This window comes from Lepus europaeus, chromosome 7 (assembly GCF_033115175.1).
Source record: "Lepus europaeus isolate LE1 chromosome 7, mLepTim1.pri, whole genome shotgun sequence".
NCBI lineage: Eukaryota > Metazoa > Chordata > Mammalia > Lagomorpha > Leporidae > Lepus > Lepus europaeus.
In genome coordinates, this window is record NC_084833.1 from 82066335 (window position 1) to 82191212 (window position 124878).

At 47.0% G+C, this 124878-nt stretch overlaps 1 protein-coding gene across 1 annotated transcript; it reads right to left on the reverse strand.

Annotated features, from left to right (window-relative positions):
• Nucleotides 1-671: 671 nt before the first annotated feature.
• SMCO4 (single-pass membrane protein with coiled-coil domains 4) lies at nucleotides 672-62759 on the reverse strand. The gene is made up of 3 exons (XM_062196867.1): nucleotides 62741-62759; nucleotides 24496-24571; nucleotides 672-1447 (listed from the first exon to the last, which is right to left on the reverse strand). Coding segments are annotated over exons 1-3 (339 nt in total). The 5' UTR covers nucleotides 62743-62759; the 3' UTR covers nucleotides 672-1186.
• Between the last annotated feature and the right edge of the window lie 62119 nt (nucleotides 62760-124878).

A 124878-nucleotide genomic window follows, 5' to 3' on the forward strand; every position in this document is an offset into this window, starting at 1 on the left:
TCACAGAGCAGGAACCCTCAACGCAGCTGGATCAAGCTCTGCCTTGTCCCGGGAACTCCAAGAGGCCCCGTGTCTCCAGGAATGGCCTGTGCCACCGAGAAGAGAAAAGCGCTTCTCTCCACACAAATCTCTTGTAATCAGCAATGACTGGCGAACAGACACCCTCAGAGCAGTTACTACAACTCTACTTCCAAAAAGAAAGCAGGAACCAGGACTGCAGGAACAAGGCAGTTAGAGTAAAATGAGCCAACCCTTTTAGCTTGGCCAATTGGAATGGAAAACTCAGCTGGAATGCCACCAATTTGCATCCTGTCAGCTAAGAACAAAACCAAGCCTGACCTTTTAGCTCCAGGCCCACTGGGCACTGCTGTTTGCAAACAGTATTTAAGTAGGAAAGGCTAACTGCAGTAAACAGCACTCCTGCTCCCATTCTAATTAGAACTCCATTTTTGCTAAAACAAGTCAGTTAAAGCACCCTCTCTGCCCTCTTCAGATCTCCTCCCTCAATCTTAAAATGATCCAGTGAAAAAGCACCATTTTCCTGGGAGTGCTGAACAAGGGGTGCAAGAAGTAGACGCAGAGACTCAGGGAGAGAGAAGTGGGGCACATGGGATCCCACTGACGGCGCACACCTCCTGGCAAAACAAAATCAACATCCAGTTTAAGGCTATTATCTCCTTTATTCAAAAAATAAATATTTCACTTTGAGTCAACATATTTCAAATCACATTGAGCACGAGGAGAAATACAGTCCCTTTGGAAATTGTGAACACGTGTAGGAAAGAGTCATGTTCCAGACAATGGGGGTGAGGTGAGTACTGATTCCAGCTGCTTCGTGACCCGGAGACACCTATCTCACCAGGTGGAGCTACTAACTGATTTCAGGAAAGACACACACACACACACACGCACACACACGCACGCACGCACGTACACACAGCTTTGAAGTCTGAAAGGCACATGAAGTGGACCATAAGGTATATGGCACATTCACTGATAAAAACGTTCCCTATTCCCTCCCAAGAAAAGTGGAGAACTTTAATCAAGTCAAAGACTAGAGAAGACAGGGTGCTCCTGCTTACAGCCCAGCATCATGGACAGCTCCGAGGAAGAAAGCCATTTTTCGACTGCTTTCCCCTCCAGCGCCTCCTCTCCCTGCCCATGGTGTCCACAGCCAGCGGCGCACTCACTCGGTGACAGTGGGGCGTGTAGCCACGTACACGAACACCACGATCAGGAGCACGACCACAGCCAGCGTGGGCAGCACCACCGTGGTGATCTGCTGCCGGGCCTCCTGCATGGCCTGCTTCCGCTCCTTCTTATCCTTGGACGTCTCCTTCTTGGGCTTCCCCTTGAGCTGCCGCATCTTTCCCGGGAGGTACAGGGAGAGTGGGTCCAGAGGCGCTCTGAGGAAGGGCCACAGTCCTCTTGTCAAGGCAGGAATCTCCTGTAGGGAGAACAACTGTGATCAAGAAGGAACGAAGGAAAAAGCAAGCATCAAGGCAAACAGAGAACTCGAGGTCCCCCAGGGCTCTGAGCTGCCGAGTCACTTATCCATCAACGAACACTTAGTGGTAGAAGGACTGGTGAGTATGACATACTACGGCCAGGTCACTGGCGTGTGGGCAAGGCCCTGGGTGCCATACAAACGTTACCATGATGTATGCATGCCATGATGTGAAGGCACTGGGCTGCACCAACCACACAGCTTCCATCTGGAGGATGGGGAAGCGCCTGCCCTTCTCCATTCCAAGGCTCTACACCTCCATGCTTTCCTAATCTCCAATATGGAACCTGTTACAGGTATAGCAGGCCTTGTCTCCCCACAACTCATGCAGCTGTTCAAACTCCAATGTCTTAGTGTTAACAGTTGATTAAGGGTGATGGCATCTGAGAGGCAGGCAGGTCTCTGGATCACTGGGGCCACACTCCTCACGAGAGGTTTGATTATTTGAGTTCAGTTCGGCCCAGGTTCTTTCTCCTTCCTGGCTCATGACGTGAACATGCCTCTGTACCTGCCATAACCAGCCTCCACCAGACGCTGGACTTCAGGGCCACCCGTCCTGGAAACTTCCAACAGTAAGCAGAAAGAAACTTTCTCTTTCCCGAAGAAGTGTCTCTTGAGTATTTCAGCTAAGGTAACAAAAAACAGACTGAGGGGGCCAGCATGGTGGTACAGTGGGTTAAAGCCACCACCTGCAGTGCCAACATTCCATATGGGTGCCAGTTCTAGTCCCGGCTGCTCCACTTCCAATCCTGCTCTCTGCTATGACCCGGGATAGCAGAAGATGGCCCAAGTCCTTGGGCCCCTGCACCCGTGTGGGAGACCCAGAAGAAGCTCCTGGCTTCGGATCGGCACAGCTCCAGCCGTTGCAGCCATCTGGGGAGTGAACCAGCAGATGGAAGACCTCTCTCTCTGTCTCTACCTCTCTGTGACTCTTTCAAATAAATAAAATAAATCTTTAAATACATAATAAAAAGCAGACTGATAAAGAAGTGCAGGTAGCCTGCAGACTCCGGCCACACAAGTTTCTTTCCTGCCGAAGCTTGGGGCCAGACCACAGGTCAGGCCGGGCCAGGCTTGCCAGGTACAGTGGGCCCGGAGGCCAACTTCTGTGCCTCTTCATGGTTGCCTTGACCCATTTCCAAAATATCCTGAGCACCTACTACGTAGGTGCACTTACTGTGTGCCGGATACAGCTCAAGGAGCCAGGGATGGTGAAGAGGGACTGGATTCTGTTCTCCCAGGGCCCTGCTATAGCCCTTGGAGGTGCTCACAGGCCAAGCAATGTTGTCAGCAGCCCGAGAATGAATGACAACTCCTGGATAACCAGAGAGCATTTTCTCTACAGAAGTCTGCTGCTTTGTTTAAAGCAAAACAGACTCTGGCCTGTTTACATGAGGAGTTTACTCAAATACCTTTGTCTTCTCACAGATTCCCCAGAACAGCCAGAGAACCAGGCTCTGAAAGTGGGCAGGATAAGGGATGCTGGGTTGCCATATCCTGAGCCTGGCCCCTGCCACTGGTGAGAGGATGCCACTGTAGCCGGCCCTGGACCAGGGCACCAGGGTCAGAGGTGCTGACTCTGCAAAGAGGCAGCTGCTCACACTGTTTCCAGAATGAACTCTCCACTGCTCAGCTTGTATGGAAAAATAATTCTGATTTATTGCATCTTAAGTTTTATTCATTTTTTTGATTAACACGTAAATAACTGTACATATTTATGGAGTACAGCATGGTATTTCAAGACATTTATACAGAGTGTAGTGGATCAAATCACAGTAATTAGCATTTCATCTCATCATTACTTTATGATTAGAACCTTCAGGTTCCCGTCTTCTAGTTCTTCATAAAATATATAATAGATTACCGTGAACTACAGTCACCCCACTGGGCTGTCGAACATGACTATTGCACTGTGTTCTGGTACCCATCTCCCAACCTCACTCCATCCTCCTTATCCTTCTCAATCCCGAGTAATCAGTATCAGACATTCTGAGCAGGTTTTGTGTTTTTTTTTTTTTTTTTTTTTTTTTTGCCTCCACATTTCCACATGAGACACAGAAAATTCAATATTTGTTTTTCAAAGTCTGGCTTATGTCACTTAATACAATGTTCTCCAGTTCCATCCATTTTGCTGCAAATGTCAGAATGTCATCCTTTTATGGCTGAATAATATTCCACTGTGTATAAATACCACATTTTCTTTATCCTTTCATCCATCGATGAACACTTAGTGACTCCTCATCTTGGTTACTGGGAACAGTGCAACAATAAACATGCGATTGCAGGTATCTCTCTTGATAGCTGACTTCACTTTGGAAAGATGAATACCTAGAAGTTGGTTTTTCTACACTGCTAGCTCCCAGGTGCATTTTTAATAAACATTTTAGTGAAATACAGTATACATACCAAGAAATGCACATAAGTGCACAGATCAGTGAGTTTTTTGTCCTCTGATCATACTCATAAACAGTTTTTACATGAGAAGAGTATGATCCAGTGAAGCAATATTTATAATTATATGCCAAACGATCTGACATCCACAAAATTTTTATATTCTCACTACACATTAACTACTACAAGTAAGAGAAAACGTGTGATATTTGTCTTTTGGGATCTGGCTTATTTCACTTAGCATACAGATACCCAGCTGCACCCATTCTGTTGCAAACGTCAGGATTTCACTCATTCTTCTGGCTGAGTAAGGTTCCATCATGACTTGCCAAGAGAAAGCTCAATATGCCTATAGTCTTCCCTTGCGGCTTCTATGCTAGGTGGAGCACTTTCTAAACACAGTGAAGGAGGAGGAACTGGACACAGGGCAGGATCGTCTATTCCAGCATTCTGGGAGACCAGCAGGGAGTGAGGGACCCTCAGGAACAGGAAGGCATTGTGTAGCAGTGCTCCCCTGGAAGGGGACTTTCATGCCAGATACTACAACCCCCAGCCCGTCATCCTGACGAGAACCACGACATCTGCACCCAGTGACCACATACGCTGGGTGATGGAATGTGGACTCCGAGTCAGCAAAGGCTGTGTTGATGCCTTCCTGGTTGAGAGGCAGAGACACAGCTCCCATCAGCTGGCTTATCCCCTAAATGCTTGCAATGGTCCTGGTTGGGACTAAAGCCAAGGCTGGAAATTGGACACTCACTCCAGGTCTCCCACGTGAATGGCAGGAGACATCATGGCTTTCTCCGAGGGTCTGCAACAGCAGAAGGCTGGGATCCAGAGTCTGAGGCAGGTGTCCAACCCAGGCACCCAGATGCAGACACTCACATCTTAACTGCTAGGCCACAGGCCCACCTGTAGCTTCCTGATTCTGTAAGGGACGCTAATCTCTTTAACTCCCCTCATCCCATATGGGCTCCAAAACTATTTCTGCATCATCTACAACCATGCAGAGTTGATGACTAATACTTCTTCACTTGGATAACATAAAACCCGTTAAAAGCAAATATTCAAGTTCAGGGCCACATCTTTTGGGCATATGTACAACACCCATTAAGAAATTAGAAATAGTGATTAAAAAAATACTCAGTTACTTTCTTAAGGCCCAACAGGAGTAGAAGCCCCTGGCTTTACCAATTCTCCCTTTTAAATTCCAAATAGTCTTCAAACAGACCAGGGTTCAAACCCAGGACAAGCCACTTACTGGCTGGATGGCTTCTTTGGCAAGTCACTCAACTCCACCAGGTCTGAGTCATCACCTGAACAGTGAGGACGACTTCGGTCCTTAGAATGAGTGTGAGGGTCTGAGACAAATCGGGTGAGGGAGGAGGGGGCTCTGGCCAGCGAGGCGCCCCACGTGCACGTGGGGGGAGGGGAGCTCTGCCTGGGTGCAGCCTTGGAGAGAGCTTGTGGTGCTCTCCAAGCTGCAGCCACCACCCAGGAGGAGGTATCCCGGCACCATGGTGAGGATGAACCAAATCTGCATTACACAGGGCTCAGCATGAAACAGGCACTGAATCCAGACCCCTCTGGAACTCAACAGTGAGACAGACCTTAGCATGCCCACTGGAGACAGGAGGAGACCAACGAGAAGACAGGGAGCTGCCTTGCCAATGGTCACTCAGTCTGTGGACAGTACCCAGTGGCTTCTAGGAGAGCAACGGAGAGCATCTCTTGTTCACAGCTACAACCATAGTCCATCCACTCCCTGATGTGGTTGCATCAAATTGTTTAAAAAGAACAACCCATTAGCAGCACTCTGACTCATGGCCATTTCCGCGTGAAGCTAATGGCCTGTCAGTCCCTTTGGCTGTCTCTCACGGAGCCCCAGGGGGCTGGCAGGGACCCCGACCACGACGGCTAACAGCGCTGGGCTGACTTTAGCTGCTGTCTGCCTCCTCTCACGTACATGCAGTTGACATTCAAAGGCACCAGCCTCCACAATGACCAGCTCTTGACATTTCTAAGGTGCACTGAGAAGTTCCCAGAGGCCTGGCAAAAAGCCGAGCTGCTGGAGACGCTGCAGGTTTTATAGGACAGACACGCTGGTCTGAATTCAGGGTTCTGCTCACTCTGCAGTGGGGACAGTAGAGAAAGCTTCTCTGAGATGACAGCTGAGATGAGGGCCCCTGTGAGGGAAAGGGACTGCCCGGACAGAACCTGGATGAGCACCAGGCCTGAGCCAGGAAGGGCCTGGCTTACTGCAGGGGACTGACACAGGAGACCGGGAGGGTGGCAGACAGTGGGGTTTTGCCCCAAGTGCAGTGCAGGGCGCTGCAGGGCCCAAAGTGGGGAGGTGCAGTGCCTAGACTGTCCCTGCTGGTCTGTGGGGAGTGAGGCCTGAAGGAGTGGAAACCGAGGGAAGCTCTGCAGCAGGACTGGGGCACACAGGACGACGACTAGAGTATGCCACAGATGGGGCACAGCCATGAGGAAAGGGGACCTCTGGAGTTCAGCTGCTGGGTGCTCTCCTGTCTCATGAGAACAGAGAGGACGGGGGTGAGTGGACTGGAGAAAGATCGTGCAGCGTTCTGTTTCACACCTATCTGTGTGTGAGGATGCGCTGAATGAGTCAGCTTGGCCTAGGCCGAAGATCTATATTTGGAAGTCCCGTGCTGTGGGACTAGGTGAGGTCACTACAGCAAGGCAGAGAGAGCAGAGGGCCCCACACCAAGCCCTGAGACACCTGAGAACCTCAGGGCCGGTGGAGAAAGAGCAAGCCAAGGACAGCTGTAGGTGTGGCACCACGGGACCAACAGTCAAGGAGGTTAGACTGCCAGCAAGACAAAAGAAGATAGAAGCACTCGCTGTGTCTGGAAAGCGGGGACTGTGTGCTAACTTCAGCGGTGTGGGAGGGAGAGTCCAGACGAGGGCTCATCTGAGAGGAGCACGCCACGTGTACGTGAGCACGCGGCTTCCTTCACTGAGGTTTCACCACGGAAAAGCACCAGCTGCACAAGCTGCAGCACTCTCTGCAGGTCCTGAGACGTGGCCCACAGGCCAGCACAGCAGAGTGGATGGCTCCAAGCCCCGTGGGAGAGTGTGTCTGGCCAAAAGGGCTTTTCTTTCCTTCTTTATGTAACAGCAGACACCACAGGACATCTGAGGAGTCTAATGGAGTGGGGTCAGCCTCTCCAACACCGGGGAAGGACAGGGAATCTGCAGAGGTGAGAGGAGAGCACAGGTGGGCAGATTTGCCTGTGGGATGGGCAAAGGTGCAATTTCACCTTTGACAGCACAGAGGGAGGTAAACGCGGGTCCAGGAGGCAGTGGGTCTGGACTCCAGCCGGGGAGTGCACAGGCAGGCTGCAGGGAACCCAGCAAGTAGACTTAGGAGAGAAAACCATCCTGATGGTCTACGTCCTATGCCCTCACTGTCCATGAGCGGGATAGGACCACCTCACCACATGATCTGGCCTCAGTCACAGGGCCAGGTGCCCTCCTGAGCCAGGCTGTCTCAGGCAAACACCACAGGGCCTTTGAAATGTGCAGCTTGCTTCAAAAAGCAGCTGGACAACTGGCCTCCACTTGAAGAGAAACATGAAAGGACATGCAAGTGGACAGTGATGCAGGTGCAGGGGCCAGGAAGCCATCCAATGCCACGAAGCCGGGCAGAAGAGAGGAGACAGGAGTGGAGTGGAGCCCCCCTAGAAGAGAAACTACACCCCGCTTTTACCTTTCTCTCCCAATCCCGAGAAGGCCTAGCTCTATAAAAAGGCTCCTGCCCCAAAGTTACTCTCTCGTATCCGATAAGTACCTCTTTCAACTTGAGTGGGCTCAGACGCCGAAAAGGGACTAACAGGACTACTCCAGTTTTACAATGAGGAATCCAAAGCTGCTGCTGTCACAAAACCAGGGAGTGGCCAAGTCAAAGGTCAAGCCCACCTCTGACTCCAAGGATGTGTCACTGCCATGGGGTTGAGAGGAGAGAGGTGTTGGCCCCACTATCTCCCTGCCCTCCACCCACTTGGGGACCATGCCATCCCTCACCAGGCCTCGTAATTGAAGCACACACGGCTCAGCCTGGCTTCCCAGCAGGTGGCTTGGGCAGGATGGACGCTGAGGTCTCCAGCTGAGTTCCAGCTCTACAACTTCCACTGCTGACCAGCCACCACAGCCTCCAGCTCCACTGCCAGCCAGGAAACAGGAACCTCACAACGCTCAGGTTCCACCTGATTCCAGTGAAACCACCTGCTAGGGCCCTGCCCCCACCACTGCGGGCCCATGGCAACCCATCAGCACTGGAACATTCCAACTGGTCCCCACTGTGGGCAGGAGTCCTGGGGGGAGGGGGAATAGAATTTTCTAACTCATCCATCCACAGGGGTGCTGAGCATCTGAAATGTGGCCATGGTCTTAAAACAAGCTATGCCATGCAATTAAGGACATACATATTTTAAACACTTGGTACCCAAAGAAAGAATATGTAAACTATCTTACTAAAAGTTGTTTAAAAAAAAAAGTTGGGGGCTGGCATTGTAGCGTAGCAGGTAAAGCCACCTCCTGCAGTGCCGGCATCCTATATGGGCACTGGCTCGAGTCCCATCTACTCCACTTCTGATCCAGCTCTCTGCTATGGCCTGGGAAAGCAGTTGAAGATGGCCCAGGTCCTTGAGCCCCTGTACCCTCCTGGGAGACCTGGAAGGGGTCCTGGCTCCTGGCTTCAGATAGGCGCAGAACCGGCCACTGCAGCCAGTTGGGGAGTGAACCAGCGGATGGAGGACCTCCCTCTCTCTTTCTCTGTGTGTAACTCTGACTTTTAAATAAATCAATCTTAAAAAAAAAAGTTGTTTATACTGATTACATGGATTTTTAATATACTGGGTTAGACAAAACATATTACTAAAACTAATTTCATTTGTTTTCTTTTCACTGTTTTAAAGTGGTTACTAGCACTTGTACTGGACAGCACTTCATTCTGCTCCTGGGAAGCTGTCACATCACAGGCTCAACCCACAATGCTGAGAACGCTCTAAGCCTTCACAACCCAACCCTCTTTGCTCTTTCCAGTCTCATCATATCCCACATGATCCACTGCTCCCGACGCACCTGAACCTTTGCAGATGCAGCATCTCTGTCTTTCCCAGAAAGCCCTTTCCCATGCACCTTCATCTTGTCACAGCCTTTCTCATTCTTAGAGAACCCTCACATGTAGCCTGCAGCAGCCCCTCCAGCAGAGGCAATGGGTCTCTTACTTGATGCTGTCTCAGAACTTGGTTTATGCCTTTACTGCAACCCAACTGGCTGGCAGGGCCTCTGCCCCCCAACACACACACTGCTGAGGGACAAGTGCTTCCTGCAGGGTTGGCATGACACCTTCCACGTGACCAGTGCTCGACAAACATCTGCTGGAAAACAGGCAACTACGGAGCTGAACTAGCTAGCTACCATTCCAGCACTGCTTACTTCATTCTCAGCACAGTGGAATCAGATTCGTACTTTTTACCAACATTTTACATGATGAAACTGAGATTCAGGAAAGTATGCTGATTTGACCAAGATCAAGCATAACGGGGGAACTAGCAGAGTCTCATCTCAGTGGAATACTCTTAACAGCATTCATTAAATACTAACTCATTAAGAAAATGAATGTGGATTTGAACACGGATCTGACTCAAAGGCTAACCATCCTCTTTGGGGGAGGCCTGCCAACCACCCTACAACCAAGAACAGCAGCTACCACTTCCTGAATGCTCACCACCTGGAGGCTACTGCACAAAAGCTCTTCACAACCAGGCAAGCCTCAGAGCAGACTTCACCCACATTGTGCAGACGGGTCTGAAGCTTGGAGCATCCCGGGGGTTAGTCCAAAGTACACTGGCAAGGTTGGGTGCTCAGCTGTTAAGGATACTCAGGACACTCACATCACATCTCAGAGTGCTGGTTCAAGTCCTGACTCCCCTTCCAATCCAGCTTCCTGCTAACATCCACCCTGGATGGTTCAAGTACTTGCATCCCCACCACACAAATGGGAGATGAGACTGCGTTCTGCGCTCATAGTTCCAGCCTGGCCCAGCCCTGGCTGTAGCGACTGAGGAATGAAGCAGATGAAAGACCTCTTCCTCCATCTCTCTGTAGTACAGTGAAAATACACAACAAAAATTTTTAAAGCCAAACTATTGTTTAAAAAATAAAATAAAAACAGGCCGGTGCTGCGGCTCACTAGGCTAATCCTCCGCCTAGCGGTGCCGGCACACCGGGTTCTAGTCCCGGTCGGGGCGCCGGTTCTGTCCCGGCTGCCCCTCTTCCAGGCCAGCTCTCTGCTGTGGCCAGGGAGTGCAGTGGAGGATGGCCCAAGTGCTTGGGCCCTGCACCCCATGGGAGACCAGGAGAAGCACCTGGCTCCTGCCATCGGATCAGCACGGTGCACCAGCTGCAGCGCGCCAGCTGCGGCGGCCATTAGAGGGTGAACCAACGGCAAAAGGAAGACCTTTCTCTCTGTCTCTCTCTCACTGTCCACTCTGCCTGTCAAATAAATAAATAAATAAAATAAAATAAAATAAAAAACAAACACTAGGAGTACAGCTGGGATAAGTGAGCTCTGTCTGGGTCAGAAGCTGTGACTCTCCCATTCCACATAACTGCTGCCTCCCAAGTGACCAGGGCTTGTGGACCCAGGCACACTGTTCCTGCCCATTGGCTCCAGAAGAGGGAGCCTAGGCCCTCCTCCCTGGCTCATCTCACTTGGCAGCAAAGTCTGTTTCTTACAGGCAGGCCTGCCCTGATTCCTGGAACACATGGCTACACTCACACCCGGGCTGGGCAGTTGTCCCAGGTTAAAAGATGTGTTGTATCCCACTTCAATCGTCATGGGCCAAGCTGCTCCCAGGGTCCCCAGGAGAAGCGCCACTCTCTTTGCCCACCCCAACGCTGCTCGGGACCAACAGTATGGATAGAGCCAAGGAGGTTCTAGGTCGTTGGGGGGTGCCCACCAAAACGGCCTGACCTGGCCTGGAGTCCCTATTAAGTCGCCATGTGCTGTGTTAATTATATCCCATCACACAGTACTGCTCTCTCCTTTTCTAATCCTCCCAAACTCTCCTGGTCTTCAGAGAAGACAGTTTAAGGTGCCACCTAAGAAAATGGCTGCATGTTCTTCCTACCTTACAATCAGGAACACAAATGAACGACCACCACCTGAGGAGGGTGGACACAGGGCGATCACTAGCATCTCTTCCTGTGGCTGTGTCACGGCAGTAATGTGAAGCACTGTAAGGGCCAGACTGCTCCACACTTTAAGCAATGAGCCCGGGGAAGCTGCCCTGGGTTCAGGGAGACATAAATTCTGCACTTGAGGGCAGCAGCTCTGCAGTTCGTCAAGTGTGCTTGCTTCATTTTATGTCCCCGGTATTTAGCTATAATGGGCCTGGGATCACTTCTCTCCAGTCTAGAGAGTGGGGGCAGGCTGCCAGGAGAATTGCACAAGACGGGACTCCTGACTCCTGCTAAGCACCTGCTGATAACATAAGCGTCTTCCCCAGGAACATGCACATGAACAGACAGTGACAGCTAAACAGGTACCGGCTCCACTGCCCCTGGCTGCTGACAACCCACAGAGGCCAGGATGCACCAGACCTGATGGCCTGTACGTACATATGTGTGCAAGTGTATGTTGGGATGGGATGGGTGGGGGGGGGGGTCAAAGCTGGAGAGAGATAAGTGCATGCACATAGGGCAAAGGGAAAGAGGAAGTGAGTAATTTGGTGGCAGCAGTACTGGCTACTCCTAGATAAAACTCCAAGAACACAAAAAAAAAAACCCTGTGGGTGTGCTGCTAGTAATAGACACGTACAACCAGGGTCTCAATCAAGTAAATGAGTAACATTTGTTTGGCACAGCAGGGTCTGCAAAGTGCTCTCCTGTGCATATTCATTTCACCCTCACAGTAAGTCCACAGTGACGTGCCATTGTCCTTACTTAACAAGAAAAGGGAGTCCACGGAGCACACGTCAGGGTTTCAGTCCCATCTGGCTATGCTAGGGTCCTGACCCTGGGCAAATAAATAATGTAGCCTCTCAGACTGCCAATTACTCTACGGTGAGGCAGGGATAAAAATCCCTATCATTCAAATATTTTTTCAGCATGCACTACACAGCAGGGGACATGAAGGTACAGCCTGAACAAAGCAAGGCAAAAACACTGCTTTCATGTAATGAAGCTGTCTTCATTCACGGGAACCTGGGGGAGACACACAGCTTCCAAATGAACAGACCGTGTCGGATAATGCCATGTATTGCATAGATAATAAAGGTGGGACATAAAGAAGACCAAGTGTCTGCTAATAATAATAGATAGAATTAAAAAAGGGAGAGAACGATCTAACATGGGAAGCCAGCCACACAGCAGACTCATAGAATGACAAATGCCCTAAATAGCACTCTGGCCTCAGAATCAGCCCTTAAGGCTTTTGGATCTGGCTGAAAAGCCCATGAAAACATTTCAGGCATGGAAAGCCAAGATACTGTGGCAAAAAAATGACCTACATGAAAAATCTCTGTGAATGAGATCCCAGTGGAAATGAGCCATCAAAGGAGGAGGTACCTTTCTCTGAAGGGAGGAAAGAACTTCCACTTTAATTATGGCCTTGTCTAAATAATGTCAGAGTTTGTGAACTCAAGAGGCTTCCATAGCCTTGGCAGCTCATGACAAGAGCCTCGGGTGATCACTGAGGTCATAAATAAGAGTGTCAATTGTTAAATCAACAACAGGAGTCACTGTGCACTTGCTCCCCATGTAGGACCTCTGTCCTTAATGTGTACTATAAGAATTAATGTACTATAAGAATTAATGGTGGCCAGCGCCACAGCTCACTAGGCTAATCCTCTGCCTGTGGCGCCAGCACCCCAGGTTCTAGTCCTGGTTAGGGCACTGGTTCTGTCCAGGTTGCTCCTCTTCCAGTCCAGCTCTCTGCTGTGGCCCGGGAGTGCAGTGGAGGATGGCCCAAGTGCTTGGGCCCTGCATCCACATGGGAGACCAGGAGAAAGCACCTGGCTCCTGGCTTCGGATCGGTGCAGCGCGCTGACTGTAGCAGCTATTTGGGGGGTGAACCAACAGAAGGAAGACCTTTCTCTTTCTAACTCTTCCTTAAAAAAAAAAAAAAATTAATGGTAAAACTAGTCTTCAAACAGTACTTTATGCTTTGTGTGTCTGTGTGGGTGCAAACTGTTGAAATCTTAGTATAGAGTAGATCTTCTGTATATAAAGATAATTAAAAATGAATCTTAAGAATGAGATGGAAGAGGGAGGAGGTGGGAGGATGGGTTTGGGGAGAAGAACCACTACAATCCAAAAGTTGTACTTATGAAATTTTTATTTATTAAATAAAAGCTTTCTATAAAAAATAAATAACTTAAATGGCAAAAAAAAAAAAAAAAGAGAAAGATAAGAAAGGTGGGAGGTGCAGAGGCTGCAAATTCAGAGTAACTGATAGGGGAAGCTTGAGGAGAAAGTGACACTGGACCAGAGACTCAAAAGAAATGGGAAGAGCTTCCAGGCATAGCAGGGCACATGCAAAGGGCCTCAGGCAGAGCATCCTTGGCACATCTGAGCAGCAGCACGGGGGCCAGCAAGGCTGGGTAGAGCAGAAGGGAGTGCTGACAGGTCAGAGGGTGAGACAGCAGCCGTGGAAGGTTCTGTTTACGTTTTACAACACCGCTGTGTGGGCGGACAACTGACTGCAAGGGACCAGGGCTAAGGCAAGGAAACTGGCAAAGGCGCTGATGAATCATTCAGCTGAGACATGGTAGCTGGGTCTAGGATGGGGACAGAGGCAGTGAAGAGTCAGACACTAACGCACAGGGAAGGCAGAGTCACACAACTTTCCCGGCAGATCAGAAACGGAGTGTGAAGAAACATAGCAGACGAGAGACCTCTGGCCCAAGCAACTGGAAGCCCAGAGTCACCATTTAGGGAGGTGGGGAAGATGTGAGGGGAGGGTCTGGGAAGAACAAGGGTGTCACCCTGAAGTCCTGCTGGACAGGGCTAGCAGAGGCACCAGAAGCAGACGGACATACAAGTCTGCAGTTCAGGGAGGGCTGGGCTGGACACAGCACCGTGGGAGAGGTCAGCACTCCAAGCTGGGAAGTTGATGATGAACACAGAGAAGGGGTCCAAGGCCTGAGCCCTGTGCAATGCAAGAGCGCAGTGAGGGCTCGGAGGTAGAGCGCTGGGGCTGGAAACCTCGTTCTGCCATTCATCACCCCGGGGCTTCAGGCAGGTCCTTAACCTTTCTGTGTCTGATTTCTCACCTGGAAAGTGGGGCTAATTGTTGTACCTAGGTAAGTCATTTATGAAAATCGTGTCTGGTAAATAGTAAGTACGATCAAATATCAGCCATATCAGCCATCATCATCATCATTACTGAGAATGACAAAATAATCATGAGAAATTAGCTTAGAAAAAAGGAAGGGGGAACAGATGCGTGGCAGCTGCAGAGACAGAAGTCATGAAACAGTAGTGCAGGAGAGGGACAAATGGACCAGAGGCTACAGTGTCTCAGCTGCAGCACTGGCCCACCCTTGGTTAGGGATCACACATCTTAAAGCCAGGAGCAGCTACAGAGGAGGCAGGAGATTAGATCTGACCAGGGCTGGGGCTTCATCAGCTCCTTATGACAAAGTGACAGAAAGACAATGGCCTGAAATGCAGCTCCTGCTGAAAGGGCTCCAGCAGCCTGTCCAAGGAATGCCCCCTCTCTCTGCATCTAACCCTGAGCCCAACACACAGAGTTCAGGACCAGAAAATGCTGGGTTCTCAGTTGTGCTCCTTCCACTGAGCCACGTCCCTGCCCTGTTCAGTTCCTTCCTTTCCCGTGTCTCTGGTCAAGCTCTGCTGCCTCTCCTGCCTGTGAGGATACCTCTAGGCACAGAGCTGTCTGGAGACCACAGCAGCCTGCATGGGATAATAGAAGGACATCTGACACAAACTAAAGTTTCACAAAATTTGTGCCCTAATGTACTCAGATATCTTGTTTTGCTTGATTTCATTTAAAAGTGTTGCTGGGGGCCGGCGCCGTGGCTCAACAGGCTAATCCTCCGCCTTGCACACCGGGTTCTAGTCCCGGTCGGGGCACTGGATTCTATCCTGGTTGTCCCTCTTCCAGGCCAGCTCTCTGCTATGGCCCGGGAGTGCAGTGGAGGATGGCCCAAGTGCTTGGGTCCTGCACCCCATGGGAGACCAGGAGAAGCACCTGGCTCCTGCCTTCGGATCAGCACGGTGCGCCGGCCACAGTGCGCCGGCCACGGTGTCCATTGGAGGGTGAACCAACGGCAAAAGGAAGACCTTTCTCTCTGTCTCTCTCTCTCACTGTGCACTCTGCCTGTCAAAAAAAAAAGTGTTGCAGGGTAGACATTTGGCCTAGTGGTTAAGACACAGGTTAGGATGCCTGTGTCCCACACTGGAGGGCCTGAGGTCAATTCCTGGCTCCAGCTCCTGATTCCAGCTTCCTGCTAATGCAGATCCTGGGAGACAGCAGTGATGAGTTAAGGACATGGTTCCTGCCACCTATGTGAGATACCTGTACTGAACTGAAAGCTCCCAGCTTCAGTCCTGGCCACTGTGGCATATTCATTCTAACTGTATGTATATATGTATATATGTATGTATGTATGGTATGTAAGTATGTATGTGTGTGTGTGTGTAGCTTCAATCCACTAGGACAGATTTCACTATCAGTCCATGAGTCATAACAGTTGAAAACCACTGGCCTAAGGAGACCTCCTACAAAGTGAGGGTTGCATCTCATAGATTAAATCTACTTAATATATTTAATGCTTAAATCATGGGCTCAGGTGAGGCGATGAAAACACTGGGTCTCGAGTCTGTCAATCAGAGAGAGTTCATGTTAAGACAGCACCTGTGGGGCTGGCGCTGTGCACAGTGGGTTAAAGCCCTGGCCTGCAGCACTGGCATCCTATATGAGCACCAGTTCAAGTTCTGACTGCTCCACTTCCGATCCAGCTCCCTGCTAATGAGCCTAGGAAAGCAGCGGAGGATGGTCAGAGTCCTTGGGCCCCTGCACCCACGTGGGAGACCCAGAAGAAGCTCCTGGCTCCTGGCTTCAGATCAGCTCAGCTCTGGCTGTTGCGGCCATTTGGGGAGTGACCCCAGCAGATGGAAGCTCTCTCTCTTGTCTCTATTTCTCTCTGTAACCCTGCCTTTCAGATAAATCTTAAAAAAAAAAAAAAAAAAGAGGGGAGAAGTTCCAGGGAGCACAGACAGCTGTCTGGGCTGCCTCTGGGGCAGTCATTACTCTGTGCCTAGGAGAAACCAAGCAGAGTCTAGAAGACAAATGGGAGGCTGAGGGGATTCAGGAATGGGATATGGGATTAGAGAGGGATCCACGAGTTCCTGAAGATTCTCCACCATGCCAGTCTCCTCTACCCTGATGAATGGGCTACTCTGAGAACAAAATGGAAGAATGTTTGTGAAAGTGCTCAGAAAGCCTACAGGCTCTTCTCAGTGCTGTCACTCATTCCTTAATGGCAATTCTTTACCCATACCGGTAGATGCCCACAGCTTCATCTGCCTTTTACTTTAAGACAGCAGGTTCTCAACGTGAGCATCACTCATTTATCCTCCTTTAATGACAGCTGTACTGTGTGACAGCTCAAGACTAAGGCGGGGCAGGGAAACACACAAGGTCTGCCAGCCAATCAATTCCATGCGTTGCTCTTTCCTAAGGTGGCACTTCTCTAACTTTTCCATCTCAGATGTGAAGAGGTGAATGATCACCTCTCTCTCAGGCCAGGGCTGGGGTACAGCCAGCATAAAAATAAAATTCCATTTGTCTCCTCTGTCACCTTAAAATGTCAAGCGGTCAGATACAGCCCAAGCCTTGCTGTTTACTCAGGATGTGCACGCACTGCTGGAAATCCTTCCGTGGCTCGCACTGACTACTGACAATGTCCCCATGCCCACCACCTCGTCCTGCGAATGAGGAGCCAGTCCTGAGCTTCCGGAGCTCACCCAGGACCACAGAGGAAGGAAACCATGTGACGGAGCCCAGCCCAGGCAGTCTCCTTCCACAGCCCGCTCCTAACCACTAAGCCACATCTGCTTCTCCTCCCACAAGCCTCTATATGTGTTAATATTCTGGACATCTCATTTCCTCCACGTCCTTGGGTAAAACGTGACCCTGAGGAAGATGCCCCGCACTCACCCACAGCTCTGTGCACTGTGGCGCACCCTGGAGCTGGAGACACCACCTCCCCAGAACTGCCAGCCTGCCTGCACACTTCCATGGGCCATTGTATGCCAACAGCCCCTCCATTCCTGCACACATAACACAGCCCTCCTATTCCTCCACACACAGACTTCATTAACAACCAAACTACTCCAAGCCCCGGCTGTTTATAATGGCTTTACAATGAAAAACTCATCTCCTAGCAAAATTATAGTAAGTTAATTACAGAGCCTGGCTGAGAGAGGGGGAAAAAAATAAAAGTATCACACAGGAACAATGACAGCACACAGCAAAGACTGAACGTCCACTCATCTTGGGAGCCAGACTTCAATAGGGGCGGGTAAGCTCTGTCATTTGCTCACTGATTCAACAAATCTTTGCTGAGCACCTAAGTGCTGGGGACTAGCTAGTCATGCCCTGATTCGCTCTCTCACCAGTTCATTCATTCAGAGCACCTGCCACAAGCTCCACACCCAGGAACCGCTGTGCATATACAGACTGACCCATCCGCCCCCTCCCTGACTCACCAAACGTAAAGCAACCTCGTTGTGCTTGGTACTGTCCCAGGAGGAGAGGGCAGAATAGTGAACAAAACAAGGTTCCTGGCTATCTCATTCTGAGGGATACAGATGAAAGACAAACGTGTAAGATGTCAAGGGGCCCAGTGCTATGAAGACAGGATAGCGTTCAGTGACAGGAGACAGGTTGTCAGAGAGGGCATTCCAAGGGATGGCCTCTTTGCTTAGAGTGTGCAGGCCTGAAGTAAGGGTGGGAGCAGGCCACAAGGAGAACCAGGGGAGGAGGGTATCACGGAGGGCAAAGGAGATGAGGCAGGAGAAGCCGGAAAGGTTGCACACGACAGCAAGGTGCCGGGCACCTGCAGAGGGTGCTGCTGTCCCATGAGCAAGACGAAGAGCAGAGGGGCCAGTGGATCAGCATGAAGGGAACCCTGCAAAGCCCCTGGCGACGCTCCCACACTCCAGCACTGGTGCTGCATCGCAGGCCTGATTCCTGCCCAAACTCAAGCATTCTGCCAAAGACAGGCAGGCAGCTAAGGTGCCATCTCATTCTTATAGTACGTGCATCAGTGCTCTCTGGAGCATCCTCAGAGTCCATTCTGCAGCAGGGGAAGGTGAAAAAAACCCCATCAGAAAAATGCACTTCGGCTGAGAAAGCTGCCCTTGTCAATAACAACAACGGCAGACATTTGATCTTTAATTTAAATGCCTCTTTTTTGTTGGCCGAATCTGAAGCTGATTCACCGCAGTGAACAGTCAGTGAGCAAGCGCTGGGTGAAGTGCCCAGAGACCAGGGCTATTGATCTTGCCACCGGCCATCAGCAGGCTCTCCGGGTCAGCTGTGGCCTTGGTCCACTCGGACCACCACAGGACATGTTGACTAGGGCACCCTCAGGCATCTGGGGAAGGTGGCTCCCGAAGCCATCTTCAGCTCCATTGTCCCCTCATCACAAGCCTGTTTACAGCTTTCCCGGGGCTGACTGCTCCCTTTCTGAACTGACCCTCCCCGCCCCCAATGCTACACAGACACTACACACACACCAGGCACTCCGCCACTACTGCTGAGCTGAGCCTCTCACCAGATGCCTTCCTCCTCCAGCCTCCTGAGTCCTCAGTCTCCAGACAGAACGATGTCACAGAAACCAAGGTCTGCTCTAACTAAAAATGTGGGTCCCCACAGCCAACGCTACACAGCACCAGGACAACCTGGCCTTCAGGGCCCTCCGGTGCTGAGCCCAGCCCAGTCTCCTTGCATCTCATCATTTGTCGTCACAGTCCAACATATGAAGTGGGAGAACAAGTGCACCTCAGCCCACCCCCAGGTCTTGTCATGGCTTGCTCTGTGTGCCTGCTCTGTGTGCCTCTGAACGTCACAAGTCTGTTCTTCTCGCTGATGTTGCCCAGGCCAGAAGTTTAGGTGTTGCCTGGATCCCTGCCCTGTCCATCGTCATTCTCTATGTCACTGGTTCCCCAAGTCACATCACTCCCTTACACCTCTCAGACATGCCCCTTCTTCCCCATCTCCACACCACAGGCCTGGGGCCCCGTCTTTGATTTCTGCTATAGCCTCCTCACCCATGTTTCCCTCCTAACCAAGCCCTAAGTAACACAGACATTTCCAACCCTTCCCACAATCCCTGTCCATGGAGGCAGGTAAAGGATGCACAAGTTGTCTATCTCACACCTTTTTCCCCTTGCCAGCCCATAACAATGTGGTACCCCCAGTCAAGAGTGACCTGAGGAGCAAATGTGCAAGACCCATACATCTTCATTAGCAAAGAGTATGGATAATTTACACACTAAACCTCACACCTGCTTCAAAGTCTAGCTATCAGAAACTCTTAAGCCAAAAGACATTCCCAGCATACATATATATGCATCACTCTGTGCTCCAGGGTGAACATCCAACCAAATCACGTTCAACTAGTCACAAGAAAGGCAAGCTACCAGTAATTGAAAATTAAACATGCAGGCTCCCAGCAACCGCAAACTGTTGCCAATTCAAGACCAGGCTGAGGCTGCACTGTCAGGAGTACTGTTTCCAAGACCTGCAGGAACTCCAATTACCTGAACACCCAAGCGCAGTGGGTGCCAAGAGCACCCCACAGCTGAACAGGGGAGGCAGCCAGCCTCCTGGTAGAATAGAGTCATCCTGGGACCCCAGCAGGGTGCTCACAGAACACTAATCATGCTCCAGTAACTATTCATACCCTAACCGTGGAAGGCTGTGGAATTTTAAGTCTCCCATCCGTGAGAACTGATAAAAGGACTGACAGAGGGATCTGAATCAGATCGCTGCCCCTCAGAAGTCTCTGGAGCACAGACCATGCCTGCAGAATCACAATTTGAAAAGACAAATCTGCTCCAGTAACTCCCTATTGTAAAATCCTGCAGTGGCATTCCACTGCCTTTATTATAAAGACCGAACCCCTTGCCTGACCTGGTCACTAAGGCAGGCCCCACAGGATCTGGCTCCTGCCCATCCTTTGGTGCCCAAGCCCCACTTCCTCCAAGCCCTCCAGGAAGCAGTTCCCTGGGCACACCCTGCCCTTGCTGGCCTCTCAGGCCCTATCTATATGCTATCTGCAGTGTACCTTTGCATTTCTCTCCCAAGCCCTCCTGCACTGCAAACCCTTTTTAGGACCCATTTCAAAGGAGCCCATCTCCATGCTCCCATGACACCTGGTGATACACTTGGCCACAGCGCTCATCACACTGTACCAAGAGCACCTTATCTGGTATTTCCATTGCAATCATTAACTCACAATGGGGATCCACCAAACTGAGACCTCAAAATATCTAAAGTTAAAGCTCATAGAATAGTTGTCTTCATTTGAGACCACAGAACACCAAAAACCCAGCTGGAATTTCAGTATTTCCATTAATTACTTTGAACAGTGCACCCATGTGGGAGACCAAGAAGAAGCTGCTGGCTCCTGGCTTCAGATTGGCTCTGCCTCAGCCGTTGCAGCCATTTGGGGGAATGAACCAGAGGATGGAAGACCTCTCTCTCTCTACCTCTATTTTCTCTGTAACTGTCTTTCAAATAAACCAAATAAATCTTAAAAAAAAAAAAAAAAAAAAAAAAAAAGAAAAGAAAAAGAAAATTTAAGGCAAAGAAAAGGGAAACAAACAGGCCTTGGGATAGAAGAAATGTGTTTACATACAAAGGAACGTTCTATGAATGCACTAACACTTAGCCAGCTTTCCTTCTTCTCTGTGGAATGGTGGTCTTCTCAGGCCTAGCAAAGTTTCCTTTCTGCTTTCCTGAGCTAAAACAGTGTGGTGCTATTTCTCTGTCAAAGGAGTGGGAGCTTCTTGGGGAGTGACAGAGCCCTACAATTTTAGCTGATTACAGATCTGTTACTAACTCACTACGGTCCCAGATGAAACAATGGCCTGCCTCCACCTTCTGGGAGCCATATTCTAGAGGTTGATATTCTATGGTTTGGAGAAGCAGATCCCTCCTGTTTCCATTTCCCAGAACACAATTTCCATTTCAAATACACCTTTGAGAGCCTGAGAGTTGTTTCACTGGACTTGGAACACTCAAGTCATGCAATCTTCCCAGGGAGTCAAGAACGAAAGGGACAGCATCTCACAAGTTACAAAAAGGTGGGGCTGACACTGTGGTGTAGCAGGTAAAGCTGCCGCCTGCAGTGCTGGCATCCCATACGGGAGCCAGTTCAAGTCCCAGTTGCTCCACTTCCAATCCAACTCTCTGCTATGGCCTGGGAAAGCAGCAGAAGATGGCTCAAGTCCTTAGGCTGCTGCACCCGCGTGAGAGACCTGGAAGAAGTTCTTGGCTCCTGGTTTTGGACTGGCCCAACTCGGGCCATTACAGTCATTTGAGGAGTAAACCAGCAGAAGGAAGACTTGTCTCTCTCTCTCTCTCTCTGCCTCTCTCTCACTGCCTCTCCTTCTCTCTGTGTAACTCTGACTTTCAAATAAATAAATAAACCTTTAAAAAAAAAAAAATAGGTGCTGAGACCAATGCCACTGAATCTCTAGCCAGGCCAGGAACCAAAACCATGCAATCCTGCCAGGCTTATGGGCTTCACCTAAGTGCAAGAGGAGGTGACAGACAGGTTTTCAACAAGGCAGTGAAATGATACAGAAAGCATTTTTAAAGACCATTCTGAGACCAAAGCAATGAGCAGAATGGAAGAAAGTCAGGAGCATGACAAGAAGATAAACAGCCTTGGCTGTAACCTGGGCAAACAAAATGCTGGCTGGGACTTGGAGGTAGATGTTAAAGGGCAATGGAAGAATTTAAGGACCTGGTGACGTGGAAGAAGAAACACTGAGTTAACAACTGTGCACCTCAATGAGATGGATGGGAGGAGATCTGGAAAGGTGCTAAGGTAGAAAGAGACCTAGAGTTAAGATTTGGACACATTAAGCTTGAAGTGTCTGTGCGATACCCAAGTTTGCTAACCACTATCAAAGGCGCAGAAAGCACCACAGAGCATGGAGGAGTATATGGAACGACGGACACCTGGGGCTGGCTCACAGGGGACTCCTCCCCATCCTCCTCTCATGATGCCTGCATGTCACACCACTGAGGAGCTTATGGAACCAAACTCAGCCGTGACATACACAGGCTGCTTCTAAAATGAGCCTCGGTGATACAGATACCAGCTTTGGGTCAAACAAAACAACCACCTTAACAGTAAAAGGGTACTGGCATCATGCCACAGTTGGAAGTAAAACGTGAAGCCTGATGCTTTCTTCAACTACAAGCGTCTCATGGGTTTGCCGACTTCTTGGTGTCTGGTCCTGAGCACTGATACATACATCACTGGGAGCACCACCCTGTTCGAGGATTTCGTATTAGAACCTCCTACAGAAAACCTCTTCTTTCATCTAAGGTGGTATCAGACGCAGAGTAAAGTCAACCAAAACCCCAGAGAGCCGCCTGCCTATTTGAAGAAAGCAACAGCTCACAGACATCACACCCTGCTCCAAGTTAGCTTACCTCCTTCTGGACTAGAACTTGGTTTCTTACTACGATGGGACTACTTTCCAATTTCCCCATCAAAGGACAAATCAAAATGTCACTTGACAGTCTGCTTTCTAATTAAAAGTTGAGTCATTAAAAAAAAAATCACATTTAGCTAAATAATGCCAAATGGCACCAAAGCACGATGCTCTGCCACCTTCACTGGCAGAAGCATGTGTGATTATTTAAAGAAGGAAGGGAAGCCCATTAGCTACAGCCAGATTAAGCTGATCAAGCCCCTGTGACCGTCTTCTGGCCTTCTCATAGAATGAGACAATGCAGCATTACTGTAAATTCACTCAATTTCCTGCATTTCAATAAGCCCTAAAAACAAAACTTTCCGGACTGAATGGGGGGTCAGGAAGGGATGGGAGATGGCTGCTCTTTCAAGAAAGCTGCCTTGGGTGATGGGTACATCAGGGCCAACCTGTGGTTCTCAACAGAGGGTCAAAACTTTCCCATGAAAGGAACACAAAGGAAAGGCACAGAGCAACTGGTTTCATGTCGCCAATAGTTTGTCATGGCCTCCAAAGGGAAGGACCAAGACAGGAAAGACACGTCTCACCGGATCATGTCCTTGAGCAAGATACCCAGCTTCTCCAAGTTTGCCTCCTGCTTCTGAAAATGAGAAGTCACTCACTATTTGTCCCTGCCTGCTGCCCAGGATGGGTGGCAGAGAAGGATCTGGTCATGCATAAAGCAGCACTCTGTACAAGGAAAAGATGCTACAAGTGAGACAACTGCTGGTTACACCGAGGTAGGGAGGGCTGGGACCAGGACAACTGATAAAATCGGTTAGGAACTTCTCTGGGTTATTTACTGGAGGCAGTAAACAGCTAAGGAAGAGAAGCTGACTCCACTCATTTAAAGCAATAACATTTGGTGCACAGAGGTGTGCTGAGATGCAACACTCCATTGCCTGAAGCAGCCTGGAGGGCCACATGGACGGAGGCAGGCAGGGGTCTGTCATTCAGCACCCAGGAACCATGGTAAGACCCACACCCCACCTTGTGCAACTGCCCTTGTCATAGGAAGGTGGGGGACAGGCTGAGGAGCCATGCTCCCAAGGCACTGGCTTCCTATTCTGCCTGTCACCTCCCTTCCTTTCCAGCTTCTGTATTACTGCTCTTAACAAGGGCTAAACCATCCAGGAAAATGAAGAATCAGATACAGAAGCTGTGCTATTAGCTTCATTTCACCAATAGCTAAAAGAAAACAAAGGGCAACTAGAGAAGATTAGAAATTCCTAATTTCCTAATGCATGCTCACAGAAGAAAATCTGTCTAGGAAGGATTTCTAGTCTGGGCCCTACAAGGCTGCAGGGGTGGAGGCACAGAGGGAATCCACAGGGGAGCTGACAGTCCAGGAGGGGAGGCCTATTCATTATTCATTCAACAAATGTCCATGGAGCATCTCATCTCCTGCATCTCAGACATAATACAGATACACACAGGAGCTCCCCAGGGAAAACATTGGAGCAACAGAACCAAGTGTGGGGTGCTATGATGGGGCGAATGGGGTCACCAAGAAGGAACCCCTCACCAGGCAAGGGAGAAGAACCGTGCTGCAGTTAGAGGGGCACCAACAACGTCACTGTCATTCTAAGAAGAAGTTATGAGCATTCAGTAACAGAAGAAATCAGCCCCAGCCGGAATGACTCCCAAAAAGCCTTCCTTTCCAGGGAGGCAGCATTTGATAAAGGTCTTGAGTATGAATAGGAACTTGGCCAGGGAGAGAGGACCGGTAAAATATTACAGACTCAACCAGGCACATGTGAGGAATGACAGGGACAATAATTCCTCCCCAACATGTATTTCCCTTATAAAAGAATTTTTACCTTTTCTTCAGCTCCGAGAACCACTGCTTCGCGAGTTTCAGCAAGCCAATTTCTGGGAAAGGTGCTTGAGTTATTCCTGTTGAGAGAGAAGAAGTGGTATTAGGGGTGCCTGAGGGGGCTACCTCCACACAGACCCCTTTTGCAGAGCATCCCCACTAAGGAGGCAGTGGTTCCCTCCCCAGCTGACTGGCTGGGGGACAGACACCCGCCACCACGGTCCCCGGCCCTGCCTCCACACAAGACACAAAGAATGGGTGTGCAAGCCCAGAGCTAGAGGCGCCTTCAGCTCTGGTTCCTGGTAGGCTGGCCAAGCTTTGCTCCTGCATTCCTGAGATTCCTACACCAAGACTGTGCCATTTCTATTCCCTACAAGCAAAAATCACTGACATAAAAATGAGAGATCCAGGGTCACGACTAGAAAAAGCAGCAAAAGTGGAGGGTGAAGGAACAGAGGCTCCTGAAATAAATCCTTGGGGAAAATAAAAAGATGGCAGAAAGCAGCCTGGGTCTCTGCACTGCTGTCTCATAATGTCTGAGAGGAGAGTAGAGAGTTCTTGTCTGGAACTCCAGACTGGAGACCAAACCAGTTGATTCATAAAATCCCAGCTGCACTCAGTATTAAGATGAAGTTCCACTGAACACCCTCTTGACTCGCATCCTCTTAAAAGTTGCCTCTGTGATCTACTTTACCAGAAACCAGGAAGAAAGAGGAGCAAGCTAGGCAGCAGTACCAATGTAAAGATACGTGGCAGGCCAATTAACAGCTGCTTTCCACAGTGATCTGCCATCAAGGAGACCCAACAGGCCAGTCCACCACAAATGGCTTTGGTTTTCGATGTAGAAAGCCAGAGCTTCAGAAGGACGCAGAAGTCAGCTTTTGGACAGCCCTGGCAACTCTGCCAGCCAAGAGCTGGGTCACTGGGAACAGAACTGCCCTAAGGGTTGAAGGACTCCTGTGTCAGAGCCACAGATCCTGCTGGCTCTAAGCTGGAAAAAGCCCTTCACTCAGCCCAGCTTCCAAAGTAACCGCCACTGTTGAGGGGACGGCCAAGTAGGGTCAGTAACACTGCAGGCAGAACTGTGAGTTTCCTTTTAGAGATGCCACCTATCTTCATTCAGGCCAGCTCTCCTCCTAGGCCAGCTAGGTAATGGAACAACAGGGTGCCTTCCCTAAGGAGGTTCACACCTCCCTTATGATGTCTCTTCCAGTACCACATGTGAAGACACAGTTCTGGATCTCATCAATACCTGGCCGGGCCTTAGCCCACCTGATTTTTATCAGGCTCCTCCTGTCAGTTTGTATTTGCCTCTCAATGGGAAAACTTCCTCATGGTTTAGACAGCTCCTTCTTAGGTCCTCTAATAATGACTCTGTCCTTTTAGACCCTGGGAGTTTAATTTGCTTGTTACATTCGTTTTCTCCCTACTTGAAACAGTGAAATGGCCATGCACATGAAACCTCGGATGGAAGCAGTTTCTCCAAGTTGGCACCGCATCCCCCACTTGCTGCCAGAAGACTGTCTTGACTACTACTCCACCCCTATTCAGCTTGAAGACACCTAGGTGGTCACCATCCCAACCCCCTAACAGAAGTTAGGGTCCATTCTTCTGTGGGAGGGAATATGGTAAGTCCAGCGGGATAGTGGGCAGTCAGCGTAGTCCCAGCGGACGTTTAGGGTGCAAAATGCTTGCCTTCCCTGGAAGTTGTCTTTAGCAAGGTCAAAGTGCCTGCCTGCCCACTCCTTGGAAGCTTCCAATCTTAGGAGAATAGCACAGGAGTGGGGATTCCTTCTGAGCTCCTGGTGATGGCTCTTTTTATCATGAGCAAGCCAGACAGGATAAAAGACTGCAAATTAGGTCTTTTGATGGGTCTGTCCCCACCTTGTAACTGAATGTCAAGTTTTTTTCTTCCCTAAAATTGTGCTTAAAAACCCCAGTACCACCGGCTCCCTTTGAGTTTTGCCTCTCTTGGAGACCCCTTCCATGCCACTCTGGCTGGAGGTCTTTGACTCTAATAAATCTTGCTCTTAAATCTTTTTTTAAAAAAAAGATGGAGTCCAAGACCTACGCTGAGTGGACTCCTAACATGAGCTTTATCCATTACAAAGCAAGATAAATAAGGTTTTAATGGAAAATATCAAGATGAGAGACTCTGCAAAGTGGCTATCGCAAGCAAAGAATGGCTGAGTAATAGTGCAATGCATGTTGTTACCACAAGAACTGCAATAGTTCAAGGCCAACTCTTAGTTTACTGTTCAATCTTTTATCTTCCTTCTTCTTCTTGATTTCTATGTGGCTCATGTGGGCTTGGATGGCTTCAGATGACTTCACTCACAAGCTCTTGGGTTGATGGCTGCCACCAGCTGTTTGTGCTGCCTTTATGCTCTACTTCAGCAAATATAAACATTTCTCTCTTGAGAGCACCAAAAATTTATGCCCAACCTCTATCCCCTTGTCACATTTTTCTACTAGTTCTTGAGTTGAACAATCATGAACTTGCCTGCTATGGAGCTTCAAGAACCGAACTGCTCCTAGTCCGTTTCACCAGGGAGCAATGATTTTGGTCAAGTTCAGAGATTAAGGTCCACAGAAGGGAGGGATGGAAGGGAGAAGGGGGCCATGAGTGCCAAGTTGAAGAGGTCAGACTTTAGTTAAGCGATAGATGAGTCAAAATGACTACTGTCTAGTCCCTGTTCTCTACTACCACTCAAATACTACAGAAAGTTAAAACTGGGCTCCAGAGAGAAAACACAACCCAAACCACAAAGACTGAAGCAGGCAGCTGGAAACGGGTAAGTCGCCATCAAGCCATCAACTAACTCCACCCAGCAGGGTTCTTCACCTGCCGCTGCTGGCTCCTTAGCTGCAGCAAAGGCTCAACCAGCTCGCCCTGGTGTCTGGGCATTCTGAGCAGTTCAGTGCCCAGGGGCACCATCCAGACTGCGGAGCAGGCCAGAGGGTCTCACCCCAGACCTGGCCCTGTCTACCCACCCCAAGTAACAGAAGCAGCTGCTGCTCTACCCCCAGCCCTACTACTTCCTCTGTCTGGGCTTCAGTTTCCTCATCCATAAAACAAGAGAGGGGGACTAGACTAGTGGTCCTCACGGGATGGTCTGCAAGCCAGCGCCACCCGCCAACTCTTTGCTGCTGGCTCATGACCAGAGTGAGAAGCTTTTATTTCAACCCGACTTTGCCACACAGCCAAGCACATGATCAATGCAACTGTTTTGGTTGAAGAGGGCACAGACTGGTGTATGAGGTTCTTGGGCTGCCATAGCCAATGACTGCAAATAAGGTGGCTTCGAACAGAAACGTATGCTGACAGTTCTGCAGTCCAGAAGTCAGAAATTGAGGAAAATGCTGTGCTCTCTCTGAAGGCTTCAGGGGAGAATCCACTCCTTGCCCCTCATAACCGCATCTTTGTAATTTTTGCCTCCACTTACACACTGCCTCCTCCACTGTGTGTCAGCTCTCCCGCTGTTCATACAAGAACACTTGTGATAGCAAGACTCTTAATCATCTCTACAAAGATCCTTTCTCCAATTAAGGTAACATTTCTAGGTACGAGGGAGTGGAACATGACTGTATCTTTGGGGCCACCATTTAACCTAGTACAGCTGGTTTGGATGGTGAATTCCTGTGTGACAAGATGGACATGGTCTGCACTCTATACTCCTCTCGGCTCACCAGTGCAGAATTACATCCTATATTTCCTAGAAGCCTAAACGGCTGTAGACCAGACAACCTCTGACCTCTGGGCTCCTTTGAGTAGGCACATCCCGAGCCCCTGCTCTTCCTCTCTATCCCAGAGGCCTGGGCTGGGCAAGACCAGTCTGCAGTGGGCACTCCCCAGGGAAGGAAAGCAGGCTAGCAGGTAGCAGGTACTGGCCGGGCTGTCCCCTCAACCCTCCTGGCCCTTGTGGCAAGCAAATGTCCAAGTCCAAGGACAGGAACAAAGCTGTTTTACTGGAAACCTTGTTTAGCTAGCACTGCCCTGCTACTAACATATCCTTACCCTCAACACCTCTTTCTAACCTCAAAAAATACTCAGAAAGTTTCAAGGCTTCAGAACAGAATAGAGAAGACATTTGAAGACTTGACAAGGCCGGAACTTCATTTCCCATCAAAAGTTTTCTTGCCTTCCCAGACTACTCCTTGCTAAAGGAACAATGTTTACAGTCCTTTGCTATGTCACATGACTGCCCGGGAATGTTTAAAGCAGGCACAGCCATGGTAAAACAGGGACTCTCATCATTCAGCCTCTGGTAGGAGCTTTAACAGGCACAGTCTTTCTGGAAAGCACCTTAATACATTTTCATTAAGTGGCTTAAAACTGTACACACCCCTTGATGCCATAATTCCACCTCAAGAATTATACAGTGGGGAATGAACCTAAAATAGAATAAAACTTTATGCTCAAAAACATCCATGGTAGTGATACACAGGGAATAAAAAATTGGAAAGAAATGAAGGCAACAAAAGGCGATGATTAAATTATGACAGATTTATAAATGATGCTTTATATAGCCCTTAAAATTATTACAGGAATTTTTAATAAAAACAATTGCAATAACACTAACCCTTACATGGGCCAGGCACTATTCTAAAGCTTTTAGGTGCTTTATAAAAAATATACTCATTCTCTTTAAATCTTACACCACTAGGGAGGTAGGTACTGTAACTCTCATTTTATAGATCAGAAAACAGAGGCACCAAGAGTTGAGATACTCGGCCAAGGTCATCCTGCTAGTATGAGCCCACACTCTGGCCCCAAAGTCCATGCTCTTTAACGCTGTGATAGTGTTAAGGTAATGAGGTAGATATTAGCCCATGTGTGTAAAAGAGATTAAAGAAAAAGGGAAGAAAATGAGACATGTTAAAGAAAATAAATGTATGTACAATGGAATGAAGAAACAAGCACTGGAAGCAGACCAGCAATTACACCTGCAGTAACTGCTCTGCTCTATACCCTGTTAGATGGGTTCCAGCCCTCTCCTTGGGGGTAGCTCAGGGGACTTTCCTGCCCTACACCAGGAAGACTATTCAGTCCCATAACACTGTGCTGATAAGGTCCAAGGCATATTTTCAGAAAACTACATCCAGAAATCCCCCATCCACAATTTCCCCGAAGAGGGAGGAAGGGAGAAGAAACGAGGGACCCACACTTGTGTTGATGAAACTCCAGTGAGAATGTAGACTGAGCTCTCAGTCTTTTCCTGAGATGTCCACCTGGCCTATCAGGTGTAACCTCTTCATTATTTCTCTTCATTAAACTTTGCTATCTCACTTAGCACTATTCTGCCTCATGTCTGAATTCTTTCTTGCATGAAAACAAGAACCCCTGAGCAGCCCATCTCCAGTAACAGTAGGACGAATAATGGCCCAAAGATACCAGGTCTTACCCATGAATCTGTATAAAGGGTCTTTGCAGAGGTCCTTAAGAATCTTTAGAGAGATATCCTTGATTACCCAGGTGGGGCCTAAATGCTATCTTGAGTGTCCTGTAAGGAGGAGGTAATTGCACACACACGTGTGCAGATACACACACCTATGAGAAAGCCATGTGCAGAGACAGATACCGGAAAGTTGGGGCTGCCAGCCCAGGAATCCCTGCAGCCACCAGAAGCTGGGAGGGCAGGGAAGAGATTCTCTCAGAGCCTCCAAAGGGGCACAGCCCTGCCCATATCTTGACTTTGGACATCTAGACAACCAGAACTATGAAAGAACAAATTTCGTTGCATTAAGCCACCAACTTTGTGGAAATTTGTTACAGCAACCTCCAGAAATGAATATAAGCCCCATGCTGTGCTGTTCTCAATATAGAGAAAATATTCATGTTAAACAGAAAAAGTCAAAATTTATACACAATGACCTTAATTATGCATATAAAAATGTGCAAAGACAACAAACCATTTGCAATCATTATCTCTGAATTGTAGAACTATGGGTAATTTTCAGCATTATGCCTTCTGGCATTTTTCCAAATTTCTATAATTATGTGAATTAAAAGAAAGTTATTTTTTAAAATTAGCAATTCATGATAGTTCTGCAACTCTACCGCAATCACAAAGATGAGAAATCAGAAAATCCAAAACTCCCTGATAATTTTCTTGATGCAATCTCAGAGCAACACCTGAAAAATCAGCAACCGGAATTCACACCATTGATGCTCTGGGGGACATTACTGAACCCCTGGTCTCTCAAAAACCTACTAGTTTCCAGACTCTGGGAGGAGCATGAGAAGTTCCCTACCTCTCTCTCCCTGTGTAGGAGTAGGGGAGACTTTTATGTATTCCCAGAGCTCATCCAGCCCAGACTGTGGCCACACACCAAGAATCAGATGCATCCACTAATAAACATGCAAACGTTTGATTTCTCTATAGGTGACTTCACAAGTTGAAACATCCAATTAAACACCAACCTAATCTTACAAAAGTCCTGATTCCAGGGCTTTTCTGTTGCAAAACTCGCATCATCTGGCCAGTCCCAAGACCAAAGGCCAATTTTACTGTATCAACATCGTGTCCTTTGATTAAACATATTCTCAAATAGTGTATTAATATTTCCCCCAGTGTGTGTGCAGTCCTGGACCAAAATAGAAACCAGGATGTGTTTTTTCTGTTTTGCATTTTGCTTTGCATGAGAAGGAAGGGAGGAGTCACTGGATCCCTCCACAACGGGGCCAGATCCAAGTAGAGGGGCAGGAAATGACACTCTGGTTTTATACACCTACTCAGTAAGGCGTAGAGTTAGGGCACTTAGGTAATGAGTGCACAATGGAAGCCTTTTCTACAGTCATAGGTTTTCCTTCTTTTTGTTTTAAGGTTTATTTATTTGAAAGACAGAATGACAAAGAAAGAGATAAATCTTCCATCCACTGGTTCGCTCTCCAAATGGCTGCAACAGCCAGGTCTGGGCCAGGCCAAAGCCTAGAGCTCCATCCAGGTCTCCCACGTGGTTGGCAGGGGCCCAAGTACCTGGACCATCTTCTGCTGTCTTCCCATGTACACCAGCAGGAAGCTGCATCAGAAGTAGAGCAGCCAGGACTCAAATCGAAATGCTGGAATTGCAAGCAGTGGCTTAGCCCACTGCACCACAACACAGGCCCTGTCCCAAGTTTTCCTAAGCACATTTATGCCTTCTTCATTTGGCCACATAACACATATAAGCCAGGCACTAAGAGGAGGTTGTCTTCAACAATACACTCTCTGATGAAACAACAGAGCAAATGGCCAACATTCCTTTGCTCTTCATTTGTCATCTGGATTGCAGAGAGCTCTCAGGGCACAGTACTGATAGGAAGGCCTAAATGGAGCTGGTAAGGCTTTAAAATGGGCAAAACAAAAAGCAAATGGTTTAGAACTGTAAGCCTTCTGACATATCACTTGTCATTTCAGTGATTACTTGATGAACGCTTGTTATCTCTCTCTTAACCATCCACTTCAGATAAAGAGTATAATATCTCCCCAAGTCTGTTTTCTTTCTCATTTGCCACTGAATTCCCACATCTAGCAGCATCTAACATTAAGAGGAGCTCATCAAGTATCTAAGGTATAATGCAAGAAGGAACACAGGTAGACAACTTCCTCATCTGTAAAAACAGAAAAGCCAGGCTCCCTTATTATTTCCCAAGGAAAATTCCAAAGAACCTATTCCTTATAAGAAAAGGATGTCAGCTTGGGAAATGTCACACTTGTAGCCTCCTTTCCCCCCCACCCCGAGATTCAACACACTAAAATCTGGGAAGCCCTGCAATGAAGAACCCATTTGAGTGTTAGCAAACCTGCTTAACCACAGATGTCATTCCATGCTTAACATTGATATCAAGGAGAACCAACATCCCAAGGAAGTCCTAGGAATATTAACTTACATTATTCATTTGTTCAAAACACCATTTATCAAGCCCTTGCAATGATGGTGATGATGATGAGCACAGCTACTCTTCACCAGTGATCACCTATGCCAGGCATGGTACTTGTTGCTCCCACCACCAAGGTGAAAGTGTGAAACCTGGCTCACAGTCTACAGTCCATGGAAGAGAGCATCACACACATGGTGTTACTGTGAACTGAAGCCACACTCGCACCAATATATACACCCTGTACACACAGGTATACATGTACAAATACATTCCTACACATGTGCACAATGTGTTTATATGCATACACACACAGGTAAAGATGAGTCTTGCTGGAAGAAAAGGAATGGAGCCAAGATACAGGAAGCAAGAGAGATTAGCATGTGCAAACAAATGAGCCCTATCCAGTGGTTTTCTTGTTCTCTTTTTTTAAGATTTTTTTTTTTTTTGACAGAGGAAGAAACAGATCTTCCATCCACTGGTTCATTCCCCAAATGGCTATAACTACAGGGGCTGGGCCAAGTTGATGCCAGGAACCAGAAACACCATCCTGCTCTCCCACATGGGTGGCAAGGACCCAAACACTTGGACCATCTTCCTCTGCTTTCCCATGCACATTAGTAGGGAGCTAGATCAGAAGCGGAGCAGCTGGAACCTGATTCAGTGCTCATATAGGATGCTGGCATTGTAGGTGGTGGTTTAACCCACTGTACAACACCAGCCCCTCCAGTGGTTTTCAACGTGTGCCCCAAGACCTTTTCTGGGGATCTTGTGATGTTCAAGATATCTTCAACCATGCTGACATCTGCACTGACTGTGCAGAAGCCGTGGCGAGTCAGAGTGCTGGTGCCCCAGCACAGAATAAGGCCACGGTTTCTGTGTTCTCATTGTTTTCACTGCCACACAACCACTGTTTTTTGTTTTTGTTTTTGTTTTTTTAAGCCGATTTCACCCAAGAACATCCCTGATGAAGCAGAGAAATGATGAATTTTATTAACTACCAAGTCTTGCGCATTTAATTTTTGGATATCCTGTGTGACACAATGGGAAGCACTCTCAAAGCACTTGTGCTGTAAGCTGTGAGGAAGCAAAGCCCTCGCGTGACTGAGCTGGGAGTGACTGAGCTGTGAGCCGGATGAGCCGCTGCTTTTCACAGAACACCATCTGAAAGAATGACTGACAGAAAAGTACAGCTATTTAGATTTGGGTATTTGTAGGTATTTCCTCAAAAATAAACAGGTTTGTTTTTTCAAGGAAAAGGGATGGTAACTATTGCTAAAGATAAAACTTGAAGTTCAAGCAAAAGTTAAAATCTTGGAAAATCTGTATCCACCATTGGAAGCTTCAGAGCAAACACTAGAAGACTTTTTGGGTGAGAATGGTAATGACACTAACAATATGGTTTTTATTTTTAAACAGTGATAGTAAATGTAGTATGCTAATATCTGACAGATGATGAGTGCATGGCATTACAAAATGATCTATTAAAAATCCTTTTCAAGTGCAAGACAGACCAATGGGCTTCATGTGAAGAATGAAAAGTTCACTGAGACAGTTCCAGATTCCATGCTGCCAAACCTTTAAAAACTACTGCTGGCCAAGTTCTAATGTAGTTTCAGAGACCATCCACAATTAGCTAAAAAAGTGATTGAACATGTCTGCCTTTTTCAAGAATTCCGTGTAAGGCTGGGCTTCCTTCCTATCGTCAAACCCACACAACATACTGCAACAGAGTGAACGATGAAGCTTTCAGGGGAATCTAGCTGTCTTCCATTAAGGCAGCATTAAGGAGCTCCAGAAAGTAAAACAATGTCACTCCTCTTACTAAACACTGGTGTTTTGTAACTAGTTGCTTTTCATTAAAAATGCTATGTTATGCAACGGGTTGATCAGTTATATTTAAATGAATTTAAAAATATTTTTCAATCTTTTCTATTTCAATTTCTAAGGCAGAAAATAATGCTGAATACAACCCACAAAAAGGAGAGCTCTTCAGGGAAATCATATTCGTTTCTCTTTTTTTAAAAGATCTATTTACCTGACAGGCAGTGTTTCAGAAAGATCTTCATCTGCTGGTTCACTCCCCAAATGGCTGCAACGGCCAGCGCTGGGCCAGGCCAAAGCCAGGAGATGCTTCCCATTATCCCACATGGGCACAGGGCCCCAAGCACTTGGGCCATCCTCCACTGCTTCCCCAGGCACATTAGCAGGGAGCTGGACTGGAAGTGGAGCAGCAGAGACCCGAACCAGCACCCATGGGGATGCCGGCACCGCAGCAGTGGCTTTAACCCACTAAGCCACAGCGCTGGCCCCAATCATACTCATTTTTAAGCCTTAGGTAAAGGGGTCTTTAAAGACTGAGGTGTAGCATAATGTGGGGAGGGGAGGTGAAGAGGCAGGAGGGAGAAGAACAGCCATGGTCTCTCACACTGTGACAGGGTGCTCAGGGAGTCAGTGAAGGGTGCTGAGTACTGAAATGACAGATCTGCCTTTTAAAAAAAAGCAAGGACATCACAGAAGAGCTCTCTGCTTCATGAACCTGTGATTCTAAAAACAAGTAAGTACGAGGGAAAGTCAGATGGCAGGGCACTGAAGGGTCCATTATCACAACCTAAGAGAGAAAATACAAATGTCTATAAAAGAGCAGAAACAGAAAAATATTAAAATTTAATGATGGAAGAAAGGAGCAAAGCAAGACAGACCTGCAACCAAATGGAATGCCACAAAATGAAGGAAATCATCAGTAACAACATACAGGACTTTACACATCCATAAATGCAGAAATCAGGATCCATTTCAGACAAATCTGGAAAATAAAAATAAAAGTGCCACCAAAAAGCAATCAACTGCTGTGGTAAAGAGGGAACATGAGTGCAATCCAGAGAAGACTTAGAAATAAAAGCAGCAGGGAGGAGAGGGCCTCGGTCCCTGGCTTCTGAGCGTGGCCTCTATCCGATCAGGACGCACTCTGCCTGAGCACCCTGTCACAGTGTGGGAGACCATGGCTGTTCCTCTCCCTCCTGCCTCTTCACCTCCCCTCCCCACATTACACTGCACCTCAGTCTTTAAAGACCCCTTTACCTAAAGCTTAAAAATGAGTATGATTGGGGCCAGCGCTGTGGCGTAGTGGCAGCATCCCCATGGGTGCTGGTTCGGGTCTCTGCTGCTCCACTTCCAGTCCAGCTCCCTGCTAATGTGCCTGGGGAAGCAGTGGAGGATGGCCCAAGTGCTTGGGGCCCTGTGCCCATGTGGGATAATGGGAAGCACCTCCCACCTGCCGCCGGAGGTGGGGCTAGAGGGAGCAGGAAACACCCACAGGGTCTGGACAAGCAAATCTCCTGAGCAAGGGTCTCACTTCAAAGAAGTCTGATCATGCAAGCACGAACAGAGAACATATAGAACATACTGAGAACGACTATTAAAACGGACTCTCAAGAAGCTTACAAACAGTATTTTCTAAGTTAAAAAAAAAAAAAAGTCACGAACAAGGCAGTGGTAACTAACAAGAGAAAGACATCCTCGAGAGAACTCCAAACAGAGCTCAGCAGCCTTCTCCTTGGGCCTCCATCTCCTCTTCTGCAAAACCCAAGGTCCACTACCTGCTGCACAGCCTGTGGCAGGACTGCTACTGTTACCATGGACACTGATGCACAGGGCAGGTGCTCAATAACGGAAAGCCATGGTTATTATCACTGTAGTTATTTCTTCAAGGCTGAAGTGGAATGTAGAGTTGTCACTGTCCTGGCCAAGGCCAGAAAGCTCCCCAAGGTCAAAGATCAAGGTTTGAACAATCACGTGAACACAGAAAGGACTCTGAACGGCTCTGGCCTGGGGTTACATACTGCAGATGCTCGAGGTGGCTTCTTTTGTGCTGAGGAGCATGCCCCACAAAGGCACACTGTGGAGACCCAAGGAAGATCTTGGAGATAAGCAGTCATCCTCCTGGACAGGCAACCTGCTACGCCAGGTCCTTGCACACACAGTTCACTCCTCGATTGTTATCACCAGCTGAACAGAGGCTCCTCCACCGTGACCACCCGTTATGGACCAGAAAACTGTCTCATGGCTGACCCGCAAAGAAGTGGTGCAGTCAGAGCCTCACCTCTTGATGTGGGGTCCAAACTCTTACCCTAGGTCACCTCGCCCACCCCACAGGGAATGGAGCCCAACGGAGGGAGGCCAGCAGTTCCTCAGCCAGTGAGGGCAGTACAGTGGGAATCTGCTGGATTAAAAACACAAACTGCCCCACTGGCCCTTTTTGTTTTTAGGCAAACAAAACACTCACTCAGAGGGTTTTGATCTATTCATAAAAACAAACGCTTTCTACAGAGCTCAGATGATTAGAAGCGAATAAATAATTTTTGACAGGTATAGTCAACTCCATCAAAATTCAAACTCCTCGTATTCTTCACCTCCCATAGCTATCTGATCACCAAGAATTCACTGCCTGGCATGCCAGATGCTGCCCCAGGGCCTAAGGGATGCAAGTCAGCCTATGTGCCCCTGCCCTCAGACAGACAGTAAGTGAACAAGGAACTTTTTTTAAAAAAAAATTGTTTATTTGAGAGGCAAAATTACAGAAAGAAAGAGGGAGACACAGAGAGAGAGAGAGAGAGAGAAAGAGGTCTTCCATCTGTAGGTTCACTCCCCAACTGGCTACAATGGCCAGACCTGGGCCGATCTGATGCTAGGAGCCAAAAGCTTCTTCTAGGTCTCCCACGTGGGTACAGGAGCCCAAGCACTTGGGCCATCTTCTGCTTCTTCCCCAGGCTATCACCAGGGAGCTGGATTGGAAGTGGAACAGCCAGGACTCGAACCAGCGCCCATATGGGATGACGGTGCTGTAGGCAGAAGCTTAGCCTATTATGCCACAGCACCAGCCCTGGAACTAATAGCAAGTGTTGTGAGCCTGCAGTACAGGCTACTTTGGAAGCAGCTCATGAAGGGACTCAACTACTCTGAGGTCATAGGAGTGTAAGCAAAGGCCCTGAGGTCTTTAAAACCCTGGGGCATCTAGGATCTGAAAGGCCAGTGGCCCAGGAAACTAGTCAGCACAGAAAGAACTAAGAGGTGCGCAGGAACCAGATTACACAGGACCTTGTGTCTACAAAGGTTTCTCACTCTCCCAAGAGCAGGGGATCTTGGGTAATGCCATAGCGGAGGAACATCATCTGATTAGCATTTATGAAAGGTTATCATAGCTACAGGGTGGAGGTCTAGAAGGGATAAGAACAGTTCAGAGACCTGTCAAACAGAAAATTTCCAACTTTAACCACGACCCACAAGTCAGAAATATTGCTTTGCAACCCAGTGTACTATACATTCACACACACACACACACGGCCTGTGAGAGGCAGACCACCAGCCTGTGCTCAGCATTCCCTACAAATCTGGCTCAGCTTTTCAATTCCTGAGTCTCAGTGATAAAAATAATAATGGCATCTAATGTGTAAGTTGTGGGGGATAAATAAGTTGACATGTAGAAAGCCTTTAGCAATGTTAGCCTTTCCTGGCAGAACTATTAATATACAAAATACAAATCTCAAGCTTATGGCTGGCAACGTGGCTCAATAGGCTAATCCTCCACCTTGTGGCGCCAGCACACCGGGTTCTAGGGTCAGGGCGCCGGATTCTGTCCCGGTTGCCCCTCTTCCAGGCCAGCTCTCTGCTATGGCCTGGGAGTGCAGTGGAGGATGGCCCAAGTGCTTGGGCCCTACACCCGCATGAGAGACCAGGAGAAGCACCTAGCTCCTGGCTTCGGATCAGCGTGATGCGCTGGCCGCAGCGCCAGCCAAGGCGGCCATTGGAGGGTGAACCAACGGCAAAAGGAAGACCTTTCTCTCTGTCTCTCTCTGTCCACTCTGCCTGTCAAAAATAGAAAAAAAAAACCCTCAACCTTATTACATGCAATGCACTCTAATGTTTTCCATTCTACCTCTTTTTCTTTTTTGTGACTGCTAGGAAGGACTCCCTAAATTAATTTCAGAACGTAAGATAACATGGGTCACACTCCACAGTGGGGGGTGATGGCCTGCACTTGGCTGATGGCCGTGGAGGAGAGCAGTACAGGGCAGCGGTCAACAGGCCTGAACAACTGCATACACAGAGAAAGGTGGGGTGGGGGTGGGGGATGTGCCAAAGACCTCCTCTAGCCTTTGGGTTGTCGATACTTCTTGCGACAGGGGAAGTGCAGGTTTTAGTCTGTGGGAGCAGAGGAAGGTGGAACTCTTCAGGAAAGACTTGGTGTGGGGAGAAAGATTTGGTGGAGGTGACAAATGGAACCTTCACTCCAACACTCTGCCAAGTAGGGCACTGGACAGATGCTAATGAAGAATCCACTCATCCAGATGTGCACAAGATGGACTGTCTTTGTGAACTGAGCACAGCACAGGGGGCTGATGGAGGATGCAGGGTTTTGGGGTTCCTGCCAAATGTCATTCCTTATCTGACCAACACAAAGCACTAATCACATTTAATTAAGAGTCTAGTTGCCCATCTGCTTGTTCCACCAACCAAGCTGTTTCAGGGCAGGGACCACCCTGCCTCTCATCAATCTTTTCATCCCCCAGGCCTCCCCAGATTCACTGCCCTGCATGCTGCTTGTAGTAGGTGCTCTGCTGAATGATCCCAGGAGCGCTCTGAAGGTTCAGTTCTTGCCACTGCTTCCCCTGCTGCCTTTTCTCATCAGCTCTGTGCCTTTTTCAAGAAGCCTCCCTGTTTCCAGTCCCCTGCCACCTTTCAAAGCCACTCACCCTTGTATGAGTCACCTTTTATATGTACATGATTTGTTTCCCCAGTAGACAGGAATAACGTGACACATCTTCTTATCTACTCCACTGTCACCATGCACAGAGGAAGACCCCAGTTTGATTTTTATACTGAATAATTGATTTTGGCCTTAAACATCAAATTCAGATTCCTATTTTCTAGACTCGCCCCCTTTATCTGCAACCATTACTGAGACTATACTTTTTAAAACTGTGGTTATTTATTTATTTATTTGAGAAGCAGAGAGACAGAGAGCCCATGCACTGGTTCACTTCTCCAAATACCCCTAAAAGTTCTCAGCTAGGCAGGCGCCATGGCTCACTAGGCTAATCCTCTGCCTAGCGGCACCGGCACACCAGGTTCTAGTCCCAGTCGGGACACCGGATTCTGTCCCGATTGCCCCTCTTTCAGGCCAGCTCTCTGCTGTGGCCCGGGAGTGCAGTGGAGGATGGCCCAAGTGCTTGGGCCCTGCACCCCATGGGAGACCAGGAGAAGCACCTGGCTCCTGCCTTCGGATCAGCGCGGTGCGCTGGCCACAGCAGCCATTGGAGGGTGAACCAATGGCAAAGGAAGACCTTTCTCTCTGTCTCTCTCACTGTCCACTCTGCCTGTCCAAAATAAAAAAAATAAATAAATAAATAAATAAAAGTTCTCAGCTAGAACTCAAGCCATGAACTCAATCCAGGTCTCCCCTGTGGGCAGTGGCGATCCAACCACTTAAGCGATCAGCATTACTTCTTGGAGTCTGTGTTAGCAGGAAGCTAGAGTCAGAAGTAGGCAGGGATCAAACCCATATACTCTGATGTGGGACACAGGAATCTTTACCACTGGGCCAAAAGGCCACTCCATGTTTAACAACAGCTACATTTGTTGTCAGACCTACCACATCCCAGACATAGCGAAGGACTTTGAAAACATCATCACCTACAATCCTCAAACCACAGGGTTGAGATAAATCCCATTTTACAGATGGCAAAACTGAGTCTCAAGCAGATGAAACAATTTGGTAAGTGGCAACATGAGTACTCAAACTCAAAGCTACTTAACTCCAAGAACCAAAGAAACATGCAATTACTCTGAAATTTTAACAGCATGGTCACTGGCACAGAGACATGAAGAACAGCCTATCTGACCTGGAGGCTACACGCTGCTCCCCAGAACATAATTAAGAACCAACTCAGAAGGAATTTTTTTGGCTTGGAAAGGCCACAATTTATTAAGAGTCATTCATTCATTTCCTACAAATATGTAAGTCAGGTCAAGCAACTCTATGATTTAAAAAAAAAAAAATGGAATGCACTAACAGCATCATTTATTTCAGAAAGAATATGTAATTTACAGTAAGCAAGCCAATAGTGTTGACAATCAAGTCTTTAGTGTCCGGGAGTTAATAAAAGAATCAGGAAACCTGCAGCGGCCTCTGTATCTCCCGCGCTGCAGCCCCTCGAGCTTCAACGTGCTCATTTCACACGATCATCTCAGCACCTGTGAGGTGGCTGTGGGCACTCCACTGCACACCTGAGGAAAACCCAAGTACGGGACATTCCAGGAGTCACGGAAGGGCATGGTGTCTATGACCAAGAACTCCGGTTATAAGTGACCAATCAACCAAACACACTGACCCACTGAGGCCAAAGAAGAACTTTGTGAGAAGGAAGAACAGTTGGCGCAGGGACTCCCAGATAAACACAAACCCTTCCCCCTCCTCCAGGAAGGAAACCAGGGCCACTGAAGCTCCAGACTCCCCTTTCCCCAGCTCCACCACCCTAAAGGGAAGGGCTCTCAAGGCCTCAGGCTCAAACATTCAGGGAGATGAACTTGAAATAATGTCCACTCCACTTCGTACCTCCTGGGTAGGAGGATGGCGGGAGCTACAAGACAGACAATGGCTCTCTCCAAAAATTTCCCTGCAGCAAGTCCTCCTCTCCCTCCACAGTCTGAGCCTCTTTTTGTATCTTCGATCAGGTTGAGGGCCCCAAAAGCAGTGAGCCATCCTCCACTGGCCCTTTTTGATTTCCACATGGAGCTGTTGCGCACTCACTCTGGCACGGAGTATCCATGTACTGGCATCTCTATAGAGACAAAGGCAGGAAGAGGCCCCACTCTAAAATCCCATTTATTACATGGCTATAATGACTGCTTAAGTCTCCTGAGAAACCCAAGTCCTCATAAAAAATTCTTACTTTTGCTTAATGGAAGTGGGGACCTGAGATAATAGGGGCCCAAGAACCACATGTGGCAAACCAAAGAGTAGATGGGCAGAAGCAGCACCCAAAATAAGAGAAGAGGGACCAGGTAGATTACATTGTGGACACCCTGGACACACCACTGCTAACCTCTGCTCTTCAGCCTCCCAGTCATGATGCTGCTTCTTTCGACACCACGCTGACATCACCTAGGCCTAAATAGTGAAGGACCAGAAGTAAGCAACCACCAGGACATAATTAGATGCAAGTGGCACAATCAAGAGGCTTAGGGCAAACACAATTAGAGGGCACAGAGGGCAACATACCCATTCACATCCCAGTGTGTGCTAAAACTAGATCTACTCCACAGTAACTGGTTCTTTGCCAATGAGAGTAGAGGAGCCTTTCCCGCCCCGCGAGGTCTAGGGTCCCTCCCTTGAAGCCTCTCAGAGGTCCCAGGTCTCTTGATCCTCTACTCACTCAGCCAGAGAGTTCATCCAGGCCCGAGTGAAGGAAGAAAGGCAGAATTGGAAAGCAAGTCTACACAGGTGACTGGGGAATCACAGTCGCTCAATTTCCTGCAAATACTGGAGGGCTAATAAAAGATGCGGTGGCATCTCAACATGTGCCCACGATGGAGGCACAAGTCAGTACCAGAATGAGACAAGGCCACCACATAGAAGGCAGAGAGTTCAGCAAAGGAGTGGGCAGGAACATCACCCCAGGGCTGCCTTAAGATCACCATAATCTGACTGTTCTGTCCTTAACCTAGTCAAGCACTTACAGAGCCCTCCTCACTATCTGCCAGGCACTATTCCAACTGCTTTACGAATACTGTTTATGTTGGTAGAAGCAAGCCCTCACTAGCTTTACTGGCTGCTAATGGTTATGGCAAACTTGAGATAACAGGATTGAACCCTTTTCCCAAAGGTCTAAGCTAAGATTGGATGGCTGACGTCAACCCCTGCTTCTCTAGCTCCAGCATTTTGCCTGTCGCCATAAGTTTACTCAGTTCTCTTCCTCATGCGCCAGAGATAAAGGTTAACACCTATTAAGCTCTTACAGCATGCCACGCACTGTATATCTAGCATCCCACTTGATTCTCAGAGACTCAAAAAGGGAATGCCTCCTTTTGGGGAAAAAAAAAAGTTTATCTGAAAGAGCGACAGAAAGAGGGGGCTCTTGAATCTGCACATCAGATTCACTTCCCAAATGGCCACAACAGCCAGGGCTAGGCCAGGCTGAAGCCAGAAGCCAAAACTCCATCCAGGTTTCCCATAAGAGTGACAGTGCCCAAGCAATGAGCCATCATTTGCTGCCTTCCCAGGTGGACTGGCAGGTAGCTGGATCAGAAGCAGAGGAGCCGAGGCTTAAACCAGCTCTCCAATAAGGAATGCCAGGACTGGAAGCAGTGGCTTATCTGGCTGCACCACAATGCCAGTCTCAAGAGAATGCCTACTCTTAAGCCCTACTTGCAGCAGAGGAAGACAGGCTGAGAGGGGAGGCTCACCTGCTCACGGCTCTGAGTGACAAACCAGGACTCCACTCCCGTGCTATACCTGCATCAAAATGACTCGCCCAAGAGCAACTCCTTAGGGCATCACCAGAAAAGCCACCTTTGGCAAGAACACCTATGGCTATCCCTTTAGGTATTTATTTAGTTCAGGTGAAATTCATGTAACATGTGTTAGCCATGGACAATTTAGAGCATTTAGACATTCACTATGTCATTCAACCACCTCTGTCGGCTCCCACTCATCACCGTAAAAGAAAACCAGGACCCTAAGCAGCCAATTTCCACTCTCTCTGCCTCCCCACCCCCGGCCCATGTCAAGCATCCATTTGCCTTCTGTCCCCATGGACTGACCGATTCTGGACATTTCATGTAAGTTGTATAGAATCATACAATATGTGGTCTTTTGTGTTTGATTTCTCTCACTCACAGTGTGATGTTTTCAAGGTTTACCCAGCTTGTTGCACAGATGTGTATTTCATTCCTTTTTATGGCCAAATAATACTCCATTGTATGGATATACCACATTGTATGGATATACCATACAGCCAATGATAAGACAGCTGGTTGCTTCTTAATCTGGTTATTATGAATAATACTACCATGAAAATTCATGTGCAAGAATTTGTATTCCTGCTTTCAACTCTTTTGACTGTATCCCTATGAGGACTGGCTCTTGTAATCGTTTGTAAACTTGCTGAAGAATCCTAACTCCTTTAAAATACTTTCAAAATTTGATATTTTATAAAGAAAAGCCAAAAGGAAACAAAAAGCAAAACACAAAATCATAGTAAAATCAAATCAAAGTAGTTCAAAAATCTATTTTTCTAGTCTTCCTTCATTCTTAAGTTCAAAACTGGATAAAAGGAATCCAAAAAGCACGCTTCTGCCTTTGAAAAGGGCCAAAACACCATGAAGAGAATATTAAGAGAATATCTCTACCAAGTAATTAACAAGAGTTGCTGTATCCCCAAGTTATCTATAACAAAGTCACACCCACTGCAGGGCTCCATTAGGAACCACGTGACAGCCAAAGAAAACAGGCATGAAGACAAACATTGGCCACTAAAGGGCACAGTTTCTGGGGTCAGGGAAGACCAGACACCCTACGCTGACCCTTACCTTTGTAAGACCATTTTTGGATTCTCACATCTTTGGATATAAGTCAGAGATCTTATAAGTCCCTAGTGTCAAAAAATGTCAACAGTGTTTTAAAAACCATGTTATATCTGAACTATCGGCACTGTTTCAAAAATAGCTTGCTAGAAACCTAGTTGGAGACAAGGAGAAGATGAACAAGCCTGAGAACCAACCCAGGGTGTGCACCTGCCTTAGCGCCACATCTGATCTTCCAGCAGTTTTCCTGAGTCTCCCAGTCCCTGATGGTCACAGCTCAGAGGACAATGACAAGATGGGGTACACAGACTGCAGCAAAGGAGGATGTGTCAGCGCCTTTATGTTAAGTGAAGAAACATGTTCTCTAAGAACATAGTAAACTAACAACAAATGACAAGACCGACTCTTCTGATACATGCAAGACATTGACACAACAGGGATGGCTGGCAAACCAGGTAACAGGCAGGTGAGTTGGCAGCATTCTCTAGGCAGGTGTTCAATTAGGCAGGAACTGGGTTGAAAACAACTCAATTAATTCATTGTGCACGCTTGTCTGAAAGAACCAGAAGATAAGCTGACATCAGTGGCAAAGCAGAGATTAACTCCAGTTTTTGCAAAAGTGGGGGCTAACAAAAATGCATGTACAAAACATAAAATTACACTGTGACTGGCTCTGGTTAGCACTAAAGCTCAAATGACACCTGAAGACTAGGAAGGAAACAAAGCCAGAAGGTGGCTATGGATCCAAACACCCTTTCCTCTCTCTGCAGTGGCTCTCCAGTCAGCCTCGGGTTCTTGGGCTGGGGAGCATGAGGAAGACAAATCCAGACATGATTTAGAAACCAAAAGCAAAGTGATGGGATGACCCTTGTTTGGGATGACCCAAGGAGTGTGAGGCTCAGCCAACCTGAGACTTAACTCCAACCCAACAGGTCTGAACACACTAGAAGTAATATATATAGAAGTGTGTGTGTGTGTGTGTGTATATGCAGAGCTAGGGAAAGGTAGAGACACTAAGAATATAGAATCAAGGAAAGAAAAGCAAAGGTTATGAGGTCAATACCCAGCCAAAAATGAAACCTCACAATCTGGCAGCCAGCACTGCATAGCTCAGGCCTGAAAATAAAGCAAAACTTCAGCACATAAACCAGAACTTTCAAACTAGCAGGCACCTGAAGCTTCTGGGCAACTCCCTTACTTCATAGTAAACAACATTGAGGTTCACAGGGTTCGATAATATATCCTGTGCAACTGTTAGACACTGCAAAATCGGGACTAGAATCCTGGTCTCCTGGAAGGCTTCCCACTAATAGTATTGATGGCAAAAAGAATCCTAACCCCCGTATGCTCAACAGTTTACGAACAGCTACTGCACTGGGGGCTTACAAGTGCTACCCTGTTTAACTTCTCAACAGCCTATAAGGTAGTAGGTACTCTTATTAGCCCATTTTACAGATTGGACACAGACAGGTTAAGGTACTACCCCAAAGTCACAAAACTTACTGGAAACACAGGCAGCACAGGAACCTAAATTCAGTAAAAACCCTGTGCTCTCAATCATTGTACTGATTCATCCCTATCCTATGTTGCTTCCAAACAAGAAAGAATGTATAAATCAGAAACTTTCCATTATTGATAATAACCCAAGATACAAAAATCCATCGGTGATGGGCACTGTAGTACATGGGTTAAGCCACCACTTGGGATGCCTGCATCCCACATCAGAGTGCCTGAATTTGAGTCCACTCCACTTCTTTTTTTTCTTTTCTTTTTTTTTTTTTTTATTTTTGACAGGCAGAGTGGACAGTGAGAGAGAGACAGAGAGAAAGGTCTTCCTTTTGCCGTTGGTTCATCCTCCAATGGCCGCCGCGGTAGCGCGCTGAGGCCGGCGCACCGCGCTGATCCGATGGCAGGAGCCAGGTGCTTCTCCTGGTCTCCCATGGGGTGCAGGGCCCAAGTACTTGGGCCATCCTCCACTGCACTCCCTGGCCACAGCAGAGAGCTGGCCTGGAAGAGGGGCAACCGGGACAGGATCGGTGCCCCGACCGGGACTAGAACCTGGTGTGCCGGCGCCGCAAGGCGGAGGATTAGCCTAGTGAGCCGCGGCGCCGGCCTCCACTCCACTTCTAACCCAGCTTCCTGTTAATGTGCTCACTGGGAGGCAGCAGATGATGGCACAAGTACTTGGACTGCTGACACCCACGTGGGAGACCTGGAATGAGTTCCTGGCTCTTGGCTTCAGCTTTTCCCAACACAGCTGTTGCAGACATCTGGAGAGTGAACCAGCAGAAGGAAGCTCTCTCTGCCTCTATCACTCTTTCAAACAAATAACAATGCAAGCATTAGTGATATAGTGGTGAGTATAGCAGCCTTCCAAATAAATAAAATCTTTATAAATAAAAAGAAGTAAATTATTTTAACTTGAGGAAGAAGATCCAAGCCTCTCCAGCCTGGACAACAAAACTGAACAGACTCATACTTGAAAATGAGAGGCTATTGCCAAAACCAAGCCCCTCTGGCATTCTGTCTGGTGCTTGTACCTCCAATGTTTCACGTGCTTATTTTCATGCAGTTAATTCTGATTGCAGAGTGGTACTTGCTAAGCCCAGTGGGGGATTTCAGAAACCAGTGCAGTATCTACACTGAGCTCCCACTAAAACCATAACTGTGCTAGCCACAAAACCACCAATTTAAGCATAGATGGAAGCCGAACTGTTTCAGGAAATGGTTGCTTATCGATGGGGAAAAAAAAAGAGAGAGAGAGAAAGAGAGAAAACACCTGACTTGCCTAAGAATTACCGCTCAGATTCTCAGATTCCACGGTGATAGTCCTATTTCACTGTCTACAGAAGATGCTCTGTTTTCTCTGAATTACGAAACCAGGGCATCTCTTTGCACACACACACCACCTGCTCAGATGCAACATCCACATCCTCTCACCACCACAACCAAACCACAGGCTAGAGCTATGAGTTCAGTTCAAGATCAGCAACCCTCACAGAACTACAGTTCTAAGAAGGGGCCTCCTGCAGTAGGCCCGGCTCCAGCTGGTACCCTGGGATCCAAAAGGAGTCATTTAATGTCTCTCAATATTACTCATAAAGCCAAAAGCAGTAAATAATGCTTACCGACTGATTACCAGATGCCAGGCACTGAGCCAAAGGCACTTAACTGGAATTAGCTTACCCTTACAATACCTCTGAGGTGGGTGCCATTATTATATCCAGCTTAAAATGGAGAAAGTGAGGTTTAAAAGAGTTGCCCTGGGCAGGCGTGTGGCGTAGCAGGTAAAGCCGCCGCCTACAATGCCTATATTCCATATGAGCACCAGCTCGTGTCCCAGCTACTCCACTTTCAATCCAGCTCCCTGTTAGGGGCCTGGGAAAAGCAGTGGAAGATGCCCCTAAAGTTTGGGCCCCTGCCACCCACATGGGAAACCTGAAAGAAACTTCTGGCTTCATCCTGGCCCAGTCCTGGCCATTGTGGCCATCTGGGGAGTGAACCCACGGTAGAAGTTCTCTCTCTGACTCTGTCTCTTCCTCTCTCTAACTTTCAAATATAGAAATGACTCTTAAAAAAATAAGTTGCCAAATGTCACAATCAACGTAAGACACACCCAGAATTGAAACCCAGGTTTCTGAGACTTCAGAGCCTGAACTCTTAATGAACAGAACAGACCTGAAGTTGCAAAGGAGTGAAAACCTCCCCTCCACCCTCTGAAGACTCAGTAGTTCAGTCTATGAAATAAATTCACAATAGACAGACTAACAGCAGAAAATATTACTTGTACATGGACAGCTCATGAGAGGAAAGCAAATCTCACATTCCCGTGAGGTCTAGAAGCTCATTCAGCCCCTTCAGGGGGTAACCTAGAGGAGAGCAAATGATTCCTGGAGAAGATGAGTGGATGAATATGAATAGGTGACAGTCTGTGATAAGGTCTGCCTGGGCATGGTGTGTACCTGCAGTCTCCTCTCCCTCGACATGTGGGTTCAGCTTCCCTGGCTGATGAGATCCCCAGTGAGGGATTTTTTGATGGCTGAGTTCCTAAGGAGACTCTGTCTTCTGACAGATGAGGGCAGTTCAGAGAAAGGTCCTCCCCACAAGGTGCTGTTCCCTGCGTGTCCTCAGTTTGAAGACAAAAGTGACATATTTGGGGGTGGCCTCCTTCAGGGTCTCTCTGCTTTCCTCCTTCATAAAGCAAAGGCAAGACCACCTCTCTCTTTTCCTTGCAGGGGAGGATTCTGCAAACACTCCTTACTCTTGTTCTGCCAGTCCACAGGGTGAACGACAGTAAGTCCTCCCAAGCACTGGGCTGAGGACAGAGAAAGCAGATCATTTCCCTAAGACCTCACAGCCAGAACCGATTTAGACAACAACCTGTTTGGGACACTCTGACCATGACCCATGCTCCCATCATGACCTGGGAGACAGACAGACAGACACACACACACAGCCTTACCACGTGTGTTGCGCTATTTTTATTCTATTTCATTAAAAAAAGTAGTCAATCCACTAAGCTGAAACTTTGTGGCTTGTGAATGACAGCTTGAAAAGCCTCTACTCTAAAATGCTGTTTTAGTGCTAATTTTAAAAAAAGAATCAAAAAGAAGTCAGGAAGTTCTTCCTTAGATCTAATTTACATCTCTTGAGCTGTCAAGCTAACTAACTTTGTGTGCCTGGATACATTCTCAGGGCAGATGTGCCGTGTATCAGATTAGTCAAGGGCCTGGGATGTGGAGTCAACAGACCAGCTCAGATGCTGACGCTCCTGAGCAAGTCTTCACTTACAAAGAAAATAGGAGAGGATACCACTCACCCCTCTGGCTTGTAACAGAGCATCTACCTGGTACCTGGTTGCATGTTTCTCAACAGAGGGGCTCAGGCTCAGGGGGAGGAGATGATGGGGGACATTTGGAATCCTTGGCCCCACACAGCTCCCAGCGCCCCCTGGTGGCTGAGCCCATTCTGCATTATAAATGGCGGTAGCTGTTCTGCCTTCTTCCCACCGTGTTGATCCCAAATCTTTCATCTAACCATCAGTGGTGCTGAACATAAAGATACAATACATGGGATGCCTAGGGTGTAAGAGAGCAAAGACCACATCCCTGCTATTCCAGAGCTTGTTCTGAAGCTGGGCAGGTACAAGATGAACAGGTACCTGCACCACGTAGCATTAACAGAAGCCTGGGAGCCTGCAGAGACAGTAATTCCAGGTGGGAAGTCCAATCCTTAATCCCATATGTAATTCTACATGTATAAAAAAGCCACACCTTACAAATTTCCAGATTACAATGCATTAAGATTTGAAACCGACCACGACCACCACACCAAGATTCAACCCATGAAGGAAAGAATCCTTGGGTGTGGACGGCAGCACAGGACCATCACATCCCCAGGTCCATCTCCCCTGCGAGACTGCCCATGGCCATGCAGCAAATGCCATGCACACAAAAGGAGAATTCCAGAAAGGGAAAACTGTGGGCCGCTTCCCTGGCTCCTCTGCAATGTCCACTTTTCCTGTCTAGATGCCAAGTTCATAAAAACTGAAGAGGAAAGGACAGAAACAGAGAGGGAGGGAGGGAGGGAGGAAAAGGTCTCGCTTTAGTTGGTCAAATACATAAGATTGAATCCACTACAAGTCCCAGCTGCTCCACTTCAGCTCTCCTGAGAGGCGACAAGCCAGGGGCCTTTAAAGTCACCTCAATTACGTAATCGAAGGCCTGTGTGTTCAAAGTGCTGATGTGTCCCACAGGCACACTGAAAATACCTCTGCTTTTAAAATCCTGTTCGGGCCTTTCTTCCTGTTTTACAACCCTGGCCTGGGCATCTCTGAGTGGCCACGTGGTTAACATGGACGTCCTTGCAGCTCTGGTTCCCTGCCAAAGACACACATACCAGCAACCCCAGGCATAAACTAAAATGAATGAAGAAAGAACAAAGATACCAGCTGAGAGCGCGCTCTTGGCATCCCACCCTCTCCCTTTTGTTCTAGTCAGTCACTCATGCCCTGGGGGTCACCCAGGCCTCAGACTCCACAGCTGTCAACTGCACTCACCCCAAGTCACACTGGTTGAGAAACAAAGCCCAAAGCTAACAAGCCATGGACAGAGCTCTGGGTGGTCTTATATACTGTATCATTTATATCTCATCACAACCTCTTCCAGATAGTATTATCATCATCCTCAGTTGACTGGACAGACTCAGAGAGGTTAAGCAGGCAGCCCAGGCTCACAATGACAGAATGGCTGGGAGAGAAGCTAGGACAACCCAGGCCCTCAGCTCCTTTGACCAAGAACCCCTCAGTGCACAGCAAGCCCAGACAGCATTTGAAGAGGCAGTGTTTCTCTCACTTTGAGTGTACAGGCTGATCCTCACCAGACGCCTCCACACAGGTTTGTTAGGAAACTTCCAGGGGAAGCTGCGGCAGAGAAGGAAGTGTGCTACCTACATGTGTGAGTCAGCGACTCCCTCTGAGAATTCCCGTCTGGAACATGGGGACGTGCTGGCTCTCTGGGAGCACTGGACGAGAGCACTCCTGGGCACAATGCCTGCAGACACGGACATGCCACCAAACCCAAAGGACCTTCAACAGCAGCAGTCCTGTCAGGGCTGTGCAATTAGCTTAGGGAAAAAACTGTACAGAAAGACAGCACCGGGGCTTCAAGTCCCAGCTGCTCCACTCCCGATCCAGCTCCTGCTAACGCGCCTGGGAAAGCAGCAACAAGATGACCTGGCTGTTGTGGCCATCTGGGGAGCGAACCAGCAGATGGAAGATCTCTGTCTCTCCCCCTTTCTCTGTAATTCTTTGAAATAAATAATTCTTAAAAAAAAAGGACAAAGCACACATTCCACTACAAACTTGGGTTTACTCTTTAAAAATGTAGAGAAGCATAGACCATTGAGGATGCAAGAGTACAGAGGCCAACAGCTGGTGCACAGAAGAGGTGGTTCGCATAGCGCCGTCACCACCGACAGCACCAGCTGGAGCTCAGCACCACAGTGTGCTCCCCCATGGTCTTGGGCAAAGACCACTAAGAGAAAAACAGTGAGTTGGAGAAAACCCAAAAGAGTGAAAGTAGCGAGTTCTGTAGAGTGGTCTGAGCAGAGTGCAACAGCCAACTCCAGTTCCACACGGGAAGCCCTCAGAGCCTGCGCCCAGCACCCACAGCCGGCTCCGCTGAGAGGACGGTCAGGATCAGCCAGAGAGTGCCACCACACTCCCCATTCCCAGCTGGGGCACCGCGGTGCAAAGGGATCAATGGTTTTCAGAACAGTTAAGAAGGCAGGCGGACAAACGCCATTCCCTGGCTTGCTGAGGAGTCCTGGAGCCTCTGCACAGCCAGCTCCCAACAGGATCAGAGCACGGGGGTGTCTCATTACCTGCAGAGACCACACTTTATAAATACACCCTGCCTGGGCTGAGGGCGTTTGCTGACAGTGGGACCTGATCCGGAAATTCAGTGTCCGTGCAGCCCAGCCTTCCTCAGTTCAAAATAGATATCCGTGACCTACTTAGTCTTCGAGTGCCACTCTCAAAGGCAACTAACAAGCAGACGGCGGCCAGGGCCGCTGACTTCAGCGGAACCCGCTCAGGCCCCGGCCTTCCTGTCAGGTGGAACAGCTACAGTGATGACTCAAAAAGGTGCCAATGGGAGCCACACTGCAAGCCCAGCCCAAAGCAGCTGATTCAACCCCCTGCTGACAGGCAGAGTCACAAGAACAGCACTTGTGCTTCATCCCCCCCCCGGGGGGGGGGGGGCAGCACTCCTTGCAGCAGTGACTCTGCAAGCCACCCTCATCATCATTCGTTTCCCAAGGGGTGAAACAGGAGGTTCCTGGAAAGTGAACCCTCCACCCCAGCCCCTCTGCCTGCATGTTCTCCACAGTGTCCTGCACAGCGCAGGTCCACCAAGCAGCAAGCACCATGAGAAGGTGAGCCCCTCCCCAGCCTAGCCCACTCATGCTTAGCTACTCAACATTAGACAGCAGGACAGACACTGACACGGAATACACAGACCAGACAGACAAGACCAGGGAAAGCTCTGCACTCAAGGAAGCTGGCAGGGACAAATGTCGGCAAAACCCCAGCACACTCCATGCCACGCAGTACAACAGCAGACAAGGAAGCACGTTGATGGCGCAAACCAAACAACGCAGGGCGAACTTGCCCATCTTCACATCCACATCCACCCTCCTCGGATCTCTGGGGCTGGTCCCAGACACTCTCCCCCCACCGTTATACACTCCAAATTCCCAGCACAGGAACTTACCCGAGAGCGCTTTTCACTCACATCAGGACATTCAGTCACCGCCACCACCCAGCAGGCTGGTGGGACAGGCATTTTTATCACCCACTTAGAAATGAGGAAATTGAGACCAGTGGTTATAAGTAAGGACAAAGGCACAGACCTTCTAACTCCAAGTTCTGTGCTTGTGGTCACCCAAAATCATCCCGCAGGGTGCACCCAGAACCGACACAGCCATGAATCTGAGCTTTAGGGGCAGCACCTTCTGGAGTCCAACAGTGGCCCCCACCCTTCAACCTCAGCAAAGAACAGCAACGCACAACCATCAACCTCCAAATCTGCGGACAGGTGGCCTCTGTCAGCCACATGTCCCTGAGCCAGGCTCATCACCACCTCCCTGACAAACACCCGAAACCCAATCCTTAGAGTTCACAAAGGAAAGGGCTTTACAGGATGAACGCCCATGGACTCCAACAGCCACAGCCAGAGAGCCCGGGAGCTCAAGGCCTTTCTGAGTGTCAGTTGACCCTGCCTTCAAATCCTGGCTCTGGAGCTTACAGCTCTGTGACCGTAGGCAAGTAACTTTGTTCTAAGTCTCAGCTTTTCTCATTATAGAAAAAGAAGTTAAAAAAAGAATCTCACAGTACATGGACTTAATGCCACAGAACTGAATACTTTAAAATGGTTAAAAAGTTAAATTTTATGTTATATGTATTTTGCCATTACAAAAATAGGTTAACATTTGCATTTTTTACAAAAAAAAAAAAAAACAATCTTACAGGCTCACAGTGAGGATTAACTAAGAATCCTAATGGCAAGGTCTTACATTGGCACATATATCCTAATAGACATTTGTTATTAATAGTAATTTAATAGCCTTATTGTACAGAGCCGGCACTGTGGTATAGCAGGTAAAGCTGTTGCCTGCAGTGCCAGGCATTCCATATGGGCACCAGTTCAAGACCTGACTGCTCCACTTCCGATCCAGCTCTCTGCTGTGGCCTGGAAAAGCAGCAGAGGATGGCCCAAGTCCTTGGGCCCCTGCACCCTCATGAGAGACCTGGAGGAGGCTCCTGGCTTCAGATTGGCCCAGCTCCACCCATTGCAGCCATTTGAGGTGTGAACCAGCGGATGGAAGCTCTCTCTCTCTGCTTCTCTAACTCCGCCTTTCAAATAATTAAATCTTTTTTAAAACAGTTGTATTGCAAATACATACTCAATGTAGAAAATCTCACAAAGATAAAATCTCCTGTGATATCAAAATCCAGAAATAACACCACTGAAAATTTTTTGTTAGTATTTTTCCTATACATAGATATTTCCTAACAAATTTGGGATACGATGTACATATAATTTTGTTGTCATGAGCCATTACTTTTCTGCCTTACTTGTAATTTCAAAAACAATTCTCATAACAATATCCAGAAATAAAGGGCCTTTGTTCAATGCAAGGATAAAAAGTGGAGTGCAACTTGAGAAAACAATAAGGGGCTCATTAGGAACTGGAGACACCTGCCTCCAGGGCCAGACCGGCGGCCCAGCCAAATCCTCCACACCTGCTCGCCTCGCAGAGTCAGAACTCTGCGGTCTGGCCAGACGGCAGGAAGTTCATTCATCAGGAACCTTGGTTGTGACGCCAGGAGCAGCTCTGGGTGTGCCAGGAACAGCCCGGTGTCCAAGGAGCTCCCACTGTGACCAGGAAGACAGTCGCAGGCGGATCACCCCAGGTCCCCTGAGCAAGGGGTTATCCAGAGTGGGGGAACGGGTCGGGTAGAGGAGCACAATGGAGGGGGACATTCGTTCCCATCATTTCATCCAACCCCACAGGTTAAAGATGAGACAACTGAGGCCCAGGAAGGCAAGTGATTCCCCCAGGCAGCAGCCAAGAGACCAGAATATAACGTTCCAGTTCCAGCCTGGGCACCAGAAGACCCGGAGCTCAATCACAGCATTTTGCTAGCACGGAACCTAGCGGAGTTGTCAGGACCCACATCCAGTAAAGTCCTATCCGTCAACAAGTGTTTATCTAACTTGGTGCCAGGGGCACAGACACAAGAAACCAAAGCCACCCTCTGGGCACAGGACACGGAAACTGCTTTAAGGGAACACTTGGCCCTTGTCTGGTGAGTAAGATGTCTGCCCCCACTGTAACCCAGCTCCACAGATCCTGGAGGGTGCTACCTGCGTCCAGGCTTCCTGTGGGGTGCTGGCAGGAAAAGGCTGTGCAGCTCAAAGCCAGCTCCTCTAAGCTCTTCTGAAATGCTGGGAGGAAGCAGCCCCATGTAACCCTGGAGGACTCACATTCCGTTCCTAGCTAAGGACTGTCTTCACAACTTTCCTCTGGCACAGTGAGTTTGGGAGGGGGAAGGGAATGGGCGAGAGGCTTCCCCCAGGCGGTTCCTGAGCAGCTGCTCCTGGCACTGTGGAATTCTATTTCCATCTCCACCGACACCTAATGGGACTTCTAAAGATGCTCCCTAGAGCGTCACAGCAGCTGGGGGTGGAGGGCCCCCAGACAACCTCCCTGCATTGGTGCTGCCGGCACTGCCTTAGTAGGTGGAGGCAAGGAAGAAGGCCTGAAACCAGGCCCTTTCCTCTGGGAGGCCCAAAGAGGAAATTAATACAGCAGCCAGATAAGGAGACTTCCCTTCAAGTCCAAAGTTATGATCCCCCAGTAACCATGCAGGCCAACGAGGCTGGGCACAGAGAGTCCAAGCTCCCGCCTGGAGTGCCTCTTCCATTTTAATGACCGATGCTCAGATTCAGGCTAAAGTGCTTTTAAGACAAACAACAGTAAAGTGTGAAAACAGTAGGCCACTTAGGAAGTCAGCAGCAGAGAGGACACCCGGCCTGTGTGCCATGACCACCTGGGAGCTTGACCACTCCCTACCCTGTTTTCAAGGCCAAATGTGGCCCGCAACCAGGGGGAGCTGACTTGACTCTTTTCACGGCATAGTGACTATGCGCAAAAGGATCCTGGAAGCTGAACACACTGAGCTTACACGCTGACCTCAGCATTTTCTCAATCTGCCCCGAGCAGTGGCCGCCTGAAGCCGGCCAGCGGCTGGAGGGCAGAGCCAGCCATCAGCATGGTGTGTGGCTCTGCAGCTCCCAGCATGGCAGCCCATGTCTCCTGACAATCCAGCTGGCCCCTGGCCTGTGACAACGCCCTCCTCTTCGTGTATGTGGGTGGGGCCGGGAGGACGAGTGAAAAATGCATCTAGGACAGAGAACAGACGGGAAAAGGTGGTGGGTCCAGGCAGCCAGGAGCGAAGAACCAGCTGCTGTGAAATATCTATGTGCACACACACATGTGGCAACGGCCAGGGCAATGTGGAAAAGTTCTCCGAGGAGCTACTCCACATGCCCCTGCTTTCATTCCTGCTCTCAGCCACAAGAGTGGCTCCTATGGCACCACAGCAAAAGGTCAAAGTCTTAACAAAGACCAGCATGGTGTTCCTCATCTCTTGAACTTCTCAGACCTCAGTCTCAGGATCTCCCCACCCCACCACCCTCCATCACCACTGCCACACACACACACACTGACCTTGAACTTCAGGGTCCCCACACCATCCAGTGGTGCATATGCCCATCTCAGGGTTTCTGCCCTTGGCCTGGAATGTGCTTCCTCCATACCCCAGCTCCTCCCCAGACACATTCCAACCACCACCAGCTCAGCCAGGCCACTTTTCACCCCTTCTTCCCCCCTCCCCTCTGGCCCATACTCCCCTCTTAGCAGTCACTACCATCTCACACAGGGCCCATAAACTCATGTCCACCTGGAACCACAGCGTGACCTTGGAAACAGGGACCTGGGATGATTAACTTCATGAGTCAACCTGACCAGGCCCCAGGGTATCCAGGTGTTAGTCCAATCATTATTCTGCAAGGGCGCAAGCACAGGCGGGGCGGGGGGGGGGGGGGGGGGGGGGGAGGGGGGGGGTGTATGTCTGTGGATGAGATTAACATTTGAATTGGTAGACTGAGTGAAGCAGATCCCTCTCCCCAGTGTGGTGGGCCTCTTCAAATCAAATGAGCCCCCGGAACAGAATGAGCTGAGCAGAGGAACTCCTCCTGCCTGCCTATCTGACTGAATCAATGGTTGTGCTAGGGTCTCAAGCCGCCAGCTTTCAGAACGGAACTTACCCCAGCTTGCTGACCTGCAGTCTGCAGAGGTTAGCACGTGACACCTCCACAATCATGTGAGCTAGGACCTTATAACAAACCTCTTGTCACTCACAGCTCTACTGCTTCTGTTTCTCTGCAGAATTGTTGCACAACAATGTGTATACAATGCACACAGTAACACACTGTACACCTAAAAAATGGTTAAGATGGTAAATTTTGCTCTGTGATTTTTTTCTACAATTAAAAAGAGATGAAGTTATACTGGGATAGAGTGAGCCCTGATTCAGAAATGTGGCAGCCTTCTAAGAAAATCAAGGAGACGCAGACAGAAGGAGGCCATGTGGGTGCAGAGGCAGGGACTGGAGCTGTGCTGCCACAAACCAATGACACCAAGGGTTACCAGCTGCCCCCAGAGGCTGAGAAAGACGCACGGGAACTATGGTAGAGTAAACTCCTGTTGTGTAAGCCTTCCGGTGTGTGGCACGTCCTTACAGCAGCCCTGGGAAACTGAGGCACACACCACATCACTGATTGCTGTCACCAGAAAATAAGCCCCAAGAGAACATGGTTTGGGCTTCTTTTGTTCAGTGTCAAATCCCCAACCCCCAGAACAGCATGTGGCCCCTGGGAGACAGTAAGTATTCGCCCAGTGAGTTCTGAGCAAATGAAGCTAAGCTTGGAAGGCAGACACGGAAGCTGCACTCATCCTACAGAGAACAGAACCATGGAGCTAATGTTCTAACTTCACTCACAGCCAGAAGAGCTGGGATCAGAACAGAATTGGGACCTTGCTTGTTCGCTTGATGAATAACCCTGAGCTCCTCCCCAGTACTGAGTGCACACTGGGTCCCGAGAGCTGTCACACACAGTAAAGACAAATCACACATGTGGGGTGGCAGCAGGACAAAAGGGCAGGCTCCTGTCTCAGCCCTCCCATCAAAGAGGCCAGTGACCTCGAACAAGGTCCCTAGCTGTGTGCAAAGCCGACTCTGCCTGCTCTGTAGGGGTCAGCAAGGCTCATTTGTGCTGCTACTGAGACATTTTCTGAGACCTGTGGAGCCTGCAACCTGCTGACTTACCTTCAGGGCAGCACCTCTGGCACCTACCATACACTACTTTTGAAATCTATTATCCCACCTTTATGGTTCATTTTCACACCCATTATCCAAACTCATGCCACAGGCTCTGCATCTGGCATGGTCAGGCCATGCTCTCCGCCCGGGTCCTGCTCCTGCCTGGATCTTTGCTGCGTGGCTCTCCCCTCCCAGCCCACAAAGCATAAGCTCGGCTCCCGAGAGCAAGAATTCTTTTCCCCCTGTGCAGCCCAGCACTCTAGGTTGCTCTGCAGGTCCTGGGCGCAGCCTTCTCCATATTCAACCTGCAGGCAGCAGACATCTGGTTCAGGCAAAACATGAGCAAATAAATTAAGGGCTTCAAATGAATTTGCTGTCACACACAAACACACATGAGCACACACACACACACGCGTGGCCAGTTTCCCCTGGGTGCATTACAGGTGACCAGGGGAGTGAAACCAGCACAGACATCACCCCCAGGTTGGCACTTCCAGGAGGATACGAACATAAGCTGTTGAGCCACTCAGGCCCCAGGCCGAACCCTGAACAACTTGAGCAACTGTTTACCTCACCTCATGTCAGTGACCTTGGTGGGGCCCAGGGGCCTAACACTACGTAGTTCACTTCCCTGCATGTGGAGGCCGGCAGTGCACAGTGGTGTGGGGGAAGTGGGGAGACAATCTCCCAGAGGCCTGGGGGCATTTCCTCTTGGTCCCCAGCACTCAGCGGAGCTCACCACAGTGTAAAAGGCCTGGGTGTCCGGGACCTTGCTGAGCAGAAGGAGGGTCACGGCAGGAGAGGCGAAGAACAGCCAAGCCCCTCCCTGGCCCATTGGAAGCCCCCTGCAACCTCCCACCCCCACCACTCCTCCTTCCCAGAACGCTACCCCCTAGGCGGCTCCTAGGAGTCTGGATTCCTCTCTGTAACATTATCATTCAAGTCCACATTTAAAGTCAGCAAAGGTAGTATGTGGCCATTCATTTCAAAGCCACTTATTAGAGAAAGAAGAGTACAATTAGTAGTTACCTCAAAAGGACTAAGTACTTATTAGGTAATATACGAAGACTTTATCAACATTATTATTTTAATCCACACAACAACCAGGTGAGGTGGGTCCTAATAATATTCCAGGGAGATAAAATAACTCTGCTCAAGTCCCACAGCTGTCAGGAGCAGAGTGGAAGCTGGGTCCTGGCATGGCCCCCCTCCCTGGAGTCTCAATACCTCCCACCACCACAGGCCACAACCTGGCCCCCTTTAAGCGGCAGGTAAGTCACTGTTGCAGCTCACTCAGTTGTCCAGGAAATGAGCCCAGCGACAGATCCACGTGCCACCTCCACAGCCCACTCGTCAGGCCCTCCTACACCTTCTGAGAAGCCACTGCTTCCCCACAAAGCACTAAGGAGCACACTGTCCCTATATTCCCACAGCAGGCCAGAGACAGCGGCATGAGCACCACCCAGCTGAGGGGCACACTGTGGCACTCCTGGAGGTTCTTCCAGAAGCTATTATCTGTCTGCTCCACTGGCACACAGCCCTTCAGTGTTCTCCCAGCTCCAATTCCTGCCTGCACAGGGCAGGATCCTAATGCACAGGGCAGGATCCTAACGCACATGTGCTCTCTCAGGGGACTGGCTCAGAGGTGGCTCTCACGGAAACTAAAGCCCTCTACTAGCCTGCCCAGCCTCAGGGCAAAGCACAAAGAATGTGCAAACAGGAGCCCATGCGGCCAGGTGCCACACTGCCATGACCCCACGGTCCTCTCGGGCTCGGCTCCCCCATTGTCCACGGTTACCACGGACCCGTCGCTCCGAATATCTGAGATCTGACACCTGAGATCCGGTAGCTCACCAATGAGTCTCACAACCTCACCAGTAGTCAGTGAAACACCTATGAACCACAATCCGCTTCTTTCAACCTGAAAGACAGCCCCGTTGGAAGCAGGTGTTTCATCCACTAGTGATAGGCTAAATTAGTACAGTAACATTTCAAATCAGCACCACCTCTGACAGTCAATTCCAGTGCTAGAGAAACACATGCCCAGCAATACGGATGGATGGCAACAGAATACAAAACTAGTGAGTTTATACTCACATGTCCATCAGTAGGGATCTGATCTATAAATTATCATATATCTGTATTAAATATTTTGTAGACAAAAGACCAGAGGAAAGCTACTTGCATACACTATGTGAAAAAAAGCGAACAGTGGAACAACATGTGGGATACAGATTCAAACTTTTACAAGAAAGCAGACCATATGTATTTGTGTCTACACAGTTCAGGATATGGGACTGACCGCTAAAACCCGCCGCCTCTGAAGACCAGGCAGAGAGGTGATACCTGGGGGAGGGGTGCCAGGGAAAGGGTGGCCAGGTACTTCCACACTATCTGAATAGGAGGACAGGTGCAGGAGCAGAGTGTATTCACACATTACCTACATAATTTAGAAAACAAGCAGCCAAACTTGGTAAAAATACCACCGCCACCACCAAATCAGGATTTTTATGCTGATGTGAACAGGTTCTTCTTCTTCTTCTTCTTTTTTTTTTTTTTTTTAAGATTTTACTTATTTGAAAAGCAGAAAAGAAAGAAATACAGAGAGATAGAGAACCTTCCATCCGCTAGATCACTTCCTAAATGGCTACAACAGCTCGGGCTGGGCCAGCCCAAAGCCAGGAGCCCAGAGCTTCTTCAGGGTCTCCCACATAGGTGCAGGGGCCCAAGCACTTGGGCTATCTTCTGCTGCATTCCCAGGCACATTAGCAGGGAGCTGAGTCAGAAGTGGAGCAGCTGGAACTTGAACCGGCACCCATATAGGATGCCAGCACTGCAGGCAGAGGCTTAACCTTCTAAGACATAGGACTGATCCATGTTTCTGTGCCCCACTCCTCAGTCTCCCTTAGGACTGCCAGATCAAGTTCAAGCCCAATTTCTAAGCCACTACTGACAGACTGGATCACAGTTAATAGACAAGGAGGTGGGGGGTGGCCCGGCGCAGTGGCTCACTTGGTTAGTCCTCCTTCTGCGGCGCTGGGCATCTCATATGGGCACCGGGTTCTAGTCCCGGTTGCTCCTCTTCCAGTCCAGCTCTCTGCTGTGGCCCAGGAAGGCATTGGAGGATGGACCCCTGCACCCACGTGGGAGACCAGGAGGAAGCACCTGGATCCTGGCTTTGGATCGGCGCAGTGCGCCGTAGAGGCCATTTAGGGGGTGAACCAACGTAAGGAAGACCTTTGTTTCTCTCTCTGTCAAATAAAAAAAAAAAAAAAAAAAACCAACAACAACAAAAAACCGACAAGAAGGGGAATGTAGGATGTGGGCAAAACTTTGGTGAAAGCTCTGTCCTGCACAGAGCCTGCCTCTCAAAGCTCACCAGTTCTTGAGCCTTCCTCCGTTGCACCCCCACAGGACGAGACAAAAGCCAAAGCCAGGATTAAGAGAGAATTCCCTTTCCCACAGGGCACAGGGGAGGCTTCCCGCTGTCACCAACGGAGCTGTTCCAGGTCTGGCTGAACTCCACCTGCCTGCGCACCAGGCTCCTGCGACAGCGAGAGAGCCAAGGCTGGCAGTCCAAAGCCCACTCATTCGAGTCCCTGCACTTCGGCAAGGAGCCCAGGAATCTCTTTGCACTCACTACTGAAAATCCAAACTGAACCAGTACATACAAATCAGATGGTTCTGCCAACAAAACAGCAACAACGTGGAAAAAAAAAGAGATAAATCAAGGGTATCTTCTAAATATATATTTATTCTTTCAGCCTGCCAGAGCAGTGGCACAGCTGTACATTTAAACATTTGATAAATATCTTTTTTGCTTCCCAGTAATGATTAAAACAAGCACACACCCCATGAAGCAAAAAGAATAAGCAACAAGGGGCTCTGCTGCTGACGTAACATTTGGGAGGAAGGCTGGAGAGCTAAGACACAGGAGAGGGTACCCTTCTCCCAGACACTTTAACAGCCTGCAGTCAGGAGAATATGGAGAGCTATGCCCCCAGATCAGAGAAGAGAGGCCACCTGTTCAGGGAACAGAGTCAACATCAAGCAGGGAATGGGGGTGAGCCACGGTATCAGCACAGTGACTCCCGGCAGAGGGAGTTTGCGACCAACCACGCTGGGGAGCAGGCAGGTACAGCAAAGGTGAGCTGGCTGCCTCCACACAATGAGCACACAGCCTAAGCCAACTCCTAGCCAACACCTCTCCAGCCTGACCCCAGAAAGAACAAACTATCTAAAGGGCAAGGATATTATGCAATCTGGAAAACACAGAAGCCCTGAAGCCAGGTTATAACCACATGTGGCACTAAGCAGGGGAGAGGGCACAGTGGGTGAGAACACCAACCAACATCCCCCGGGGCTCTCACCCACCTGAGTGCATGCTGGCTGCCCACAGGGACTGCAGCCTTCAGAGCAGGGCTGGGGGTTGGCCATTATGTTCTGCACTGTGAAGTCACCCACCATCACTCCACTTCCCACTCAACCCCTGCAAGGTTGGGTCAACAGGTCAACCCTCCTAGGGCAGACCAACCCTTGGCAAGAGCCAGCACTGAGGCTCAAACCCCTGAGGGGTCCCTGGCGCCACCAGGGAAGAATGGGGTGCGGACTACGCCCAAGAGAGGCTTCCTTCTTCCATGGTTTTTTCCCTCCAGCACATTTCACTTGAAGTCCGAATGTTCACAGCAGCATTTCCCTGAAGGGAACCTGAAGAACTCCCCTCCCATCCTCTGAGATGCTCCTGGGAAGAGAGGAGTGCAAAGGCCAGGGGCTGGGCACGGAAGTGCGTAACCCTAAAGGCTGCACTCAGACACCTTTCTCCACCGGCAGACGGAAGGAGGCAAGAGACTGGTTTTAGTCTCCACAGATATGATACTTCCAAGACCCAGCTCTGGGGACACGAGGATCCGAATTGCAACCAGAAGGGATGAGGAGGCAAGGCAAAGCTCAGATGCACTCCCTCCCTCTCTCAACCCAATACCCAGAGGGACTGAGCTCTGTTGGTCCCGCTGCCTCACCTTTTCTCCATCACCACTGCCTTTTCTCCACTTGAACACCACTGTGTTCAAGTCTGAGGTTCGCGGCCTCCTCACCCCTCTAGTCAGTTACTTCAATGGTTTCACTCCTCTCCTAACGTCTTACTCCACTTCACACTCCACACAGCCTGTGCAGCTTTCTAGAATACAGACCTCACGCTCTCCCTGATGGGACACAGTCCTCATCCGAGGCAAGCGTGCAAGGCTCTGCCTGTCTCTGCAGCCCCCAGACCACTAAGCACCTATGGGCGACGTGAACATCTGTGTACTGGGAATGCCATGACCATCCTCCCAGAACTGCAGTAAGGATTAAACTCACATTGTAAGGAACCTAGATCTCCAAGCGCCACTGCACCTCTCACCCACAGCCTGCTTTCTGCACCCCTCGCCTTAGCAGCTCTTCACAACAAGCAATGAGAATCAACTCCAGAGAAAAGGCGGCACCTGTGAGATTTAGAAATCAAAGGTCACAGGGTCAGTGCTGTGGCACAGCAGGCTGCAGCACCCACATCCCATATGGGCACAGGTTCCAGTCCCAGCTGCTCCACTTCTGATCCAGTTCTCTGCTACGACCTGGGAAAGCAGTGGAAGATGGCCCCTGCACCCGTGTGGGAGACCTGGAAGAAGCTCCTGGCTCCTGACTCCGAATAGACCCAGTTCCAGCCATTGTGGCCATTTGGGGAGTGAACCAGCAGATAGAAAGTTCGTTTTCTCTCTCTCTCTCTCTCTCTCTCTCTCTCTCTCTCTCTGTAACTCTGCCTTTCAAATAAATACATAAATCTAAAAAAAAAAAAAAGAAATCAAGGGTCATAAATATAAATGCTATCAAAATGTGAAAGCAGCCAAAATTAACTAAGTTATCAAAATAATGTCAGAGGAGAAAAAGAAAGAGAAGGAAAACATTGCTCTTGGGAGGAAAGGCTTCTAAAATATAAATCTCTATGATGTCTTGGACGTCATTTGTCCCAAAGCTTTAGGAGGACGACATTTCAAAAGCTCACAGAGGAGACACTTCTATCTTTTGAAAAACTCTTTAATTAATATCCTCCGAGAAAGAAGACGCATTTTCACAGACTGACTGAACCTTAATACAACTCTCCGAGAAATGCTGGCATCAGTCACAACAAACACCCTCTTGGAATTTAATTTCCTTTCAGCACACAACTTAACTACGGAAACTCATTTATGATGCCACCACAACCAGTCACACTCTGCCTGGAGCACAAAAAAACTTCAAAGTCCCACAAGAAAGCCTTATAGCACCAGACGAAAACTGGCCCCCGATTTAGTCAAATCACACACTAACAGACTTCCCCCACACCCAACTCGCCCATGTGAGCCAGGTTCAACTCCTCCACCTCCATCCCACCCTGCCGTGCCCCCCAGTGGCTCCCTCCACCTAGAAACCCCCCAAGATTGTCTTTTCCTACCCAACGAAATGAAAGAGGAAAGAAGGCCACAAAACAGGCAAAGGGAAGATCGCGACAGCCATCTTCAACGTTCTGTTAAAGACCTGTCCTTTTTGGCTGCTGATTTTGTTCACTTTCTTTCTTTTAGACAACAGGATCACAGGCCCTGGGTGTGCGTGGTGAGGGTCGGGATGTGAAGGCAAAAGCTAGAAGAATTATTGATGAATACAAAATCGTACTTTAAAAGCCTTTTCCCCTGAGGACAATTCCTACTGGAAGACTTAATCCTATCATCCAGAGTGGCTGTGAGCACGCAGGGAAAGGCGTGGGCAACTCTTACAGAGGGCTCACCACAACTCACAGGTACATCTCATTTAATGTACGGCGGATTGTGTCATCCTGATTTTACAGGGGTGGAGACCGAATCAGAGAAGTCAGGTGCTGGGTGCAGAATTTATACCCAGGCCCTCCAGCCTCCCTAGACTCCTGAGCACACCCCTTCACCCAGCTCCACGATGATTCAAGTCCTTGTGCTAAAACGTCCTGGGCTGCAAGCAGGAACTGTGGCGCAGCAGGTTAAGCCGCAGCATTTGTATCACAGCGCTGCCTCCACCTTCTGATCCAGTTTCCTGCTAAGGCACCTGGGAGGCAGCAAATGATGGCCCGAGTACTGGGGTTCCGCCTCCCAGGTAGAAAACCCAGAGGGAGTTCCTGACTCATAGCTTCAACCCAGCCCAGCACTGGCTGTTGTGGGCATTTGGGGAGTGAATCCGTAGATGGAAGATCTCGCTCCCTCTCTAACTCTGCCTTTCGAATAAATAAATAATCTTTCTTAAAGACCTACACACTGCTTTACACATGTTAGCTCATTTAATTGTCCTAACCATGTAGGATAGCTAAGAATTGCTTTATTACAAAAGGTTCTTTGGAGCCAAGGATCATCAGTAACTGTGCAAGACAGCTGTCACACTTAACACAGCTCTGACCTCTCTCAGCTTTGTTCTCTCACCTGTAAAAGTGGTGCTCACTCCCAAGGCACAGTTCCCAAAAAATGGCAGGGGCTCACCTGGAGCCTACTATTATTACAGTGACTTTTATTAATCCAACGGCCCTCAGCAAAAGGAAAATTTATACACTTACACGCTGCAGACATTTTAAAGACTCAACCTAATTAGTCAAGCCTTTACTGGTTGGAGAAGATACCATCTTACTGCGATCTCAAACTCAAGATAACCAAGAACTGCAGCTTCCAAGGAACTGACCAAAAAAGGATTACCGAAGCGATGTGGTCACACCAAATATGGATTCCAAAAGCTACTAAGGGAAGGGAACAGAAAGACGGGCACTCAGCTGTGATAACACAAAAAGCCCTGCTCACCTCCCAGCATATGGTTTGAGCACTAACATGCTGTTCAGCCCCAGCTGTGTCATTTCAGCTCTGCCCGTGGCCCTCAGCAATGTGAACCGTCTCTGCAAGTTCCAGCAGAGAGGTTGTCCAGGAGGTCGAGGAGCCAGGGCTGGGGTGGAGAAGACACACTTTGTTCTGAGCTAGCTGTCATGTGCAGCATGCGACACATTGCTTGCCTGTCTGGTCACCACAATTGCTACAAAAGAAACCCAGAATTCCCAGGCAACAGGAACCAAGCTAGAACAGAAAAGACGACAGAAGTGTGTGTGCGAGGGTCCCAGCATTGGTCAACCTACAGCGCAATGGCAATGAGAAATCCTGGGGGTGATCATGTAAGGCCCTACAAGGCCAGTCCAACTGATCGCTGATCCCAGGCTTGAAGGGTTAAAGAAAGGAAAATTCATCTATAGGCCACTAACATTTCCTCAACCCAGCAACCTCACAGTAAAAACAGCTGAACAGCAGGGTACCTTCATATTCTCAATTCACTGCCAATTATTATTATTTTGTTTTGCAATCTTTCTTGCTCCTCATCCCTTTTCATTTCAATCACCCTAATTTCCTTAGAAGACCAAGCTGAGGTTTGTGTGGCCAGCCTGTTCTCACAAGGAAAAAGAGCTCGCCAACTCAATCAGGTTTTCTGGCTCTCTCTGCACCCATTTCACAGATAATTGAGATCCACAGAGGGCAAGTGACTCACCCAAGGACATACTCGTGGTTACTGTATTTGGGACCAGAACAAGGGCTCGCGAGGCCCAGACTGGATCTCCAACTGCACCACTGCTGCAGATGACAATGACACTGGCAAACTAGGATTCTGAACGTGAAGTTTGAGAAGGAAAGCCAATATGAATCATCCCCATTGTCAGGGCCGCCACACAGGTTGTTCCAATAAAGCATCTAGCATCTCCAGAACCACCTGTTTTTGAAATAACCCAGCTCAGCCAGAGCATCAGGGGCCGTGTTCTCTGCCCAGGAAACTGAAGGCAGATATGCTTGCGGCTGAGCCAACCAGGAAATCTCGGGCATTATTAAGAGTAAGGGAGCCTGGCCCTCGACGGTGCCGGCAGGGGAGCAGCGGGGCTGCCTGTAGGAGCAGATCAGAGTTGAATCTTCACACAGGCGGGCTGTCTCGCAGCCCAATACTAGGCACCCTGGAACACCCCCTAAACGTTTCACCCCTTCAGCGCCCTACTCCCACGCCAACTTCCGCAGGACAAAAGCACCGCGGTCTGAGGTGAACCCGGCCAACGCGGAGGGGCGGTACTGACCCTGGCAGCAGGAGCAGCGACCCGTCCAGCGGGTCTTTCGGGGGCCCCCATCGCTGAGCCCGGCCCGTCTCCCCGGTCTGCCCCGGACAGAGGCGGGGAATAGGGAAAGCCCAGCGCTAAACTCCGCCACCGCCGCCTCACCTCCGTCCCCGCGACCCCCAGAGCTCGCCCCGTCCTGGGGCCTCCCCGTTCCTGCTCACGGCGGGACCCCCGCCGGACACTTGCCCGCTCCCCGGAGCGCACCGCTTCCTCCCAACCCCCGAGAGAGGACCCGCGCCTCCCGCCTGCCCGCACCGCGCGCGCCCGCACTTCCCGCCCGGCCCACGCGGGCTCGCGGTCCACCCCAACTTTTCCCGGCTGCGGCCCCGGCCCCCGCAGCGGCAGCGACGCCTGGTTCGCAGCCACGACAGGCGCGCGAGCCCGCGTCCGCTCGGCCCCCGCCCGCCCCGCGGCACGAGTTGCGCTCGGGACCCGCGCGGCGCCCGGGCCTCGGTCGGCAGCCCGCCGCGGAGGCGGAGGCGGAGCCGGCGTGGCGGGAACGGCGCTGTCCCGGCACCACGACCCCGCCGGTGCCCGGTGCCCCGCCGCGCCGCTCTCGCCCACCTGCCGCGGGCGCCCGCGCCGCTCACCTCCGCGCCGCCGCCACCACTGCCGGGAATACGTGGCAGTGGCCGCCGCCGCTCGCGCTCCCCGCCTCGCCTCGCCTCTCCTCTCGGCGCCCGCGCGGGCGGCTCCGGCGCGCTGGACCGCAGCGCCGGGCGCCCTCTGCCGCCGGGAAGCCGAATCCTCCCGCCCTAACCCTAACTCGCGGGCCGCCCCCGCCCGGGCCGCGACTCCTGCCCCCGGCTCCCCTCCTCCACAGCTCAGCCTCGCCGCGCCCCGGGCCGGCCCAGCTCCCGCTTCCGCGCCGGATCCGCAGCGGCGGGAGTGCGGGCCCGCGTGGTGCCGCGGCCTGCCGCTGCCTCCGGGGAGCCGTCCTTGACCAACCCCGCGGCCCCCACGCGCCCGGTGTAGAAGTCACCCCCTGCTAATAGACTTGTAGCGGATCAGAAGGGAGGGTGGTTTAGAGTGGCAAACCCCACGCCCGGCGTGTTCACCACTTTCTCTTAGGGCTAGGTTAGCGCCCTGCGTGCAGTACGGAGTGCTCAATAAATACTTGCGGCCGGGGCGAGCGAGCAGATCAATATGAAGAGATTTTTTTACAGCTCTCTACTCAAGTAGCCTTTTATACCACAAGCGGGCAGAGATCCTGACCTGGATTTTTTTTTTTTTTTCTCTTTAAATTGCACGTGCGCAGCTTTGCATGAATAGACGGATTCGCAGTTTTCCCCACTTCGGCCCCAAACCCGCACAAGGCTCCCAGCAAAGTGGTATTCAGGGCCTTCAAGCAAATAAACGAGATCTACCTAAAAGCTGGGCAATCTGGAAGGCTCATCTCCCTGGGCCCCAGTTAACGCCTCTATAAATTAAGCATACTAAAAGCTACTTCATAGGGTTGTTGTGAAGATTAACGGAGATCACGCGCTGAAAAGGGCTTCCCGCGGGCCCCTGATGTGCATGCTGGTATGCAAATGGTAGTTCTCCTTAGTATTCTTACTGATCTAGCAGGCAATAAAAACCATATGCAAAACGTAAAACGATGGCTACCTTTCCGCCTGTGTGTGTCTGTGTGTGTGGTATTGCCACCTGCCCAGCACGGCCAGCCTTGGAGCAGGGCTGGTCCTATCCCTCCCCTCCTCCACCCACAACAAATGGATCAGATCTTGGGTTTTTTTTTAAGAGCTGTAGAACCGGCTTTCCTGCAGGTTTTCCACCTGGGTATCTGTGCTCAATCTCTTAATTAGCAAGTGTTTATTTTATTGATGTCAACGCGGTGCACAGGGTCAGGGGTCCCTGCAGTCTCCTGCCTCTTCTGGAGTTCTTCCTGCGCCCAAACACATCAGGCTGAGGTTTCACATTTACTAGAAGTCTCCTTCCCACTCCCCACATAAAGGAGCAGAGGGGAGGCATTGGAGGGGCCATGGCTGGGCAGCCACTCCCCGCAACATCAGGAGGGAAGCAGTTTCTATTCTGTGAAGGAAATACCTGGAACACAAAGGCGTTTCATAAGACAGCTCCCGACTGGTTTATTTGGCAAATACTTAAGGCGCATCTGTTTAGTGCTGTAGGTGCTGGAAGGCTGGGGAAGGCAGAAGCTGGATGAGACAGGCTTACACATCGGTGGAGTCCACTCCGGGCCAGAGGAACTGGGAAGACTTGGGGTGCAGCTAAACGTAAAATTAACAAGCCTCAAGGTCCATACTGGGGCAGCAGTATTGCAGTGCATATTGCTTTAATTCATTATCCTTGTAAATGCCATTTTCCTCTAAATATTATGTGCATAACTTCCCAAGGCCACTGCTAACAACTAATGAATAATTGTATGAGGCAAGCAGAGCCACTGATGTAAGGAGTCATCTCTCAAAAAGTATAAGCTCCCTTATACTGGTAATAACATGGATATTGTGACTTTATGAAAGCATGAGAACATTTAAGTTGGAGTTGCATATCTTGCTATGAAAATGTAAGAGAGGAAGTTTACACTTTAGTTCAATAATGGTTTCTAATGAATTGCCCCTATGAAGATGCCCCTGTGTAGCCCTCCCACATTGCTTGGTCTTGTGGCTTCTGTAGCCACTGGGATGTGAGCAAATAGGACACATCAGGAACACCTGATGAGCTTGTACCATGATCCTTGCTGTCTGGGAACACTGCTCTGAGACTACAGTAAAGAAACCTGGTCCAACCTCCTTGCTGATGAAAGGTTCAAGGAGATACAGTGTCACCCTTCCAGCCACAGAACTGCCAGCTGACTTCAGCCTCATGAGCTGGCAAACTCAGCCTAGAAGCTTCCAAAAGCTGTACCCACTACTAACTCTATGGAACAGCAACGACAGCCGTCACAGAAGTTGATTGTCTTTCTCTCTCCCACTTTATTGTAAACTCCTCCGTGGCAAAATTATTGACAAGTTTTGTTAAAGATCACGAAACATCAAGGAGGGAAGTTAGAGATCATCTAATATGCCATGTCATTTTATAGATAAGAAAAACTGCATCTAAGAGAGATGACAGGAGTTTCACAAATTTCCAGGAACCTGGAGCTGCCTCAGAGCAACTCTAAGTCCTTTGCAAATTGTTGAACTGTTCTGTTTTTTCCCTTTGTGATGCTTGTTGTGTTTTAAAATAGTCTTCTCATGCTCAAAATGTACCTACAACTTTCCTTTGCATTTAGAATCAAATCCAAACTGTTAATGTGGCCTCGCGACCCCATGAGGTCAGATACAACTTGCTCCTCCAGAGGCACTGGTTCTGCTCCGACGCCATCACTCAGCACGCTGCTTTCCTTCTGTTCCCAAAGCAGCAAGGCCTTCTCCATGCCAAGCCCTTAGCATATGCTGTTCCCTCTACTGACATGCTCTGCCCTGAACTCTTCATTTCGCTAAATCCCACTTACCAGGACTCATTAAAGTACTGTGGTTATAAGCAATGAAAAAGCAGACCAGGAGATAACAGAAACAGAAAAATCGGTCAGCAGACAGGTAGCTGTCTCTTTAGCCAAGTTTTAGAAAAATCAAGAATGAGAACCGAGGCAGGCATTTACCTAGTGGTTGACATTGGTTAGCTCGTTTTGGAGTTCCTGGGGTTGGCACTGAACCCCGGCTTCCTGCTAATGCACACCCTGTGAGGCAGCAGTGACTGGGTTTGTGCCATCTACGTGGGACAGCTGGGTTGTGTTACCAGTTCCAGGCTTCAGCCTGGCCTGGGGCTGGGCCATTGCGGACATTTGAGGAATTAACTAATGGAAGGGAGCTCTGTCTCTGTCTTTCTGTTTCTATTTCTCTACTGCTCCCATCTCAATAAATAAAGGATGTTCAAACTTGAGAGAGGAGAGTTAGAAAGAGAATCAGCCCAGGAACCCAAGGAGAACAAAGCAACAGAGACCTTGCCCAAGCTCAGCCCCTGGAGCAACTCACTCCTGTCTGTCTTTGCATACTTCACTCAGGATTCCAAACCCTGGGTGTTGGCATTGTTGCTCAGTGGGTTGAGCCACCTCTTGCAATACCAGAATACCATCTTGGATGTTGGTTCCAGTCTCTGCTACTCTGCTTCCAATCCAGCTTCCTGCTCATGAGTCTAGGAAGGTAGCGGAAGGTGGCCCAAATGGCTGTTGCAGCCATCTGGGGAATGATCCAGTGAATGGAAAATTACTCTGTCTCTTGCTCTCTCCCTCTCTCTCTCTCTCTCTCTCTCTCTGAGTGTGTGTGTGTGTGTGTCTGTGTCTGTGAGTGCCATCTCTCTGATGCTCTGCCTTTCAAATACATAAATCTTAAAAAAAAAAAAAAAAAAAAAAAAAAGATTCCATGCCCTGGAAGCAAATCAGACAAAAAGACTGTGGGGAGTATAGGTTGTGGGAGATTCACTCTGCTGGATCCCTGTGTGATGCTGTGGACAGGATGTGGACTCACATTCAGGCCAAATGAGGATTTACTAAGTTGTGTGTCAGAGAGGAGCCATGTTGTGTTGTGTTGGGCTGTGCTAGTTTATTTATTCATTTTGTTTTTTGAAAGGAAGAGAGAGAGAGCACGCAAGTGAGCTTCCAATGTGCTGACTCACAATTCAAATGCCCACAACAGCTGGAACCAGGCCAGGATGAAGCCAGAAGCCAGGAACTCTATCTGGGTCTCCCACATGGGTGGCAGGGATCCAACAACTTGAGCCATCACCTGCTGCCTCCAAGGTCTACTCTAGCAGGAAGCTGGAATCGGGAGCAGAACCAAAACTTGAATCTTGGCACACTGATATGAGATGTAGGCACACCAACTGGCCAAATGTCGGCCCCATGGGCCATGCTATTCATAAGGGCTAAATTATCTAAACAGTAAAGTATAAGGGCGGGAGGCCTAGAATGGTGAACTCCATGTGCCTCAGAATGTTTGCAGAAGTGGGAACCCTCAAAACTGAAATTGGGTTGTGGCCTGGCTGCAGCACTACACCCAGCAGTGTGTGTTCATAAACCCGCACCCTCAGCCTTCATTCACATCTATGCACAGGTCCCACACACACCTGTTGATGGTTGCAGGTCCCAGGAGAGGTTTTCACCCTGTCAGGGACAAAATTAGAGTAATAGGAGCAAAATAAAGCTAAATGCGCATTTTAGTTTCCTGTGGTCTATTTTGGTCACTTCTCCCAACCCCCAACGCACACACAAAGTTTTTGTAATGTTACTGCTCCATGAAACATGAAAGCCTTAGAAATCACCATAGTACAACCTCAGAGACTTGGGCAAGCCCTCCAAGGGCTTTAGGTCCAACAGTCAGTCAACTGTTGCTGTTGCTATTTTGATCATGTAGACTCAGCCCATTTCCTGTTCTGCCTCCTGCATACTTGGCAGTCGGTATTAACGTCACTGCTTAAAACACAGGGCTAAGTAGAAGTTCCATTTCCCTGTCTGCATCTGCGGCTGTGGGCCAGGAGGGAGCTGGGCCTTGGCTCTTGTCCTGTTGGGAATAAAGACCTGGCCTTTAGGTCTGCTCAAAGATCGTGAGTCTAGGTGTGCATCTGCGCACATGTATGTATGTACGTACACTCGTATGTATGTGCTGATAGTACAGGGAGTCCTTCTGAGTCGACCAACACCATCTCAACACAGGGAGGCTACTTAACCCTAGGAGGAGATATTGTTAATAATCCCTGCTTTATAAAGAGACAAACTGAGACTTAGAACACTTGGGTAATTCTCTCAAGCCTGGCTGAATACAAGTTCAAACACTACATTAACCTTTCGGTAATGCTCTGGGGGCCCAGCTGATACTAGTTGAAGTTAAATCTGATGTGAATTCTCAGAAGCAAACATTACAGAAGGAACCTTCTAGAGGTGGGAGGAGGATTAAGTGTATCTTTCCTAATCAGAGAGGGGAAGTCCAGCTTCTTGTATTGGAGAAGTAGCTTGGCCTTAGGTCCTGTCCTTTCATATCCCCACCAGAAGCTAGACAACCCACTTCATACATTCAGCTGCAATTTAATCAAGAATTATATGAAAATGACTTTTTTCCACTGGTAGCAATATATATGTATTTTTAATAAAGACTTTAAATAAAATTATACTTAATTCAATAATAAAGCTAAGCTTGCCCATTTTCACAAAGCTATAAAATCCCTTATAAGGCAAAGCTGAGTTTTTTAGGATTTTTATTTATTTACTTGAGAGGCAGAGAGAGAAAAAGATATATAGATAGATAGATGATATAGATATAGATAGATATAGATATAGTTACAGAGAGAGAGAGAGATCACATGCACTAGTTCTCTCCCCAAAAGCCCAGAGCCAAAAGCCAGTAACTCAATCCAGGTCCCGCATTGAGAGACTTGAGCCATCATCACCGCCTCCCAGGGTCTGAATTAGCAAGAAGCTAAAATCAGGAGCCAGAGCCAAGTATGCAACCCAGGCACTCCTACATGGGGGCACAGGCTTCTTAACACTAGGCTAAACACCTATCTCCAGGAAAATGTTAGCATCTCTGCATTCACTTGAACCCAAGCACTGGAACACTGATGAGAACTTCAGCCAAGATCTGCATGTTCAGTGCCTCTGGTTCTCCAAACTATCAGTCTTCATCCAGAGGATGTGAAGGAATCTCCACTCCCCCCCTGCTGCCAGTTTTTGAAGCATGCTCTCAAGCCAAGAACACCAGTGGAATCTTTAAACTTAATTTCTTCACAACTTTTTCCCTGCTGGCAAATGCTAAGTTTCTATTTCAGGAGAAATAAGAGCGTCATTAACTCCTCTGTGTTCATGCTTGTCTAACTCCTTTCAGGATGCCAGGGTTTTCTTTCTTGGGAAAGTAGGATCACACTAAAACCACAACTCCCAAGAGTCCTATTAAGAGCAGAACCGTCAGCATGTTTAGAATGGAGCAGGGGAACGCCACCTTTATTCCATGGGTTGTCAATAGTCTACTATAATTTTTAAATGCCAAACTGAAAAATAACACTTCTTAATTACCTTAATTTCAGACCCATAACCTGCAAGATCTTCATCAGTGACTCATAGAGCAGCTGTCCCTTTGGGTCCGGCACATTTTTAACATCAAAATGTGTTTCCTATCATCTATGTCTTGTCCCCAGCTGAGCTTCACCATCATCAGAAAGCAATGATGAGATTTCTAGTCTGAGCTTAACTCTTCCATCCCTGCACAGGTAGTGAGTGAGTCCCTGGTACATACAATGTGTTGAGTTTTGTGGACACAGGTAATCTCCCTCTGCAGGGAAGCTCACAGACCAAGAGAGAGAAAAATAAGCAAAGAATTACAAATTGTGTTAAGTGTGCTAAGGAGAGAACAAGGTTCTATGAATAAGTTTCATAAAGGGAACAGGGACAGGTGTTTGGCCTAGTGGCTAAGATCCTGGTAGACACCCACATCTCTTATTGGAGTACCTGGGTTCAATTCCCACCTGCAGCTCATGACTCAAACTTCTTGCTTTTGGAGACCCTGGGAGGCAGCAGATGGTGGCTTAAGTATCTGAGTCCCTGCCACCTATGTGGGAGATTTGAGTTGAGTGTCCAACTCATGGCATTGCCCCAGGCCCAGACCCAGCTGTTGCAAGCAAGCATTTGGAGAGCGAACCAGAGGATGAGAGTGTTCTCTCTCTTCCTCCCTCTCTCAAAAAGGGGGGAACCAGTTTAACTTTAAGATGTCAATGAAGGGCCGGTGCCGCAGCTCAATAGGCTAATCCTCCGCCTTGCAGCGCCGGCACACAGGGTTCTAGTCCTGGTCGGGGCGCTAGATTCTGTCCCGGTTGCCCCTCTTCCAAGCCAGCTCTCTGCTGTGGCCAGGGAGTGCAGTGGAGGATGGCCCAAGTGTTTGGGCCCTACACCGGTGTGGGAGACCAGGAGAAGCACCTGGCTCCTGCCATCGGATCAGCGCGGTGCGCTGGCCGCAGTGCGCCTCCCGCGGCAGCCATTGGAGGGTGAACCAACGGCAAAAAGGAAGATCTTTGTCTCTCTCTCTCACTGTCCACTCTGCCTGTCAAAAAGAAGGAAGGAAGGAAGGAAGGAAGGAAGGAAGGAAGGAAGGAAGGAAGGAAGGAAGGAAGGAAAGAAAAGATGTCAATGAAGGCCTTCTGGGAAGTGATGTGATGTGAAAATGAGACCAAAGAAATAAATAAATGGTTGGCTCCATGAGACACCTATCAGGCACATACATGTTCCCCCTCACTCTAGGTCTCTTGAACAATGACCAGGCCTTGAAGTGATGTTCTCAGTGCATGATGCTTTCAGAGTGGTATGCTGGAGCCCTGTCTGCCCACAGGTACAGGTTTTTCCATAAATTTTCCTTCTCTACTTAATCCATGCTCTGCTCTCTGAACCTTTAACTCCCCTGAGCTTCAGTGCTCAGGCTAGACCCCAAGCAATAGCATTTAGGGTTGCAATCCAGGTGAATAGTTTCCTGGCTTCTGTGCAGGCAATCTCTACATTTAAACTCTTGGAGTGCAGGCGGCTCTGCCTTTTTCTCCTTTTATGATGCTTTCAGGGCCTTGGGACCTCGACTCACAGCCACTGTCCAACAAACACTTGTTTAATGGGGTTGAATTGGATCTGAGCGTTGAGTAGTAGCATGTCCAACATCTGATGTGAAGTAAGCGCCAAGTTAGACGAAGTATGTACACTTTAGAAGGGCAGAGATGAAAGGAAAATGGCATGAAGAGCATTGATGTGAAGCTCTTCAAGGCATTCAGTTTGTATGGCTTTGCTTGACATTGTTAAAACTACACACTCTTCCTTAGCAACTTAACTGTAAGATGTAAGACTGATTGAACAACAGTTTATTTTGGGGGTAGAAAGGGGAAGGATTGCTTTCAACATATACTTATATTGAGAGTTATCTCCTGATATCAGAAACGTTAAAATGTTTCCCAAAAAGTGTGTCTTATAATAAGACCAAAAAAAAAAAAAAAAAAGCAGGGTTTTTAGCATTGCTTTTCATGGGATTTAAGTTTTGTTCTCTCCTCTGCCTGCCTCTCATGTATACAACATTTGCTTCATTTATTTTGGTAATAACACCCCATTCCTTTTGTGAAGTTAGCCTTTCCTAGTAGATGCAGTATGCTGAGATATTTCATCAAGGTAAGCTGCTTTCTCCTAGTGAAGGGATGGGGCACGTGACCCAAGCGACAGATGAATGATCAGTGTCCAAAGCCCAACCACAGGTGCAGGGTGCTCATTCCAGCCCTGGAATGCAGTAAGGTGGTTCTGAACCATTTGCTAAAACAGCATGGTTCCAGAGCCAGTTACTATTGTTACAGCCAAAGAATCCTGAGTGGGACAGTGCTCTTGACTGTTGGTATATCTAGAACTGGAGCTCTTCACCTGGGGGGGCCAGACGCTTGCAGAAGCTCCATGGATGGAAGTCAGGGGAGACAGGTATGATATAAATTTTATCTCTGTAGATAAAGGCATCTTTCTGCTGAGAAGATCTATAGACAGGTTTCATGAGAGCCTGAATGGACCCTAGGCTGAAAATGAGTTAGAAACCCACTGATGCCAGTGCAAGGTCTGTGGATGAACTTGAATGGGGAAAAAAAAAAAAAATCACATCTTTGTTTTCACTAACTTCCATCCATGTTCCCTCAATTATGAATGTAGGCAACAAATTGCAGTATTATTAACAATTCCAATGACTTCACCACCAACAGAAATCATATATTTTTATATCACATTACAGTGTTGCAGATACCTCAAGATATAATTTACACTTCTTGCTACTTTGATACTACAGTGTTATTAGACCCAAAGCCAGATAATATCATTCAGTGTGAAAATAAGGAAGCAAATGTGTTATTTGATCACCAAAAACTTATACTTTTTATAATTTGTAACTGTATCTCAGTTTAATTGATGTTCTTTGTAATTCTGTATGCTTTGTTTTACTCAAAAGATTTTTTTTTTTTTTGAGGGATGTGTTAAGCTGCTGCTCAGGATGCCCATATCCCATGTCAAGGTGCTTGGGTTGAGTCCCAGCTACTCCATGTTTCCATTCCAAATTCCTGCTAATGTGCCTGAGAGGCAACAAATGATGGCCCAAGTACATGGCCCCTGTCACCTACATGGGAGACCTGGATGAAGTTCCTGGATCCTGGCTTAGTCCAGACCCAGTCCAGGCTGCTGCAGGCATATGGGGAGTGAACTGGTAGGCAGAAGATTGATCTCTCTCTCCTTCTCTATCATTCTTCATTTCCAATATATAAATAAATATCTAAAAAAAGATAAATGGACATAGTCAAGAAATGTTTTTAAAAAAAGACATTATTCTGAAAAGAAGTCCAAGACTTCATCAAGGCATCCACCATGCAAGAAGGTTAAGAGCCCCCTTAGGGAAAGCTCAGTAGGACTCAGTCTCCTAGCCTTGCTTACACTGATTCTATAATGCCAGGATCTAGCCAGTAATTCCCCTCCTTTAAACAACCTAACACTTTAGCTCCCAGCATTGAATTTTTCCAAAGTAGCAGGCATTGCCTAAAGTCTAGAAAAGCACACTAATGTATATGAACCATAGAACAGAAACAAGCACACACACACACAGAGACAGCCTGAGAGAGAAAAATCAAGAATAGATAAACCCATAGAAAAGAAAGCACATCAGTGCTTGTCAGGGGCTGGAAGGAGGCAGAAACAGGCAGTGGTTGCTGAATGGGGGCATTGCTCATTTAATGGATATAAGGATTTCCTTCTAAGGTGGTGAAAATGTTTGGAACTAGGTAGAGGTGACACTGGCACAGCATAAAATACCACTAATTTGTACACTGTCCAAGAGTTAATTTTATGTTGTGTAAACACACACACACACACACACTCATACACACAAAACACTCAGGGACGAGGCCACGACTGTGGTATAGTGGGTAAAGCCGCCACTTACAACACCGCCTACAACCCCGGCGTCCCACATCGGCACCAGTTTGTATACTGACTGCTCCACTTCTGATCCAGCTCCCTGCTAATGACCTGGGAAAAGCAGCGGAAGATGTCTCTAGTGTTTGGGTCCCTGCCACCCACGTGAGAGACCCAGATGAAGTTCCTGGCTCAGCCCTGGCCATAGAGGCCACTTGGGGAGTGAACCAGCGCATGGAAGACCTCTGTCTCTTTATCTCTCCCTCTCTCTTTAACTCTAACTTTCAAATAAATAAATAAATAATCTTAACAAAAATAAAGAAGAAACTCCATAACAAATTCACCTGGGAATTATTCAGGGTCCTACCTAGGGAACTAAGTAAAAAATATCCTAGAGTTGAGTGGTATTTTGTTTCCCTCTTTCCTTCTTAAACCACCCCTCCCCTCAAGTCGCTCTTGTACACTGCAATTTTAGATCACTTATGAAATTGCTAATGTGTACTTTAGCCTACACATTAAAGTCTGGTTTGCACTTATGCATATTAAAACACATCACTAAATACTCATCTGACAAGCTATATTTTAAACCTCAAACTAGGTTTCATTGTGCCTGGATGCATTTTTAATAAGCCTACTAAATTTCAGTCGGACTGAAGAATGGCTGGCAATGATAACCGAATGGGAGAGAGGGAGGCTCTCCCTTTCTTTCCCCCACAGCTTGCTTTCACTTGGTGGACGTAGGGGTTGGCAGCTCCTGTGGCACACGGCTCTTGGGCACTTTCAGGAAAAGATTTCCAACCTGGTCTCAATGCTGCAAGTGAGGTTTGAGAGATCACGGGCTTCCCCTTCCCAGAACCTGCCTCGTACCAGGACCTCAGCAAATTCCATGAGCGCTCTGGCCCGTGATCACACACACAGGGCAGGCAAGGGTTGAGCTTGCACAAGGTCCTCTCGTGTCCTCCGTCATTCCCTCTCAGCCTGGGCCTTCGGGCGCCTTTTCCTGCAGGATGCTCTACAAGTGCTCAGGGAAGGGGAACAGCCATCTTTTGAGGGCCTGGATAACACCAAGCTTTCACATCAACTATCTCATTTAACTCTGCAAACAACACCGCAGCACTTCTAGGGTAAGGAAACTGGGCCCAGGGTGATACAAAGTCACACATTCATCAGGTCTCCAGCACAGTTCCAGGCTGCCTTTCTTCCCAACTTTTTTTTTTTTTTTTTTTTTTTTTTTTGCCACTTCTGTACTCTGCTTCCACCAACAGGCCCCTCCTCACTGTCTCCTGACTGTGTCTATTTATCAGACTCCTCCCCTGGAGCCTTGCCCCTCCGTGTTCCACATCCTATCATCCTTCAAGGCGTGGCTCAAGTTCCCTGTCTCCCACAAAGCATTCTCACGTCCCCATGCCTCGTCCTCTTCTGATTCCCAATTATTGTACCACTACTCACTGATCATGTGCAGGCACTGCCTGGCATGGAGCATAAGGCCAGCCTCCCTCATTAAGCAGTAAACTCCCTGAGGGTGGACTGTGTCCTACTCCTCATTAATTTACTGCAATGCCCAGCAGGATTGAGAGATGGAAACTGTTTGATTCTCTCAATCATCAAGAGATGGACGTCCTCAGCCCAAAACACATATCCTCTTTCCCAGTTTCTGTGTGTCTCTTTTCCTTGGAGAAGTCTGAAGGGGCTCCACATCACTCTCTGCAGCCTGCCCTGAACAGGTGAGCCTAGACTCACATAGGGCATTCCTGCTACTACACCATTTTCCTAGATTCAGCCCGCTTCCTGTCCTTTGCAGCTAGAAGATGAAACAGCTCTTTTCCCCTTTACATGTCTAATGACATCGCTCTGCTCAGACAGGGACTTTGGGGAAAGCCATGGCAAGTGAAGTGTGGCTGCTGATTCAGAGAAAGAGCAGGCTGTGCCCTGTGCCCAGGTGTCTGCTACCTGCTGAGGCGGTGGTTTGTAGGTGGCGCTGGCAGGAAGAAGAGCCTCAGTGGCATTAAGCACCCACACGAGAGGACAGGAAGGACAGGGGACATGGGTGAGAGGCACAGTTGCTGGCATCTTGTATAAGACTCTGAGATCCCCTGGAGCTGACACTGGTTTTTTTCTTCTTTCCTTTTGTGTTCAAAATTCCTATCATTTTGGTTTTTTTCTCTGTTTTAGACTAGGTGGTTCACTAATATGTAGCAGTAAAAATCTTTGTTTTCTTCTCTGATTTTCTACCCTACAACTTCCATAGCTACTTTATTTTTTTTTTTCTGGAGAAGTATGTGTCAGGGAAGAAAACAGGGATCAGTCAGTGAAATTTCTGGCCTTGGTTTTCCAAAATCATATGTTCTTTGAAGACCCAAGTGGGTTTATGAAGGAGATTAAAGGAGAGACAATTCTTTGAAGAGCTTGAGGATTTGGAGAGAATGGAGGCTCCCCCTAAGAACAGAGATTCCCCTAGGCCCAGACAGAGAAGGGGGAGGCAGTAAGAATCCAGAGAGGAACGAAAAGGAGCTCACGTACTTAAATGCTGGAAAGAATCAGGAAGATGCCATAAATGAGTAAAGCTGATGAGAGTGGAAGGGATTGCATACACCTGAGGTTATATGCAGCAACTGCATTAATTTTTTAAATTTATTTTCATTATATTTGAGAGTCAGAGAGAGAGACAGAGTGAGATCTTCCTTCCACTGAGTCCATCCCCAAATGCTCACAACAGTCAGCACTGGGCCAGGCCAAACCCAGGAACCTGGAACTTCACCAGGATCTTCCACATGGGTGAAAGGAACCCAAGTACTTTGGCCACCACTGCCACCTCCCAGGATGCACATTTGCAGGAAGCTGGACCAGAAGCAGAGAAGCTGGGGCTCAAATCAGGCACTCGGAGTTGGGGTGCACCTGTCCCAAGCGGCACTCAAGCCATTGCTTCAAACACCCACCCCTCAAGTATGTTAATTTTGTTAAGAAATGTAAACACTACTGGTCAAATAAACCCATCCCTAGGCTTAGTTCCCTCCATTGGCGTCTCGGAGTCCAGCTAGTTATGATGACCTGTGGAATTTTGTATCTCAAGCAAGAAATAAAAGCTACAGAGAACCACTAGTTCAAAATGGCTCTGTAGACAGAGAGTTATCAGGTGACCAGGCACAGTTGTGTGGCTGGGAGCTTAAGCATTATGTGTCCTGGAAGACATTTCGTCCAAAGAACAAGAGTCACTTCCTGCAGCTGATGGGAAGAAGCAGGGAAAATCAGAAGAATTCTAAAGGATGGGTAGAATGTTAGTGACAAATGTGTGGTTGGGAGGGTGCTCCGAATGGAGCAGACATCAGGGATTCAAAATGCAAACTCAAGAAAGCACCCTTTGCTCTGCACAGAGTGAGCCATGCCGTTTGACTATGACAGAGACATGAAAAGAGCTAAGCTTGCAGAGATAGCTGGAATCAGTTGATATTTGTGTTGTTTCCATCACACACCAGGTTTTGAGCCCTTGTTTCCCCACTTGCAATGTCATTAAATCACTTACCCTCTCTAGGAATCTGCAGCATCACATGTGAAGTGATTGTGAAGACTAAATGAGATACAGCATGTAAGAGCCTGACCCAGAGAGAGCCATCAACATGCAATGAGCGAGTTGGTTCCCTAAACTGGAATTAGGTCCCAGATGACAGAGGGCCCAACAAGAGTGCTGATGTGCCATGGATCAGGGCTCCTTCCACCCCCCTTCAAACCAGAACTGGGCCCAGACCCAGGGTAGGGTGGAGGTAGGTAGAGGACGAGACATCGTAGCTCTGAGGGAGGGCTTGGATCATTCCTTGCTCTCCTGCCTTTCCCTCACACTCATGCCTGGGGAGCTGGGCATTCTTTTTTTTTTTTTAAGTTTTTTTATTTATTTTGAAAGTCAGAGTCACACAGAGAGAGAAGGAAAGGCAGGGATAGAGAGGTCTTCCATCCGTTGGTTCACTCCCCAATTGGCTGCAATGGCCAGAATTGTGCTGATCTGAAGCCAGGAGCCAGGAGCTTCTTCCAGGTCTCCCACATGGGTGCAGGGGCCCAAAGATCTGGGCTATCTTCTACTGCTTCCCCAAGCCAGAGCAGAAAGCAGGATTGGAAGTGGAACAGCCAGGACTCTAACCAGCACCCATATGGGATGCTGGCACTGCAGGCAGCAGTTTTACCCACTACGCCACAGCACCAGCCCCTAGGAACTGGGCATTCTAAACCAGGTGAGCACACATGGCTATGCCTCTGTTTCACAATGTCTCAGGCCAATAAATATCAGAGGAAATATCTCACATGGAAACTGCTAGAAACAACGCACTTTTGTAAATCTGTATAGGCATATGCTGTCATCGTGGCCTGTCATAACAACAAGCACATTTGGGGCCAGCGCTGCGGCGTAGTGGGTAAAGCCGCCATGTGGGGTTCCTGCTAGAAGAGCCCGTCTATGAGCAGGCAGCCCTCATCAGGCAGCAGATCTGCTAGCACCTTGGACTGCAACTTCCAGCCTCTAGAAGTGTGAGAAACAAATTTCTGTTGTGTATAAGCCACGCAGGCCATCATATTTTGTTAGAGCAGCTGGATCAGACTAGACAGTGCTGTTCTAGATACTATTTTCATTATCTTCATTTTATAGATGAGAAAACTAAGCACAGATTGTTCAGTGATTCACCAGTTAGACCATAGACCATAAAGCAGACCTGGATGCAAATAACACAGGAACACAGGCAGAGCCATTAATTTTATCCAAACAAAGGTAAGGAACACATCAGGTGTAATTACATATCTTGGTCAAGAAGAATCAGTGGAATTTCACCTGGCAAAGATGAGAGAGAGAGAAATGGAGAGCCCAGGGACTAGCAGGAGCAAACATGCAGAGATGTGGCCTAACCATGGACCTGGAGGGAGTCTTGGTGTAAACAACAAGCCCATGCAGGTAAAAATGAAGGATCAGGGCACAGGTGTGCCCTAAAGCTCATTTAAGTTTTCTTTTTGAAAAAGAATATTATATTATTTGAAAGGCATAGTGGCAGACAGAGTGGGAGAGATAGAGATCCTTTATCCATTGTTTCACTCCCCAAAGGGCCACAGCAGCTGGGCTGGCCGAGTAGAAGCCAGGAGCCTGGAACTCTATCCAGGTGTGTGGCAAGGGCCCACATACTTGGTCTATCTTCTGCTGCCTTCCCACATGCATTAGCAGGGAGCAGAATCAGAAACAAAGCACTCAGCACTCAAACGAGCACTAGGATATGGGATGCCAGTGTCAAAGGTGGCAGCTGAATCCACTGCACCACTCCACCAGTCCCTCCTGTAAGTTCTTAGTCCTGCAATTTACCTAAAAACTGTATCACCAATTCTTTGTTTAAGGACATCATGCAACACTTGTTTCCACATTAGCAATCATGCTGCCATTCAATGAGGTGTCTATCTCTCTATCCCATCACCCCAAACAGTTGTCCTTTAGGCAGTTCACATGATGTGTGGCACCTTTCTATGTACATAAGTTACATCCCTGATTCCCCTGAACGAACCTGTAGACAGGAACTCGGTGCACAGCATCCTGTTTGTTCCCACTGCACCGCCTTTGTCGTGCCTGCAGTCTCTGTTTTCTCCAATCCATGACTGTCTTCCTGATGGCATGACTCTAGTCATTCAGATTTCCCAAGCCTGGCTCCTCCTCAACAACCATTACGCCCAGCACAACATCTGTCCCTGTTAGCACAGTGCCTACTACACTTCTCCATCTTTTACCATCTGACCTTAAGCTCCTCGCCTGCCACTCCATCCCCTCCATCCTCTGCCTGTTTATCCTAAGCTGCAGCTCACAGCAAGTCGCTCCTCACCCAGAGAGTACTCACCTGCTGCTGAATTGTCAGCCTGTCTGACAGCTCCAGGCAGCCCGTCATTCCTTCCTCCCACAGCTCCCTGCTCTAACCATGTGCTGTACCCACATCACCCAGCTTTGTCTGATACACCAAGATCTTTTTCTCCAAGGTTCACCTGGGCCTGCTTTTCTTACAAATGTTCCATCACCGAAAGCACAGAAACCTGGTGACCATTAAAACCGGGCCTGTAAGGTGTAAATGTTGACACAGGTAGGTGATCATTACCTACAAGAAATGTACGGGATTTTGTCAGCAATTATTCCATAATGTTGTTAAGGTTAATTTCTCAACTCATTCACCACATACATATTGAGTGTTTTCTCTCATACACTAGTCACCACGGTAGAGTAATGAGAAGCAAAACAGCGGGGAGGAAGCCACTATTATGGAAAATAGGAAATCCATGCAGAATCTTTTCAAAAACATTTTCCATGATCTTTTGGAAGATGCTTCGTAAAATATTCCAGGTGGAAAAATGGACAAACATGAGAAAAGGAATAAATGCAACCGGGAAAGGCTCTGATAAGTTCTCACCAGCAAAAACTCGTTATCGGGAAAGGTCATCGTCAGAAGGAGCTGCTTAGATCAAGTAGTTAAGAATGGCCCCTGCAAGGCTGGGACACTCGAGCTGAGCCCTGGTGAATGTGCAGGAGCCAGCTGTGAGGAGGGCAGGGACAAGAGTCTTCTATGTCAAAGGAACAGGAAGTGCAAGGACCCAGAGGCGGGAAAGGATTCTGTAAGTATTTGGAACAGAAAGGAACAAAGTGTGGCTACCGTGTAAGTTAGAAATGAGGAGAGACAGGGCCGTCATAAAGATTAAATGAGAAGAAACATGTAAAGTGCCTGAGGAGATTGGTCAAAAATGCACTAGTCCTTCCTTGCCCCGCCCCTTCTTCTTCTTCTTCTTCCTCTTCCTCCTCTTCATCATCATCATCATCATCACAGTTTTGAGTGACTAGAGACAGTTCTTGCAGGTCACTGCAGCCCATGATAAGAAATTTGGGTTTTCATACGAAAACAACTGCAAGTCATTGATAGACATTTACTGGGTAAGTGACATGATCTAATTTATTGTTTTAAAGATACCCTGGCTGCACCAGACAAGAGGATTACAGCAGGGCACAGAAGAATCAAGGAATGATTTAGTGGGGCTTTATAATAATCTAGATTAGCATTTAGCAGCACAAATGTTTAAACACTCTCCTATTATTTTGATCTTAAAGTAGTTCATGACAATGAAATCCTTTGTGCTTCTTAAACTACTACACACTTTTAAAAAATACTTATTTATTTGAAAGGCAAACTTAGAGAGAGAGAGAGAACTAGAGAGAAAGAATCTTCCGCCCCCTGATTCACACCCCCAGCTGGCCACAAGAGACAGGGCTGAGCCAGGCCAAAGCCAATAGCAACTCCATCCAGGTTTCCTCATGGGTGGCAGTGGCCCGAGTGCTTGGACCATTTTCTGTTGTTTTCCAAGGCACATTATCAGGGAGTTGGATTGGAAGTGGAACAGCCAGGGATTGAACCAGTGCTTATATTGGATGCCAGCCAGCATCACAGGTTGGGGCTTAAGCCACTGTACCATAATGCCAGCCCTTACAAAACACTTTTTTTTTTTTAATGGTTTATTTATTTGAAAGGAAGAATTATAAAGACAGAGGGAGAGGCAAAGTTCTTCCATTTGCTGATTCACTCCTCAAATGACCTTAATGGCCAGGGCAGGGCCAGGCCAAAGCCAGGAGCTAGGAACTAGGAGCTGCATCCAGGTCTCCCAGGGGCCTAAGTAACTGGTCCATCCTCCACTGCTTTCCCAGGCACATGAGCAGGAAGCTGGATCAGAGGTGGAGCAGCAGGGACTTGAACCGGTGCCCATATAGTATGTCAGCATTGTAGGCAGCAGCTAAACCCACTACACCACAGCACCAGCCCCCTACTACACACTTTTCATAAGATGATGTTTGTGGCCAGCGCCGCGGCTCACTAGGCTAAGCCTCCACCTGTGGCACCGGCACCCTGGGTTCTAGTTCCGGTCGGGGCGCCAGATTCTGTCCTGGTTGCTCCTCTTCCAGTCCAGCTCTCTGCTGTGGCCCAGGAGTGTAGTGGAGGATGGCCCAGGTCCTTGGGCCCTGCACCCACATGGGGAGACCAGGAGGAAGCACCTGGCTCCTGGCTTCGGATCGACGCAGTGCGCCGGCTGCAACGCACCAGCCTTAGCAGCCACTTAGGGGGTGAACCAACGGAAAAAGGAAGACCTTTCTCTCTGTCTCTCTCTCTCACTATCTAACTCTGCCTGTCAAAAAAAAAAAAAAAAAAAAAAAAGGATGATGTTTGTATTTTCTAAATCTCATGTTCACTCAAGAATTCTTGTGGGGTGTCTTTTGATACCAAAACCCAGTTCTCTGGTTCTTCAGACACCAACTGTCTTACAATTCAATTATGATACTACATGAAGTTAGTGTCAAATTCCACAAGTGGAGGGCTCAGACCCACAAAACTGTGCCCACTTTAGGTGCCGGTCACCATGCCACCCATACTTCTGACTGGCTGGCTATGAATCAGGAATCCCCATGGTCCTCGCTTCAGGTTGATAATTTCCTAGAATGGCTCCCAGAACTCAGGAAAGCACCTTCCCTACTATTATCAGTTTATCATAAAGCATTCATCTCCACCTCCATTTCCTGGAACAGTCAAATGGAGAGATGCACAGAGCAAGGAAACAGGGTGGGGAGGGGGAAGTTTGTACCCCACCTCTATGTGCAGCTTCTCCATCTCTAGGTGCCGCATCTCTATCTCTGGTTGTACCATCTCCTGGCACACTTAGGCACTCACCAATCTGGAAGCTTTCCACACCAAGATGTTTAGGAGTTAAGGTTTATCATGTAGGCATGCTCAATTATAAATTCATTCTCTAGTCCTCTCCTCAAAGAAGTCAGGGGCTGGAGTTGAAAGTTTCAGACTTCTAATCAAGCTTTTATCTTTTTTGGGGAGCCGCCTCTGTTCTGAAGCTATCTAGGGACCTGCCCAAGTCCCCTCATCAGAATAAAAGTGCTCCTATCACCTTGTCACTCAGAAAATTTTAAGAGATTTAGGAGCTCTATGTCAGAGACAAGGGACAAGGACCAAGCATGTACCTTATTATGCCACATCCACCATTGGTCTATCTTTTTCCTGAGAAAAACCTCTTGTTAGTTGCATACAGAATAAAGCATTTGCATGAGTAAATAAAATATGTCAATAATCTAAAAATAATTGCTAAGAACTGCTAGAATGGCATATGTCCTGACAGGTAGACCTCATTATTTTGTAGTAGCTCACCAACGTCCCTGGGTATTATCCATAGAGGCTGCAAAAGCTTAGCTGAGTCCCTGGTGCATAATTAATGTTCAGTAAGTGTTTCCCATGAATACATTCTTTGGAAACCTTGTGGTAAGAAATAGTCCCTTCCCTTAAAAATGTTTGCAATATATTTGGGAAGAAAGTAGAGATATGAGGGCCGGCGCCACGGCTCAACAGGCTAATCCTCCTCCTTGCGGCGCTGGCACACCGGGTTCTAGTCCCGGTCGGGGCACCAGATTCTGTCCTGGTTGTCCCTCTTCCAGTCCAGCTCTCTGCTGTGGCCTGGGAAAGCAGTGGAGGATGGCCCAAGTCCTTGGGCCCTGCACCCCATGGGAGACCAGGAGAAGCACCTGGCTCCTGCCATCGGATCAGCACAGTGCGTTGGCCGCAGCGGCCATTGGAGGGTAAACCAACGGCAAAGGAAGATCTTTCTGTCTTTCTCTCTCACTATCCACTCTGCCTGTCAAAAAATAAATAAATAAATAAATAAATAAGAAAGTAGAGATATGAACACAAACAGTAATTCTTTCCACAATCCTCCAGAGAGAGAGAGATACTGATGATGATGAAAGCTTGGACTTTAGAGTTAGCCTGAGCTCTAAGTACATAAGCCATGTGTCATTCTGGGGGTTACTTCACCTCTCTACATTTTTGTGTCCTTTCCTGTGAAGGGCAGCTGTCGAGAGAAGTAGGTAATCCACTACTTAGAGCAATGCCTGAAACCAAGAAAATGCTATACATTTGAAAACTCAAAGAGGATACAATTTTTGTCCTGAGCAGCACTGGCATCAAGACCAAAGTGTTAGTTTGGGTTAATAAGAAACAAGATTAATAATGAGATGACACAAAGCCTGGATGATCTGGCATCCTGTGAACTGCGGAGGCTTAATCTCAACCCAGCAGAGAGGTGTCTGGTATTCAAAAAAGCAACTCACATTGGCAGCCCCTGCCACAGCTCCAGGACCTTGGATGGGTCCCTGCTGTAGGGCATTGGCTTGGGAATGATTCAGAGCATGCTGTGACTGGACCATCTTCAAGAAGCCAGTTACTCTGCATTTGGCTGGAGGGAGGCGTGGGTGGCTACCGCTGCCAATTTCAGTTGGGCACCAGCCACGTGTTGGCAGCAAGGCTCTGGGAAAATATGACCTCTTACTTCACTATATTCTGCACAGCCCATCTGCAGAGCTGTATTTTGGCCTCCACCACAAAGCTGGTTCCGAGCAATGAAGCAGTGGCTGCTGCATGAGATTGATCCATTAACCTGGGTTCTACCCAGGTGGATTAGTGGCAGGCAGGATACCGCTGCCCACCTGACCTCTCACCACTAACCCAGTTGGAATATGGTGCCTTCCCAGCACTTTCCCTTGTTGGCATGATAATACGATGGATCTAACGTGCTGAAAACAAGACTCAAGAGCCAAACTATCACCCTTCCCCTCACTCCAATCCCTCACCTCTCCCAAACTATCAAAATATGTCACACTTCAGAACACTCAACCAGAGAAGCCCAGCAGAAAGTCAAGGTGATGTGCCAAGTTGCTTAGCCCTTGACACATCAAATTCCTCAATTGCACTCAAATGCTATCTGACACATTTCTAAAGCATGACATTTTTACATAAAACTGAATATGATTATGGAATTAACCTCTCATTTCTAATCCTGCCTCATACCTAGCTCAGTGATAGGATCTGTTACTCTTTCAATTGCTGTTACTTCTTTTTATTTACATAAAATATTCATTTTAATTGCCATCGTATCATATATTTTATCTTTATTATAGGGAAGCAGAATATCATGGTGATTAATGCCTATCTGATGAAGTCTGGTTGCTTGGGTTGCAATCACAGCCTTTATACTTAGTAACTGGAAAACTGGAATAAGTGATACAACCTCTGGGTCCCTCAGTTGGCTTATTTGTAAGAAGAGTATAAATGGGGTCTTTATGAAGTGCAAATGAGATCCTGCGAAATGCTTAGAGGTCTACCAGAAAGGTAGGAAGCAGTCAAGAAATGTTTGCTAACAATGTGCTGTCCCCAAAGCCTCTGATCAGTTCCTCATTGCCTTGTTTCATTCTTCAGCTCTACATATTGCAAGTATAGCAGGTATGTAACTCATTCATTTATCAGACATTTTAATGAAAAGCTAAGTACTAGTCAAGGTTTTTCAGAGAAACAGGACCAATCTGATGTGGCGCTACATGTAGGAGTTTTTTTTTCCTTTTGGTAGTAATTGGCTCACACGATTCTGGATGCTGAGAAATCTTCTGAGTTACTACCTCCAAGCTGGACAACCAGAGAAGTCAAGGATCTAACTCGGTCCTGAACCAAGAACCAGAAGTATCAGTGTCCAGGGCTGGAGAACATGAATGTCCCAGCTTTATCAAAGAGCAAATTCTTACATTTTCCACCTCTTTGTTCTGTTTAGGCCCTCAAACATATTGCAACATGCACAACCACATTGATAAAGATAATCTTCTTTAGTTAGTTCACTGATTAAATCACCATTCTCTTCCAGAAATACCCCAGAGACACATCCAGAAACAGTGCTAGACCAGCTATCTGGGCATCCCATAGCCTGGTCAACTTGACATCTAAAATTAATCACCATAGTAAGAATAAAAATAATATTCAACAGTAGCACTTAATATGTATTTAGTATTTTCATGTGCCAAACTCTACATCTAGTTACTTATATAAATTAGCTCACTTAATCTTCATAAGTAATGGATAGCAAAGTCTGGAAATAAAGTAATGTTGGTGCAAGACTCAAGTTTTCATTAGCCTGAAATAACAATGTTGGAAAGCATTTTTCTTTCTCTCTCTCTTTATTTTTTGAAGATTTATTTATTTATTTATTTATTTGGAAGGCAGAGTTATAGAGAGATAGGGGCAGAGGCAGAGAGAGAGAGATCTTCCATCTACTGATTCACTCCCCAAACGCTCTCAATAGCTGGAGCTGGGCTTATCCGAAGCCAGGAGCCAGGAGCTTCTTCCAGGTCTCTGAGGTGACTGCAAGGGCCCAAGGACTTGGACCATCTTCCACTGCTTTCCTAGGCCATATGAGAGAGCTGGATTGGAAGTGGAGCAGCCAGGACTTGAACCAGCATCCATTTGGGATGCCAGCACTGCAGGTGGCGGCTTTACCTGCTATGCCACAGCACCGGCCCCAGCATTTTTTTTTAAAGATATTTCTGTTTAAAGGAATTTATCCTTTCTAGTTTTTTGCATTAAATATTCTTTTGTTTACCGTGATAGTAGATGATAGTTTTTTGGGGGGACATCCTGGCTTGGAAAAATCAAAGATGTGTAACTCTGTTAGTCACTAGAATTTGTTTGCCCATTAAATCCAAAAGTCTAAAATATTTCCCACATCATAACTCTATGGTGTGGATAAAATTATTCCCATTTTGGGCAGGAGGGAGGGTGGGGTGGAAAATATCACTATGTTTCTGAATCTGTATATATGAAATACATGAAACTTGTATACCTTAAATAAAAATTTCTTCAAATGGGAAAAAAATTATTCCCATTTTACAGATGAGAGGCTAAGGCCCAGAGATTACATCATTTGCCCAGCTAATAAAAGGCAGGTTTGTGTGGGACCTCAGAGTCCTACTTCTTAAGTCTTTAATGACATGTATTGAGTACCTACTGCATGTAGGACACACATCTCACTTCCACTGCCCTGCAAGGAGGTGGGATTCTCCATTTCCCAAGTAATGAACCTTGAGGAGATTAAATACTGCACTTGCCACGTCTGAAAATATGATAACAAGACAACAGCACAGAACTCTCTGATTCAAACTTCTGTTCTCTGCACATACTATGTAGCTGACAGAGTTAAGTCAATCAAGAAACTCACAAACATAGCCATGAGACAATTTATTACGATGTCCTGATAGGCACTGTACTGAGGGGTATCTAAGGGAAAAAAAAGTTAATTCTGGGCCCTTTGCAGACATTTCTAAAAACATTTTAATATCTGCTATATATCTTTTTAAAATCCATTATGTCCCATCATCCTATGAAGACTAAAATTGAGCTATAAATACACCATTTATGGTAACTTTGAAATAAATACTGTGTCACTGAAATATTTGCAGAATTGAAAACTTGGAACTTAATAGGTTAATAAATCCCAACTCCTCTTCTGAACATTTGACAGGAACATTTTTTTTCCCATTAATAGCACATTTCTTGTATTATAATGTCCTGATTAGTTCACTTAGTGATGATTTTCTGAGATCATCTAGGCTAACACATTTTGTATTTGAGATTGAAAAAGGTTTTTAATTTAAAAAAGGAAAAATTTTAAATCCTGTAGCTTCTATTGTAGCCAAAAGCAACAAACCATTTCTTTTTGTGTCTTCAACTGGGCTGACTTGGACCATTGGCAAAGGCCTAAAAGGAAGTTGATTCTATGGTGGGAATTTGGGCTAACAGTTAAGACACCAGTAGGATCCTTGATGGGAGTACCTGGGTTCAGCGCTCACTGTGGCTCCTGATACCAGCTTCTTGATCACTCAGATCCCAGGAGGCAGCGGTGATGGCTCAAGTCATTGGGTTCCTGTTACCACAGGGGAAATTGAGATTGCTTCCCTGCCCACTACAGGCATTTGGGAAGAATTTCAGGGATAGGAGTGCTCTCTGGCTAAATAATTTCTTAAAATGAATTTGATTCTGTATCCCTTCCCCAGCCTCAGCTTTGTGTTCAGGTTTTTGTCTAATAATTTGTAAATAATAATGTAGGAGAAAATATAAAGCAAATGGCAAATGAAGATTAAATTACACAGGGGGCAGGGAGCATAAAGGCCAAATTTCACTGTAAGCCCCCAAACAGGTAGCAGGTGAAATGTTTCAGGCCAAATCCTTCTCTCCAAATTGCACTGTGGAGGCTGAGTCAGACACGCAGAGCCCAGGGAACTCTTACTGACGTCAGTGCCCATTTGGAGAACAGGCTATTAAAGCCACAGTCAGGCAGGCAGCCTGCGCAGCAAGTTGTGCCCTTGGATTTTGCCTTTGAGTGTTAATACATCACCGTGTTTTCCAAAGTGTAGGCAGCCAGCTGGCGTCCGACATAGGGTATCGGGAATTGTCAAGCCCCAACCTTTGGGATGGGCTATGTTTTCTGTCCTTACAGGGCACAGGCTTCTGCAATTTATAGTGTCCTTGAACTTTGTGCATTCAAGGTAAATGATCCTCTAATCCAAGACTTACAGCCTGGCCTTGCATCATCCTATAGACCTATTTTTTTCTCTTGATCCATCTCCTAGGGTCCAGTCACTCTTTTTAACTGATGTTTGTCAGGCAATTTTGTATGATCAAGATACAGATATGTGGGAGAGCCACCACCGACATGCATGATCCAGATGTTCGTCAATCAAATCAATAGCACTAGTGAATGTGCAATACTGAATGGGGATTAATCAGGTTCTTTAACAGTGAGTGAGAAAGGAAGCTGTTCTAGACTGAGGAGCCAGGAATAAGGATAGTAAGGGTTTCTAAGCAAAGGCTGGGCTGTGGGAGGGACTGAGAGAAGGCTTCACAGAGAGATGAGAATTGAGAGTGGACAGGACCATACCAGGTGGGGCCATGTGGGCCTATTTGAGCATTTGATCATTATCCAGAACCATAGGATCTTTGGAGGGTCCTAAGCAGGGGATGATGTGATCAGATGTGCCTTTTTTTTTTTTTTTTTTTTTTTTTTTTTTTTTTACAAACAGAGTTAGACAGTGAGAGAGAGAGAAAAAACAGAAAGAAAGGTCTTCCTTTTTGGTTGGTTCACTCCCCCAGTGGCTGCCACTGCCGCCGCTGCACCGATTCGAAGCCAGGAGCCAGGAGCCCTGGTCTCCCATGTGGTGCAGGGCCCAAGCACTTGGGCCATCCTCCACTGCCTTTCCGGGCTACAGCAGAGAGCTGGACTGGAAGAGGAGCAACCGGGACTAGAACCCAGGGTGCCGGCGCTGCAGGCGAAGGATTAGCCTAGTGAGCTGCAGCGCTGGCCTCAGATGTGCCTTTGAGAAAGATGACCTAATAGTGGTAATGGCCTGACAGAGAACAGCAGGGGTGGGGAAGGAAGTCAGATCACACATAGGAAAACCAATCAGGAGGATATCTGATTGACCACACCACGTGCTAGTGAAGATGTGGAGCCACAGCAATTCCCATTGCTGATGGGAATGCAAAGTGGTACAGGCACTTTGGAAGTTCAGCAAGCAAAATCAAATCCCTGTTACCATACCATTCAGCAATTCTGCCCCTGAGCATCTACCCCGAGAAGCTGAACACTTGCATCTACACAAAAACTAGCACGCAGAAACCTATAGTGGTTTTCTTCACCATTGCCAACACCTGGAAGCAACTAAAACATCCTCCAGGAGGTGAATAGACTGTGGTACATCCAGGCAGTGGACTATTTCTCAGCACTAAAGTAAATGGGCTTTGAAGTCACAAAAAGACATGGAAGAAACTCAAGTGCACGTTACTAAGTGAAAGAAGCCAGTCTGGAAAGGTTACATACTAGAGGGTTCTAACTGTATGACATTCTGGAAAAGGCAAACCTGGGGAGACAGTAAAAAGATGAGTGGTTGCCAAGGGGTGGGGTGGTGAAAAGACAGAGCCCAGAAGATTTTTTCCAGCTGAGAAATGCCCTTCCAAGTAAAACAGGCCCGGCCCTGCTTAGCTTCTGAGATCAGACGAGATGGGGCGCACTCAGGGTAGTATGGCCGCAGACTAGAAATATCCTTTACTGTCCACCAGGAAAGCTGTCGAAACTGCAGAAAGCACAAGGCCAAGAGTGAATAGTACTGTGAATATGAACGTCGGGTGATTATCATGAGTCAATTTTGCTGATAATGGAGAAGAAGCAAGTGCTAGGGCAGAGCACGTGGAAACTTTCTGCACCCTCCTCTTAATATTGCTGTGAACACAAAACTGCTCTAAAAAGATAGTCTTTCTTAGAGTACCACGACAAGAAGAAGGTGGATCCAGAGCTGTGGCACAGTGGTTACGTTGTCACCTACAATGCCATTGTCCCATATTAGAGTGCCCGTTCAAGTCCTGACTGCTCCATTCTTGATCCAGCTCCCTCCCTGCTAATGAACCTGGGAAGGCAGTGGAGGATGGTCCAAGTGTTTGGGCCCCTGCCACCTATGAGGGAGACCTGGGTGGAGCTCCTGGCTCCTGGCTCCTGGCTTTGTCTTGGTCCATTCCTGGCTGTTTGCAGCCATTTGGGGAGAGAACCAGCAGATGGAAGATTTATTCCTCTCTCCCTCTGTCTCTGTGTCTCTCTTTCAATTAAATAAAAAATAAGTCTTAAAAAAAGGAAGAAATAAGAGGTCTACTGTGGTGGTTCACCAAGACATGATAGTAACTTGGACTGGGGTAGTGGCAACAAAGATGGTGAAAAGAGAATAGATATTCAAGGTCTTATGATGGGGTTCTGTATAAGTGTGGGGGAGCAGGTGTGAGGATGCTGTACAGTATCAAGCTTTTGGAACTGGGTCCATGCTAGTGCCATTTAGTAATAAGGATGCCCCACATGAGTACCCGAGGATGAGGGGGAAGGCTGAAATTCAGTCTTTTATTTATTTTTTTGCTTTAGAAAAAGCTTTATTTACTACATACATTCCAAGAATGTACTGTAAATTGAACAAGATCTAAAAAGCTTGTCAGATACAAAGTAGCTAAAGACAACAACTAAACAAACTACTAGAATGCTTTAAAACAGAACTCTAAAATTTTTTAAATATTTATTTAGTTTGTTATTAGCCCTAAAAAAAGTTCACATTTCAGGTTATAAACTTACCTCATTAGTGTACATGAAATGGTTTTGAAACAACAGGATCAGACGAGACCACAGGAGGCTCACTGATACTTAATTGGCCATGTCACCGTTTGAAGCTAGTTTGGCAATGGCCACATTAAGATACCACTTTTTGCCTTTTAATTTACAGGCACATGTAAAATACAGTAAGAACACTGGGGCCGGGTTCCCTCCTGGGACCCTCTGTGGCAATTCAGTCTTGGCCACAGGACCTTTGCAGAGCCTTTGAGACCCCTAAGTAAGCATGACTGAGCATGGGACTCAGACAGGCCAGAGCTGGAAATACAAACTGGATGGCCAGCAGTTAGTCATAGACATTCAAGATGGGTATAAGATCATTAAAGCCTGAGGTGTTTATACCTTGAAGGAGAAAGGGTTTGAGGTGCCTTTAGGAATTTTGTCACATGGTTTAGGAGAAGAAGAGGATATTTAGAAAGCCTGAGGTGTGGGCATTTGGCCTAAGAGTTCTGATTCATGCATTCCATACTGGAGTGCCTAAGTCTGAGTTCCAGCTCTGCTCTGGATTGCAGCTTCCCCCTAAAACACACTCCGGGAGGCAGCAGGTAAAGGCTCAGGACTAGGTTCCCCCGAACCCCAGCGATTGTACACATCTGGAGAGTGAACCAGTGGATGGGATATTCTCTCTCTCTCTCTCTCTCTCTCTCTCTTTCCTTCTCCGAATCTCAAGTAAAGAAAAAGGCAAAAGTGCTTAAGATGGATTTGCTATGAAATCATTCTCTCCTTTGTATGGGCTCCATCCAAAGCCATTTATTTATTTACTTATTTATTTTATTATTTTATTTATTTGAAAGAGAGTTACAGAGAGAGGTAGAGACAGAGAGAGAGAGAGAGAGATCTTCCATTTGTTGGTTCACTCCTCAGATGGCCCACAATGGCCGGAGCTGAGCTGATCCGAAGCCAGGAACCAGGAGCTTCTTCCGGGTCTCCCATGTGGGTGCAGGGGCCCAAGGACTTGGGCCATCTTCCACTGCTTTCCCAGGCCATAGCAGAGGCTGGATCAGAAGAGGAGCAGCTGGGACTCCAACCGGCACCCATATGGGATGCCAGCACTTCAGGTCAGGGCTTTAACTTGCTGTGCCACAGCACTAGCCCCCCAAAACCATTTATTTATAATTTTGTATTTTTGTAAAGACAGCCCTAAAGACCACGAAGGACATAGTTGTGCTCAGGCATTCTTAGAGGTAAGAGGAAATTTCAGAAAGTATGCATCAAAGAAAAGCAACAAAATAGCATGCTTCATGTAAGAGGGACAGTTTCATACATACACATGGAAGACTTGGACAGAGTCTCTGGAACCAGGTTCTGGCCCTGGCCATTTCAGGCATTTGGAGAATGAACCAACAGTTAGGTATTCTCTCTCTCTCTCTCTCTCTCTCTCTCTTCCTACATGTGCACTTGTGTGTGTGTATTTGTGTGTGTGTGTCTACCTCTCAAATAAATAAATAAATAATCATTTTAAAGACTTATTTTGTTTATCTGGAAGGCAGAGTTATGGAAAGAGAGAGAGAGAGAGAGAGAGAGAGAGATCATCCTTCTGCTTGTTCATTCCCCAAATGACCACAATGGCCAGAGCTAGGCCAGGCCTAGCCCAGGAGCCGGGAGATTCTTCCAGGTCTTCCATGTGCATTAAGGGATCCAAGCACTTGGGCCATCTTCCACTGCTTTCCCAGGAGCATTAGCAGGGAGCTCCTGGAAGTGGAGCAGCCAGGTCTTGAACTGGCTCCCATATGGAATGCTGGCACTGGGGGCAGCAGCTCAACCTTCTACAGACTCCAATGAATAAAAATTTTAAAAGATGTTCAAAATGTAGATCTGACAGGACTTAACACTATGTATTGGGAGGGAGGAGTGATGTGAGAGAGAGTTGAGGGCTGGGCTTGGAAGTGCCAGTTTGGGAGACAGGGGCGGGACTAATGCTGCAGCAGGAAGAGGCAGGATTGGTCCAGTTCTCTCTCTCAGGAACTCACAGATCCCACTGGGCCTCTGTCTCTCTTCTTGAAGTGAAACAAAGCTTTCTCATGCCCTAGTCTTGTTACTTTCCCCTGAACAACCACCACCCTCAGAAGCCTAGGTGTGGCATCTCTTCCAGGTGTCGTCCAGGCAGCTCAGAGGCATGCGCTCCAACACCCTGCGCCCCATTCTTGAGATGCCATCTCGGACAGCTGCTGCCTCCTCTCACAGGCTGCTCTTCATGGTCACCTAAGCATCCAATTTCTATGTCCCACTTCTCAGCCACATCTCTTCCATTCTACATTTGTGACACTGGATTTTTTTTTTTTAAGCCAAATGCTGAGCATTGTGTTTGTAGTACATTTTAGATGTGTGGCTTCCGTCCATCTCCATAGCTTTTAAAATGTTTCCCAGCCCCAATTATTAGCACATTGTTTCTTCAGCGTTAGCTGTACCGAGTGATGGCGTGGTCTCCCACACAGCGGCCACAAGCAGGAAGGCTGGTGATGCAATATCTCCTATGGTGGCTGGCAAGGAGGGAGAGGCATGCACATGTTGTAGAGCATGTGCTTTGCTTGCAAGGAGTTGTAGTACAGCCAGGTGAACATTTATACATTGAATATTCTCCTTTTTTTAAAAGTCTGCTTATTTATTTGAAAGGCAAAGATAGAGAGAGAAAGGGAGGGAGAGAGAGAGAGATCGATCTTCTATCCACTGGTTAACTCCCCAAATGGCTGCAATGGCCCGGTCTAGGCCAGGCCAAAGCCTGGAGCCAGGAGCTTCATCCAAGTCTCCCCTGTAGGTGGCAGGAGCTCAAAGACTTGGGCCTCTTCCCATGGTTTTCCAAGCTCATTATCAGGGAACTGGATTGGAAGTGGAGCAGCTGGGACTCAAACCAGTCCCCATGTGGGATGCTGATGCTGCAGACGGCGGCCTAACCTTCCACACCACAACGCTGGCCCCTGCATACGTTCTTTAACTCACTCTCTAAATTAGAGCCACACGTTCCACCATGGGTAAACCTAAGAATATGGCACTTAGCCAAAACAAAAGCCAAGTTACAAAATGCATGCGATATTATGTTGTTTATGTAAAGTTCTAAAACATGTTAAACAATACCAAGAATTGTTCATAAATTCATACAGATGTGGTATGAAAACAAGCAAATACATTATAAATATCAGATTTAGGAGAGTGAGTGCCTCTGAAACAGAGGAAATACAATTGCACTGGAAAGGTATTCCCCGGAGGCTTCAACTGTATCTACAGAGGTCATAATTACTTTTAAAAGTCTGTGAAGCAAATAAAGCAAAGCCGCTAATATTTCACAAGAATGGATATCCAGGAATTTATTTTATTATTCTCTATATTTTCTAGGTTCCTAAAACAATTTTTTAAAATTTCAGGTTTACAATCTAGTGGGAGACTAATAAGTGATACAATAGAGGTATTGACAAAATATTACAGGAGTGTTGGAGAAGAAAAATAATTCTAGGAGGAGAATTTATGTTGCTAAGTAAAACATTCGGAGCAATATGGTCAAGGTATATGTCTGGTTGTGTCAGTTCAATAAACATCCATTGAGCCCCATATGCTGGTTGGTAAAGTCCCAGTCATGACCATGGCAGAGTCTGTTCTGTCAAATCACACACGCGAAGGGGAACAGACAATGAGGCTTGTTCCAGACAGTGTTGATGCCCATGTTTGCTGGGGTAATTGGGAAAATCTCCACAGAGGAGGAAGTAGTGAACCCAGACTTTAAGAAGTAAGTGTGGGGGTCCTTTGCTGGCGCAGCGGTTTAACACCCTGACCTGAAGCGCTGGCATCCCATATGGGCACCAGTTCAAGCCCCGGCTGCTCCTCTTCCCATCCAGCTCTCTGCTATGGCCTGGGAAAGTAGTAGAAGATGGCCCAAGTCCTTGGACCCCTGCACCCACGTGGGAGACCCAGAGGAAGCTTGGGGAGTGAACCATCAGATCAAAGACCTCTCTCTCTGCCTCTCCTCTCTCTGTGTAACTCTAACTTTCAAATAAATAAATAAATAAATCTTTAAAAAAGAAAAGAAAGTAAATAAATGTGGGGTAAGGGGCAAAACAGGGGACAGTGCAGCATAAAGGTGGAGTTGTGAAAGCTCGAAGTGGCTAAAAATGACAGCAACTGATTCGTGAACTAGCTCTGCATGGCGTGCTAAATGCTGCCTCTTTCCAAAAAATACTTAATAAATGAGTATTTTTTCTTTTCTAGGACTATACAGTATGTGCTTTTAACTCAGCATAATATTTTTAAAATTCATCTATTTTTGTTGCCTAGGTCAGTGGTTTGTGCCTTGATATTGTCAAGTATCCTTAGCCCACTGTGTGGATTTGTATTTTTATTTCTCATAGGGGAAGTAGCTATGAGAGAATTTGCTGCAGCACATGGTAATTGTGCAAGAAACTGATGATCAGTCCTCCAAAGTAGTTGTACCATTTTATATTTCCATGAACAGTATATGTGAATTCCAGTTATTCCATATCTTTGCCAACATTTGTGTAACCAGTCTTTAAGTCTTATGTGGGTGCATAATGGTGTTTCATTCTTCAACTCTATTATCTGATGACTCATGATGCTGAGCATCTTTTTTTTTAAAGATCTATTTATTTGAAAGGCAGAATTACAGAGAGGCAGAGGCAGAGAGAGAGAGAAAGAGAGATCTTCCACCTGCTGGTTCACTTCTCAGATGGCTGCAACTGTTGGAACTGTGCCAATCTGAAGCCAGGAGCCAGGGGCTTCTTCCAGGCCTTCCATGTGGATGCAGGGGCCCAAGGACTTGGGCCGTCCTCCACTGCTTTCCCAGGCCATAGCAGAGAGCTGGATCAGAAGTGGAGCAGCCAGGATTTGAACCAGTGCCCATATGGGATGCTGACACTGCAGGCAACAGCTTAACCTGCTATGCCACAGTGCTGGCCCCTGAGCATCTTTTCTTGTGCTATTTGTATATATTCCTTCCAAAAAATATTGATTCAATCTTTTGACTGCAACAGTTCTTTATGCATTTTGGGAGACTGAGAAGCTAGGAAAAGCATTAACTGAGATAAGGCATAGTGGAGAAAGAGCAGCTTTAAAAGAGTAAAGAGGAAGGCTGGAGCCATGCGTTCGGTTTTGAACCCCTTATGTTTGAAGAACATACAAAACATTTTGGTTGAGACACAGGAGGAAAAGCCAGGCATGATTTCTGGAGCCCATGAGAGAGCAGCCCAAGAACAGACTGAGTTTCAAGGTATGGAGGCCTTGCTCACAGCATCAAATGTCACCAACAGGTCAAGGAAAATAAAGACTAAAAAAACGCAGATTTCTGCAGTGGTTTTTAAGCTGTGAACAACACCTGTTAGAAATAATTTTAGTGGGGCTTGACCAGTATATTTAAAAAAAAAAGAAATAAAAAAAGTGTATTGCAAGTACTAAGATTAAGTGTCATTGATTGGGACATTTTTTTCTGTCATGTATGAGCACTATGCATTGGGTCACAGTGTAAAATAGCTCTTTCACTTTGGATTATGGGAAAAGACAAGGCTGGAGGGAGACAGGAAGCCACAGATCAGTCCCCAGTGTTTATGCAATAAATGTAGTGTCTGAGAATACCGAATCAGTCTGGTCTGGCTTTCAGCTCTGGCTTCTTCCTCTTTGTTAGATGTGTGATCTTGGCTAAGCTTTGGAAACACTCTCTAATTCTCACCTATATTAAGTACATATTGGAAAAGATGATAATATTTACCTCAGAGGTCTGTTGGCAAGGCTACTTTTCTGCACATGTGGAATCCAGTGCCACCCTCTCAAAACAAACTCAACCTGAGTGAGGGTCTCAGTTGAGCCAATGGAGTCTGGACTTGATTCCAGCTCCTGGACGCTCTGCTGGGCTGCCTGATACAATACCAAGCTGCACATGCTTCTGCCGTATGAGGACCAAATGGAACTATGCTTGACAAGCACTCAGCACAATGCCCAGAGTTGGGCAAGTGCTCCACAGCCGCTGACTGTCATCATTACTGTTGTTACTCTTTGTTGGAACAGAAACCAAATACTATTAGATTAAGGAAATTGATGTAATGCATGAGAAAGACTCTTTAAAAGCTTGGTTTGGTGGAAATGACCCAAATGTCCATTAAATGATAGATAAAATATCTTATATCCATATAATGGGATAGTATTCACTCATGAAAAAAGTGGATAAGTGATCCATGCTACAAAGCAGATGAACCTATGTAAGAAGCTCTTTAAGAGGGTCACACACACACATACAGAATATGAACTACCCAGAGAAGTTAGTCCACAGAGGCAACAAGCAGACCAGTGATTTTGAGGGGCTGGAGAGAAGGAAGGAAGGAGGAGGGACTGCTTAGTGGCTACGGGTTCCCTTAGGAACTGATGAAAATGTTCTGGAATGAGCTAGAGATGATGGTTTCACACGTCCAACATCGTGAATGTAGTAAATGCCACAACACTGTTCACTTTAAAATGGCTTAAGTGGTAGATTTTTATGGATATTTTACTACTTAAATTTTAGAAGGCCCTGCTCAACTTAAGGATGCTTCTCACAGCTCTTTTGTCATCTTCCCAAGCTGTCTCCCAAAAATGAAAGTTTTCTTGGAAGCCCAATGAGAAGGGAGAGTTCAACAGGAGTGGTGGAGCTGATGGGAGGTTTTCCCAAGATTGGGTGGGGATGAATGTGCTTGGAGCAGGAAGGGAGCCAGGAGAGGGGAAGGTGAATGAGCAAAGGGAACAATTTCTTCTGTGCAGAAAGCTTCCAGGGTCTCCCCATCCCCACCCCTGAACACAACTCTGTGAGTTCTGAAGCCTTCCTAAGGATCACGCTTCCTACTGAAAGGTCCTCAGGGCCAACCCGGGGTGACCTCGTTGGACCCTGTAACTATGAGGTGGGCACAGATGGAACCCTCCTCCCTCCTAGAGGCACAGTGGGTTCTGTTGCTGTTTCTACCGGACCAGGAATAGCTGCCCAGATGATTAATAAGTAGCCTCCTATCACTGCCCCTTTGGCAAGTGTTTGGCTTGGCCAGTGGAGCTTGGGAGCTAAATAATTCTTTATTATAAACTGATTTCTAAGTACATGGTATTATTGGTATTAATAATTAGTCAATTTACTACTGTTAGTGCTATTGAGTGAAGCAACAACATGTGTAATCTGAGATGATTTTTAAAACTCTGTGCATGGTGTTACAGGTATTTGAAGTCCTTCCACTATGCTGACGTTCTCAATTATGTCCAGCTTAGAACCACTGGAAAGCTGCTTTGCATTCCCAGAAAGGGGCCATGTAAGCATCCTTCTCTTGGCTCCTCTCCTCCCCCAGACATGCTCAGCTCTCACTGTCCTAACTAATTTTAACCTTAGAATGAAAGCTAGTCTTCAAAAATTCTATAAATAAAATCATTAAAAGCAGGATATATTACAATGATCACATCAGTAATGAATGTCTCATTCTAATCTGCTTGAAAACATTTTGACAATATTACTAGTCAATGATATTGAAATATCCTTATGCCATTCATGCAACACATAATTTTTTAAATGTTTATTTATTTATTTTCATCTACTTGAAAGGTAGAGTGACAGAGAAACAGAGAGATTCTTCCAGCTGTTGGTTCACTCTCCAAATGCCCGTAACAACCAGGACTGCGCCAGGCTGAAGCCAGGAGCCTGGAACTCCATCTGAGTCTCCCATATGAGTGACAGAGGACAAGCACTTGGTTCATCATCTGCTGCCTCTTGGGATGCATTAGCAACAAGCTGGATCCAAAGCAGAGTAGCTGGGACTTGAATCAGCCTTCTAATTTGGGTTGCTGTGTCCCAAGCTGCTGCATCACAATGCCTGCCCCCAACAAACAATTTTTAAGGGCTGTGTAACAGTTGAAGAAGCTATAGATGTAAATAAAATATGAACATTGATCAAAGAACCATCAATATAGTAGAGGAAACAGACATAGAAACAAATATTTGCTCGCAAATTTAGTACATATGAGAAAAAGCAATCAACTCAGCCTGGGATTGAGGCTTTTGATGAAGATATACGGGAGAGCTACCTAAAAATACCGCCTTCTGTGGCTAGTGTATGCATTAGTTATATACGTAGACCCAACCCAATGAGAGATATGACTCAGCTACGTCAATGTACCTCAGACCTCTTGTTTAAACCACCATTGATTTTTTTATTAGTATGACTGTTATTGCATTATTATTGATGCTTTTATTGACAATACCAGTATCTTTCCATCAACCTAAGGAAACACATAAGTGAAGAGCTTAGCAGCTTCTGTTGTCCTAGCAATTGTCTCAGGCTTGATGTTTGGAAGTGGGAGTTTTTGACCATCAGCGAGAGGGGATGAAGAGGGGTGATCACTCTGGACTTCAGCTGTAGGCTGAGGCAGGTCGTCTGCAGGACTTCAGATGCCATGTGGAATGTGACATCTGTTCTTGGCTCAGTAACTGCCTCTGTCCCCACCCCATCTCCGGATAGTACAGCCCAGGGCACTATCAAGGCCTTGGTGTCTAGGATGCTGTTGAGATTATGAGTGTGCCTGATTTCCACCTGTCCCAGGCCTCTAGGTAGATGCCATTGTGGCTTGGCAGCCCTCACACTTTCCTCCTTCTGACTGTGAGAAGTCTCTTCAATACCATCCCAGTGGAACAGAGAAGAAGCAAATGGTAAGTGAATTCTAGGTACATCTCAACTCATGTGACTTGTTCATTCATTTACTCATGCATTGATACTGAATGAGTGCCTACTGCATACCAGACACTGTCTGTGATGCTGGGAACAAAACACGCTGTATGGGTTGTATGACCTATGGAATGTATGGTTTGTGATGAGAAAGCCAGGAAACAACCACGCTGATCTGATGCAGAGGCAGGAGGATGGGGTAAGGATGGGGATGAGGGTAAGTGGGAGGTGGCAGGCACTTTAGATAGGATGCTGGAATAAACTGCCATCAGGAATTTGAGGCCAGTTGTCACCAGGTTAGGGACAAGAGCTACACCTGAAAGAGTGGAATGACAATAAAAACAGTGGTTTAGCTGTCGACAAGAGTTCTACAAGAATTCTCAAGAAGAAGCCCGAGTCTGCAGAGGGATATGATCTAGCGTGTGTGGGTCATGGAATTGAAGAGTACCCAGCCGCTAGGGCTAAGTTGTGTCCTCTAACATTCATATGTTGAAGTCCCTCCGAACTTGGAGACAAGGTCTTTAATGTGGTGGTTAAGTTACAATGAGGCCATTATGGCAGCCTTAATCCAGTCTGACTGGGGTGCTTACAAAAAGAGGGATGAGGGAACACAGACACCCAGGAGTATCCATTCACAGAGCTGCCCTGTGGGTATCTGCAAGCCACGGAGAGAGGCCTCAGAAGAAACAAACTCTGCTGACCCCATGGTCTTGGTCTTCCAGTGTAGCACGGTAAGAACAGAACTTCCTGTTGTTGAAGACTTTCAGTGTGTTAAAATACTGTGTTGTGACAGGTGACAGCCCTAGCAAACTAATACACTAGCCCAGGATCACTCCTATCAATCACTCAGTAATACACAGAACTCTCACATAGAATATCAATCAAGGTGTATGTGGGCAAGGGGGTCGACATCTAGACTTTAAATCATCACCCCCTCCCCAAAAATATTTGGAAAGAATCTCCTCTATGTTGAAGTTTGAAAACCACTCCTGTCAGCAGGAAGACCAACTTGCTCATTTAACAGAGTGGAATCCAAGGAAGAGAAGCAGTGTGTTGAGCGTGCTCTCCACACCAAGCCTAACCCAGAGCTTGCTGCTCTTTCCATGTCACCAGCAGTGGCCCGGGGAGTGTGCCATTGCAAACCAGCTCAACACTGACAGCAGAAGCTGTCCAGTGGGGCTGGTTAGGTCTTCAGCACCAGGAGCTATTACAGCCTGTCTTGTTGGTCCTGAGACTGAGGGTGTGTGGATGTGGTGGGTGATAGAGGTATACAGAAAGTAGAACAAGAAGCTCCTTATCTCTTTTTTAAAATATTGATTTATCTATGTGGAAGGCGGAGTTATAGAGAGCCAGAGAGCCTGAGGCAGAAGCAGAGGCAGAGAAAGAGAGGTTTTCCATCATTGGTTCACTCCCCAAATGGCCACAACGGCCACAGCTGGGCCAATCCTAAACCAGGAGCTTCTTCTGGGTCTCCCACATGGGTGCAGGGGCCCAAGTGCTTGGACCATTTTCTCCAGGCCCTCGCAGAGAGCTGGATCAGAAGTGGAGCAGTCAGGACTTGAACCAGCACACATATGGGATGCCAGCACTGCAGGCGGCAGCTTTACCTGCTACGCCACAGCACGGGTCCAGCTCTTTATCTCTTAACCACGCCTAGGCTATGCCCTTTGCTAACACAACCCAATCCCATAGACTCTTAACAATGCTGTAATGAGGTTGCATGATAATCTTTAGAACCTTCTTGCCGTAGGTGAAGCCTATTTCTTATTTTCTCGGCCTGACAAAGAAAAATAACTGGCCACTATTGTTTATAATAACCCTTCATGTAATTAAAGCTATTGACTGATAACATTTCAATGTTTCTCCTTGAGCAACCAACTTTCTTTAGCCCTTTAGCAAAGCCCATTTCTTGGCCTGTTAATACATGCCATTGTTTTTATGGTTTTCCAAATGTTCCCCACATTAGGGAGACCCCAAATTATCCATATAAAACTTACTGCCTGGGAGCTGGCGCCGTGGCTTACTTGGTTAATCCTCCGCCTGCAGTGCCAGCATCCTAAATGGGCACCGGGTTCTAGTCCCGGTTGCCCCTCTTCCAGGCCAGCTCTCTGCTGTGGCCCGGGAGTGCAGTGGAGCATGGCCCAAGTGCTTGGGCCCTGAACCCGCATGGGAGACCAGGAGGAAACACCTGGTTCCTGGCTCCTGGCTTCGGATCGGCGCAGTGCCGGCCGTGGCGGCCATTTGGGGGGGTGAACCAACGGAAGGAAGACCTTTCTCTCTGTCTCTCTCTCTCACTGTCTGCATCTCTACCTGTCAAATAAATAAATAAAAATCTTTAAAAAAAACTTACTGTCTGATTATTGAATACTGTATGAAACAACAAAAGAATAATTTGCCTTCTGCTCCTGCCTTCCATCTAGGCTATGAATTTTTTGTGGTTTTAAAAAAAAATCTCTAAGAATGAATAGAGACTCACAGAAAATCAGCCATGGCAAATGTTGGCTTCTGAGAGATCCATCAAGCCTGGTGGGCCATCGTTACCAGCTGGCATTGACCTGGTCTCTCATGGCCTTCTCTGGGATCTTTAGGTAGTGTTTTCATTTGTATTTTCTCATTACTTTGTCTTCTACCTCAGTCTTGTGCTCACCACCTTTCGTTATAAAGCATTTTTTTCCCTTAAATAATGAGTTGTTGTTGTCATGGAAAGCTTCAGTCCTGTTACTTCCTTAGCAGTACCAGGGGCTCACAGACACAGAGTGATGAATCTTTTAGGACATGCATAGATCCCAGGCACATTAAAGAAGCTATGTAATAGAACGGCAGATGTCCTAAACAGTACTCTGGCCTCAGAATCAGCCCTTAGGGAATTCAGATTCGGCTAAAAAGCCCATGAGAGTTTCTCAGGCTTGGAAAGCCAATACACTCTGGAAAAAAAAAAAATGACCTAAATGAAAGATCTCTGTGAGTGAGATCCCAATGGAAAGAATGGACATCAAAGAAGGAGGTACCTTTCTCTGAAGGGAGGAGAGAACTTCCATTTTGACTATGGCCGTGTCTAAATAAGATCAGAGTTTGTGAACTCAAGAGGCTTCCATAGCCTTGGCAGCTCATGACAAGAGCCTCGGGTGATTACTGATGTCATAAATAAGAGTGTCAATTGTTAAATCAACAACGGGAGTCACTGTGCACCTACTCTTCATGTAGGATCTCTGTCCTTAATGTGTTGTACTATGCAAATTAATGGTAAAACTACTACTCAAACATAGTATATACTTTGTGTGTCTATGTGGGTACAGTCTGTTGAAATCTTTACCTAGTATATACTAAGTTGATCTTCTGTATATAAAGATAATTGAAAATGGCCGGCACCATGGCTCACTTGGCTAATCCTCCACCTGCGGTGCTGGCATGCCAGATTCTGTCCCGGTTGCTCCTCTTCCAGTCCAGCTCTCTGCTGTGTCCTGGGAGTGCAGTGGAGGATGGCTCAGGTCCTTGGGCCTTGCACCCGCATGGGAGACCAGGAGGAAGCACCTGGCTCCTGGCTTCGGAGTAGCGGCCATTTGGGGGGTGAACCAATGGAAGGAAGACCTCTCTCTCTCTCTCTCACTGTTTAACTCTGCCTGTCAAAATAAATAAATAAATAGAAAGATAATTGAAAATGAATGTTGATGAAGAATGGGATGGGAGAGGGAGTGGGAGATGGGATAGTTGCGGGTGGAAGGGAGGTTATGGGGGGAAAAGCCACTATAATCCAAAAGTTGTACTTTGGAAATTTATATTCTTAAATAAAAGTTGAAAAAAAAGAAGTTAAAATTTAAAAAAAAGCTATGTAAATAACAAAGGACTCAATGAGATCAAACGGGACTTAACACTTAATAACGTACCAAAACGTAACTGGATCTTGTCCCTCTCCTGTTCAAATACATGTGTATGGTAGTATGTATGTGTAATATAAATACATACACATCCTTGTGTAGATTAGTGTGGATCTTGGCACAGATGCATAGTGAATGTGTGGTAGCAATTAATGAGTAGGAGGAAAAAGAATACACCATTTTGTAGACAGCCGGAGCATACTTTCAAGGACTTGTCTGTGGATTAGGGGACAACTCCAGCAGTCCTGAGCATGTGGGACTTGAAGGGTGCATCCCTTTAAATCCCTGGCCCTTAGGATCAGGACCAGTGGTAGCTCACACAGTTCAATGGTCCACCAAGCATCTGTTCAGTCCAGCTGCTCAGCTGCATCTGTTATTAGCATTATCAGTCACAGGAGCCCAATCATAGACTCTCAGAGTTGGGAGGAGCCCTAGAAACCATAGCCCCCAATGTTCCACCCAGATAACAATGACAATTCTACCTCATACACTTGCCATGAGAGTTCAACAGATTAACATTTAATGAACATCTAGAATAGTAAGGCCTTTATGAGTGTCAGTTAAATAAACAAACACCCTTTGGTGAGTGTTTATCAAGTGTGGACCTAACCATGGTGCTGTTTAGAAGCACCTTGTGGCATTTAACCCTCTCACTGTGGATGAGTGTTCCTCGCAGGGGTTGATACTGCTTGGGGGGACCGGCGCTGTGGCATGGTGGGTAAAGCTGCCACCTCCAGTGCGTACCAGCATCCCATATGGGCACCAGTTCAAGTCTTGGCTGCTCCACTTTGATTCCAGCTCTCTACTATGGCCTGGTAAAGCAGTAGAAGATGGGCCAGGTCCTTGGGCACCTGCACCTACATGGGGCACCCTGAAGGAGCTCCTGGCTCCTGGCTTCAGATCAGTGCATCTCCAGCTATTGAAGCCAACTGGGGAGTGAACCAGCAGATGGAAGACGTCTCTCTTGCTCTGCCTCTCCTATTCTTTGTAACTCCAACTTTTAAATAAATAAATAAATCTTTAAAAAAAAAATATACTGCTTGGGATGCCTGCATTCCCTATCAGAGTGCCTGAGTCCAGGTCCCGGCTGAGCTCCCAATTCCAGCGTCCTGCTAATGTGCACCCCAAGTATTTAGCACCATGCCACCCATGTGAGAGACCCAGACGGAACTCCTGGCTCCTGACATTGGCCAGCTCTGGCTAGTATGAGAGTTTGAGGCATGAACCAGCAGATAGGCGATCTCTATCTGTTTGTCAAATAAATTAAATAAGTAAACAAAGAAGTCAGTAACTCTCTCACTAGCCCTTTTGCCATTTCGTTTGTCAGGAAATTCAGCAAGATGCAGTGACCAGCCCTACGCACGCCATTAGCAAGCCATGCTGCTGAGCCTTCTCTGCCTGCTAGCAATGACATTGCAGTGCCCTTGACAAGAACGTCTTCTCGGGCTGAAGAGTTCCAGGGCCAGAGCACTCACCCTGCTGAGTGGCCTATTCTACGTACAGAAACAAGCCTAGTTGTTAAAAGAAAAAGTCTTCTATATTCGGAGCCAAAATTTGCCTCTAGTGATTTCTTCTTATCAGGCTACACGGAATAAGTTTCTTGCTCTTCCACTCCACAGGCCTTCAAGTACTTGAGAATAGCTATCAGTGGAGATAATAAACCCAGAGCAGAGAAATCATTGCCAAACCAGTTTTGCTGCCAGTAAAGTGAGTAATCTGTAAGCTGGGTCAAAGATGGATGAGAAGGGTCTGAGGGCCCCACTGCTGTATACTTCAGGGTTGCTTTTCAGCTGCTTGGGGCGTTGTGCAGGTGGCGAGACCTGTGGCCGGGACTGCAATGGCTGCTGGGCTGCAGAGCCACAGAGAGGGGCACCTGAGGAGACGGCTTCCGCCAGCCTTCATCGTGCAGAGCCCCAGCTTTAATTAAAGTGAGCTGTCAGCCTGCACCAAGGGACCGTGGTGCTGCGGTGCTGGGGTCTGGTGGGGGTCAACACAGAGAGCTGCTGACTGCCAGGAAGGCAGCGGCCAGCAGGCCAGCACTGCAGAACGCATATATCTCAGCGTGAAACCGAGCCTGCGCCGGCTGCCAGTGACACAGGGGTTTCAACCCTGGCACTCAGATGGCCATATGACCTTGGGCAGGTTGCCCAATGTCACTGCCTCCCCTTCTCTTCTCCTCCATAAAAGGAGGATGATAGTAATGGATGTACTTGGGGCCGGCACTGTGGTACAGCAGGTAAAGTCGCCGCCTGCAGCACTGACATTCCATACGGGCACCGGTTCACATCCCGGCTGCCCCTCTTCTCATCACACTCCCTGCTAATGCACCTGGGAAAACAACTGAGGATGGCCCAAGTGCTTGGGCCCCTGCACACAGGTGAGACACCTGGATGGAGTTCCTGGCTTCAGCCTGACTCGGCCCTGGCCATTGCAGCCACTTGGGGAGTGGACCAGAGGATAGATCTCTCTCTCTCTCTAACAATCTACCTTCAAATAAATCTTCAGAATAAAATACAGTAAGAAGGTGGGTGGCAATTCACTGGCCTAGTTGAAGCCATCACAAAAATTTATGTTGGGGCCAGCACTGTGGTATAGTGGGTAAAGCTACTACCTGCAGTGCCAGCATCCCATGTGGGCACCGGTTCATGTCCTAGCCACTCCACTTCCAATCCAGCTCTCTGCTATGGCCTCGGAAAACAGTAGAAAGCAGGGGCCCCTATACCCAAGTGGGAGACCCAGAAGAGCTCCTGGCTCCTGGCTTCAGAATGGCCCAGCTTCGGCCGTTGCAACCATTTGGAGAGTGAACCCATGGATAAGAAGACCCCCTCTCTCCTGTCTGCCTCTCTATAGCTCTGCCTTTAAAATAAATAAGTAATTTTAAAAAATACATTTATGTAGAGGGTGTGCTGTGCTGATGAGCAGTGACTCGGGCCAAGAAGAAAGCGCTCCACCCCCCTAATCCCTTCATCCAGGCAGGGAAGTCGTTTGCACCAATCCAGTCCCCTTCCCCAAAATACTTCTGCCTTCTGCTGTAGTATCTGCTGCCCTACAGTCTCTGAATATTGCACAGTTCTTTTACTCTGCATTCTGAGCAAATCAGAATCAGATCTGCTTAAAAAGCGGGTACCCTTCAGCTTTTATCCTGACTCTAGATGTACAATGTAATACTTTATCCTTTTTAGTATTTGTTGTTGTTGTTGTTGTTCTAGTACTAGTGGTTGAACTCTGTAATTAACACACAATTATTCTTAGGTGTTTAAATTTTAACTGAAAAGTGATCCCTGTTAAATTTCAGAGTGGAAAAAGAGAGGGAGGAGATGCACAATTTGGGACATGCACAATCAGTCTTGCCCCAAATGATGGAGTTAGAAATGTGCCAGGGGATTCCAATACAATCCCATCAAGGTGGCATGTACCAATGCCATCTCACTAGTCCAAGTGATCAATTTCAGTTCACATTCGATGGCTTGGATAGGTCTAAGAAACAAAGGGATCACACAAACAAGACAAGTGTCTGCTAATACTAACTGATAGAATCAAAAAGGGAGAGAAAGATCCAGCATGGGAAGTGGGATACACAGCAGACTCATAGAATGGCAGATGTCCTAAACAACACTCTGGCCTCAGAATCAGCCCTTAAGGCATTCGGATCTGGCTGAAGAGCCCATGAGAGTATTGTAGGCATGGAAAGCCAAGATACCATGGAAAAGAAAAAAAGAAGAAGACCTAAATGAAAGATCTCTGTTAGTGAGATCCCAGTGGAAAGAACGGGGCCATCAAAGAAGGAGGTACCTTTCTCTGAAGGGAGGAGAGAACTTCCACTTTGACTGTGACCCTATCGGAATAAGATCAAAGTCAGCGAACCCCAAAGGCTTCCATAGCCCTGGCAACTCATGACTAGAGCCTAGGGAGATTACTGACGCCATGAACAGGAGTGTCAAATTGTTAAGTCAGCAACAGGAGTCACTGTGTACTTACATCCCATGTGGGATCTGTCCTTAATGTGTTGTCTAATGTGCAGTGATGCTATAACTAGTACTGAAACTGTATTTTTACACTTTGTGTTTCTGCGTGGGTACAAACTGATGAGATCTTTACTAATTATATACTGAATCGATCTTCTGTATATAAAGATAATTGGAAATGAAAAAAAAAACCTGGTGTTAAATTGGAAATGGCATAGAAAATTAATTAATTTTTAAAAAAATATTATGTAGGATCTCTGCCTTTAATGTGCTGTACACTCTTATTTAATGCTATAACTAGTACTCCAACAGTATTTTTTTTTTCACTCTGTGTTGCTATATGGGGGCAAACTGTTGAAATCGTTACCTAATTTATACTAAACTGATCTTTTGTATATAAAGAGAATTGAAAATGAATCATGATGTGATTGGAAGGGGAGAGGGAGCGGGAAAGGGGAGGGTTGTGGGTGGGAGGGAAGTTTTGGGAGGGGGAAGCCATTGTAACCCATAAGCTGTACTTTGGAAATTTATATTCATTAAATAAAAGTTTAATAAAAAAAAAAAGCGGGTACCTTGGAGAAAAAAACACACCGACTCAGATTCCATACTCAGAATGGAAGTATATCCTTCTCGTTTATTGGTGAAACACCAGCCCTTAGCCTCACATTTCAAAGCACACATGGATATGAGAGTGTGTGTATTTGTAAATAAACAAACAATACCAAAATATTGTCTGAAAACAGATTTCCTAGGGTCTGACAGATACTAAGCGCTCAATAAATATGGAAATTTAATAAATATGGAAATTTACAGCAAGGGCACCTTGTGAAAGAAAGGTGATCAAGTTACTCAATTTCATAATTTTGACAAATCTGTTTTGTTATCATGGCTCTTTGCTGTTTGCATAAGACTTGATTTCTCTGATTTGCAATTGAATAAGAAAATAAAAGAGTGATCAGAAGGAAATGGTACACTTGATTAATGTTATTCAAAAGTAATGAAAGTGTGTGTGTGTGTGTGTGTCTCCAAAGATTTTTGGAACTAATTAGTGAGGAGCAGTTTTAATAGATTGCATAGATCGAATAGGCCTGGCCTATTGTGAGGCTCAATAAGTGTCTGATAAATGAGCTGAACAGAACTGAATATAAGTAGATATGTAAGTGAACTTTAAAAGAGAGTTTTCGGGGCAGGTGTTGCAGTGAGCTAAGCTGCCATCTGCAATGCTGCCGTGCCATGTCCAGTCCCAGTTGCTCCACTTAACAATCCAGCTCACCTCTGCTGTTGCAGCTGTTTGGGGAGGGAACCAAGGTGTAGAAGAGCTCTCCCTCTCCATTTCCCTCCCCTTCTCCTCCACCCCTCCCTCCTCCTCTCCCTCTTCCCTCACTTCTCCCTCTCCCGTGCCCTCAAAAACTCTGCCTTTCAAATAAATAAATCTTTTTTTTTTTTTTAAAAGAGAGAGAGGTAGAGTTTTCAAGCAAAGGTAAACCTTTGCCTTAGGGCCTGGTTCAGGCTGGTCCCTGTACCTGTGGGTCAGTGCATTATTTTGGTGCAGCTGGGAAACTTATTTTATCCTGAGCTGAGAAATAGATTGATTACATACTTGGGCTGTTCAGTCTGTAGGCTTCATCCCTCATTTTAATCTATTTCCTTTCTTCATTTCTTCCTACCCCGATTCCCTTTTTCTTTTGTGTTTTTGACTCTATAATATGTCTTCTATGATTTTCTCCCTTTGCATGCACAGGATGTGTATTAATGACAAGGAGGATTCATTCACTGTCAATTAGACTTTCCTCACAGGAACTGCCTGGTTGTTCACTTCTCATGGACACTCCAAGGTTCCTCATTTCCCTTTCATCAGAGAAGCATTTCCCCAGGTTGCATTCTGATCCTGAGAGTTGCTAGACGTGGGTAAGTGATTGAAGATCAACTTGGAAACCAGGCAGCTGAAACTGCAGGGTTTCTTTCATGTCTTAATATAGTAACACCTCAGCCACATCAAATGATGCAGGATTGGTGAAAATAATGAACAAGTAAGTGATTAAGGAAAGACTGAATGAAATAAGAGAAAAAAGTGTTTCTCTGGCTTTGTAGTGAGTGACATAGTCCTAGCAATAAAATTTAATGTAGTAGAAACTCTACCCCAAAAGTTTTATTTTAGTTATTTCCCACCTTAATGTGAGTCCGTTGGATATAATGTAAGCTTTGCTTGATGACTCAGAGTCATACCTTTTCATGCTAATGTGACAATATGACTGGGGTAGCACATCATCCCCTTCTCATGGAAGATTCCAGAATGTCAGGTTGTTGAGTCAGTCTGGATGTCTGCTAAACGTAGTAGGTTATGTCTCCTTCAGTATTGCATTAGTAGCAATTACAGTTGCCACTACCAACAAATTGTGTCTAATCGCCAGCTAAGAATCAGGCCAGTTAAAATTGAGTCCAGGGGCAGATATTTGGCTCAGTGGTTAAGGCAGAGTGTCAGCTTCCTGTTTGTGTGCATCCTGTGAGGCAGCCAATGGTGCCCCAAATACCTGGGTTCTTACAACCCATGTAGAAGACCCAGATGGAATTCCAGCAGGCTCCTGGCTTCAGCCTGGCCCAGCTCTGGTTGTTGCAGGCATTTGAGGAGTGAACCAGCAGACGGAAGTTCTCCCTGTCTCTGTCTCTATCGTCTCTCTCCGTCTCAAATAAAATGAAAAACTAGTTGAAAAATTTTTTTAAATGTAAAAAATAGAAGTAAAAAATTGGGTGAGCTTTTGGTACAGTGGTTATGTTGCTGCTTGGGACACCTGCATCTTATTTCAGAGGCCAGGCTTCGAGTCATAGCTCTGCTTTTGTGTTCTTTGGGAGGTGATGGCTCAAGCACCTGGGTTCCTGCCACCCATGTGGGAGAACCAAATTGAGTTCTTAGCTTCCAGCTTTGGACTTACGAGCTGAGCTGAGCTGTTGCAGGCATTTCAGAAATGAATCATGGATGATCTGTCTTCCTCTCTTTCGCACAAAACAAGAAAATACTCCACAAAAATTAAAAAAAGAAAAATAACTGAATCCATTCTGAGTGAAGAGTCCTAAGGTTCTATCATAGGAAAAGTACAAGACTTAAAGTGTTCAGATTTGAGGCAGTTTGTATTATGTGCTTAGCATTTAATTTTGCTTCAACGGTTTTTGTTGGTGTTTTTATTTTGGAGAATGGGGCTTTTTAAAAAAAATTCTAACTTATCTCTTTGTTTTAGCTAGTTGAAGCTGCTACCTCAGTGATTCTCCAATTACTCTCTGATTCCAGGGGCTAGGCCCAGCCTCTCAATTTCTTTCAAAGGACACTATATTGGCATGACAAGAATTAGTTTGAGTAAAAGATTAGATTATAGGGATCCCTGCACTGAGATCCCTGATTTCAAATACAACATCCTCTAATTAAGCATCTGGAACATAGTATGTACTCAAAGAAATGTCAATTTTTGCCCCCTAAGACCATGCCTCTTATGTTCTCTATTTCTCCTTCCTTAGTTAAGCATAAAGTGACTTAAAATACACACACACACACACACAATAAGTCCGAAAATGGGGCCCCACCAAGTTTGAGTTCACGACACAGGGACACAACTGAAGTTAATTTCTTGAAAGTTACTAAGGTAAGCAAACATGCAAGAAGAATATGGAAGAGTGAGAAGTAAGACACGTACTGAGACAAAACTTTAAACGTGGAGGGTGATTGGCCCTTATCCAAAATGTTTGGGGCCAGAAATGTTTCAACCTTTGAAGTTTTTCAGATTTGGGAACATTCACAAGGATTGTTTACACATGAGTGTTCCCAGTCTGCAAATTCCAAGTCCACAATGCTCCCAAATCTGGGAATCCTGTGAGCACCAAAGTTTCAGATGTCAGAGCACTTTGGCCTTTGTATTTTCAAACTAGGAATGCTCAACCTGTAATAGCCCATTGCACATAGAATTGTGGTGTTAAGCTGGCAAACTCTGTACCTACTTTGGGTTATTGTTTGTATGTAGGAATATGAAAATGGCATTCCGTTGATAATATTCCATAATTCAGACATTTCTTCTCTCCAGTGAGTCTCAAACATCACGGTTTGCCAGAGCAGCCTAGAGAAAGAGATTGAATGAAAGTATGGCCCCTTTCATCTTACGACAGGAGAGGGATGGTAATCTATTGGTGTGCCTGATGTGTTGTGACAGCATATACTCCTACCCGCTCTTACAAAGATGCTGGGTCCCAGAACACCATCAGAGCCACTATCCTTTCTCTCTACACGTTTTAAACATGGCATCCTCCACAGATAATTATAGATAATTATTCTCATATAAATAAAGCAGGCTATACTTTAAGAACTTATTCTGTGGTTCAATCAGCATAATGGGTATACTGCAGGGAAGATGCGGTTCGAAGTATTATTACCAGGTGAGTGTTTCTCAAATCTCTAAGTCATACAGATAGAGACAGCAATTTAGAAAGAGTAGAGCAGAAATTCTTTATATGTACATTTCATAAAGTGGATTGCACTTCATGAATTTCAATGTGACAGGATATTCACTCTGCTGTCCTGCCATTACCAAACAAGGTGCTTGTTATAAAAAAGAAATATGCTTGAGGATGGTGCCTTATTAATGACTGTGTTCTGCACTCTGTAAGATATGTCATTGGAATGTTGTCACCTGCACTGAAAATGTGCACAAACTTCTTACCTAAATTATCTTGCTGAAGACATTCAGAATATGCTAACTCTACAAATCCCCAGATAAAAACCCCGTTTAACAAGACGTCATGTTCTTAAATTTAATGTAGGAATAAAATACCAGAACCATGACAACGATGGATGATCCTTTTCCAGTGAGTTGTAAGACACTTCTCTTTATTTAATGGCTCCAGTGCAGTTAGTTTTAATAAGTAAAAGCTGTATAAAAAGCTAAATGGCACGTATTTTTAATCTGAGACTGTATGATTGGCTTAGAGAATACTGTTAGCATTAAAAATGCCTGGTGCATCTCAGTCTGAAGACAATGGGTGGGAGTTCTGTGGAAAGGGGCAGTTTCCTCTGCTCAGAGCAGGTGGCTGGGGACAGTGTATGTGTTAAAGAACACATGCATCTCTTTTATGAAAATAAACTCTCCTTCCCCTAAGATTTCGATTCACCTCTGCCAGCACTGATTCTTTTTGATGTCATCTGTTTCCTTTTCTCCAGTAGTTCCTCCCTCTCAGCCTGTAATTCTGTTCCAACCTGGTCCAGCTTGTTCTTTCACAAGTTTAGGTCTGTTCCTAAAATGAGTCCCCGCCCCATAGTGCTCGTGGTGGATCTGTTTCTCTGACCGAGTCCTGTGTGTGCCTTTATTATCAACTCGCAGATTTCTGAATTAATGGCCTAACTGTTCACTCTCCCATCAACACATCTTGTCCATGATTTCAGACTGGTCTTTACCGTGATATTCAAAGGATGGCGCATATCCATGCATTGTTTAAAAAATAAAATCTGTGATCAGGACCCTCCAGAAGCTAACTTTCTGAGCTTACCTCCCCTATTCTCCCGTCATGAATCTCTTCTGCCAAACTGATCTACTCCCTGTCCCATTATTCCTTGTTCTTAACCACTCTGCCATCACTTGATTCCAGTTCCCATAGTTCTCCTTTCCTGATCCACTTCTGATGATTTGTTGAAACCACTTCAAGCCCCAGCTCCCCTGCAGAGATGCTTCCGTCTCAGCTCCAAACCATGGTGCCCTTTACTGAGCACCTTCCTAAACTAGGGCATCCTCTCAACATGTATTTTTTCCATCACAGGTTCCAGAACACTGGTTTTCAAAACACTTTCTCCATTTGACACAAATTAAAAGTATGATGCAGAATTTCATTTTTAATAAGACTTTAGTCATAAGTAAAAAGGAAATGGGCACTATATATTGTTGAAATGTATTTCCAAACTAAATAAAATAGTTTGTGGGGCTGGCATTGTGGCGTAGTAGGTAAAGCCGCTGCCTGCAGTGCCGGCATCCCATATGGGCACTGGTTCCAGTCCCAGCTGCTCTAATTACAATCCAGCTCTCTGTTGTGGCCTGGTATAACAGTAGAAGATGGCCCAAGTCCTTGAGTCCCTGCACCAGCATGGGCAACCCAGAAGAAGATCCTGGCTCCTGGCTTAGTATCGGCCCATCTCCAGCCATTGAGGCCAAAGAGAGCGGATGGTAGACCTCTCTCTGTCTCTCCTCTCTGTGTGTAACTCTGACTTTCTTTTTTTAAAGATTTTATTTATTTATTTGAGAGGTAGAGTTACAGTGAGAGGGAGAGTCAGAGAGAAAGGTCTTTCTTCTGTTGGTTCACTCCCCAGATGGTGCAAACAGCTGGCGCTGCACCGATCTGAAGCCAGGAGCCAGGAGCTTCTTCCTGGTCTCCCATGCGGGTGCAGGGGCCCAAGGACTTGGGCCATCTTCTACTGCTTTCCCAGGCTACAGCAGAGAGCTGAATTGGAAGAGAGGCAGCCAGGATTAGAACTGGCACCTATATGGGATGCCGGCGCTACAGGCGGAGGATTAACCTACTGCGCCATAGGGCTGGTCCCCTGACTTTCAAATAAATAAATAAACCTTTTAAAAAAAGTTTGTATGAGGTTTATAACTTCCAATATTATACAATGAATCAGAGTCTCCGCCCCCAGATCAGTACTGAGGATTCAGCTAACACAGCTAGTGAGGTCAGTGGGCCTTGGCCAAGAACTGGGTCTACATGGTCAGACTGATGGGTCTGGGGTCAGAAAGACATACTGCATGGGCAGGATGCTGTCTGTAGTTATCACAGGGGGATGAGAAAATAAATAAACACAAGGAGTCTTCAAAAAGTTCACGGGAGGGGATGGTGCTGTGGTGCAGTGGGTTAAGGCACCGTCTGCAGAGTTGGCATCCCATATCAGCATCTATTCTAGTCCCGGCTGCTCCACTTCCAATCCAGTTCTTTGCTAATGCTCCTCGGAAAGCAGTGGAGGATGGCCCCAGTGGGAGACCTGGATGAAGCTTCTAGTTCCTGGCTTCCCCCTGGCCTAGTCCTGGCTGTTGTGGCCATTTGGAAAGTGAAGCAGAAGATGGAACCTCTCCTCCTCTCTCTGTCTCTCCCCCTTTCTCTGTAACTTTGATTTGCAAATAAATAATCTTTTTTTAAAAAAAGCTCACAGAAATGCCTAATATGAAAAATATGCATAAATTTAAAAATTTTTACAGCAAAATAAATTTATATTTCAATTCCATTTTTATTTATTTATTTTTATTTTTAAAATTTTATTATTTTTGACAGGCAGAGTGGACAGTGAGAGAGAGAGACAGAGAGAAAGGTCTTCCTTTGCCGTTGGTTCACCCTCCAATGGCCGCCACGGCCGGCGTACCTTGCTGATCCGAAGGCAGGAGCCAGGTGCTTCTCCTGGTCTCCCATGGGGTGCAGGGCCCAAGTACTTGGGCCATCCTCCACTGCACTCCCGGGCCATAGTAGAGAGCTGGCCTGGAAGAGGGGCAACTGGGACAGAATCCGGCACCCCGACTGGGACTAGAACGCGGTGTGCCGGTGCTGCAAAGCGGAGAATTAGGCTGTTGAGCCACGGCGCAGGCTTTAATTCCATTTTTATCATGAAGTTTGTGAAGTAACTTTTACTGATGATGATGAAAGAGGAGAAGACTACAATAAACCCATGGTTATTGGCTGCAACTGGAAGTTTCAGTGTGAACTCATGTATTTATATAGAAATATATTTGTGTGTGCATGTGTGTGTGTGTGCGTGCATGCTACATAGACTGGCTTCTCTGGAAGCAAACACTGAGATGAAGAAGTTTGGACGGTAGGGTATTTGCTAGGGATAAAAACATGTGGAAGGAAACATACTGGACATAAGGAGAAGTAGTTGAACTGTAGTACAGGCCCAAGGGAGCCTTGGCTGACTCCTTTCTAAAGCATGTATGGTGTCAGAGCTGTTCCTCATTGAGCCAAAATGACCAGCCTTATGCTCTTTCCTCAGTCAGACTTTACATATGGACTGTCTGACATTGGTCAAGGAACTTCTCTCTAACAAATCCTCCCTGGAAGGGGACATTACTTACATGTATTTCCTGGCTCTGAGAAGGCCTAGCAGCGAAGAAACCCTAACAGAATCAGCACATCTAGTGCCTAGATATTGCTTGCTAGATACCATTCTCTACTCAAAGGAATCAGCCTCCTTCGAAAATGGCTACTTCCACAGCTGAGAAATGGCTAATTCCACACAAATAAAGTAGAAGCTGCACTTGGAACATCTTGTACCAAAGAATAAAAAATTAATGCAAGAATGACAATGACCTGTCAAAAGGACACGGACACTACCGTGAAGAGGCTCAACCCAGATAAATTTAAAATATTTTAGCATCAAATAATAATGATAGCAATGAATAACTCACTAAATAAAATGCATCTGAGTCCATACTCACATAAAAAAAGAAATTGGGAAACAGGGAAAGAGCTATCTTACAGTAGAATAACTAATGATTGTAAATCACCATCTGGCAACCATACTAGGAACAATTGGTTCAGACAAGAAGCATCAATGGATGCTGAAACCAGTAGGGAAAAGTTTAAGAAGCAACTATGCATTTCAGTAATCTCAAGGTATTGCCCCATAAAATGTGTGTTAATTATTTATTAAGTGAAGTACACTTATAAGGTTTTTTTAAAGATTTATTTATTTATTTGAAAGCAGTGTTACAGAGACAGAGTGGAAGACAGAGATAGAGAGAGGGAGAGAGAGATCTTCCACCTGCTGGTTTACTCCCCAAATGGCTGCAATGACCAGGGCTGGGCAAGGCTGAATCCTGGAACCAGTAGGTTCATCCAGGGTCTCCCACTGGGGTGCAGGGGTCCAAGCAGTTTGATCATCTTCTGCTGCTTTCCTAGTTGCATTAGCAGGGAGCTGGATCAGAAGTGGAGCAGCTAAGACTCAAACCAGCACCCACATGGGATGCTGGCATTGCAGGCGGCAACTTAACCTGTTACACCACAACGCTGGCCCAAAAATACTTAGAATTTATCTTTCCAGTGTAGACCATCTTGTCACATGATGAAAATTACCATCTTTGGTAATGGGACAAACCAGCATCATGTGCTTCCTGACACAATGCCCTGAAAAAAAGAGTACAGCACCATTTCTATGGTATTCTTGCCACACAGGACCTACAATAAATATAAATATGAGGAAACATCAGACAACCTAATCCAAAGGGCATTCTACAAAGTCACTTCCCTGTACTCATAAAAAAAAATCATGGTGATAACAAGGAAACATAGAGGGAGAGTCAATGGTAGGTTGGAGCCAAGTTGCACTGGCTTAGCCCCACTCTAGAAAACCAGTTGTGTGTCTGTTTTCTCAACTCTGTCACTCAGTGACATCAGTGGGTAGCTTGAAACCATTCAGAATAGAAATAAAAAAATTGCCAACTCTGTGCTATAGTTTGAAAGTGGTTTTTCCCCAAAGTTGCATGTGTTGAATTGCCAACTCCGTGCTATAGTTTGAATGTGGTTTTTCCCCAAAGTTGCATGTGTTGCATGTGTTGAAATCTTGGTCCCCAGTGTGGTAATGCTAAGAGGTGGTGGGGAGATGTTTAAGTCATGGGCTGGGTCGGGGTGGGGATGGGGTGAGTAGAGTAGGGAAGGAGGTGGTGGCTAAGGAGGGATCAGCAATCTGAGGAACCCGGTCTCTCTCTTCCCCATGCATGTGCTCCTGCGCTGCCATCCCTCATGGTGTGGTACAGCCAGGGAGCCCTCACCAAAGCGGGCTCTCTGCTGTTTGGACTTCCAGCCTGCAAAACTGTGGGCTAAATAAGCATCTTTTCTTTAGAAAGTACTTAGCATTCGGAATTTCATGGTAGTACAGGGAAATGGACTCATAACACCCTACGAATCAGAGGCCTCATAGCAACCCCACTCCAGTACAGTTCCCCACTGAAGGAGCCTAAGGAGACCCACAAGACAAGGCAACATGTGACCCTGGACTTGATCCTGGAACTGTAAGGGACATCATTGGGACTATCAGAGACACTTCAACAGGGTCTGAGGATGAGGTGTAGTATTCTGTCCATGTTCCTATACTGTAGTTATGCTGGAAAGTGTCCTTGTCTTTGGGTCACATGTGCGAAACTAGTTAAAAATAATGGGATGTCATATCTGTAACTTCTTCTTAAAGGTTCAAAAAACTATATGTATAAATATATGTCAAAAGTGAATGAAAGGCAATGTGGCCAAATGTTAATATCTCTAGGGATTAGGAAATAGGATGAAGGGACTATAGGAGTTCTTTTTATTAGTCTTGCTACTTTTCTATAAATTTGAAGTTATGTCAAAAATTAAGAAGTTTTATTTTAATCAAATCCTCTTAAGTTGGTCTGCGACTCCTTTCTGATTCTGCCGAGAGCCCCACCCGTTTACCACTCAACAGTTAGAGAAAAGGGGATGCTAGTAGGTGTCCATTCATGATACTATGTAGCTGGGTTTAACCTCTGCTAGGCTGTTGTCTCCCTCCTCCTGGCTCCCTGGGAAGGTGGAAAAGCCTTTTTCATTTCTCCCAGAAAGTAATGGGTATGAACCCTGCCAGAAGGTTACTTCTCTGATTTTGCAAACAATGAAGATGCGAACGTGGTTAAAACCAGAGTTCTTCCACCCTGCCAAAAAAACCTTTTATTTAAGGAGTACAAATTTCATTTTTTTTTTTTTTTTTGACAGGCAGAGTGGATAGTGAGAGAGAGAGACAGAGAGAAAGGTCTTCGTTTCTGCTGTTGGTTCACCCTCCAATGGCCGCTGCAGCCGGCGCATCGCGCTGATCCGAAGCCAGGAGCCAGGTGCTTCTCCTGGTCTCCCTTGCGGATGCAGGGCCCAAGGTCTTGGGCCATCCTCCACTGCCTTCCCGGGCCATAGCAGAGAGCTGGCCTGGAAGAGGGGCAACCGGGATAGAATCCGGCGCCCCGACCGGGACTAGAACCCGGTGTGCATAACTTCCTACAACTTTAGGAATAAAGTGATTCTTCCCACCATACCCGCCATCCCACCCCACCTCCTCCTCCCTCTCCCATTCCCAGTCCCATTCTCCATTAAGATTCATTTTATACACAGAAGACCAACTCTGTACTATGCAAAGGATTTCAACAGTTTGTGCACACACACACACACAAACTGAGAACAAGTTTTACAGTTAATTCTCATAATACAACTCATTGAGGACAGAGGTCCTGCATGGGAAGTAAGTGCACAGTGACTCCTGTTAATTTAACAATTAATACTCTTATATATGACGTCAGTGATCACCCAAGGCTCTTGACATAAGCTGTCAAGGCTAACGCCAGAGTTTTTTAGGGGAAATATGTTTTGAGTATTTCACTTTAAGATTTAGTTTTTGAAAGAGTTTCAGAAAGAAAGAGAGGGAGAGAGATCGAGAGAGAGCTTCCCTTCTCTGCTTTTCTACTTATATAGCCACAAGAACCAGGAGCCAGGAGTTTGATCCAAGTCTCCCACATGAGTGAAGGGGCCCAAGTACTTGGGCCATCTTCTACTGCCTTTCCCAGGCCATTAGCAGGGAGCTGGATGGGAAGTGGAGCAGCCTGAATAGGAACCTGCATTGATATGGGGTGCCTGCATCACCGCAGGCAGCAATTTTACCTGCTGTGTCACAACCCTGGCCCCTGTTTTGTGTATTTTAAACATTAAACCTCTAATACTTAAATAATTCAATTTAAAAATAGTGAACAAAGATCACAAAGAGAACAGAGGTTTGTTTCAAATTTTCCTTCCTCCCCTCCTTCCTTGCTTCTCTGCTTTCTTCCCTCCAAAGGCAAATGAGCACTGTGTGTATGTTTAATCTTCCCAAGCAGATTCAGTGCCCCTTGGGGCTTATACTTCTTTTGTGCCCACAACACCTGCCTGCAGTACCAGTCTTTTACATGGGTGACTGGGTTGCTGAATGAGACAACAGAGTTTGCTGTTGATGCTGAAAAAGACAGTAAGTCCCTTGGGGACAGTCATCTGAATTGTCACTGTAGATGATTTGAAAGTCAGGATGAACCAAGTCCTGACAAAGAACCCATGCTGACTGGATGGGAATAAATTTCTTCTCTACCTCTCCCATTGTCAGAAAGCAATTTATAATAGAAGGTAGGGATGTGAGGGCTGGCTGTGAACTCATTTAGCAGTTTTTCTCTTGGGCTGTCTAGATCTGCCGAATTCTCTCGACCTGACATTTTAAAGGGCCCCACTGTGTTTCTCTTTGGGGCAGATTAATGATGCCAATCAGGAGTTTCTATTCCTGTTTACTGTTAAGTTACTTCCTTCTCTTCTTTAGTTCCTAAAAGAGGCAAAGAGGGAAGTTCAAGGCTGACTCCTGGAGTAATTACCAGGGTCTGTCGTACTCCATGGGCAATTGTGAGAGAACCGCCAGTTCCCCAAGAAGACTTGGGGGCAGCTGCCAGGCGTGGATGCACGCCCTCTGATTTCATCAGCCATTGCCCAACTTGTCACGGCCCGGACATGGACAGCCAGGAAGCTTTGGGGTTCACCAGCCAGGATGGCGTTTCTGGCAAAAACAGACAAAGCTCATTCTAAAAAATTGTGCGTGAAACTATTTTAAACTCATATATTCATATAGATGAATTTAATGTATGTGATCAATATATTATGTAAATATATGTGAATACAATGTACATCATATACTTTATGTTATATGTGAATATAATATATACAAATTTAAACTCATATATGTAATATATATGAATATATATTAAATCATTTTGTTTTGCCAATCTTTAAAACAAGTTTTTCTCTGCATTTTGCTTTTGCAAATGGGCCTCCATTCACATAATTGCTGCTTAGGAGGCAGGAAGAAGAATTTTGTGCTGTTACCTCTCCTGTCTCTCAGCCCCTACCTCCTCTCTCACAAAACAGTGGTGTATTCAATTGGTCAACAATTAAAACTTATGACTGATACATAATTTACAGAGAACAAAACCAACATTAAAACATTTTAATTATTTCAATTATATTAAATACAATAGGAAAAGGAATAAATTCCTGTTGAAATTGATCCCTTACAATACCACTATCTTTTTTATTAAGATTTATTTATTTATTTGAGAAGTAGAGTTACAGACAGAGATGGAGAGACAGAGAGAAAGGTCTTCCATCCACTGGTTCACTCCCCAAATGGCCACAATGGCTGGAGCTGAGCCAATCCAAAGCCAGGAAGCAGGAGACTCTTCTGGGTCTCCCACATGGGTGCAAGGGGCCCAGGCACTTGGGCAATCTTCCATTGCTTTCCCAGTCCATAAGCAAAGAGCTGAATTGGAAAAGAAGCAGCCAGGACATGAACCCGTGCCCATACGGGCTGCCAGCACTGCAGATGGAGGCTTAGTCCACTACACCACAGCGCCAACCCCACATTATAGTAGTTGTAAAACTACATTTGTAAAACTTCCTCTTTCGCCGCAGCAATCTGTAACCATTAACTGGTAATTTTTTGCAAATACAATGTGCATTAAATTATAGCTTTATGCAAACAGAAAAGCAAAACCTATGGGCTAAAATTTTATGAGCATACCCTAGGGATTTAATTTTGAATGTTCAATCAGGTGTTTTACATATATTCTGAATGAGGATAACTTTTCAGAAATTCCTATATCCAATTTTTTCCTGCCACCTTTTTGTAGCTGGTTATGTTTAGTAACCATTTAATGGGCCTTTTAATTACATCCTGCCAATCAAAATCTTGGCCCAGTGGGCTGTGTTTTAGTCTCAGGGAAGACACCAGCTTTAATTACCATTGCATTGTTTCTAATTCCACCTGCAAAGTATATTCCCATCTGGAGTGACAAGACATTAGAAAAT

What these genes read in the sequence shown, in the direction of transcription:
- SMCO4 (XM_062196867.1), bottom strand. An exon ending in TTCTCGGAGCTGAAGAAAAG is followed by an intron (nt 1,448 to 24,495) that starts GTAAAAATTCTT and finishes TTCTCCCTACAG; the next exon opens with GAGATTCCTGCCTTGACAAG.